This window comes from Falco biarmicus, chromosome 5 (genome assembly GCF_023638135.1).
Source record: "Falco biarmicus isolate bFalBia1 chromosome 5, bFalBia1.pri, whole genome shotgun sequence".
Classification (NCBI taxonomy): Eukaryota; Metazoa; Chordata; class Aves; order Falconiformes; family Falconidae; genus Falco; species Falco biarmicus.
In genome coordinates, this window is record NC_079292.1 from 91,517,469 (window position 1) to 91,632,256 (window position 114,788).

Genomic DNA, 114,788 nt, shown 5'->3' on the forward strand with positions numbered 1-114,788 from the left:
GCCCCATCCCAGGAGCCACCAGCCCACCAAAGGCCCATCTTGGGGAGCACCGGCGCACGAGGGGGGGGGACCAAATCAGGGGCTCCGGGCCCCTTCCAAGGGAGCCTCGGCCCCAGAGCACCTTTAGGGCTGGGGGGGTCACTGCATTCAAGGGTGTGGGACACACGATGGGATGCGGAGGAAGAGCCTCTGGGGATTGCACAGGACTCATTACGGGATGTCTAGTGGAGGAACTGAGGGCAGGAAAGGGAGGGATCCAGGTGATTTGTGGAGGAACAAGTGTGGGAGAACAGAGGGATACAGGAATAAAAAGGGCTGGTGGTGTAGAAATGGTTTGTGATGGTTTGGCCATGCCCTGCACCAGGCCAGCGCAGCCTGTCCCATCTTCTCATTAAACACCTTTTACACTTTGCCTGGGTGAGGGGCTCTTATTACCACATGCAGGGGGTCTGGGGGGGCCTGTGTGCCCAGCGGCACAGGTATGCATGCAAGTGTGTCAGCAGCAGCGAGGATGCAGCTGGACCAGTCAGTGAGGGGGTCTGGGAGGGGGCTGTGAGGGAGGAGGGACGGCTGCCAGGGAGAGCCCTATCCAGTTGTCCAGTCCAGCTGCTGAAAAGGCTGGGAGTCCCTGGGGGCAAGACCACCACAGAGGGGCTGGCTACTGGGTGACCAGGGGGACTGGAGAGTGGGAGAGAGGGGCAACTACTGGGCAGACTGCCTGAGCCCAGCTGCTGGAGGGAGCCATGCTGTACATGCATGTATATATATGTACACACATGTGCTCACTATCACACCTCCATCCTGCTCAGCCAGAGGAGGGGTGGGATGAGGCTGCTGATGCTGTGTTGGTGTGAGTGTTCTGCATGGCCGGCTGTGTAATCTGTGTGGCCAGCTGTGTATGTATGTTTAAGTGGTGTATGTGTGTGTTTCTGCATGTGCTACTAGGAATACAAGTTCAGCCTAGCTACTGCTCGGAGCTGGGGGCATGGAGATGCAGCAGCCTTGGCTCCCTCAGGCTACCAGATCTGGCCCGATGTTTCTGTATCAATAGATACACATATTTCTATACATATGATATGTATACGATTACACATATACCTATACATATATAAGATACATATATCATATACACAGGTATATTTCATAGGGCATCTACATAGCACAGCATTTCTACCCGTAGAATTGAGGTAAGGGAGATTAAAGCAGACAGGCAACAGCTTCCTCCCAAAGCATTTGCACCAAAAACTTAAGTAAGTTACACTTTTCTTTCAGCGACTGCACATTTCTCACACTCTGCCAGTAAGCACATCTGTAGTGCAGCAGGGGGTACAGTTACAGTATTGGCTGGCATTCCTGAGATACCTTGAATCAGATAGGACAGGTAAGGGCGGCAGCAGAGATCTGCCAGTTCTCCTCTTTTTGCTGCGTCTGATTTCAGGTGCAGCTGAGCTAATACAATGATGTGCTGCAGGCACAAGGATGAATTCCTGTTTCCTGTCGCCTTTGCTTTTCTGCTCCCTTCTCTCCACCACATACACATTTTCAGGCATGGTGAACTATGTTCATTCTGCCTGTCTTCTGATACCCTGCCTTAAAAGGCTGCCACAGGTGATGGCTTTTTGGAGTACAGCCATCACCTGCAGGCAAGGATTTGGAAGACCTGGGGGCTTGAGTGAGGCTTGGAGGCAGAGTACTGAGCAGAGTGAGGCAGGTCAAGGGCTGGCTGGCTGGGTCTGCACAAGCACTGAGTAACACGTGGAAGCAGTCAAAAGCACCACCAGTGTTCAGAATGTTTGGAAACATGGAGACCTAAAACCAGGCTGACATCGGCTGCCGGTAAAATTAAGGCAGAAGGTAGCTTCAGTTCTGACAGCAGCTACTTCTGAAGCCCTAATTATTCTAGTAATGTGGGATAATTCAGACAAAGGGAGTTTACTCCTAAACCAGTAATACAGAATTTTGGGAAGAATTTTTACTTCATGTAAAAAAGTGAGGCACACAAGTAGCATGTTTTTAAACACAGTCTAAAAAGATAATGACAACAGTGAAGGCTGAAAAATGACCCTGAACTTTGGATGGGGGGTGAGGGATGGAAGTGAACGAAGTAAACAGATCAGCAATCATGTTGTGATTGGGTGAAATTTGGATTTAGGCATATTACCACTGGCCCCCGTTTCCCCCAGTGCAATGGGATGACAGCAAATAGTATCACGATAGTACAGCCCTTTCTAAAAAAGGCCACAGAGCCAGACTGCTAACCATATTTAGCTCTACTAAATTACAATTGGCACCAGCAAGCCTTGGTTGTCACCTACTGACATTTTGTTCAGCCCTGAAAATGAAAACACAGTTGCCTGCACTGTTTTAAATGATGCGAGTCACTGGGGACTTGCAGATAGGGAAAGATAAGGCAAAGCAGCAAGTTCATTGTGACTTAGGATCTCAGGGCCACTACCACCACAGTCAAAAGATGATGTTCTGTGTTTCTGAGGTGGTGAAAAGTGTTCATGTATGGCTTCAGGGTCACAAGAGGTGTCTTTGCAGCCAGCTAGGGTGAGAACCCACCAGGGAGAAGCAGTACCTGCCCCATCTCTACCCCGACCCTCACTGACAGGTAGTAGTACCTGTACATCTGTGCTCACCATGAGTATGAAACACTCACCATGAAACTCACCGTGAAAATGCTTTAATGGATCCACTCTGATGGTAAAACATGACTGCTCTCCTTTGTGTCCTCAGGTCTGGCTGAGAAAGGGTGACACTGGGAGCTGCACCCTTCGAGTTTCCTCCTGGTGGTGGAGGGGCTGGAGCTGGGGAGCCTCTTGGGGGTCCCTGGGAGGTGGGGGCTCAGATTTGGGCCATTCCTGCTCTTTCTGCCCACCCAGGGCCACCCTGGAAACCTGCCAGCACTGTCTGCACCAGCTGCTGGAGCTGGTGGCGATGGGAGCCGGGGGCACGACAGCTCCAGCAGCAGAAACCCCAAAGCGGTCTGGGCAGCGAGGGGAGTTAAGTCATGCAGGGTAAACCTCCATCAGAGAGTGTCAGGGAGCTGGTGCAGGACTCCGGGAAGGGGGCTGGTCCTTTCCTCTCATGCGGGGGGCACAGAGTATTCTTGGTTCTGCCTCTCCCATCTCCCTGTGAAGTATTGCTCCAGAAGTGACAGTGTTAACAAATACAGTGGAGGAGACTGCTCTGTAAGCTGAGCTACACGGTCACATGCACAGGTTTTATTTTTAACATCCCAAAACTACTTGATGTTTCTGTCTGGGCTTGCTCCGTGTCCTCCCATTTCTTGTCTCTCTTTGCTTGCAGCTCTCCCTCACCCACCTCACTTCAACCCAGCGGAGCGCAGCCAGGAGGGCAAGTGTGCGGCACACACAAAGGGACTCTATGATTAAGGTAAGGCTTTGTAAATCAACTTGGAGTTCTTATTGATCAAACCTTATGCAGTGCAATGGTTACTGTATCGAGCTATAAAAATCAAGATGTCTTCAAAACAGCCTTAGTAATTAAGATGAAGCGGAATAATCAGACACAAGACGTCTTAAATGACACCCTAACACAGAGGCAGCTGGTAACTGTGAACACTTCTGTTGCATGCTACTCTAAAAAAAGTCCTCCATAACTTTTTCAGTGGATTAGCCATAGTTTGCAGCACTGTATCTGGGCTTTTAAAAAACTAAGATGTTGATTTTAAGATGGGAGCTTCAGCAGCAGGACATATGATAAATCAAAAATTCAATTTCTGTAGTTTTCAAGAAACTGGGAGAAGTGAGACAAGGAGATACAGTAAGGGTCAGAGGAGAGGGAAGAGCAATCTTGTGGCAAAATGCTGACTTAAAATCTGGTGAGTTTTGTAGAGTCAGACTGCAAACCACTTCGGTAGTCCAGGCAATGAATGATGAAGTAATAATCACAAGGGTTACAGGTACTACTGTACCATTTAGAGTTGTGGCTGCTTAGCAATTTTTATTCAGGAATCTTTTCTCCTTTGTTTTTTTATGACTTAGACCTTAACCTGTAGCTCTGAAATTCTCTATACTGGGCACCTGCCTTGGGCTGGCTTTCTTTTGTTTTGCTTAAAACAATTAACCATTCCTCTGAGTTCCTCAAGAAGTTTTCAGAAAAGTATATAAATGAGATTATTACAGAGCATAAAATAGAACCTGAGGCCAAAGAAAAAAAACCACAGTTTGGACCTTTCTGGGTTTTTTTCTCACACTGCAACTAAATTGGAACTTGTTATTTTAAAGCACTTGCTGAACTCAAACCCAACCCTGTTTCCCAGTTACCCATGCAAGGGGAGAGTTTGCCTGGCTGTCCCTACGAAGGACAGCACAGGGACCCCTGACATACAGGAGGAGCAGCAGAGCAGCTCTGTGCCACGGCCTCCCCCTTCTCCCTGTCCCATCTGCCTCCCACACGACTCCCCAACACGTGGGCTGCCCCGCACTGTACCGCCAGCCCAGGGGACCACTTCAGCACCTGGAATTTTGGGGTGGGTTTGTCTCAGGTGAGCTATGGCTATGTTGCACCAGGTAGAGAGGAACAAGAAATACTGCTGAGCCAGGTGTCACAGTGGGGAGCGCTGTGCGGGCTCTCCCCAGGCGTGCCCTGTGCTGCCCACGCCTCCCGGCTCTAAGCTGCGCCCCGCTCCTCCAGTACCAGCACTAGCGCACTTCGCTGGGCAGAAATTGCACGAGCAAGTTTTGGTGCTGCTTTACTGTGTGTAGGTATCAGGCTGGATGGTGCAACAGCTTCTCCTGAGCTCATGGTCCTGCGTGCCAGGTTTAGGGAGCTGAAGAGAAGCTGATGTCTGTGAGAGCCTGAGCAGCAGGCATGCTCTGGAAGAAAAGCAAGGAACATAGATTGAAGCCTTTGCCAGACTGATGCACTATACTGTGGACCTACTGCATCCTTGTCATTGTAAAGCGTATTTTTTCCAACCTGTTCCAACCCAAGCAGTTCCAACCCGTTCAGTAACTCTGAACTAGTGGCTATTGCCATGACACACTGCAGCCTCAGCCAGCGGATCCCCAGCTAGAAAACACAGAGACTAGCTGCCTAATTGTTACAGCTTCGTCCTTCCACCTTTGGGCTTATCTAACAGGCCAGCTGTCTCACAGAAAACCTTTTCATTCCACGTCTTATACTGAGGGTTTGAGGTTCCCCAGAAGGATTGCCCTGGAATCAAAGTGCCCCTATAAAATCCATGGGAAACTGCTCAAGGTCTGAGCTTCAAAAACCCTTTGCCTTGCACATGCTCAGTAGAAGCTTATCAGTGTTACTGATGAAGATTTTGTCTATACCTTTTATTTGCCCTTTCCACCTAACCTGAGGTGTACCATATTCACTGCCTGACTCATTTAAAGCTTGGCTGGCAACACCCATGTGCAAGATCAGTCTGAATGAGCAGGTGTGCCACAAAGGACAGTGATTCCACATGGTGGCATTCTTGGATTTGCTTTTTATTTTGTATCGAAGGACAGGACTTTAGAAAACTCAGGCCCCTGAGAATCGTGTACAAGGGTGCTATGGTATGGTTTCTAGCAGCAGTGTTTTCTTCCTCAACTCCAAGAAATAAATATATCTGTTTAGCAAAATTGAGACCCAAGCCTGATTTCTTGCTGTGATTGTTAAGTGCATAGTAATTAAGGAAGAGTGCTGCATGGAGAGAGAAGAAAAACTCTGGTTTAAGGAGACTTAGAAGCTCTCCTAAAAACCATGATTTTCCAGCTGGCTCTGCTAGGGGTTTTGTGCAGAAGGCATCCAACTGCCAGTGAAACATCAGAACCTGAGCATCCCCATGCTTGCTGTGTATATATATATATTGTTTTATATAAAATATTATATGTAATTCTATTTATTTTCATCTTTCTGTACCTTAATTCTACATCTGCTAAATAGAAGTAATAGTATATTTTAGCCTCAAGTGCACCTCTGGTGCTGCAAAGATAAATTCGTTATTCGTTGTGAACCCCCCCCCCCGAGTACTAAGATAATACGTATATTGAAAAACCCTATAAGGAAAATAACTCTGTATTCACATCAGGATTTAAGTATTATGATAAAAAAATGAGATAAACACAATATGCAGGGTAACAAGGATTAAAATAAATCAAGAATGGCTCCTATCTGGCCTATACACTTCACCAAAGCATTCACATTCCTTGAAAATATTTTTCTGCTGTAACATTATGTATAACTTTAACACTCTTGGCTCCAGCATTTGGATGCAAACTTTCCTGAGATCTTTTTAAGAGCTCCTTATCATGTTGTGAGTCTTTGAAAGATTGTTTTATGTTCATTTGCAATCTCATCTCAGAGGCACTCTTTAAGGAGATTATCTGGGGATTCTGGTGGCCCTTTTGGATGGTTCCTTGAAATGGGAGGCATCCCTTGACTCTGCGCGAAGAGCTCAGATACGATGTGTAACCTTAGTATGTCATATGTTCAGTCACACATAGCAAATGCCAAATGAGAAAAACAGTTATATTGTTCTGGCTGATTGACTGCAACTGAATTAAATACACATTTACTGAAAATAAATTGTAATTGGTGTATAAACTGTAAGGTATTGTCACTGAAAGATCTGCTCCAGACAGAGACATATCTGCAGTTAGTTAGAATAGCAGCTGTATATTTTTAAACCTTACCTGATTTGCTGTCATGACTGCCTAAAAATAAAGATTTACCAAAGTGGACGGACTGTGGGCTGCAATTTGCATCCTTTCTTTCCACACTAGCTTGAACATGATTCAAACAAGCATTTCTGGTTTGATTTTTTTTTAACCCAGCTCATATGAAATTTTGCAAGTTGCAGGGAAACAAGAAGTTTACAGGTTTAGAGAAATGTTTCATCACCTGACAGATCTGTGTGTCACCTGCCTCTGGATGTTACGTATCAGACTTACCAAGGCAAGAATTTGTAAACTTTCCACTCAGGGTTTTGAAAGCTGTAGTTTGTGCACTGACAATAATACCACCACCTAAACCACAGAGCTAACTAGATCATCAGTTAAAATACAGAGCTCCTCATTACCGGCACATCAAAATAGAAGCAGCATTCAAACCCTAATAAATATCAGAAAAATTCTCTGTCCCCCTTCCTGTCCTCCAGCTCCACAGATCTGACAATGAGAAGCATGGAAATCATTTGTCTGAAAAGAGCAGCACATGTAAGTTAGACATGAGGTAAACTCAACTGAAAAATACCTGAATAATGATGAAGACTGATTCTGGATCTGAATGCTCTGATACGGTCACTTTTTGTAAACAAAGCATGTATTTTCTTGCTCTACACGAGTGGCTGGGGTTTGTTTTGGCATACTGCAGTGTAAAAGCAGGCTCCTCTCCAGGAACTTTGCAGTCAGTCCTTTCTGTGTTTTGGAGAACCATAAGGCCTGTGCCTCTGCTGTATTTTTATTTATCAATTATTTCTCTCTGAGAGTTACTTTTGCAGTGGAAAGTATTGTTCACACGTTCATGTTTTTATTGCGATGTAATGTACCCAGCCTTCCTCTGACCTTATGCAAGTCATAGCTGGGACTATTTTTAGAGATTATATTTGCAGCAAAATGTTACAAGAATGAGAGCAGCAAGGATGCTGCCAACGCGAAAGAAACCCATCTGTATCTCCTGCTCCTCTGAGCCATGCAAGAGTAGATGTAACTGGACAGCCCAAAGCAGGACAGACACCGCTCTAAACTGCATGTATTTAAGGGCTGGATGTGGCTGGGGCCACCCTGGTCAGACCCCTGGTGTCACCCTGTGCAGAAGCCAGTGCTTCCCAAGACAGGGCAAGGAATTTTATGATGAGTAGTTATGAAATATTATTTTTCTGCATTGCTGTCTCGAGCTCTTTCCGTGCAAAGGCAAGAGAACCTGAGCCTGGTACTTCAGAGTGTAAGTTTGTCCCAGGGTAAAGGGACCGCTCAGGACGTGTTCCTGTACTGCGCAGGACCGAGGGGAAGGGGCTTGATTCATCAGGAGGTGTAACTGTTATCGGTCAGCATTGGAAGTTGCAAAGGGTGGAAAAAAGATGAGTTGAGCAATTGATGCACATCAAATTCAAGCACAAACGGGTGGTCTGTAGTGACTGCAGGAACCCACAGGCATTGCCTTTCCCAGACATCTTTCCTCCTCTGGTGTTGCCCGTGACTTCCATCGCCCACGTGTGAAAGAGCAGCAGTTAAGACAGTGCCTTCGGGAGGGGAAGCAGCTTCATGGGTGCCTCTGCCCTGAGCCGGAGCCCGCTTCCCCCGCGGCACTCCTCGGGGCAGGCCCCTTCACCTGCCACTGCAGAAGCACTTGCATCTACGTCAATGACACTGCTGTCGTTTATTTAACCTTAGGAAAAAAAGCAAGTGTAGATTATTTTACTACCAATATCTATTTTTCCCCAGAGAAAATGAGAGTTGTGGGGCCTATGTAGTTCCTACTGCATAGAAGGGTGGTGTGGGAAGACTTGTCAAAAAGCTTTTTCTCATTTTCACATTAAAAAAAAAGTAAAAAAAAAAGTGCACCAGGTTCTGTTTGGAAACAGAACTCCAGTTCCTCTTTATTGTTTCCCTTCCACAGACATTTGCAGTAGGCTGAACCAAGCCGGGGTGCAGCCCTAAAGCAAGGAGCAGAGAGGCAGAAGCTGGGAGTTTTCAACTTGCAGCAGCTCCTCTTTGGGCCAAGTTACTGGTTGCAGTTGAAGGTATCCAGGGAAGCAGCTCCAAGTAGTGCCTGAGCAGCCTCTCGTTCCCTAATCCAACAGCTGTACACAAGGGGAAGGGACCACAGGAGGTCCTACATGTTCTGCCTAAACAGCGTCTCGTACGGATGTTGTTGAAGAAGCCTGCTGGGCTGGCCGGACTTCTGGGCTGGCCCAGAACATTGTTCCTTATGCTCTTAGCTTTTTGACAACAGAAGGCATGCCTCACGCTAACCACCATCTCCATTTACTCGCTGTCAGACGCTGTGCTTCTGTTTTCTCATTTTTAGGAAGGATTAACAGCTATTGCCAGAAACTCTTGCAAGGGTAGAGATATTATGAGTGAGGGACCGGTGCCGGTACATGACTGTATGGAGCTGGCAGTCATTTGCCTACAGCCTTATTCCCACTAGAGGCACATATAAGCACCTAACATGTAGAAGCCAAGCATGGGCACGGAGGGTCTGCAGCCACCCCGGCTCCTTCGGGCAGTAACTCTTGTCTTCTTGTCTTTGCTACACAGCGCCGGGCTCAGAAAGCTGCCCTGGGCCAGCACAGGCACTGCGAGAGATGCTTCAGTCAGCACTGCCGCGTGCCGGCTGAGCCCACCGTCTCCTGCGTGGTGATCAGCTGCCGCCTCCACTGTGGGGCCACCTTCCACATGTGCAAGGAGGAGGAACACCAGTTGCTCTGTCCCCTAGAGCAGGTCTCCTGCCTCAACGCAGGCTACGGCTGCCCTTTATCCATGGCCCGCTTTAAGCTGGGGAAGCACCTCCAGGTCTGTCCAGCCAGCGTGGTCTGCTGCTCCATGGAGTGGAATCGCTGGCCAAATGTGGATTCGGACACCACCCTCCACAACAACATCATGAAGGAGACCTTGAACGAAGAATGTCTGGACACAGCCTTGGCACTCAGAGACCAGAAGATACTTTTCAGGACTTTGAAAATAGGTGACTTGTTTCCAGAGTGGAGGAAAAAGGATGTGGCGGAAGGGCTGGTGGATGAAGCTGTGGGTGGGGAAGAAGGTGCTGTGGGAGGAGCAGCCTGTGGTTCCCAAGAGGGTGACAACCAGTTGCCCGAGCTCAGCCAACGCGAGCGTGAAGATTTAGCGAAGGACAAAGAGGGAATGGATCTGGGGAGTTACAAAACCTGGGAGAACATTTTCAGCAAAGAGCTCCTGGCTTGCAAGGTAACAGGCTCGGCAACCAGCACAGAACAAGCGGTGGAGAAGGCTTCCAGGAAAACAGCATCAGCGTCGCATGCTGCCAGCTCCACGGAGAAGGCAAAGGAAGGACCTAAGGGCACAGACGAGGCAAAGGACCAAAAGCCTGAGCAAGTAACACCGAACACAGAAATGACAGGACTGGCTCCCTGGCAAGAAGGGGTCCTGGAGAGGCTGAAGAACAAAGTTGGTATAGGTGACTACAACATGTATCTGGTACATCACGGGGGAATGCTCATCCGCTTCGGCCAGCTAGCCGCTTGCACTCCCAAAGAAAAAGACTTTGTCTATGGCAACCTGGAAGCTCAGGAGGTGAAGACTGTCTACACCTTCAAAGTGCCAGTTAGTTACTGTGGCAAAAGAGCACGACTAGGAGATGCAATGGGCCACAAGATGCCAACTTCAGACAAGTCTGTGGATACCTCAGAATTGGGACTAAACCTAGAAGAACTACCTAAGGCAAATATAGTTACAGCCACCCTGCTGTGTGCACTGGAAAAAGAGCTGAAAGGCCATGAGATCTCTGAAGCAAGAGGTATCGATGGGCTCTTTGTGGATTTTGCAACACAGACGTACAGCTTTCCCCTGGAGCCCTTCTCCTCCAATGCTGTTCTAGCAGATACTCTGGATGAAGAGAGCCCACCAGAACTCCACATGGAGCTCTACACTGAATGTGTAACCAGGAGGCACAACAAAAGCAGTTCAGCTTTCACGTTCACTTGCAGTCATTTCTTCCGGAGGGATGAGTTCCCGTCCCACTTCAAGAATGTGCATGCTGATATTCAGTCATGTCTGGATGGATGGTTCCAGCATCGCTGCCCACTGGCCTACTTGGGATGCACTTTTGTTCAAAATCCTTTCTGCCCCGATGGACTTAAGGCCAAGGTTATATACAGCAAGCCCCTCAAGACATTTGCTATTAAGCCAGAGGTGGACCCGCTCCTTGCTGAGTCAGGGAAGTGCAGTCCCACGGTGGCTAATCAACAGAGGAGTAAGGACTTGCTGAGCAGCCTCCCGCTGGAAGTGCTCAAGTACATCGCGGGGTTCCTGGACAGCTTCAGTTTATCTCAGTTGTCCCAAGTGTCAGTGCTGATGAGGGACATCTGTGCCACTCTTCTTCAAGAGAGAGGAATGGTCCTGCTGGTCTGGGAGAAAAAAAGATATTCCCATGGCGGTACTTCATGGAAAGCTCACAAAAAGGCAAGTGCCTGTGACACTGGGAAACAGACAGCCAGGAGTTCTCCCCAGATAAAGCGTGAGCATAGTGAGGGACACTGTGTGTGAGCCTGCAGGTGTGGGGAAGCTTCATGAGGTCACGAATTTGCACCACAGTTGTCAGGGGTCAGGGCTGTAAGATGGAAGATGTCTAGCGAAGGTAGGAGGGTGTCATAGACACCCCTGACTAGCTGCACCTCCCCACCTGAGCTCGTCTTGGCTAACCGGTTTGCACATGCACCAGTTTTGGGCACTGGGAACTGAGAATTCCTGGTACTTAAGGGTTGCACATGGACTTTGGAAGAACTTGATGCTCATACTTTTTTGTGTTCTTTACAAGCCAATCTAGGGCATGTCAAAGCTAAAACGTGCTTTAAAACACCAAAAAGGTAAATAACAAGGAGATAGGGCTATGAAGGGAGCTCAGGCACTCGCATCGACCCCCCAGGGCTGTTGTGATGTGCCAGGAGTGCCGGGAGTGCCAGGAGTGCTGGGAGTGCCAGGAGTGAGTGCCTGGCGCGAGGGTCGTGGGCACCCAAGGGAGTAGGAAGCGCCTCCTGCGAGGCTGGGCGCCCGCGGTCTGGGCTGGAACATCACCGCCTGGACGGGCTGTGCCTGGAAAAGGTACGGACACAGCTCAGAGTCGTAGCTGAGCAATAGCTGTTATGGGGCGGCTTCTGGCCAGCTGATAGAATAGCCCGGGAGACTGGCACGAGCAAGCAGACAAGGCAGAGATCTAGGACAAATGATTTGGGGATCCAGGGAAGACTCCCAGAAATTATCTCAGGACCTGGATTTCAAGCAGACGACTGAAGATTACTGCCCATTGATTCTTATGAAATAGAAGCTTAGCACTGTTTATCACTCTTTATTAAGAGAAAGTACTTTTTATTAAGAGAAAGCATGAAGCATGGTGAGTTAAAAATCTGTGTTACACAAAAAAGTTTGGTGGCTGCAACTTGAATTAGCCCAATCCAGAACAGGAATTAGCCACTGAAATAATTTACTAGAGGATGTGGCTTCCTTCAGTAAAAGGAAAAAATTCCAGCTGAGCAATCATATAGTAATTAACTTCAGTTATTGTAGCACAATTTCAAACCAACAGCATTGAGTTTAAGGACTGTCTAACAATCTAACCCTTTTCACACTAGCTCTCTGTACTGACCACACAGGAGTCTTGTTTCCAGTGCACAGACTTTGCTCGAAAATGTTCTGTTTGTAATTAGTCTGAATTTCTTGATGGCTGTGTATAATAGCTATGATTGCTTAGGACTAGGACAGGGCCAGGTAATCTGTAGCACAGCCACCGACTGTCCTTCTTCCACAGGAAGGAACGGCTTTAGGGAGAAGAAACCTGCTATAACTTTAAAAATTCATTTGATTTAATGATATACAGCAAATATTAAAGTGACTTAATCACAGTCCTATCACTACATGCTAGTGTATCACCAAACGGTATGTGGAATCAGAAAATTTTAGCTGCACGTTTCTGTTTTTTACATTTCCCAGGCTTGTTCTGGTGCTGGGTAAATAACAACAGCGTTGTAATGTCAATTACTTTGAAGTGCTTTGGAAGGTCGTTATGAAGTCAGGTTTCTCTGAGATGCTGTCACACAAGCATGCTGTAGCCACTTTGCTTTATGAACACCCTGGATCACACTGCATGTGTGATGGAGCTTTCAGCAGAGGTGCAGTGGTCAGGTGTCCTTGTGTCCTGCACTAGATTGACACCAAACCCTGCAGAAGGACATTTTCCTGTTAAAAATGGCAGGTGATGCCTAAAGCAGCAAACCCAGTACAAGGTCCATGACAATACAGACCCCATTTTCACTTGCTATGCCACCCCTGCACGATCAGATGTTTGCTAGCCTGTCCAGTACAAGTGATGCACACCCACTATAAGCATATATAGTCTTTTCAAATCTTCTTCTATTTTTACCAGCATTCCCATTTTTTCTCCCCAATTTCTCTCCCCTTTCCTGTATCAGATCTGGCAGTTCAGCAGCCTGTTCTCCCGAGTTAACAAATGGCAGCGCAGCAACATCATGTGCATGTCAGAGCACCTGAAGAATTGTCCCTTCTACCAAGTGGAGCCCCGGACGGACCCCGTGATGCTGGCCGGCATGTGCGAATCTCAAGAGCAGACTCAAAAGACTTTGGTTTCTACCTTCAAGCGCAGAGTCTAAATAACCTGCTCCCGCTCTGCCACACTCCTTTCAGGGCCCTTGAAAAGAAGATTTGGGAATTTGGGTGTAAAGATTGTTGCTTCCAACTCTCCTTTGGACATACAAAACTGGCTTCTCCCCAGCTGTGTTTGAAATCTCCTGCATCTTTTTTTTTTTTTTTCTTCCCTTGCACTAATTTAACTGTTAAAATGTCAGCCACTCCTCACTGATATCACATGCTTTCTGTTTATGTTTCTGTTCCTTGCTTAATACAGCATCCTGAAGAAAGCAATAAGGATCTTGTGTGAAAACAGCATCTTTGCAACCTGGAAGGTAGGCTGCCGCTCCCGTCCCTTGTCCCTGCGAGAAGCAAGAGCAGTCGTACCTAGCTACGAGGTCTGAAACACCTCGGCTTTACTGGCAAAGCCAGGGTCTAGGAGCATGGGTAGACACCATCCTGCCTGGCAGACCTAGGGGCTGCTGGTCTGTCCTCAGATATGGGCAAAAGAAAAGGAGCCCCCACAACTAAGTGGATTAATTAGAACTCCAGTTCTAATCTTCTAGGCTCAGGAATTTGCTGCGCAGCCGCAGACCGTCATTTAAGACCCCGATGCAGGCAGGCTGCCCAGCTGAGCGCAAAGCTAAAGCCGAGCTCAGGGAAGCGTCCAAACCAACCCAAAGCGAACAGACTTGCTCTTTGTTAGAAATCACCAAGTAGCAAACACTTTCAGGTGTTCAATTGACTTTTTATATTTTTCAGTTAATAACATTCTCTGTTTTATTTAAAAATCCATTGAAGCCATCAAAGGCTATTTGAAGTCAATTTCAGAATGCCTCACCTGCTCAGTTGTATGTTGCGAATGGCAACTGTAAACAACATGTCAAAGAAATAACATTCTTTTCTAGAAAAGCAAAGGCACCCAGAAGCCCATTCTGTAACAGTACGGATAGTGTCTGCTTCAGTTAAATTGGCTGGAGTACAATAATAATTTTTTTTTTTTTTTACAGAGCAGAAGATTGATTAGGATTTGGTTTATTTTTTTAATAAATACACTAATTTAAAACCAGAATGTGCTTGTTGAGGCAACAGATGAGAGCAAGTGGGCAGGTTACCAACAGCACCTGTCTTACCACGCTATTTAAGCCCCTTTCGGAGGCACTAGCTGGAGACGCTGCAGTGACGGTGGTCGGGGGGATTCCCTGGAACGGCCATAAACCCATAAACCGCTCCGCAAGCCGACAGCAACTGCGCAGCCACAGCCGTGCTGACTCATGCCCCATTCTTTTTTCAGCTGGTAGCCAGAAGTGCAAGCTAGGGCCATGAGGTCTGCCTTTCACCTCACCATCTCGGGCATGAGAAGCTCGCTGGGAGCCGGGACATGTGCTGGCCTGGACCGCTGCTCCCCACGCCTGGCTGCCCGGGTGGAAGCTGGCCCCGGTGGATGGGCACATGCCACACTGGCCACCCCTGGCCCCAGGACAGACCTGGGATGAGGCAGCTGTGCAAGCAGGAGCCCTCTCTTACTGATAAAAATTGGTGATGAACCTGAGCTGGGCGCTTGGTAATTGAAGGCACAAGTTACGTGGTGAGCAAACCTGTGCCAAGAGCAGCTCGTCCTTCTCTGTGCTTGCAGCTTAAGTGGTTCCTGTGAGAATTTTAACCATACAAGGATGTTTTTCCTCTCCAGACACACACCCTCAGGAGCATATCAGCTGAGTTGTGGGGACAGTGGATTGATCTCAGGAGTAGGAGTAGCAGCAGTTACACTTACTGTCATATTTTTTTAATGCTGTTCTGTTTTCTGTCCCCAGAGATCCTTTCTGGAAAGTCTCATGATGCTTTACACATGAGAATAAACTTGTCTGCGCAGGTATCCTGTGAAAAACACAGCTAGCATGGCAGTTCTGTGCAGAAGAAACTGAAGCAAATGGACACAGGGAACGTAAGCTGGGCCAGGAGCAGTTAAAGCTGGGTGCTTGCATCCTTCACCCCATGGCTTAAGCCACTGCACAACAAACTGTCCATCCCTTAAAGCTGCCTATAAAAACTCACCTGTCCTCAAAACATCTCATAAGTTGCCTGATATTGTCACTCTGTTTTACCAGGGAAGCTGACAGAGGTGATGTAGCTGGAGCCCAACTCAGCCTCACATGGGGCACCCACTGTTGCAGCACAAGCAAGCTATCAGGCTGCAACAAGGCTTTTATGGTCAGCCAGATTCTACTGTCTGTGCCACTCTCCTTCCTCCAGAGATCAGATCCAACCCACCCCCCCCCCACCCCCCTTCAGGGCTATTCAACCACTTAGCAGGAACGAGCTACAGCTGCACATCATCCAGGTCCATCAACCCACTTTCTTCGAGGCAAGGCCACAGCTGCATATTAGCAATGCGAATCAACCCACCAACTTCATTCCTCTACAAGGTGAGAAGATACAGCCAGACTTCCCAGACTAGTCCCTACATGAGGGTCCTATACTTCACTGGTCATCTACCTGATTCTGAAAGATGCTGAGCACCCAACTGTAGCTGCAGACCAGGGCAGCTGCAAGTGCACGTCCCAAAATCAGGTGCCAGTATCTGCACTGGGTACTTAAAAACATATCCATAAAATTATGGATAGTTTGAGGAGAGGGAAAAAGAAGATGCTTAAATAATAGGGTCTCAGAGTAAGGCAGCGTTCAAGGCTGGTGTGAGAGATGGTTAGAAGGTTCAGCCTGTGCGCCATCTCCCGCTGCTCAGCCGCTCAGCTGCCCTGAAACCGGGGCTGATGTTCAGTGTGAATGGGGCTCGTGTCACCTTTAGTGCCAGTGTCACTGGCACCACTGCTGTCCTGCTGCTGGCCTCCTGTCAATGCCAGAGGATTTTGTTCTTGTATCTCCCTGCTCCTGGAGATCACTTGACTGCAGTTCCAGCCTTATTGCCACCGATCCTGCTCCTTCCCAGTGCCGCGGGTGCCGGAGCCAGCCTACAGGGAGGATGCAAACGTGCGGGTCAGAGACAGGAATGTCGCAACCTTCTCCTGGGATCAGCTGGGGTGCACATAGAACATCTGGGAGACGGGATCATTTTCCTTCTGGTACTGCTGTAGGGTACGCTGGAGAGATGCAGAGAGAGAGAGCGATTCACCCCTGTGAATATATAGATATACTTCTGTGAACTGTACATTTGGTTAAGTAGCCTTCAGCATGGATGCTGGAAACCCACGGTCATCTTCAGGCTGGTCTGGTTAGGCTGGCCCTGGAAGGGAGACAGCTCTGTGGGCAAGGGGGGGGCACCCTTCCACCAGCATAAGAATGCCGGCTTCAAGCTGCTCCTTACCGTGCCCTGCACTGAACGCTGGTGGGGGGCTGGGGGCTGGGGGCAGGGGTGATTCCATTGATCAGGACATGTGCCAAGCCAGGTCAGTGCCAACGGTCCTGCTCATTAGCAGAGTTGGCAGAAGCTTTGGGGAGCTGCAAGGAACCGAGTCTGCCTGCCCTGCTTGTCTTGGTGAGCATAACGCTGGCTTAGAAGGCAAGGGGCTTCAGCGCGGGTTCAGCAAGTCCTTGGGCTCCTCGTTTAAGCTTGTAACCAACAGGAAGTGAAAACCCTTCCTAAATTGCAGCTTGAGGGATTTGGTAAGAAGAAAGTGAGCATTTGGTGTTTTCCAGTACAGGTCTTCTGTTGTGGAGGGGTCTGAACTGGAAAAGGGGATCCAAGTCCAGCAGAGCACTGAGGTCACGCTCAGTCAGATCCCACACTCAGGACCTCCGTGGCTCCGGTCCCATTTGTGTTGCCCACAAATCTTGCAAAGGGTGCGAGCAACGCTCCGCACACCCCAGGCTGGCACGTTTTGTGGCGTTTCCTCTTGTTGGAAGAACAAGAACTGAAACGATGGTATCATGGAAATCAGAGAGGTGAGAGCAGGGCAAAAAGGCTCGGGACAAGAGAACAGGAATGGGGGAATAGGAATGCATTTGGTGTCACAAGGAGAGGCAAGTGAGACAGGTAAAAGGGCACAGAGCTGAAGGGAACCGAGGTGTGGAAGAGGTGATGCAGCTGCAAACAGTTTGGGAGGGAACAGTTCAGTTCTGCAGACGCTGGGAGGGCAGGAGCAGTGTTTAGGAGAGCAGAGGCGTAAGGGGAATGGAGACTTGATGTGATTTGGTTTGGTTTCTGCTGACAAAAGAAGAGATGTGGGTGAGCCTGGTGAACGCGGTGAGATGCAGGCTGTTCCGCACCGTCATTGACACAGCGGACTGTGTTGTTGAAACGTGGGCTGAGGGGCCATGGCAGAACCACAGAGTCACACACTGTGATGCTCCCGTGGGCTCATCATTTGCCACCAATGACAGACTTGCTGGACAAACGCTTCTTGAGGAAGGCGCTGGAGATTCCCAGCCCCTGTTATACAGCGACCTGGGGCAGATGATAATTATGAGGGGTGAAAGGGTAGGTCCCCTGCTGACATGTATCTAAGTCAGGGTTGGGGGAAGAAATTACTCTGACTCGCAAAACCAAGTAAGCCCAGATAAGGTGAAGTTTATCGAAACAGTGTTGGTTATTTTGCAAAACTCTGTAACTCCTTGTCGCTTTCTTAAGAATAAAAATGATTATAGTTTAAAAAAATGCAGCAAAATCCAAGTCTTAGCTTGTTTTCTTAATTTCATCACATTAATGTTTGTTTTGATTTCAAATCAGAACTGGTAGTTCCTGTCCTCTCATATTCATTACACTCCTTTCCTCTGCTCCACTCTCTGCTACCATTTTCCTGGTTGAAGACTATTATTTGTATTTTTTATTTAAATCTATCCTATGCTTACTTAATTTTAACAATTATTTTGATCTTGTCCTCTTTGCATAGCCACTTTCTCCTTCCTGGTTCAGTTATTATAAGAAAAACTTTCTCTGCTTACAAAAGTCCATTTTCCAGACTGATGTTACATTTGATCTAAAAACATTTGAAGAAGAATTTTCTTTGCCAATCTCTGTCCTCACTCTTCACCTTGTGGCTGTTCACCCAGGTGCTACAGAGGGATGCCTGCTTCCCCGCTTGAGGTGCAGGTTCCACAGCCACTGTGCGTCTCTCAGAAATCTTGAGTGTCTTTCACATCCAGTGTCCTTACCACTATAGTCCACTTTAAAAAAACTTCTTATTTCCTTAGGGTTTGATTTCTTTTGAAACAAGACCTGCATGTACAGGACAAGCCTATTCTTATTTAGCTTCCCACTTAATTTAGGTGTAAGGATTATGATCACACGCTCCAAATATATTTTTGATGACCACTTGCTCTATGACTTAATCACTATTTACAACCAGTGAATCTTTTGTAGGTTCAGTGATGGTTTTGTGGAGGAATTTGTCATCTGTCATATTGCGAATTATAGGCCTGGGGCCCCTTGTGATCATGACAGATTATTCTCTGGTCCGTTACTCTGCAGTTAGTTTCCCCATGGCAGCATGGTTCTTACTGGGATTTATCTCTTTTAATATTAGTTCCCTCCCTTCATATCCAGCTGTGATCCTGAGTGCTTCACAGCTGACTCTGAGCTGCAGCACTAAAAAGCCTCTTTTAACTTTCTGAGTTTGATTTAAACAGCCTATAGCATCACCCATGTGATGCTCAGGCACTATTTTTATCTTCCTTTCTACCAGTCCTGAACAGCCCAGTATTTTAATACCAGGGATGACTTATTCTACCATAGTTGCTTGCATGATAGCTGGTTTACATCCCGTAATAGCTGCTCACAGCACTTTCCTACCGATATCTGGAAGGTGGTTACAGAGGTAATGGAGCCAGAGCCTTCTCAGCCATGGCAGGCAACAGAAGCAGGGGCAGTGGCACAAGCTGAACGGAAGGAATGACTTCTGCCGGGAGTGTAATGCAGCACTGGAGCAGGGGCCTGGAGGGGTTTGATTCCGGAGACAAATTACTAGTGGCTTACTGCCCTGCGGAACAAGGTCTGCCACAGCTGCTGGAGCCCCCCTGAAGCAGCAACCCACCGCCCGCCCCACAGCCAAGCACAGGCTGCAGACCCCCCCTCAGCACCTCTGCAGAGCCGGCTCGCAGGCAGCTTGGGCTCCGCTGGAGCGGGCAGGGGACGGGGGAGGGGGGAGCCCTGCAGACATACTGCTGCTTTTGCCTGGGGGCACCAGTTGCACACATGCTCGTGCTCTGCTTCGCCAGCTGGCGGGAAGATGTGGGCCCCTCCAAGAGCGTGGAAATAACAGGTAGGGCAGGGGGAGCAGGGATAAGTGCATCCCGGACTGAAGGGGGATGCAGGGACACGCAGGGTGTGCTGGTAGGTGTGCGATACGACCCTGGTGAAGCAGCGGGAGCACTGGCCAGAGTGGCTGGCCACGTCTGACAGCTCCGGGCATAGTTCAGAAGGAAGAATTAACATTCTTTGTGAGGCTTTTCCCAGGACTGAAGTGGTGAGTGAGGATGGGATTGGGATGCAAGGGGTAGCTCTGCATCAAGGACCTGTGCCTGGCCAGCACAAGGGGTGCCTCGGGCTGGGTGCCAGAGGTTGTACTGGAAGAACCGTGGCCGGGGGCTCTCCTGGTTCCCTGCAAGTGCGCCTGCATGTGAGGGCGAGCTGGGCTACTGCACGGCTAGCAGGGCTGTGAAGACAGGAACAGACTGGCAGAGAAGGAGCCATTTTCTCTCCGTGTATCTGAAAAACAGGGAAAAACAGAGTAATTAAAATACCATCCAAGCTCGTCCCTTTCCACACTCACTGCTTGTTTTTTCCCCTGTGATGTTTTTCCCACGAAGCCACGGCTGACCTGGCAGCTGGTGGTGGCAGCTCATGCCACAGCAGAGCCACCGGCTGCTCTGCAGTTGAAGAAGGTTTTGCAGGGAAAACAACAACAACAACAACAAACCAGCTTCAACCTCCAAGTCTTTCACAAAGAGCCCATCTCTGTGAGCGCCCACCTTATGGCACCAGGTAGGTGCCAGGGGCAGAGGGGCGAGTTCCTCATCCTGCCCAGACCTCCTCCCTCCTCCCCTCCCCTCCATGGGGACCAGAACCTCTGAGTCACACCACAACTGCCTGCTTGTCCACGCTTTCCTTCTGGTGTCCTCTCACATCCATCCTCTCCATCTTCCCCTTCCCTTCCCCTTCCACTTCCTCAGCTCTTCTTTCACTCCCTGAAGCTTTTGGAGAGCAAGTATCTCATTTCCTTCAGGGGAAAAGAGATTTTATGACCGAAAGTGGAGCAACAGCTTGTATGACATGGGCTGGACCCCACTGGGCAGGCACAAGAAAACAGCCATGCCCCCAGGAGCTGGACACCCACCTGGGCTTGATGTTCTGCTGGAGACCGATGCTTCTCGAGAACTACAGCCCAAAATCCTTCCCCAGGGTCCTCACTGTCTTTGCTGATGGGAGACGGCTCCTGCATCTCCTCCTGACCCAGCAGGGAAACGCCAGCGATACTGCAGTGTAACAAGTTACAACACATCCGTCCAGCCAGTATAACTGGCCCTGGGTCTGCGTGACTTCAGTGCACATGTCGTGTCCCATTTTGTGCCCGGCAGGCAGCGGGTTGCTGGGGGGGCTGGTTTTACTGTCACAATTCACACAGCTGCCCCGGCCAGCCTAACATCACCCACCCTCCTCTTCCCCTGCAGAGCACACGGGGTCAAGACTGGCAGGGGGTTGCGTTGCTGCCATCATTTCCATCGTTGTGCTCTTCACTGGGCTCAGGAGAAGAGCAGGTAGGGAAGAGCGGAGCCACCTTGCCTGTGGTGAGATGCAGCCAGGAGCATCACCATCTGTCCAGCACCCCTGCTCAGGAGTGATGGGGGTCAGGATGTCCCAGCATCCCGGATGGAGCGGTGGGGAGCAGATGACTTGGAGGGTCATTTCTGGAGGAAGGCAGCAGGAGATGATGTTTTGCACCTCCTTGGTCTTTCTGCACCTTCTTTTTTTTCCCCCCTCTCTCCTTTTCAGCTAAACCAAAGCCTGAGCGACTTCTCAGGGCTTCAGAACAGAAGAAACCCTTGTGCTACCCACCTGCAGTCTCCCACCTCTTGCCACCCTGCTCAGGAGAGTCAGCCCTCCCCAAATGCCAACAGAGAAAAGGTCAGTGGGGGGGGTGCAGGGCTGTCCAGGGGGCTGGGTGACCGTTCAGAGGTGGGTGCACGGGGAAGGACAGCTGCGTCTTGGCAGGGCAGCAATGGCCCCAGCTCTTTGCTGGGATGCTGCACTACAGGCAACAGCACACGTTTTCAGAAATGCCTCTTCTCCCGTTTCAGGGAAAACTAAATGTGTATAGAAGAGTGCTTGTATTAGACATGTATGAGCATATACAGATAGATGTCTGTAGGTGGACGTGTTGTAAGTAGGAATACTACATTTACACATGTATGTATCTGTAGGTGTATACAGGTACATTTGGTTAATGCCTCTGAGGCAGGTGTGTATGTAAGATCTTTATGTACATATGTGTTTTAACTGTGAAGTTGGGCGAATATGTAGGCAAAAGTGATACCTCAAAATGGTGGAACCTCAAACAAAGAAAGTCGTGGGTTAAACTGACCACAAATCAGAAAAATATGGCTCTCCAGGAGAAAGCTACAATAAAATTTTTAGTGGAAATTTCACTGCTGCGAGTTTACAAGATGGAGATCATCTGTGGCTCTGTAGTTGTGAAAAAAGACACCGATTAAAGGCTTTTCCTGCCTAACAGGGAGTTTGAAAGCAACAACTAAAAATCATGTATATAACCAACGGGGGTGGGGAGCAGAAGGCAGGCGTGGATGTAAAGGAGGTATATGGCATACAATAAAACTGAGAGTTTATGAAGCATACAAGGTGATAAGGAGCATTCAAAATAATCTGTCTGGAAAAACTGGATTGCTGCAAGTGCTGGCAGCCCTTTGAAGGAGTTTTTTCAAAATACCTTGAAACCCAAGAAATGGTGGCAATGGCCTAGTCTCCTCCTGGGTGGATAGAGGTAAAACTCTTGACAGAGAAGAACTTTGATGGAGGCTTTTTGATACAGAGAAGACAGTTGTATACAGAAAGAAACAGAATTGTGTATTCATACTATGTGAGGATGGCAAACAAATTCCTAATCTGTTTGTGGACTAAGGAGGGTTTTAACAGCATCTCTTAAGCGTAAGTATTTTCAGATCAGTAGCCAAGAAAATTTTCATCTCAGAATGATAAAAGATTTGGCTGAGGAGGCACCTGGCCTGATGGAGTTAGGTGTTTAGACATCCTGGCATCCGAGAGAATTCCCAAGACCGGGGAAGAGCACCTTGTGCCGGTGTTCACAGAGAGAAGGTGAGAGACACCGGTGACTGTTGGATGGCTCCGTAGGAATAATCAGTAAGGTAAGAGAGTGTGAAGTTTTTACAAGTTAGCAAACAAAAGTGTCAACAACGAAAACAATGTTAATTATTTAGTATGTTTCAAAAGAAAAAAATGTTGTGAGAAACAAACCTGACCTCATTCTTTGACAAAATAATACATTCAGCTGATAAAAGCACAGGTGGAGATTTAACAAACCAAGAAATCTGTAAATTCTGAAGGAAAAATAGTCATGTGTGTATACATCATCATTCACATTATATGGATTAATTTCTAGAAGACAGACAAATGGCAAACGTTCCTTCTCCAACAAGAAGCAGCGATCACTGCTGAAAGTGTGGGCCTCTGCCAGAGCCGTGCTGTTCAATAGAGGCATCAGGAGATACAGCTGTAAGAAATGCTGTTGGCAAAACTTGCAGAGGGCGAGAGCAGTGGCTGAAGCGGAGGGAGCCCCTCAGGCCAGCATCAGCCCCGGCCAGCTGGATGCGCCCGGACAGGACAAGGCGCTGGCCAAGGCCACGGAGCCTCCTCAGGCAGGGCCACCGCCGCTGCAGGGCTGCTGGCTCCCAAGCCCCACCAGGTTGCCCGACCTGTGGGAACACCGAAGAGTGACCAGGGGCAGGGCGCAGCTGCCGGTGGAGGCACTTCGGGCTTGTACCATTTCCTCTTCATTTCTGAGGCGTTACGGGTCAATAGTCAGTCCCAGGGGCCGCTCCTGCCCGCGCACGTCCCGCAGCGAGCCGGGCAGCCGAGCCTACGGTGTGACCCCACGGCCGCTGGACGGGTGGGCTCAGCCCCACACGGGGGAACCAGCTGGGACCCAGGCACAGGAGCTCCAAGGGACCCTGGGTGCCAGGGCAGGAGGAGGTTGGTGCTGCAGAGCAGGACTCACGGAAGGTTTCGGTACTGCCTGCTGGCTTCAGGCACCCCCGGGAACGATTGGTCTGTGACAGCTGCCTCCTGGGCAGCCAGGACAAGCTGCCGAGAGCAGGAACTTCACTGGCCACCACTGGAGAAGTCACTGTCACCTGTGATTGCCAGCTCTGAGCTGGAAGTCCAGCAAAGCCTGAAGCTGCAATGCCCATCAGCAGCGCAGGCACCCACACCGGGGGGGTATTTTCTTGAAAGCTTGGAGGTGGTCCAGAGCAAAATGCCGGGACCAATTCAGAAGGTCAGAAAAACACCTTACAGGGGCACCCCGAGGCATTACTGGCCAGGTACCTCTCAGTCACACCCCAGAAAATACAGAGTATGGGGAGCACCGTAACCTGTGCAGAAAGGCACGGTGAGAGTCAGCAGCTGCAGGTCATATATAGGCACATTCAGGATCAAATAAGGCGTAACACACTCACCAGCAGGATGGTTGTCCTAGCCATCTGTCAGTGAAAGTGGTAGACTGTCTCTCAAGGTCTTCAAGTAAAGGCCAGGCTATTTTTTTCAAGCTGTTCTTTAATAATAAATTAAAAGGAAGGTTAGTGGCATCAGTCGAAAGAGACCCTGGGTGACACTCCAAGGCCTGTGTAACACCCAAAGTGAGAGCTGGTGGTTTGTCTGCCTTTTTGGCCCATAAACCGACATAAAGGAAAGAAAAATAACAGAGAGATGGAAGAAACACACCAGGGGTGGCCGCGTTCCTTGTAAGGAGAAATATACCGTGGCACTTCATTCTGTTTGATTGCCTGCTCTCCGATGCTCCCCACTAGAGCTGCTACAGGTGTCCCCGATTACTGCATCCCTGAAGGTCTCGAGGTGAATTTAAACCACAAAAATGAGTAAAACATACATCCTAAAGCAGAAAAGGTAATACTGATAAACAAAGTGACTGTGTTTAGCAACAATGTTCCTTAGATTTTAAACATAAGACACTTATTACAAAGAGGCTAAAAGGTCATCAAAGATAAACTTGATTGCATTAGAAAGACGCGGATAAATAATATTACATGTTCTGCACCCCCGGGAGACAGCCATGCTGCCTTCCAAGGTCAAATGTGCCGTGGCCAAGTGCCACATGGCATCGGTGCCTGGCCACGTGAATTGAGAAGCAGGAATCTGGTCATTACCCGATCAGCTGCTAGGCAGACCAGCCCGCTATAGGTATGCTATGTCCACAGAAATAAATATTAATGGTTTAAACGAGTCCTTTAGGAGAAGCAGTTGATATAAGAGATAACATTCAAAACGGGTTTTATCAAGATGCAAGGTTATTTTATCAAGATGAAAGGTTAAGTTCTCTGCCCTTCAGCCAACAGAAGGTTACCTGGGGGCTGGGGCCGCATTGCATCGTGAATGTGGGCGAGCCAAGACCTCTGAGGTGGCACTGAGAGCAGCCATTTGGCAAACAAAGCCAAGCTCAAGACTATCTTTCCCACACAGGTTCCCCTTGTTGGATTATGCCTCTGCACATTCAATTTAAGCTGAAAAAATAGATCCAGCAGTCCGGCTGCATTGGCTTAGATGCACTCTGCGAACATAGCTGAAGCTCGGCTGACAGGTGCCTCAAAGAGAACGTGCATTAACTCAAAGTAAAGTATTTAGATAAACCGTGTTGGCTTCAGCCTCACAGGGTACCATAACTGCACATTCTGCAGCACTTCCAAAGCAGCTGTGGACTTGCTCCTCCCGCGCAGGCACCTCGCTCAGCCAAAGCCCTTCTCTGGAAGGTGGCAGACAGTGATGAGAGGCTACTCTCGATCGACCCTGAAGGTCAGTGTGGGCTGAGTGAAGCCCTCTCCAGCCGTGCAGCTGCTGCCTACAGGCCATTGGAATTCAGTGTTAGTGGCCCCGTTGCAAGCCACCACGGTGCGGACAGGCTTAGCACAGATTGCTTTTTAAACCGTAGAGGTGGCACTCTTGAAACATTTGAGAATGACATCTCTGAAAATGTCAGAAGTCCTGAGAGCTGTGCTCACCCTTGCATCTAATTGCCAAGTTCATCACAGACCAGACCAGGAAAGGTCCTTCTCCTGTGCCTGGCAGCATACAGCGATGCAGCTCCCCGCAGCAGGGGACGTGGTCCTTTATAAAGCTTGTTCCCACCTTGGTACCATCCGCTCAGGCTGAGAAGCTTCAGATCCCACCTGCCACCCTCAGCCTCTTGCGGACTCCTTGTGAAGTGCCAATGCACGGGGACCATTCACAGCTAAAAGCCCCCTCCCTTAGCCCGCCGGGCAGTGACAGACAGTAAACTGCTCAAGCCAAGCATGCGACAGAAATTTCCACACTGCCCACAGACGTAATACCGAACCCTCCCACATCTCCCCCGTCTTGGTCAATGAACTGCAGGGAATCACGGCGACCCACTTGGCAGGGGTGGGCCAGGATAAAGCGTCAAGGCCAGCATTGTGCTCTCTGGCCATACACTTCCTCCAGAACAGAAGCCTGAAGCAGCGAGCTCCGTCTCAAGAGTTTGCCATCACAGCCCTGCTGGATGGGCACAGCAAGCAGCAGGTGCTCCAGGTGTACACACAGAACAGTGACTCCCACGTGGCTGCAGCTTCTTGGAAGCCCACCGACCTCAGGAAGCTCTTCCCAACAGCTGGATACCTCTTTTCGTAGGGAGTGTCATCTCAGCTATACAATGACTGCTTTTGCTCCCTAGCAGTGCTGGCAGGAACGCTGCCCCCGGGCTGCTCGCTGTTAACAGGGTATGAAATGCTGAGCAAAGCCACGTCTTCACTAGTGCTGCACGTCTGCTTGTCTCGGTAACAGCAATCTTCTGCACTGATCGCTCCCTCTGACCTGTTCTTCCTCTGGACTTCACTGACATGAGCAATGCTAAGCTACAGCGGGTAGTGAAGCTCCTGTAACATTCTGCATTCTCTCCCTCTCAAAAAGAAAAAAACCAAACCAAACCAAAACCAACCAAACAGAAAGGAGAAAGAAGAAAAGGGAAAGGAGAAAAAAAAAGAAAAAGGGAAGAGATAAAGAAGAAAGAGAAAAGGGAAAAGGATGGGGCTTTTCTGTTCCCAAAGCCTCCAGCTCTATTACAGCCACCCCTAACTTCTGTCCCCGACAAAGCATGGGATGCACACTCCCCTCCAGAGCACAATGTGTCACACTAAGCCAGTCCAGCTCCTGCCCAGTACCAAAACACACTCATTCTCCCTGGGCAGCTGAAAATTCAGCTTCTCCCAGCACACAGAATGGGTGGCTCCCATGCGTCTCCTTCAATGAGTGATGAGCAGATGCTGAAAAATGGCAGATGCCCTCTCCGAATGAAAAATTAACTGAGCTGCTCAAAAAGCCCATCTGGAGCGGAGAGGACTGATTCCAGCCTCCAGGAGCAGCAGGACTTGCCAGCAGTTCCTGGTGAGGAGAGGCAGCAGAGGAATGAAGCCCATCCCCACCTACATCCCCAGGTAGATGCAATGTCTGGTGCTGGCACAGACACAGCCCTCTGTCACTGCTGCTGGCCCCTCGCCACCAGCTGGGCCAAAGTGCCTGGACCACAACACCCGGTAGGTCCTACAGCAGGAGCCAGCCACTCTGCAGGTCCCAGCTGGCTCCGATGCTCCAGGCACTCTCATCCAAGCGCCTGCGGATCCTCGGGAGGTGGCACGACACACACCTCCCTCAGGCTGGCACTTGACAGGATGGGTCTCACAGCCTGCTGGGGATATAAGCATCATGGTGTGCCAAAGTCAGGCCACCCTCTAGTTCCTCCAGACCCTCGTAGATTCCAGCTGTACTTACCTCTCGTCTTTTTATTCATGCAATCTTCGTCTGAAGCCCACACAAGTCCCAGAACCTCTTGCAGCACCTTCCCCTGACCAAAGTGTCCCCCTGCAGCTCTGGGAGGAGGATGTTTGACTGCAGGGGTCTTCCTGGTGATTGCACAGCCTGTTTCTATTCCCTCGTGCAGCTACTCTATGCAGAGGATCACAGGGCATCACCCACCACCTGGTACCCTCAGATGCCTTCAGGAAGCAGTGGGTACTGCTGCAGATGCTGTGCTCTGTGACCCCTCGTAAGTTTCTGGGTTATGTTTTTACCTTATCCTCTCCCCCTCTTCACTCATTCCTCACCACAAGCATTTGATTTCCCCCTGGCTTCTCCTCCTCCAGCCTCCTCCTCTCCCCTTCTCAGGGAGAGCTCAGGATGAACAAGGCAAACGTGTCCAACTTCTCATTAATACTCCTCCCGCCTTCAAACACTTCCAGGTCAGGGGCTTCCTGACGGGATGTGGTTTCTGTGGGTTAGTCACCCTGTGCAGGTTTATTTTCCATTAAGCTGTCTACTCCCCCCTTGAGCCCATGCAGAGTCTTTACAAACTGGCATCACGTTCATCACTTCCCCCTCCTCAGGTACCACGGCGGTGGTAAGCGCGGGTTACACACTGCTTGGAGCAGCTCAGCTATTTTTTCCTTCAGTTCCTTTAAGACTCTTGGACAAAAGCCACTGCTCCCAGCAAGCTGCTACTGTTCGCTTTGTCAGTGTGATCAGCCTTTTCCACCGCTGCTCCAGCTGGCGCACCCCACCCCGCTGAAGAATAGGTTCTGCACCTTGGTCTTGCCACTCAGCACTTCACACAGGTGCAGAGATGTCTGCAGTGGCCTTACCTCCCCCGTGGGGTCCTCACACAGCCCCCCCACAGATCGTCCTTCAGAACCACTGCCAGGTTCCTGACATGTTTCCAGAAAGATCTAATGTGAGTTTGGATTCCTTTTGCTAGTCGTTCCTCAGAGCTTTGTTTGACCTGACTTACAGTCTTTCTACACACAATATGCAAAAGTTTATATCCTTCTCTACTTTTCCCGCTGCAGGGAACTTCAGCTTTTGTTGATAGATGCTTTTTGTGACTGCCCTTATCCCACTGAACAATGGCTTCTGTATCCCACAGGAAAGGTGTCCACCCCACTTTTCATGAGCATGCCTGGTTAGGAAGGATGGCAGAGGGTGACAGAGGGTAAACTCAGGTGATAAAGATGAAAATATAAAAGGGGTGTCACTTTTGGACAGGGAGAATAACACAGCTGTGGTAGGCGTTGGTATAGGCCATTGATGCTGGGCAACAGGTCAAGACAACAAAGGCTGCCAAAGCAGAATGGAAAGTGGCTCAAAACCAAGAAGAGGTAGAGGACAGGGTGTCAGCAGTGCTGAAGACAGCAGGTGGGAAAGCAGGATGATGACCCTGAGCCTTGGGACATCACATTGAGAGGAGGAGTGAGAAGAGGGAACTGCAGCGTTGCCCCAACAGTCACAGCTGGCGTGGTGATGTGGCATTACAAGAGGTGGCAGGAGGGGTTAGGGATGGCAGTGAAGAGCAGGGGCACAGGATTGTATGGGACAGTAGCATTGACACGTGGTGGGTCAAAGCAACAACCGCCAGGGAAGCAGGGCAGCACTGGGCAATGCTGGTGGACAGCCACGGGGAGGTCCCATAGGTTGGGCAACGATAACACGGTGCAGCACAGGAAGGGCAGGAAAGGCAATACATCATCACTTTAAGAGGCTGTGGACTAACTTCAGCCTCCTGTGCTGCAAACTGTGCGGCATGAGTCATCTTCTGGGAGCTGAATCACTTGCCAGCACCTATTTCAGTGACTAGGCGATGCAGGCCTTCCCACCACAGCCCACCGAGGTTTGTGCGGAAGGAGAGCAGTTTCCTCTCTTTCTGAGTTCATTCATTACTGTTCTTTCCATCCAGCTCCGTCTCCTGTTTTCAATGGTACTATTTTACCATTTTCCTTTTTTTTCAAATGCTTCTGAAGTCATGGGTTTGTTTAGCATTGATTTATTTATGAATTGCTGATTTTCTGTTCTTTTATACTGTTGTACATACCTAAACCAGTCTCACTGACCTGCCCTCCCATGAAATACCATCAACATCTTAAGTCAGTATGAAAGATCAATTGCCTCCGCTGATAAACATACGCAGCCTCTATGCTGCAAATTCTTTGGGATCCTTTACTGGCAGGGGATTTGGAAGACAAAAGGCCCTAGGCTCTGGGAAGGGGACTATTCTTCAACCTACAGAAGTTTATTTCTTTAAAAAACAACCCAGAAAGCCCATGTGTCTTACTTGAGGAAAACCCTGTCCTGACCCCAAAATTTACCCAGGAGTACAAACTTCTTGGTACGTGAGATGCATCTGAAACAGCTGCAGTCTTGATACAGAGTTAAAAGAAGAGGTGGCAGAACGGGACAGTGACTATAATGAAGAAATCTCACTCTTCTCGGTATCATCAGAAGCAGTCACGTGGCTTGACTAAGATTCATGTTTTGTTGGCCAACGTCTTCTGCTTAAAAGAAAGGAGAAAAGAAAAAAAAAAAAAAAAAATACAGGCATTCCAGGCCCTGCGGGGGACAAACCTCACATTCATCATAAAAACCCAGACAATGCCAAAAAACTTCTATCACCTAATCCTCAACTTGAATTTCTCAAGCTACATCTTGAAAAAAAAGTAGGTCCTTTGCCTCATGGGACTGTTCCAGAGCTTCACACCACTGCTAGCCTGAGATCTTGGGAGGGAAGACAAAGAACCTCTCAAGCTGAGGAATGGATTGAACATGTCTGAACAATTAAAAAGGAGATGGGAAAGGGGAGGGATGCCTTCTGCTCTGCTTTTTGGGAAGGGCGTGGTGGGAAGTGTTCCCTCAAGCCGTTTGGCTATGAAATCTGGGCTTACCCGTGAAAGAAATGGGATTTATAGATTAATTTATCTTCTTAAGGGCTTAATTCCCTGTGGATTCCCTTTTGGAGTGCACAGCTCTGGGCTGATACCCCAGGAAAGGGTGATCACCATCACCAGAGAAGGAACATGAAACCACTGAGGTGGACCAACTGAGCAGGGACACCCAGAGAATTGCACCAGGAGCGTCAAAATGGGGGCAAACATGAACTGGGCTGCCTAACGCCAGCCCCAGTGAAGTGCCAGGTGGGCAGCAGTGTCTGGCCGAGCTGCATGGGCACTGCGCCGCTGGGGCGGCCGTGGCCGAGCTGTCACCACCGCTGGCTGCCATGCAGCAGTGGCTGAGAAAAACTGGTCTGAGGTGGCTGCATCTGCCTCTGAGTTCCAGGGACAGGCAGGAGAGATGATGAAAGGGGTGGGAACACAAGCCTGGAGAGTCAGGTGGCTGTGATAATAGTTATATTGTTAGGGCTGGAATGAGGAAATTAAAGATTTCAGCCGCAAAGAACAGCGGGGGGGGGGGGGGGGGGGGGGGGGCGGGCAGAGAGGGATGTGTGCAAAACCTCCATCTTGATCGCCCCACTTACTAATTACCCCTCAGGACAAAGCAGCCAGAGAAATCAGTGCTATAGCTGTGCTTGCTGCGGTTTCAGCCACACAGCCAGCTTCCAGACAGGCACCAGTCTCAGCTCAGCCCCGGTGGGCATGTGCCCGGCAGTGGGCACAGCCCAGCCTCTCGCAGCGGGACCGGGCTGAGGCTGGTGCTGCCCACCCTGCGAGCGAGCCCACGCCAGGCCCCGACCTTAGGGAATGTGCAGCGGAGGTGCAGCCTGTGGCCCGTTGTCAGCCACGGGTGGCTAGCAGCAAAGGTGGCCAGCCGCAGAGGTGGCTAGCAGCAGAGGTGGCTAGCCACGGAGGTGGCAGCTGGCTCGGTGGCAAAGCAGCGTGGCTAGCGTAGGGCAGGCTCTAGGTCTGGGATGCTCGGGCACTAAGACTGACTCAGCGCCTGCAGGAAGCAATATCCCCCATCCTGCAATACAGGCGACAGATGGGGGTGGGCTACATCTTCCAGGAGCTAATCCAGGTTTGCCAGCTGAGGCAAAGCATGAGTAGCCACTGCCCGGGCTCTCCTCCAGGCTTCGTACGTGCTGCGGCATGCAAGCATCAGCAAGAGCATCCGTCTGGGTCCGCTTGTGTTACCTTCACTCTCCTAGGAAGAGAGACCGGGTTCCCCACACACAGTTTCTAGCAGGATTTGCTCAGTCCTATGACACTGTTTTCATGAGCTTTGCCCTGTAGCCTCCCACCTTTCATGCTGAAAGCTGCTTAGGGTTTCCCCCTGCGCTCCCTTTTGCATCACCAGAACAGCTCTCTGCAGCCACTCTGTTCCTACAAGGTAAAAATGAATAAACACATTGGGAAGCAGCCTCCTTGGGGCACAAAGGAGTGGGAGGGTGTACATGGACATGCTCCTGCTGCTGCAGTACCGCTGGTTCTTTGGGACAGACACCACTGCTGCCTGGCAGCTTACATCAGTAGCCAGGGAGAAGGCATTCAGCCTTGGTTTGCAAATCCCTGATGGCTTTTTAATAACGATCCTATTTAGAGATCATCACCTCTGCCTCAAGGGAGTCCTTGAATCCTGGGTGAATAACCCCCTGCTGAAGAGCAGCAGCGATACGCAGTGTAGCCTCACCTCTACCCATCCTTACCAGCTACTAGGCTGGTGCTTCTTTGGTCACTTCAGTTAAACTTACAGCACCATCCATGCTGCTATTCCTTGGCTGTTTGCCTTGCTAGTTTTAATGCAGAAAAATATGATCAGCTGTGGCTAATCCAGAAATAAGCACTGGCTTAAAGGAAAACACAACTGCATACAGGGATATACAAAAGAACTAAAGAGAGCGAAGGTCTTTCAAGTAGTTCAAAAACAGGTACAATTTGTTACACTCAAAATCCAAAACCGGATGGGGAGAGGCTTTTCTTTCTTTCCCACCACAGTAGCAGTGTGTTGAGAAAAGTTTGTTCTATTTTGAAGTGTTGTGGGCACTAGAGATTGTTACCGCATTCCTACCTGGGCTGATAACAGACATAGCTGGTAAGGAAATATTTCAGATTTGATGCCATAAAAAATGATTCATGTTTATTCAAAGGTTGCTCAGTAGCAATGAAAAGCAATCATGCATGCAGCTTGTGAAGATCCAATACACAGAAGCACTGCCCAAAACAACAGGGTGCTCCCTGTCCCGAAAGAGAAGGACCTAGTGACAAGTGTCTGAAGGAAAAGGACCTTTCCACTGCAAAGCTCTTTGTATTGAAATTGTTGTTAGAGGCAAAGTAAATACTGTGAATCAAAACTTCCCGAAAGGATTTCTAGTGCCTGATGGAAGGTCTTTCACCCTAATGTGAGACCCAGGGATTTCAGGAGTCCATTTATCCCATAATTGCTAGGCCAGAACAGGTTGGGGGAAATAACCATCACCATCAAAACCAGCTACATTCAGGTGTGACTCACCTTGAGAGGTCAGACAGCGAATAACTATCCAGAAACTTGTGGATGGGCAAAATGTTCAGGAGACTTTTGCGGTGAGGGAAGTTTGAGGCAGGAGCATATCTAATCACCTGGATTATCAACAGGAGGCACTTTTGCAAATGGCACTAATAATCCTGCATCACCACCTTCTGTCACAGCGAAGTGTGCCTGAGGAAAATGGTACTGTTTATGCCTGACGCACTTGGTCAAATGATGGTCACTGGAGTGATCTAGCTCATCTACACACTGAGGGGAAAAATAGAACAAAAGGTGGGAAGATGTAAGTAATCATGAAAAGCTGAAGAGTTTGCAAATTCTTATATTCTGCAAACAGAGATGGAGACTGGCAGTTGACAAGGCAACAGGAGATCTGCTGTTTGTGTTGTTTCTAAAGTATTTGGGGAATCGAGCAGTAAATGTGGTTGTAGAAATGTTAAAAATGGATTTTTGGTTCCTTTGTGTCTTGGTACACAGCACTGCACTAGCCATGCAAGAAAAAAATGAACTCTATCCCAGCCAAACGCAGGACACTCTGTGAGCTGGCTGTCACCCTGCAGCACGTTTGTGTGACTGCCAGAACACTGGGACTTCCACAAAGCCATGGCCAGAGTGTGATGTGACATGGCTGAAGTGACCTGCAGCCACCTCAGGCTGACAGGTGCCCTGAGGTGTGCCGCAACGCAGGCAACACGCGGCCACCCCAGCAGCTCCCCAGCTCCCCAGCAAGGGCACGGGCGGTGGCTTGGATCACTGCCGGCACAACCACTGGAAATGGGGTCACAGCCAGCAAGCGGGGGTTTTAATTCTTCCAAAAAAACCCCAAAAGCCATTATGGAAAAGTCTTCTGAAAAATAAAACAAATATGTACCTAGATGTGCATGTGTATATAGAGATACACAGGTACATGATGTGCATCATTTATACATGTAAAAATAACACAATTCCTGCACCCACACCCTGATTATCTGCTGTTCTTGTCCAAAGCAAAGGCCAAAAGTTCTCCCAAACAACACGGTGATGGAATTTGCCAGCCATGGCAAAATGCTGCGAAAGTTGCTTTAGACTGTCATTTGGGTGCAGCAAATCAGTCTGGATGCTTGGGTTTTAATTAGCCCCCGAGTCAAAAGAAATCAAAAAACTTAAGTTGCCTTTGTCTCACACCCAGCAAATAAGGTTTCTGAACTCATTTGCAAAGATCAGCTGAAGACAGTTTAAGATGCTTTCAAATACTGTGGAAATCAGAGAACACTTAACTACCAGCGCTACCAAATTCAGCTGTAGTTGCTTTGTGGGTGCTGTTAACTTAAATGAGTATAAAATGGGTATTTTCAGGGGCAAAATCATTTTTGACATTCCAGTAAGACAGAGGCACAATTCCAGTAAGAACAGAGGTGGTTTTGGACGATGGTCCGTCAGTGTAACTGGGTAATTTCAGGAAATTACAGTAATGTGCATCAATGAAGTTACGACCATGCTCTCTGTGAAGCGGCTAGGTTATGGCTCCATAGGTAAGTGCTGGCACAGCGTAATCGTTAGTAGCTGTGTGTATATCCACCAAGATTAACACATGGGCTACCAGGCTGGTTCAGAAGGCTGATGTGCACCTTCAGGGATCTGCCAGGTCTGTCTGAGTGCATAAAACACACCAATGGCACAAGTCAGAAGAGCTGACATCCCTCTGCTATGTGGCATCTCCTACTGGCACTGCCCGAGAGGGGCCTCGGAGCCGCGTGGACCATCGCTCTGACCCAGAAGGGCATTTCTCCTGCTCTGAGGAAGCTGCTTCCTAAAAGGTGTTTGATGCACTACTTGTTCATCCCTCCCCACCCCTTCCACTTTTTGCAACTCATCTTTGGTGAAAGCCCAAAATAAATTACTTGAGCTAGAATGAAGTTTAGAGCTGCAGGAGACGGACGTTTTTGCTTTGTGCTGCTTTTTGTCGGGGACGGAGCTAGAGGAAAGCGGCACGCGGTGGCTGCAGCTCTGCACCCAGGTGGTCCCAGGGGCGCCAGCGCCCACCTGCAGCCCCGGAAGCGGCCGGTTTGGCACCGCCAAGGCCGGCGCTTTGCAACCCGGGGCGGTGAGAGCGGTGCGTGTTCCGAGTCACTGACCAAACCGCCGGCTCCAATAAGGGTGGAAATTCGGTGGCGGGTGAGCGAGCAAGGACCGCTCGGAAGGAGGGGTTGCTGGAGGAGGAAAGCGAGCAGCTGAAACCTCGCAGAGGGCTACTGAGAGAAAACCCTCTGGAGCAGGGGCTGGGAAAGGCTGCGCCGCTGCAATGGCGGGGGCGGCAGGGGTCCTGCTCGCACTGGGGTGTCCGTTTCCACGGTCTGAGCGAACGCTGCGAGTGACGCCGGGGGCACAGATGGGTGAAACCCGCTCCCGAGTGGTTGTAGATACCACAAATGTCTCGGGTTAGTGAACCAGCAACGGCGATACTACCTCATGCGCGTCACCCCCCCGCCCCAGCCCTCTCTGCCCACCCCCCCCCGCAGACCTGGCCCCCACTCGCGGCGATGGGAGCGGGCGGGGGGGGGGGCTGGCGGCCGCCGGGGGCACGGCAGGGTCGGGGTCCCGCTGCCCTCGGGGGGAGCGCTGCCCCGCGGCGCGCCAGTGGGGGGAGGAGGAGGAGATGGAGGAGGAGGAGGAGGAGGAGGAGGAGGAGGAGGAGGAGGAGGGACAGGGACAGGCTGTTCCAGCCGGGGCTGGCCGGGGCAGGGCTCCTCGGGGCGGACTGGGGCAGCGCTCCCGCCCGCCGGGACCGCGGCGGCCGCACCTTGACCGCCGCCGGCGCCACCAAGGTCACTGCAGCGGCGCCACCGGGGGGCTGGGGGGGCCTCTCCTCCCGGGGAGGGAGCGGGGGTGGCGGGGCAGCGGCAGGGGTTAGGGGCAGGGGTTAGCGGGGCAGGGGCCGGGCCGGGCGCTGGCTGGGGCTGGCGAGGCACAGGGCGCAGCCCGGCCAGGGGTGGCAGCGCCGCTCGGGGGGAGCCCGGCAGCCCCGGCGGGGGGGGCAGCGGCAGGGACGTGCCGTCGGGGAGGCTCGGACCCCCCGGCACCCTGGGGCGGGAGGGCTGAGGGGAGGGGGGGACCTGCAGCCCGGGGCGTCGGGGCTGAGAGCACGGGGGCAGGCTGGGCAGCGGGCACGGTACCCCGAGGTGCCGTCCTGCAGGGCTGCCCCTAACCCCGAGCTGGTGCTGTAGGGTGGATCTGTGAAGACGGGGAAGATGCCAGAAGGGGAGAAGACAGGGCAATGTAAGCAAGAAGAGGAGCAGGAGCAGAAAGAAGAGGAGCGGGAGGGTCTCATCGAGTTCTACGGGTCCTACCAGGAGCTCTTCCAGTTCTTCTGCAGCAACACAACCATCCACGGGGCTATCCGCCTGGTGTGCTCCAAAAAGAACAAGATGAAGACAGCCTTCTGGTCTGTTCTCTTCTTTCTCACCTTCGGCTTAATGTACTGGCAGTTTGGGATCCTCTACAGGGAGTACTTCAGCTACCCTGTCAACCTCAACCTCAACCTTAACTCCGACAGGCTGACCTTCCCAGCCGTGACACTGTGCACACTCAATCCATACAGGTACGAAATAGACTCCTGGAGCTGTCAACTGCCTTTACTTTTGCTGTTGTAGGATAAAAGCATGTATTCCTGTTCTCCTCGTGGTCCTTGACCATCCCCTGGTAGCAGTGCGGGTGGGAAGGATGCTCTTTGACAGGCCTTTGCCGCTGCGGGGCATGCACAATAAGGCAGGTTTGTTTAGGGAGCTCTACTGGGTGCCATGTGTCAGCAGGCTGCACCATAAACCCCCGCTGGGCAAAAGCAGATGCCTTTACTTCTCTCCTACAAGGATGGTAGCCTCCAGCAAGGGGTTGGATTTGCAGTGGGGCAGCAGGAATGTCCTGAATCACCCCAGCAAACTTTGCTGAATGTCTAATTCAAGCTAAACCCTCGGGTTCCTCTCCCCCCGCCCCCCCCCCCCCTCCATCCCCGTACAGGTACAGTGCCATCCGGAAGAAGCTGGATGAGCTGGACCAAATCACCCATCAGACGCTGCTAGACCTTTATGACTACAACATGTCTCTGGCACGAAGCGACTGGTCCATGCAGTCCACACGGAAGCGTAGCTCAAGGAGCCTGCTCCACCACGTCCAGCGCCATCCACTGCGAAGGCAGAAGCGGGATAATTTAGTCAACCTGCCAGAGAACAGTCCCTCAGTGGACAAGAATGACTGGAAAATTGGTTTTGTTCTGGTGAGATCCCTAGGTATCCTGTGTCCTACCCACTCCAGTCTCTGCCTAGCTACTTCTGTCTTGTTAGACCCTTGGCCATGCCTTTGCCTACGTAGAAGTCTCATTAACCTGCGCCAGCTTTCACTGATGACAGATAAAAGTAGAGCTGAATCCTTTGCCCAGTGCAATCCTGCTCCCCAGGTCCTGTCCCTGCCCACACGGGCCCCAGGAGCCTTGTCCACATCAGTGCCCATCTTTTCCTAAGAAGAGCAGGGAAACCTTGTCCTTCCTGAAGGCTACATCAGCCTTGCCATTGCCTTTGGGGAGCCATTTATTAACATCAGGGACAATGTTGCCCGTAATAGCAAAGGGGAAAGTACTGGATGGCTGTGGGCCACCTGAAATGTGGCCATGGCCCCATTTGCTCCTAGGTAGCAGCTGCTTCGCCCCAGGCTATCTGTGCTTGCATTTAAAAAGGCACTGAAGGACTGAAGCTAATTGCTTGCCAGGTAACTGGAGTTCCCACAGGATCACAGGCCTTTTGCTGAACGCACCCTGGAGGAAGGGCTCCCCATGCAAGAATTCAAAGCTTCTGGTTTTATACCAGGTAGAATTTCTGTGCGGCAGATCATCCTGCACACCTCGCTGTGACTTGTTGCCTCCTGGGTTTTGCTCAGCCTTGCTTGTTCTCCTGGTGTTCCACCAAGGAGCTGCCCTGGGTTCACTTTTTCGCATCCTGCTGGTCACCTGGCTGAGCACATGAAGCCTGTGGAGCATTTCGCCTCCCTCGGGTTCCCCTCCTGCCCGTGCTGAGGGAGCACAGCTAGCCCAGCGGCACAGCCTGGCCTCCTGGCTACTCTGACATGGCTGGTTTTCTCCTTCTCTTCTCAACAGTGCAGTGAAAACAACAAGGACTGCTTCCATCAGGCGTACTCCTCAGGGGTGGACGCTGTGCGGGAATGGTACAGCTTTCACTATATCAATATCCTGGCGCAGATGCCTGACGCAAAAGCCCTGGATGAGTCTGACTTTGAGAATTTCATCTACGCCTGCCGCTTCAACGAAGCAACATGTGACAAGGCGTAAGTGGTGGAAGCATCCCACCAAGTCCTGCAAACACCCCTGGGTTGTGCCTGGGTCCCAGGGGAGTCAAGAAACCCACATCAGAGAACCTCTTTCCTAAGGCAGGATTGTTCCTTGTCCAGTTCATGTTGTCTCAAGTGATGTTTCTTGAGTCTTTCCCATGGGTCATGCTCACCAGGGTGACCTGGAGCTGTGTACCTTGGAGGATGGTTTCGTCTGGTCCGGAGTTTCCCACAAATGAGAGTTATCCTGGTTACAAACCCCAGAGCAGGGGGAGATGCATAGTGCAGGTCTGTTCTGCTCCCTGCAGCAGGGCAAAGTGGCAATACCGGCCCACAGACTGGAGGAGGAGAAGAGAGTTATTACAAAAAGACAGGAAAAAAAGAATCTATCTTGCTTCTCTCCTGCCATTATTGGTCAAAAAGCCCCAAAGAGGTAGCAGAATGAGACCCCTTAGCAAGGGAGGAAAAGTGACAGGAAGAGTTCAGAGTTTTGACAATATTAGGAAGATCATACAGCAATTGCTGGTACTGCTAAACCCCATTTGGGCTCTCAAGAGTTAGCAGTATGAAAAACCTGGTGTAAAAACTCATCCAGCTCCAGGACATTTGTTACAGCACATTTTAATCGCTGTTCCCGGTTCAGGCAAGTTTACACAACAAATCCTGCCTGCCTGTGTAAGCCCCCTCCCTGCAGGTGACAGACAGAGTTGTTCCTTTGGGAAAGCCCTTCCCCTTGGTCTTGCCACCCTTCTCACCCCCCCTGAACGCTTCTGTTCTCCTCCCAGGAACTACACCCACTTCCACCATCCCTTGTACGGGAACTGCTACACCTTCAACGACAACAGCAGCAGCCTGTGGACATCCTCGCTGCCTGGGATCAGTAACGGTGGGTGAGAAGCACTCTGGTGAGTAAGAACAGCTCAGCTCGGTGCTCCCCAGGAGTTACGGGCATCCTGCTGTGCTTGGCACTGGTGGTGGCAGATCGCAGCCCTGCCCAAGCTCAGTTTTCGCCCCTGTGGAGGTGGCTGCCCCATGGACCTGGCCATCCCTCACTGCTGCCCCACTGAGCTCTCTCTTTCCCACCAGAGCCTGGTCCTTAGGTCGTTGCTCCCTCTAGACCCGTGCTGGCCCTTGCTGAAGTCCCCTGTTGAGCTGTAGTGCTGTGCCTCCGAGAGCCTGGTCTTCACCCCTTCCTTCCCCATTTTGCAGTTGTCAGCAACTGACCCGTTTGTGTTCCCAAACCCCCAAGCCCAACCTTCAGGCATTCCTTCCATCTGGCTCCGAGTCGCTCCATGAAATCTCTCTCAGTTCCCGGTTCTGCTTTTGCTAAGCCACAGTGAAGAACCCCCGTTTTCTCTGGCCTCTCCTGGAGCCTCCAGCCACCCTCCGTTGGTGCCTGGCTTTGGTGCAGCCCTGGGTTGATGTTGGTTGATGTTCCTCTTCCTTTCTCTCTTACGCTCACTTCTAACCATCCTGCTCTCTCCCACTCGATGGCCAGCCATGACCTCCCGTGCTCTCTGGCATTCCCTCAGGTCTCTCTCTGGTGGTGCGCACCGAACAGAATGATTTCATCCCTCTGTTGTCCACGGTGACAGGAGCCAGGGTCATGGTCCATGATCAGAACGAGCCAGCCTTCATGGATGATGGGGGCTTCAACGTGCGCCCGGGTATTGAGACCTCCATCAGCATGAGAAAGGTGAGGGAGCAGCAGGGGTGAAGAGCCACCGACGTGTGGCTGTGGGGGAGGTTGGACTCAGTGGCTGGGTAGAGGTGGGTTGTCATGGACCCAGTGTGCGTTTAAGGGAGGGGATTAATCATGTGAAGGAAGGGAAGAACAGCTTACTGGGCTGGACGAGAAGTGTTGGGCTGCAGTTCATCAGTGAGCAATGAAATGGAGGGAAGCAGGGGGAGCTGCCAGCCCGAGGAAAGCACAGAGATGCTGATAGACAAGCAGTGTGTGGCATGGAAGCATAGGAAGGGAACAGCACCGTGCCAGTCATTCCCTGTGACCACTGTTCGATATTCTAGGAGATGACTGTGCGTCTTGGGGGCAGCTACAGTGACTGCACAGAGGATGGCAGCGACGTGCCAGTGCAAAACCTGTACTCATCCCGCTACACTGAACAGGTAACCCCACCACTGGTCCTGCCCCAGCCTGTTTCTCTACTTGCCTGAAGCGCTGCAGTCCCCTGACAGCCGTGCTGGTCCATGGGCTCTGTTAACAGCACGATGTGATGCAGGCTGCGGTGGGTTTGGTCCCCTCGTTCAGCCTTTCCCACCTCCTGTGCCCCCCAGGTCTGCATTCGCTCCTGCTTTCAGCTCAACATGGTGGAGCGCTGTGGCTGTGCCTATTACTTCTACCCGTTACCTGCCGGAGCAGAGTACTGCGACTACACAAAGCATGTAGCCTGGGGTAAGTGAGCAGGAGGAATCGTAAAGCTCATGCCCACCTGAACCTGTTTGGTCCACCTCACGTCCCAGTACATCTCCACATTGCCTTCAGTGAGCTTCCTGGTGTGGGACAGCCAGAAGACACTCTTGTCTTGGATGAATTTGCAGAAGGAAACCTCCTCTGGATTCCCCTCGCTGTCGCACGTCTCCTTTTGCATGCAGGTAACCGCAAGCTCACTGGGATTTTTACTTTCTCTGCTGCTCAGGCTACTGCTATTACAAACTCCTGGCTGAATTCAAAGCTGACGTGCTGGGCTGCTTCCACAAATGCCGGAAACCTTGCAGGTAAGTTGGATTGTCAGGCAGACTGGAAACTGCTCCTAGAGGAGCTGGAAAGCATTCGCTGGCCATGGCAAAATCCTGAGTCAGTAGCTGAGCCGCAACCCAAAAATTCTGTTTCTCCCATCAGGAAGGCAGAATGGCTGAGGAGCATCGGTGGCAGCTTGGGGCTCAGCACAAGGACTGTGCAGAGGCTTGGTGGGAAGCGGGCAGGACTCAGCACGGGAGGGCGTCCCAGGCGGGCCTGGGGCTTGAGGGACCTGTCCCCGTGACTCCGGCAGCGCCAACAGCTAACGCAGCCTCTTGTCTTCCAGAATGACGGAATACCAGCTGTCAGCTGGATACTCCCGCTGGCCTTCTGCTGTCTCAGAGGTAAGAGGGGGTGTCCCAGCCCCCCAGCACAGCTCTAACCTCCCACTTGGTCCTTCCTCCACTGGCACTAAACCTATGGGAGGTGATGGTGGCCATGTAACACAATTGCTTGTGCTTGCATTTCAGGACTGGGTTTTTTACATGCTTTCCCAACAGAACAAATACAATATCACGTCCAAGAGGTGAGACCCCCTAAATGGAAGTTGCGTCCAAACCAGAAACCATCCCAGTGGAGTGGGTGTGTGTTGGGGGTCAGAGTTAAGATTAAATCACTGATGAGAAGTAATTGGTTATGGGACCCGGGGACAATGCCGGTGGATTTGGGTCAGAGTAGAGAGACACTGAGACTTCCGCAAGGATTTGGAACCCAAGTGAAGAATTTGAAAAGGGTCAGATGCTGGTATGAAAAGGGCAAGCCCCAGGTGGCTGCTGTGTTGTCTGGAGTCATGGTCAGGGCTTGTGGACGAGTGGGAAGGAGGACAGCCACACGGGAGTTTGGACTGAGCCAGCGCAGGATGCCCTGAGCATCAGGTTTGACAGTGCAGTCCCAGCAGTGCACTGTAGGTACCAAAGGCTGCGTCTAGCGCAGAATGAGGGAACAGAGATGGGGAATAAGACCTTTGGGTGGTCTGTGTGGAAGGGGGATGGAGGGCAGAAGGGGACAGAGAGGACAATTACTCTTGGTGAAGAAATGTAGGCATTGTGGATTCAGAGTTACTGAGCCCCATCTTTCATTTACAGGAACGGAGTTGCCAAAGTGAATATCTTCTTTGAGGAGTGGAACTACAAGACCAACGGGGAGTCTCCAGCCTTCACGGTACACACTTCTCCACCGTGTCTTCTCTAGCCACCCATTTGCCCAGTGTTCCCCCATATCAGCAGGCGTCTGTTCCAGCAGCATCGCCAGCCATTGAGTATTTTCCTGTGGCAGGGTGGGAGGAAGCCCCCAGCACCACGGGGACACTGCAAGTGGGAGCAAGCAGGGAGGCAAAAGGCTCGGATGCGGGCTGTCCTCACTCCCCCTGCTCCATCCCTTGCAGGTGGTGACTCTGCTGTCCCAGCTTGGGAACCAGTGGAGTCTCTGGTTTGGATCTTCTGTCCTGTCTGTGATGGAGCTTGCAGAGCTGATTCTGGATGTCATTATCATCACCTGTATCTTGGCCGTACGCTGGTTCCGTTCTCGGCAGCAACTTTCTCCACCGGGACCCCCTCCCAACAGCCAGGATAACACTGCTTTCCAAGATGAGGTGCCAGCTCTCGGTGCTCCTCACCGCTTCACTGTTGAGGCCGTAGTGACCAAGCTGCCATCCTACAACAGCCTGGAACCACGCGGGCCAAGCAGGGACGGCGAGCTGGGACATGAGTGAGGCAGTGGCTTGTTTTGCAGTTCAGAGCAGAGGCTGCACGCTTTTTGTCTGTAGGACCTGCAGTTCCTTCTGCTAGGGTGCCCTGTCTGGGCCAGAGCAGAAGACCACACTGTGGTTGCCCTGGGTTTGTTGCTTTCACTGCTGTAGGTGAATTCTTCAGTCTCATAAAAACACTATTGCTCTGGGGGTCACCAGGGGTGAGAGTTGATCTAGTGTCTGTATGGGGGAGATGTCCACTTGGTTTCCTTACACTCCTCATGCGTGCACACCTACACGTGCATGCGTGCTTTCTCTTCCAAGCAATGAGGATGCTGCCACGGTTCTGGTCTGTCGTTAATTAGAAGGATTGGCTGCTGTGAGTGGCCACCTCTGTGGTATGGCGGGACAAGAGCATAGTCTCAGCTGGGGTACAAGCCTCTCAGCAGGCTGAGCTTTGTTAAGCTTTCCCTAAGACTGGAAGCTGGTTGCTCTTCCCTAGTTGTTCACGTCCAGCTCTGACCCCAAGACCAAGCCACCCACCTTCTCCCTGCCAAGGAGAGGCTGCTTGCATTGCCCTGGGCGACGGCACCCACGGGCAGACTCTCAGTCCATGTTGCGCACAATACTCCGGGGATACAGTCGATACTTGTGCCGCACTTGGGTTGGGACAAAACACCTGGCAGAACCGGGGCTGCCTTTTCAAGCTGCCTGTATGGTGCCAGTACACCTTGGGCGCACAGCAGCCTCCTCCGTGATACCCACACAGGGCATGCCCAGCTATTTGGTCGTTTGTCAAAAGATCCGGGATAAACAACTTTCACTTGCTTGGCCCTCCCTGCTTTCAGGAGGGAATTTTGGCAGGACTATGCACACCCTCAAAAACATCCCAAACTAGCTCTGCTGCCATGAGATCCCGCAAAAAGAGGGTCATAATAGCACTGGTCATGCAGCACCTGCTCTGCAGCATTCACCCTGCTCTGGTCACCCACCAAGGCGCTGCTGATGGCGAAGCGCAGGGGAAACGCTACAGGTTTAATCCAAAATCCTTCCGGGGAAAGCTTTAGCCGACTGGAATGGACCACATAGGCAATCAAGGCCAGGACCAGGACAGTCCCCTCAGGAGCTAATTTGGGGATCTTTGCATAGGAGCACACACTTCATTTCTTGCAGGAAGCTTGCCATGCTGTTTTATACAAATACTCGAGCCTCCCACTGCAGTGGTGTTTGTACAGCGCTTTATGGGGTATCAAAGAGCAAGGGTGATGTCCTGAACAAACAGGATTATCCACTTGACAGGACACAAACACGGATACCAGAATTGAAGCCTATAGTTTAGGCAAAGATCTGTGGTGCCATGCACCCAATCACATCGCAAAGGGCCTCTTTTGAATTTAAAAACTTTTGTAAATCAAACAAAAGAAAAGCCTCAGATATTTTAAAAATTCAGGTAGATGCACTGCCCTTGGGAAGATGGAGGATTTTACTGCAGGATATAAACTGTTGCCTAATTCTTCCCTCCGAGATGCTAAAACACATCTTGTTGCACTGTTCGTGCCTCGATTACCTACATGCATTTTCCGCTTCCCAGCGGAGAGTGATTTTCTTCCTCCTTGCAGACATGAACACTATATTCTTTATTACCCAAATATTTATGTTTTTTCAGATTTTATCCCAGTGCTCGGCTGATGCCCCTTGTTTGGAACTGAAGATGATGCCTCTCTGCTGGCAGTAGAAGGGAGCGATGGTGCGGGTTTGTGGGGGGTCCTGGGGCAGCCCAGCAGGAGGGAGAGCCCTGCAACCACCAGCACTGAGAGGTGTGGAGGCATGTGTTCCCCCTGGCAGGCCCCCACTGGAAAAAATAAATAATCAGGACTCCTACAAATATGAAAATAAAAAAAATCCACTTTCTGTGCTTATGGGTGATTTTAAATGAAGTAAAAGAGAGTGAGTAACCAAAGAATGAAATCTTAAAGTTGCCTTAATGAAGGGGCTTTGATATTCTGTAAAAATACTGCCCAAGAGGCAGAGTTAAAAGCTAGATTTAAAAAGTAGCCTTGGTCCAAATTAAGAAAAAGGAAGGCAAAGGGAAGAGTTGGGAAGCGGCAGCCCCAGCCCCGTTCTTGGTCCTGACTCCAGCGCTGCAGGTGCCACCTCAGTGGTTTCTAGCACATGAACGAGCAAAAACCTGACACTGGGCACACAAAAGCTGCTTCACAAAACCACCTCTGAGTCAGGAAAGAGCAGGTGCAATGCTTAAACCAGCCTCTGTAGATCATAAACATACGATGATTCATACCGTGAGCGTGATCTTTCCTGAATAACAAGACGCAATTCTTCACATCACGTGGGACCGTGTGATAACCATAAAATTGATGTGACCCACTGCATCACACATCGTTAAGTGGGTAATTAAAGGAAGATTAATCAGAGGCACAGCTACTTAAAACATTAAATTCTCTTCAACATCATAAAGAAATAGCTGTAGAAGGCGATGTATTCTCTTGGGGAAGCTTGCACCGTATCATCCCGCTCTTCTGTAAAAGCATTAAAATGCAAAAAGATGAGCTTTGACTGACAAACTCGGAGTAACGGCCCCACTCCGGGTAGCTGTAAATCCAGAGTTAACAGCCCCTACAAACACAAAGCTGTTACCCAAAGCTGGTAAATGGATTAGCCCTGCCTGTCCTAAGGATCTGTGCAAAAATTACCATCGTGGGAGAAATGAGGTGACCTCCCAGGAGCGTCCTGACACCTCTCGTAGGCTGAGACCAGTTCTCAGGGGCGCACGGTGAGCTCAGTCTAGCTGGAAACAGGAGGCAAGTCCAGCGGTCTGCGGCGAACATCAGAACCTGAGCATCCCCATGCTTGCTGTGCATGTATATACATTGATGTACGTACAGTATTATATTGAACTCCATTTATTTTCATCTTTCTATACCTTAATTCTACATCTACCAAATAGAAGTAATAGTATCTTTTATAGAAATACTAGTATCTTTTAACCTCAAGTGCACCTCTAGTGCTGCAAAGATAAATTCATTATTGGCTATGAAGCCCCCAGATACTTAGATGATATGTATACTGAAAAACCCTATAAGGAAAATAACAACTCAGTATTCACCTCAGGATGTAAGTATTGTGATAAAAATGAAATGAACAGGGTAATGAGGATTAAAAGAAATCGAGAATGGCTCCTATCTGGCCTATACACTTCACCAGAGCATTCACGTTCCTTGAAAATATTTTTCTGCTGTAACATGATATATAACTGTAACACTTTTGACTCCAGCATATGGATGCAAACTTTTCTGAGATTTTTTTGTTAAGATTTTTTTTCTTTTAAATGGAGTGTTTCACTGAGAATGTGAACCACTACAGAAAAGGGAAGAACGTGTGCGTTCAGAGGGCTCTGTAGGTCAGCAGAAGGCAAAGCGCAGGTCTGGGCAGGGGTGAGAGCCGAGGGGTGTACGTCCTCCAGAGTCGCAGGCACACGAAGGGGCACAGCAAACCTGCAAGGAGCAACTGCAGGTTGCAGGACACCGGAGAAAAGCAGGTTGTGTCCTTTTCGACTGGGAGCATCTGCCGTGCAGGGGGAAGGTGGAGATGCAGGAATACAAGTGCTCGCAGGGAAAAGGGAAGTGCAGGAGGAAAATCATTTTGTGGTGAAGCTGGCGCATTAAAGGGGCTTGTTTTGGGGGACTAAGCAGCACAGAAGCGGGTAGGTTCTACATGCCTAAGGAACAGAAGGAAGATGAGAAAAGGGAAGGTTTCTATGGTGGGGAAATTACAGAGGAAGAAGAGGGATGAGTTTTTAGGAGCTTAAAGAGGATTTGTGGAAGCGTCTGGTACTGCTGAAATACAAGACGAGAGGCGAGCGCTTCTGGGATGGGGAACAACGTGCAGAGATGGGGTGTGAGGGGCCCCAGGGTCTGTGGGGCCACGGTGGTGGCACATGTCTCTGAGTAGGGATAAGAGCACTGGGAAGTCCTACGCCAGCAGAGAAAGGGGTACGGACAGTCCCGGAAACGCAGGGACACCGACATTTGAGGGGTCAGGTGAATTTGGAGGGTCTAAGAACCTCCAAGGAAACGTGGAGTGGGATTGGGGGAATGGAAAGAAGTACTGGAAGAAAAGAAAGAATGGCCAGCCCCTCCAGGGAGGAGGGAAGCTGAGCACAGGAGTGAGAAGGCAGGGACCACGAGGACAGGGAGCCATGGGCAGGCACACCCTGCCGGCTGCCGAAAGCTCGCTCCTTCAGAGCTTAACAGCCACCATTTGACAGATACTAAACCAATTTTTCCCTCCTAAGAATTAGGATAATGAGGAAATGCATGGAAGATGTAAGTGTCTAGAGAAGCTAGACAAATGATAAAACCATCACTTCAGAAAATAAGCAATACATTTAGAAGAAGAAACTGCTCGCTGGAGGGCTTGGAGAAGCCAGGCAGATGGGTGCAAGGTTTGTCTGCACGGACCAAGCCCGAGGAAAGGGTTACGAGGCTTTTGGGACAGGGTCAGGGAAATCTAAGGGGTGGAGATGTGCTGCATCAAGAAATGAGAAGGGCAGCAGTGCCCTTGGAAGGAGGGGAACCACAGAGATCAGGGTGGCCATTTCCCTCTGGTAGTTCTGTACACTTACCAGCGGGCAGTATTTGAAGGTGAGCACAAGAGGGGAAAGCACCTTCAGCTCCCAAGTACATGCTTAAAGGTGATGGACTAAAAAAAAAAGCTGGAGCTTATGGCAAATTTATTTTAAAAAAAAAAAAGAAAAAAAAGTACAAGTTCTCTTCCAAAAAGCAGCCTGGCAGAAGAGAACACGAAAAGAGTCATTTTGGCCTCTGCAAGGGTCATTTAGTGGGTCTGTGCAGCGAAGAAAGGGGTGTTAAGGGGCTGTTCATCCTGGAAACCCTGGGGAGCAGATAAGGGTGTTCTAAGTATCTCCAGCAAAAGCTAGGTCAGAGGTCACCCGAAGGCTGAAGCACACCTTTATTCTGGCCTGTAAGCAGGGCAAGTTTTGTGAAGGGATCCAGTTCTCCCAAGAGGAAGCACTGTAAGCAACGTGGAAGAAACTGGGCTGTACTCACGTATCCAACAAGCACAGCTCAGCTGCCTGTTTTGTAAAACCTGTATCTTTTTCTGTTGCATCTCTCAGAGAGTAATTATTTGCTTAGAGCTCAGAAGAAAGATAAATCCTCTGTACTTCCCCATCACTGCCTCTCTACACCAAGTTAAGGCTCCCAGCCCCAGCAGATCCATCCCAGCACGGAGCCATCACTTCAGAGGGAAGCTGGGTCCATTGAACTAGCACTGATGCTGTGTCCCTGTGCCGCAGGCAAACCTTTCCTCTTCACCCCCACCACTCAGCTACCCTTCTGCTGAAACAAGGCGACACCATGCCCCGCTGGTGAGAGCGGAGCTCACGGCATCCTCCGATCAGGTTTAAGACCTGTCCATTTAAGAACAGTATAGCTGAGGCTTTTCTCCCACCAAAACTGAAGGCATCAGGATGAAGCAGATCCTCTGGGCGCTGCACGTCTAAAGACAGAGCTTGAATTCCTAAGGAGAGGTATGAAGAACTGCTCTGCCACAGTCTTGGTCTTGCTCTTAGTGTGCACATTTAAATCCAGGTTTTGTCCAGGGTAGAAGACTCCGCAGGGGCAGCAGAGACGCCGGTGCTTTAAAGGATGGCACCTCAGAAGGCAAGACCCCAGCAGAGCACGGTAAACGCCTACTGGAGGATCTGTAGCTAGACAGGCAACTCTCCGCAAACAGACTCAGGAGCTGGTTGCAGCCCTGGGGCAACTGCCAGCAGCATGGCCGGCCCAGCCCAGCCCCCTGCCCAGCGCTGGAAAGCCAGCACCAAGCCCCTAGGTCTGGCTCGGGACAGCAGCGAGCTGGAGTCAGCAGGCTGGGAACGCGTCTGTGCAAGGAAGGGCTCTCCCTGCCCCTACACGGACAAGGCTGAGAGCCAACAGGACGTAACCTGGCAGGAACTGCAGCCCAGCAAGTTCATTCTGGTCACGCAGGCCTGAGCCGCACTGCAGTTCAGGCTATGCGTGCCCACTGATCCGCCAGCCACACGGCCACCCGCCGCCCCAGGGAGGCTTCCATCCTTCAGAGAACGAGCCTTGCCGCGCCGCTCGATCCTCCGCTGCCCGTGCTGCCCACTGCCCCGGTGCGGCTTACGGCCGGGCAAAAAGCAGAACCACAAGCCCCAGCGAGTACTTTTACAGCCTGAGGTTTGTAAGAGCAGGGGCAGATAAAGGCACAAGCACCTCGTTTTAAAAGAAGTGCACTGGACAAAGCTCTGTCATTTCTTTTTGATGAGCTCCAAGCGTACAGCGATGCAAAACGAGCGGGCGCTTACCTTCACTCCAGCCATGCGCCAGGACACGCTGCAAGCAGCGCCCTACCCTCGGAGGTCTCCACTTGGATCCTGAACGCTTACCCGACAGCAATGGAGAATTGTTTTCTGGGTTTAAGGCTAGGTTATCGAAAACCAAAGGCAGCACAGCCTGAGGAACCAGAGCTACCAGTAACACTCCCACTGGGGAGACCACCTCCCCGTTCAGCACACGGAGGGTCAACACCTGGTAGCTGGCAGCGGAGCTGCTCGGGCACCCAGTCCCCCAGAGCTGCTGTTCATACAACGCGCTACAGACTTACCAGAGTCAGCCCAGCACACTGTTCCAGTGCAACTGGAACCACCACTGGTACAATGGACACCCAGCCCCTGCTGAGGGCCAGAGCTTCAGGTGGGTGTAACAGTATGGAAGCGACAAAAGAGAATAACCATGTACCAAAGAGTTTGGCATCCCCCACCCCTCCCCACCCACTGACAGACCAGACAGACTCAGTAAGGTGGTGAATCGTGTTTCTTAGAGACCATTTCAAGTACATGAGCCGATTACTACAACATGCCAGAGGAGATTACAGTTTATAGAGGAAGGAAATAAACTGCATGTGCGTGAGTGGCTGTAATGCTGTGGGCAGCAGAGTCCCTTGCTTTTTTACTCGGAGGGCCTTGGTGATATTTTTTTTTTTTTGCCCATGCACAGAGATATAAAGGGAAAGGGAGCAGAAGAGGCAACACACAACATCTAAGAAAAAGAAATGGAAAAGACAGCCTAGGGGGACCTCGGCCCCCAGAAGAACAGGAGGAACAGGGCATCAAAGCTCATTTAGAAGAGTTCAAGAGAACTGCTGGTCTGGGGGCCTCAAGCTCGTATGCCCACCCCCTACAACGATAGCAGCAAGTAGTACAAGCAGGCCCTGGCTCCTCTTCAGTAGATGCACTTCTGACCGTCCATCACATCTCAGTTCCACAGGGAATTAGGGAAGTGCTCAGGGGACGAGGGCTGCTTCACTCCAGATCTTCATCTCTGCCCTCACCCAAGGTGGAGGGGGATGGAATCGCAGGGAGATGAACTCAGCGTAAATGAAATGCTGGGGCATGGAAGTGTGCATGCAAAACCTAGCCCCTTCCCAGGCGCCCTGTGAGGAGGAAGGGGCCTCTACAGCACACCCAATGAAACTAAAAAGCATCCACTCCTCCCGCCTTTTGTACTTCACTCCCATCTGGGATCTCCAGTGATGTTCTCCCCTGCCTCCCCACGTCCCCTTAAGCCTAGACAGATCCCAGTGTATTCTAGAACTGAGGTAGAGCTTTTTAAATTAAAGGAATGCCCTCTTTCCAGTCTAGATTACAGACTACAGCTCAGCTTGTAAAAATAATTTTAAAAAAGGGAGAGACAGGAGGCACATTCCTCAGAAGACTCCACAGAAACCAAGGAACAGGGCAAGTCATTTAACCCCAAGTTTGACAACACATTCAAGAAATTCACAGCTCTTATTTTTGACAGAGGAGAACAAGAGGATTGTGGCTTTCTGTAAGCAGCTTTCCACACTGCAAGTTTACTCCCAGCAGAGGCCACCTTGGATCTAAATTCAAGAGTACCCACAGCGAGTAGGAGGATTTCAGTTGGACAGGCACGATCTCTAGAGATCCAAGCTGCCAAATGGGGACATTTGATGTCACTTTGCAATATCCATGCCCAGAGCAGCATTTCCCTTTCAATCCCTGGCTAACCGCTCCAAGTATTCTCTAACTCCTGCTGAAAGTTAGGGCTTTGTGGTAGCACAAACAGAACAGATACTCTTAACCAGAAAGCTGCATTGCTCCTTCAGTCTGATCAGGCATACCTCCAGCCTCCTCCACCTGCTGCGCAGTGGGCTTCCTTTGACATTCAACCAAGTGACACGAAAGCAACACACCTGTTCCCATTCTGCCACTACCCCAAACTCTTCCAGGAAGCTACAAGGTAGTAGAAAGCCACAGCGTCCCAGCTTGTGTCTGCATAGATGAAAAGAGTATTTGACACACTCCACCAGACTCCTTACTGTTGTTCTTTTGTTCCTTCTGGCAGGAGCCTTTACTCCCACGTGTACCGTTTAGATAGTAACAAACCTCCTTTCACTTAACTCTTCAGTCTGTTGCACTTGACTGAGGTAATCATGTAGGCTCTCCTTTATAACAACTGAAATGGCTATGTTCAGACAGCAAGTCATCTGAAAATAACGACAGGCAGAATAAATCACTTCAAGTGCTCAGCTCTCCATGGCTAGAGAAGTCTAGATCACTACCTCTAGCTCAGTCAGATGTCTCACAATCACCAACCAACATAAACTAGCCTTTATTTCAGAAGCTCAATGAAAAGCTTAAGTCATGCTACCACTCTTTTTAGGCAGAACACTAAAGCCTCATGTGCTGAAGTCCTTCATCCCCAAAGGCACTGCGTTAAGGCATTCTTATTTTGCTAGAGTCCACACAGGCACTAATTGACAAGCTCACACCCGAAAATAAACCACAAGAATTCCCTGCAGAAGAGTAGGAGCAATAGCTATCCGCTCCTCCTCTACTCCCCCTCTTCCTCTAAATGCAAGATGACCCTCCCTAAAGCTGCAGCAGCTGTTGAAGAGTCTAACCATGTTCAGTAGAGCGCTTCAGAATCCTATACGGAAGACAAATTAAAACCAATAAAGAAATCAATGAAGAAGCTAGGTGGAAGGGAAGGGGAGGAAAGATTCAGGATAAGAAGAAACAGGCAAGGTGACAGGGGACAGTAAGTTGCAGACGGAAGGAGCTACCTTCAAGTAAAAAAGTAGACTGGAGACAAAGCAATAGGAAAAAGAAAAAGGAAAGAACAAAAGGGCAAGTTACACCAAAGGTCCCTCAGAGCCCTCCAAATCCCCCACCAGGGAAGGGACTGGCCAACCCACCCACTCCAGGGTAAATGCCCCTCATACTTACAGGTTTACCTGACCCGGCAGACAAAATTTTCCATTTCTAGAGTGACGACCACCCCCAATTCCTTCTGTTATTATGTAAGGTGTACCATTTCCACAGCAAGCTGAGAGTTCCAGCACCACCATTACCTCCCTTCCCCAAGGACTGAAGGTAATGCTTATGCACCTAAGACCCTCCAGATCTCAAACCAAAAAAGGAAGAGTTTTAAGTACTCTAGAGCTGGTGCTTCTTCACCTTTGATCCTGGGCGTTTTGGTACTTACTTACAATCACCACCACCACAATGGCACAAATCACTCCCATCATGATCATCATCTGGAGAGAGAGATTGTCAAAGAGTAAAACTCAGAACAGATGGACAACTTCCCATTTTCCCTGATAGCCACCAAACATAAGCCAGACCCTGCAAGTAGGACAGCGCCATGGCCCCAAATTCTTTCCACAGCAAAAGAATCCTAAGCATTTGAAACCATTAAGTCCCAAGTATCCTCTCAAAGCCCTGCAGGAGACAGCTAGCCCAGTTTCCTTCTGACAAAGGACATGATGGTGCTAGGAAACTCACCTTGCAGTTCTTCCACCAGTACTTCCTTTTGAGTTTTGCTGCGCTACTTTCAAATTGTGAGGCACCAGCCTGAAGTGCATCTGCCCGGTCATCTAGCTCTGACAGCTTCTGGTCTCGTTCCAGCACCTTGTCTACATTTACACACATTATATCAACTACCTGCAGAGGGAAGAATAGAAGCAGCAGTTGTTTTGGTAAAGAGAGGTGAAAAAGAGTAACTTGGCCAGTAACTAACACTGAGATACTAACAAGTGGAAACCCTGAACAAGGTAAAAAGGTCAGGGGATGAAACAGCTTTCAAGTTATTGCCTACTTTGAAGTGGAGGAAAAAAAAAAAAAAATCCTAGACCTCCTGTTGAAGTATTGGCTTAAGTACACTTTAAACCGGGTTTTCAGCCCCACATTCTCCTGGTTTTAGAAGCCCTGAAATACAGCAAGCCTAAGCCACAGCCCTCACGAGGGCAACCACCCGCTGCCTCCCCAAGAACTGCAAAAATAATGTGGAGCTACATGCTGGTGTCCCAGCAAGGCACACGGGCACCACTGCACAGCCCCGCTCCACCCAACCCTGGGCACACAGGCCAGCCCCCCCCCCACAGCAGCCCTGCCGGTGGGCAGGCAGGGACCCGAGCAGCTCGGGGTGCCACACAGCTTTGCACCCACACTTGGCACGACAAAGACGCACCATACCAGCTACCAAAAATCTAACAGGGCTGCTCCTTAGAGGTCGTATCTGGATTTAAGCTGCTTTGGAACAGAAACTGATCTCTCTCACAGCCCTTTTAGAGCTCTGCCATCACACTAGGAGTATTGATGTGTCTGTGGCATTGGCGTGAGAAGAGCGGCCACTCACACAGCCACAGACACCTGTCAGGACCATCGCTGCTGCAGAGCGGGAGGTGAGGAGCCCAGGCTGCCTCCGGGCTGCCAGCGCGGCTGGCAGGGCTACCAACCTCCTTCACTTGGGCCTGCGTCTGCTGCAGCCGGCGGTTACTGCTCAGATTGGGGGGGGACTGCGCGGGGGGACCCCCACCAGGGGGACCCCCACCTGGGGCAGCCCCTTCGGGGGCCCCGGGAGCAGGCTGCTGAGCTGGATCAGACCTAGGGAGCCACACACAAAGAGAAAAAAACAGTCAGGGGGACAGAGGGGACCCCCCAAACCCCCCCACTCCCGTGCCTTCCCCTGCTGGGGCAGTGCCAGCAGCAGCCCCGAGGGCCCGCACGCCCCGGGGCGAGCTCGGGGGGGCCGGCCGGCCGGCCCCGGGGCGGGCGGGGGGGCGCGGGTAGGGCCGTGCCCGCCGCTGCAGCCTCCCGGTGGCCGGAGGTGCCGCAAGGACCAGGGAGAGCGGAACGGGACGGGCCGCACCGACGGGAAGACGCGGCAGCCCCCGGGCGCCTGGACACGGCGATGGCAGCCGGCTGGGTGGTGGAGCGACGGCCCCACGGACCACCCGTGGGGCAGAGCCCACGCACCCACAGCACCCCACGCACACGCGGGACCGCCCGGGGCGCGGGGGCGGTGCGAGCAACCTGCCTGCGGCTGCTGCAATGCGCCACTCAGCCCCGCCGGCTGCCAGGCCGCCGGCTCCGCGGGCCCGGTCCCACCACCACCCACCTCACCCACACCGCTCCAGCCGCGACCATGCCGCCCACTCACATCGCCGAGGCAGACCACGACCCCCAGGCACGCCGCAGCGGGTAGGTCCGACCCGCACCCTAACCGCACTCCACCAACCACACGCCCACCGCCGGGGCCCCTATTTATAGGAGGTGAGACCCCGCCCCCTAGAGCCAACAGCCAATCAGAAGTAGCCGCACGAAGGGAACGCGCCCGCAGCCCTATACTAGCACCGCCTTTCTGCTCCTCCGCAGCCAATCAGTGCCCCGCGGCCTTGCCGGGGGGAGGAGCCCTGTGAAGCCGAGTCCCACCCCTTCCCTGGCGCCAGACCTCCGAGAGGACAAGCCCCGCCCCGCTGTGACTCACCCTTGGGACCGCCCAATGGGAGCAGGGCCCGCCCAGCCCCGCGCGCAGCACGCTCCCTGCACGCGCCCCGCGCCCGCCCCTACGGAGGATCCCCGGGGCCGCGCCCGCCACCCCGGCGCCGCTCGCGGCTGAGCCCGGCCTTGGGAGCCCCCGGGTGACCACCCTGGACGGGGACGGGGCCGCTCCCCCCAGGGCCCGGCGGTGGTACCTCCGCAGAGACAACCGGGCCCAGCGATGGGACACCACCCGCCCCCCGCCCCCCCGGGGGGGCAAAACCTCCCCCGGGGCCCCGCCACGGGACCCCCACGGTCCCCGGCAGCCCCGAGTGAGGCCCTGCCGCCGCACAGGGGCCCAACAACACTTCCCCGCCCCACAGTTTGCTGGTGCGGTTCCGGGGGGGCTGCGGGAGCGCCTCCAGCCCCCCCCCGCAGGGTGGATGTTGGCCCCGGTAAAGCCGCTGTCCCTGCAATTAAGATATGGCACGGCTGGCTCGCTTCCACTGCGGCACAGCGCGGAGGGGAGCCTGAACCAGCTGACTTCGCGATGCCGCTGCCTGCTGGGGGAAAACAGGCTCCAACAGCAGCCCCAGCAGCAGCTACCTGCTTGGGTCTCTCCCCCCGCTGAAGATTCTGAGGAGCCTGCTGGATCAGAAGGGAGGATTCTTCAATTCAGGATGAGAATGGAGGCAGGAGCATGCTGGAACAAGAAGTCTCTGCACAGCGGTCGGTGTGGTAAGTAGGGTGACGAGCAACTGGTTTTCACTTACACTGAACTACCTCTTCCTTTCGTAAGCAATACAGGCTGTTAGTAAAGGCTCTTCACTGTGAGATCCGAGCGATTAGTAGGCACACAAGACGTACATTGTAAGTTACAGCCTGGGAGCCCAAAGACCATACAAGGAAGGTGACGACTTAACACAGGGTTGTGACTGGAGCCAGATCATTTGCAGAGGACTACCGGGGGTTAAGGAGCAATCTAGCACTAGCCTCGGCAGAACCGAAGGTTTTTAAGCTGTGCCCTCTGACAAGCTCTGAAGGGGCAAGTCATGGAAGAAGCTTCCATAGCTTGGCAAGCTTCCCACTGCAGTTTGAGGGCTGTTCCAATAACCACTGCAAATAACAGAACATGGAGCTTATGGAATTACTGCCCGGAGCCCTTGCCAAGTTGGTCCTTAGGGACTAAGGTGACTAAAGGGTACAAGATACTTTTCTCTGATGCTTTTCAAGTTTCTGACATACTTTCAGCCAAGGATTTGCTGCCGCTGTGATTTATGTACGCAGTAACCCCCAGGTGCTCTCTTCCAGGTGCTTGCTCAGCCTCCACTTCGATCTGTGCACATTTCCTGGATCCACAACACCTTCTGACAAGAGTGCCACAGGTCTGCCACCCTGCTCCCAGGAACATGAACTTCAGCTGCTTGAACAGAGACTTTGGCTTCACCTTCCTAAGGCCCAGACCTAAAGAAAGTTCTTTTCATTCCCTGCCACTTCCAACCAAGTGTTTTTGATGACAGAGTAGCACCGCTCTGTAACAAGATAGATCAGGTCAGCAGATAACTCCCCAATTACCTAGCAGCTGAATTAACAACTACTAAGACAGAGGCAAACGCCTGCTCATCATACAGATTCTTCTGAAGTATAGAATGTTCTTTGTGGTGCTGGAGTACAGATGCCAGCTTTGATTCACGGTAACTTCTTTAAATGAACCAATAATGGGTTATGGAAAGCTAGAAGCTAGTTTCTGAAAACAGTTAAGTGCCTGAATTACTTTTTCAAAGCCTGACTAAATTATAAACAAAAGGCCATTTGGTCAGTAAGTGTTGTTAGTATGGTGTTAAGTCAGAGACTTAACAGAGACAAGCTCTCCCCTTAAGACAGGGTTTGGTGCATTTCAATTAACATCTGAATGATTCACGCTTAATCACAGATAAATGGAGGGCAAGGGGGCCAAGCAGCTAGCTGGAAGACATATTAGTAGGCACTCTTAGCACTAACTTGAAAATTCAGCTGAGGAAATATCTTAAGTTGGAGCATAATGAAATTGGCAAGTAGAGAACCTAGGGCTCACAGAGACTGAAGGGATGCTAGAAGCCTGGCTTCTAGAGGACTCTCAGGTCAAGTTCAGGGATCCAGACTGGAACAGATGTCTGCAAGAAGTACATCAGAAATGATTGAGGGGGCTAAACTTGCACAGAGGAGAAGCTCAGGCCTGGAGCAGCAGCAGGACCTTGAGACTGGGCCAGAAACACACAGTGAAAGTCGCTGAAAGCACTGGGAACGCCACCGTGTGAAAACTGGCTTTATTCTGACCGTGATGCCGCAAAACCACACTCCATATGCCAAGCCCACAGCTGCTCCTAGCGGTGCTTCCCGGTGCGATTGAAGCGCTTGTACAAGTAGCGGATCCTTTTGTTAAGATTGTGATAGTCGTCTATAAACATCCGATCTCCCACCACCTGCTTCTTGCGGATGCACCTCTGCAGCTCATTACCCCGCCAGCCTCGCAGCCATCTGGGCCCCTGGATGAGGTTCTTCGGGTGGATATGGAAGCCGCCTGAGGACAGGAAAGTGGAAAGGATGAAGCCGGAGCCCCGGGGGGAGGCTGTTCCCAGAGCGGCCCGCCGCAGCCCCCCCCCCTCGCCACTGGAAGAGCCACTCGCCTGCAGATGGGTCCAGCCGCCCTCCCCTCCTGCCCCGGGGCCGCAGCGGGGGGGAGGGCGCGCCTATGCCTTACCCAGGATCCCCACGTTGTCGTAGACCCCGAACAAAGCCCGTTTTTCCGTCCACCGATCCACCTGCTTGGGCTTCGGCGGCTCCTTGATGCGGATGGGCCGGGTGAACCCTGCCAGGGGCGAGGAGATGGGCACGGGGAGACCGGGCCGTACAGGGCCGCAGCGCGCCCCGCCGCTGCCGCTGATCCTGCGCTCGGCGCGGAGCAGGGAGGCGGCCCGGCCCAGCAGGTCTCGCCCGGCAGCCTGCAGCACCGCCGCCATCGCGGTGACCCCGGGGACCGCCTCTTCCGGCCGCTGTGGCTGTCGGGAAGCGGAAGGACGGAAACGAGGCGCTAACGGTCCGAGAGTGAAAAGGGAGCCGGTGATTGGGCAGCGCCCTGGCGCGCGGCAGCGCTGCTGGCCGCTGATAGGCCCAGGCAAGGGGGTGGGGCCAGTGCGGCCGCGCGCGCTATTCGGAGCGGCGGCAGGGCAATGGCGGCGGCAACAGCCCGTGGGGCCGTGCCGGAGGCCGCCTGGGAGTTCCGCCTGCCCCTTAACCTCGCCGACCTGCTGCGGGACAGCGGCCCCGGCTGCTATGTTGTGCAGAGGGTGCTGCCCGCTAGCGAGCTGCCGCCCGCCCTCACAGGTAAGCGCTGCCCCCGGCCCGGCCTGGGCCTACTGGCGGGTCACGGCCGTGACCGCTGCCCCCCACCCCTCTCCGTGTTTCCCCGCAGCTTTCCGGAGCGCCTTCAAGGCGCACGGCGCGTTGGCGGTGCTGCAGCACTTCGATTCTCTCTACAGCTTGCTCCGGTGAGTACCGAGCGCGGGGCTGGGGCCGAGGGGAGCGGGTGCAGGGGGGTTGTGGCAAGGCTGGGGCGCCGAGGCACTCGCGCCTCTCCCCGGGGGCGTTTCTTCGCTCCCCTCAACGAACTGTGCTTGCCCTGCAGCTGCTTCCAAGCCGCAGAGACTGCTGTCAAGGAGGATGCCCTGGAGCTGATGATGTGCGGTGGGTATCCACTGTTCCTGGCTGAAGCAGAAGCACTAGAGAAGTCCCTCCCCTTTGGCAGCTCGGTGATGATATAAAGGCTAATGTGACTTGACCAGCTGGGTTGCACTTTCAGCCCATTCCAGTAATATGGGCCTGTAATCTTGGTGGACAATGCTGAGCTGTGCATGTTTGCTGTAAGGGCAGGCCGACAGAAAATCCCCTTCCCTGTGTCCCTGGAAAATACATCCTTGGGATGCATCAGCTCTGAGGGAGTATTTCTGTGAGCTGACATGGGGCTGTGGGGATAGGATGGGGCAGCGCATCCAAGGTTTGGGTTGCAGGGGGCAGCCCTTATTACAGCTGGTAAGATGTGAGCACGTCTTTGGTAATCTGATGGCTGCTTTAAGCCCTCGAAAGAGGGGATGGCTGAGGGGCCTTGAAAGGAGTTCTCATGACTTTCCACCTCTTTTCAGTGGTGTCCCATCATTCCAATGAACTTCCTGCCATCATGCATGATTCTGGGCTGAGCCGTGCGGACTGTGCTGCTCACCTCAATGCTCTAAAGATGAACTGCTATTTGCTGACTGGCCTGGTGGATGCCTTTGAAACGGAAACTTGCAGGAATGCTTTGTTGGAGGTGAATCCTAGTGGGAAGGTAGGTGAGGGGACTGTGAGAAACCACGTTGATAAAAGCAGAAAACATGAAAGCTTGCTATACTCTGTGGTATCTCTCATGTTATAGCTGGGTTTATTTAAACATGATGCCAGCAAGATCAGTGTGTTATGTGGAGTACTGGTTATTTCTGTGAAACTGTATATGGTAAATGGCCAAAGGGACAATATGTATCTAAACATCAGCAGATACTTGGGTACCCAGGCCTCTCTGGTTCACTCTTCAGTGTCTGGCTAGTACTTTGTGTGCCAGTATTTTCTCACGAGTCCCTTTCTGTGGTCAGAGGTAACGGCAACCGTCATTTGATGCAGATGCGTGAACTTCTCATACATCTTGCAATGGGTCTCTTAGTGCTGTAGAACATGACAGTCATCTGCTTTTTTGAGGGAAGCCGGGTGGTGATGGTGTTTTTTCTGCTGTCAAGCTGCTGGTGTATCGTGTTGTGTAATCTGCTTTCTAGAACAAGAAGAACCGTACCAAGACCTCTGGATCCTTCTGGGAAGAGGAGAGGGAGCCGGTTTTACATCTGCTCACACAGCTGCTGCAGCTGGATCTCCGTCAGCTTTGGGGTGGTTCAGCAGTGGATGAAGAATTTGTCAGGTATGGGGTGAAGTGGATGTAGAGGTGGGATGAGTGACTGGTTTTCTGGAGGGGAGGGTTAAATGTTAAATCTGCCAATGATGTGGTATTACAGCCCTCTGCAGAGTGCAGATTGCTGGGTAACTGAGGAAACCATCTTGAGGCAAAAGCGATGTGTTTAAGAACCACTTACTTTTCTTGTGTAGGCCTCTCAAATTCAGGTGGTGTTTGCTCAGATTTTTTAAGGATACTGGAGAATCTCTCTGGTTTGAAAGAAATGTTTGGCTGCTGTAGTGTGCTAGAATGATGTTGGTGCAAGTTGTGATAGTGAGGTTCACTCTCTTCTGTGGCTTTAGCTTGATGACAGGAAGCTGTTACCACATCCTGGAGAATCCAAGCATCGGTCTTCAGAAGTACCGGGCCACACGGGAGGCTGTGACACATCTGCTTGCTGCAGTCCTGACTCACTATGATCACATGTTCAGTGAGTTCCTGCTCCTTTGCCTTCTTCCTGAAGCCATTCTCAGTTACTGTCCCTGATCTCTTTCTTCTCACATGTGAAAGGTGCTATTGTGAAGATCACGCAGATGCTGCAGCACTTTGAACATGTAGCCCCAGTGTTTGCACAGGCCGTGAGCCTCTGGGCCACAGAGTATGGTCTGAAAAGCCTGGTGGGTGAATTGCTAAGGTGAGAAAAATACCCTGAGGCTTGTCCTTCCCTCCCTGGCTACTTGGGGCACCCTATTCCTTGTTTCATCTTTCTATGCAGGGAAATCGGACAGAAATTTCCACAGGATCTGGCTCATGATACTTCAGGAGTCAAGGGTTATGCTACCTTTATAACTGAACTGGCTGAACAGATTCCAGCTCTGGTGCTGGCCAACATGAGTGTTCTCCTGCATCTCTTGAATGGAGAGGTACGTTACTGCAATATTGTCTGTCTGGAGAAGTCAGGGGGTGGAGGTGCTGTTAACCAGCTTTTTCTGCCTGAAAAACCCAACCCTCTTTCACAGACATCAAGTAGCCAAAACCTGCTGTTTGGAATAGGTTCTGCCCTTACCTAAAAGATGCAAAGGAAATGGAAACCATGACATCTACTGTCTGGTTGTCACTCTCAGATATCAGAGACTGCTTACTGGTCTAAGATCCCAGCTGTTGTCCGTTGTTCTTCAGTACTTAATGAGTTTGTCATTGTGTTACCTTTTCTTAAGCTGCCCTTTAAAGCTTTAAGTGTTTCTTGTATCAGTTCTTGGCTTCTGTGGACTTAGTTGGATAGCAGGGTTGAATTACTCTGTCTTCCAGGCACAATCATGTTCACCCAAGGTTAATACAAAGTCCATAATGGAGAAATTCACTTAAGGCTGAGAGCCTGGGACTTGGAAGGCCCAAACTTTGGGCTGTCCTTCCTCTGGGCATATCAAATTGTGTCTTTTTGTCTGTTCCTGGTTCAACAGCTTTTCTTTTTGCAGAGTTATATGATGCGAAATGCCATTCTGGCGGCTATGGCAGAAGTGCTGGTGCGGGTGCTGAATGGTGACCAGCTGGAGGAAGCTGCCCGTGGTACTCGGGACAAGTTTCTGAGTATGCTGCAGTCCCATATCTGTGACATCCATGGCTTTGTGCGCAGCCGCGTGCTGCAGCTTTTCGCTCGAATCGTTCAGTGCAGGGTAAGTGTGCTAGGGAATTGGCTTCACATCACTCATCCCTTCCCCTGTTGTTTTCTAAAGGTATTTTTGTTATCCTGGTCTTTGTTTGCAGAGACTGAAGTTTAACAGAGAAAGGCATTGTCTCTGTGTGCTGGGGTGTCTGTAGTTCCTTTTTGCCAAGAGACCAAAGACCCTAGGGACAAGGGAACTGGGGAACAGAAATTAAATGCTGGTCTTTGTTACTGGAATAGAACAGAAGGAAGAACACAGTATGCAAGTTCTTTTTGGACATTGATATGGGAAAACATCACCCTTGGTAGATATACTAAGACTCAACAGGACCCTGGATAACCCAAGTCTTTGCTTACAACAGGGCTTGGATCAGAAGATAATCAGAGGTCCCTTCAGACCCAGACTACTTTTCTATAAGTCTAGAATCTCTGCCTTTTAGTACATTAATACATCTGCAGTAAAATAACTTTTTCTGGGCCTCTAGGCCTTCTCAATAACTTTGTCTATGCTCTCACTGTGTGATAGGTCCTGCCTTTGACTCAGTTTCAGTCTGTGGTATCAGTGGCTGTTGGGCGTCTCAAAGACAAATCTGTGATGGTAGTTAAAAATGCAATCCAGCTCCTGGCTGCATTTCTGTCCAACAATCCCTTCTCCTGCAAGGTAATTCCCACCAGTATGATGAGTATGCTAGATATCTGTTTGCAGGCTGAATATCTGCAGTGTGCTATAGCCTTCCTGTGTCTTGTGGGAGGGACAAAATAGCCTTTGACTCTGCACGTGGGAGCTTTCTGGTTTTCCCAGGTTCAGATCTTGCTTCCTCTGGCTCTTCCCTCACTTGGTGTAATGGTGAAGATGTGCTGAAGGCCAGGAGGGATGCCTTTGATTGTGGAAAAACCTGCAGTGGTTTGATTTGAATCCACTGTGGGGTTTCTTTCCTTTTGATCAGAATTAGTCTCTTAGAACATTCTGCACAGAGCTGTAGCTCTTTGTGTTTAGCTGCACCTGCTCCTGAGCCTCAGACTGATGATTTACAGGAGTTCCCATTCTAGGGTGACGTCCAGAGTCTGCTATTCCAGTTTCCAAAAACAGGGTTGTCTGAGGGGATTGACAACTTCAAGCGGGCAGTGGATGAGAAAGAGTTCTAGCATTTCAGAAAAAGGAGGGTGAGTAACATACTTCTCTTTCTGGCATCTTCAGCTAAGCTGTACCGACTTGACTGAGGCACTGAAGAAAGAGGTGCAGAAGCTGCAAGAAATGAGGGACCGTGATAGATCCACAGCAGGTAGTTTCCCTTCTTCTTCTTTCCCCTTCCCAAGACATACCAGGGTTTATTTTTCCTCATCTTAAATTTGCTCCCAGGTTCTGGTGACTTTTGTCTCAGATCTTGACTCGCATGAGATGGTGAGGCCGGATAACTGGGATTAATCTCACAGCAGATTTTCAGATTTTCATACAGTAGTATTATAAAAGGACCATGTCAGTGTCCGTATCTAGATCAACAGTCCATTTAGCTAAATATCCTATTTTCAGCATAAGAACTGAACACCCTCTCAGGCTTCCATTTTCAGCTTTCAGTTTTCCATTCAAGTACTGCTTAAGCCATAATTTTGGTTGGGCAGATGTTAATTTTAAATTGATTAGCCTTGGACCTGGTGCTGTCTACAAAATAATAAATATCCAATGATGGTTCTCTCTTACCTTTCATTTTTTTACCCTCAGTGATTGGTTTATTGCTGGGGGGGGCGGTATGCCAAAGAGTTATGGTTTATTCTTACTTCAGTCTGGGTGGGATCAATGAGAATAGTGTCTTCCAGGGCTGGCGGGGGAGAAGAAAAGTGGAATTCCTAACTTTCAGATGAGTTTCTCTTCCCATTTAGGGTGTCATTTGAGTCTCTGTATTCTTCATTCCCTCTTTTGTGTTGGGTTTTTGGTTTTTTTATAACAGCTCCAGTGATCACCTCTGAGGAAGAGTGGGAAGCAATGCTGCCAGAAGTTAGGGCTGCCACACAGCAGCTCTTTCAACCACTGCAGGAAGGGGAAGAGGAGGTGCTGGAAGTTGGGGAAACAGTGGAGAGTACATCAGAGCAAATCACTGGGCTGCTGAGGAAGCTGAATTACAAGTAAGAAGGCTCTGTAGTTTGACAGTGTTCATCCCACAGGCTGTGTTTGTCCCTTGTTCTCTGTTAAAGAAAGGTTTGAGCTCCAGGGTAGAGGGATGATTTCCAGTAACATTACTCTGTAGGAAGAGATTGGCGTGGGCACTCGGCACAAGATGCTGACAGGAGCTGCTTCCCCAGTTGTTCAGGGCAAAGTTGGATGGTTTCCCTTGCGTTCTGCCCTGACGAGTTGCTGATGTTCTTCTCATGGGCGGTGTCGTTGTCCAGGAGTGCAGCCCGCCTTACGCGGAAGGCCCTGTGTCACTTCCAGGGGAAGGAGCCCTTCAGCGGCCCTGCAGAGGAAAGTGAGGAGGCAACAATCCTGAGTGTTCTGAAGAGACTTTACACAGGTAACTGCTTCGGATCAATCTGTCTCTTCCCTAAGTCCAAGCTGATGCCATAGTTAGGCCAAAAGGCTCTGGAATGCCCTGGCCCTCCTTCTGACCTGTGGGGCTCAGTCTGTGTGTACTTGACAGCTCATAGAGCTGTGCATCTCCGGATCATCTACTTATCCAGTGGCCTGGCATTTTTACTGGATTGGATTAGTCCTGTTATTTCATTTCTGGTCAAAAAAGTTCTGTGTTCCCAGTAGAAGTGCATTTCTGATGCTTTAATTCACATAGTATCTGCTGAGAGGAGTGTAGTGTTATCCACACACCCGCTTCTGTCCTGCCTGAATTTGTCAGGAGTTCTGCTTCCTGAACAGGTGGTGGCACATAATGCTTACCCTCTGCAGCTTTGACCAAGTATCAGGTTCAAGCAACCTCTTGCTTATCTCGAAGCCTCTAGGCATATTTTTAGGACTTCACATTCTTTGTCTTTGCTGTTCGTTTCAGGATAAGGTTTCCTAGCCAATCTCCTTGAGCTGATTTCTATCAAAACTGTACCATCTAAAAATATTTATAGCCTTGTCAATTCTCCACACTTCTGCAAACTTTGCTAGGGAGTAGCAGCGTTTGCCTTCTCCCTACTCTGCCCTGATTCCCTTTCAGGGCCTCATCCATCTTTGGGGGGATGCCAAGTTCAGATTAACCCCTTCAGCATTTTAGTGGAGTTTACCCCAGCTGGACCATGCCTTTCTCCACCCCTGTATTAAGTTGGCATTTCTATGGTGCATCACACTGTAGTACTGGAACTTGCTCTACAGCATGCTGAGATTTTGTCTTTGTAGCCAAGTCTGATGGCAGAATTTGGATTTTTGTCTCCTGGCTCTTGGAAGGGGTCACTATGGAGTGGAGGGAGAAGTGTTAAAATGCTCTGAACTGTGCCTGTTTCCCTTATACCTTACATATTGCTCACCAGCGGGTGTTTGTGCTGTGCAGGTTCTTGCCCAGGTGAGAACAGTGAGGATTCTCCACGTGGCAGCAGCTCTCCTCAGGCTGAAGAAGTTGTGCCGGACAAGCAGCCTCAAACAGAGCTGGCCAAACAGGAGATGTTGGTGCAATACCTGCAAGATGCTTACAACTTTTCAGTGAAAATCACAGAAGCCCTGAGCCTGATCAGCAAGATGATGCATGAAAACTGTATCTCAGGTGTGTCAAATAACCATGGGGTCCTTTCTCCCCTGTTCAGCATTTCGAGAGCTTTCCCCTTGCTAGAGGGGAGACACTGCAGTGGTGGAGCTCCAGGGGAAGGGGGCAAGTTTGGAGGAGCTGCTTTTCACTGAGCAGATGTTAGAGGCACTTCCAGGATATCGGAAAAGCAAGCACTGGGGTTGTGTTAGGGCATGGATGGGCTTTTTAGGAATCCATGTCTTAAATATCAAGGTTGAAAATAGTTTTACAAGCCAGGTGACCAAAACTACTTTATTTATGGAAGCTCCCCTGCCGCCCATGGGAGGGGGATGCGTGTTCATCGTCTCAGCTGAGGTTCTCCCAAAGTAAGCACGGCCAGTGAAGCTGTCCTGTTACCTGCTTCGTGTCCTGATGCAGCTTCAGCTGTTATGCTGGCCACAAGAAGGGAACTGAGCAGCCTGTCTTGTCCACCTCACCTTTCCTTAAACTTGATATGCTGTAGCTAAAAGCGATCCTGATCAACAGGTTCTATGGCCTGGTCCTCTTGCGTGCTGTCACGAAAAGTGGTTATGAGTAGGCCTTTGAGTTTAATTCAGCTATTCCTATTTAATATTAGAACTACTGTATTCAGTTAGACTTTTTTGAAGTGCTTATCATAAATCAGCACCTCTGAGGACACAGAGGGGCGCAGCTCTCTCCTCTCCCATTCTCCCTGGTCCATCTGCTTGCCAGACACTTGCATAGCTCTGGGGTACAGACAGGTCTGAGCACTACAGCACCCTAGCTTCATGCACACACTTTGGAGGTTTCACCTGTATTAAGGACTCGTGTGTTAGCTGTGATAAGCATCTGGGCTTTCCCAGCCAGGTTTGGATGTCATTAGCTGTTTGCACACGCAAAAATGAACTTTTGGGTTCAGTGTCTTTACAGGTCATTTGAATTTCAAGGCGGAGTGTGTGCCCCTCACCTGATGCTTAAACACCTGGGGTTTGGTTTATTTTTTTCATGGCTGTGCAGATTTTACTGGCTTTCCACCTCCCTGTTGTCCCGTGCTGTAGTGTAAGGAAGGCACATTGAGTGTCTGAACAGCTGGGACATTTTGAGACATTGTCTCCAGTTGGAGATGGTGTGCTGCTGGGTGAGGGGGTGGTAGTAAGGGATGTGCTCAGATTTAGATTTCTTTTTTAATTAAAGATTTAAGATTCGAAGATTTAATTTTATTTTTTATGTTGAAAATATGTATCTTCTGGTGTGACTAGAGACAGGAGAAGCATACCAGCTTCTCTGATAGGGGGTCTTTATTCAGATCTATAAGTTGAAGGCTTATTCTCGTGTAAGCTCCCACTAAACCAGGGGTCAGACTCTATGAACTGTTCATTGTACAGTCCCTCCGATCATTACAGTGGCTCTCTTGTGAATGCTCTCCAAATTAATGTTTTTTCTTGTCTTATGAGCAGAAGACAAGTATATTTCAGGAGTACTCAAGCTGGAATCAAAAGCATTGTTCATTACCCCATTTACGCATCAAGTAACTTGATTTCTCTGGTTACAGCATTGCACTGGGACTTAGGTTCAGCTGCTCATCTGCTGTGACTATGAGATTTTTTTCTTCCTGTCTCCCAGAAGAGAATTTTATTCTTTCTCAAACGTGGTGTCTGTGCTCTTCTAAATGTGTCAGATTAGATTTGGTTGTAATACTGTTAACCTGTACCTGTTTCCTCCGGGACATCTACATCTTTTTACTAGTAGCCCTGTTCTGACTTGAGCCCTCTGCAGACAGTAGCATTGATCTTAGATGCTTGTAGGGCTTGCTGTGAGAACAGTATGCCTATGAATTTGTTTTAATGGCTTCTCTGGTAGGCTATAGGAACGAGCCACACTAATGCAACTGTTCTTTTCTCTGCAGTTGTGCAGGAATCCATTGAGTTCCTTGTGACAGCCTCACAGTTTGGTGTGCCCCAGGCAGTGCTTGGAGTCCGCAGGATGCTCCCCCTCATATGGTCAAAAGAGCCTGGTATTAAGGAGGCCGTGCTGGATGCCTACAGACGGCTCTATCTGAGCCCCAGCGGCAAGTCAGAGAGGTATGGCCCTTCCTAATCAGAAGAGGGTTTTTTCTCCACCCACCTCGATTCTTCTTTTGGGGAGCCGTTGGGAATGGGTTATGGGCAGGAAGAGAAATCAAAGTTGCCACCCTTCATGCTGAGCTGAAATGTAAGGTTATGTAGCTGAGTATCCCAGTCTTCCTGTGGCACCTACCACTGAGCTTCCACTCTTGGTTTGTTGTAGTGTCCATGTGTAGGAAATTCATGCAGCAAAACTCTATCTGAGGCCTTACAGAAGGAGAAGCTGAGAATTATTTTAAATTGAACTGTTATCAGGCACTGACACCTAACCATCTCATAAATTCACTCATACAAAGCACTGCACCAAGATATGTGTGCCCAAATGATCTGGGTAGGGTCTCTACAGAGAACAAGGGGTGTCTGTCTTCTCAGCAGGGTTCTTGGCTGGCAACAATTAAGTGAATAGTTTAGATGGCTATTTCAGCCCCTTTGGGAGTCAGCTGTTGTTATGGAGTCATCCCATGTCCAAGAGTCTTGCTCACTTCACCTTCTGTGGGCAAAGTTGTTGCTCAGTGTTCCCCTGGTTTGGGTTTCTTATGGCTGTCATCACTCCTCCTGTTGGGATAATGAGAGGAATGGCATACAGTATGGGCTGAAGCTGGAGCTGTCTGGCTGACGCCAGGGCTCAGATCTTTTGCTGACAGGGTATGCGTGCTGTGGCCTTATCTGAGTGTAGGCGTTCTGCTTCTGGTGTACACAACACATTCTTCAGTGTTTACTGGTTTTCTTTCTGTCAGTTTTGTCCTTGATTTTTTTTCAACATACACTGTTTCTTTATCCCTCACACTATACAACGTTAGTAGTTATTATTGTCATCTGGGTGCTTTCACACACATTTCAATTTGTATTTCATTAAGACTGATGTTAAACCTCTTTGTAACAAATCTCTACATGTGGCAGGTGAGAGGATGTTAATGGGGTCTTTGCTGATCCTTATTCAGGATTTGGGGTTGGGAACTGAGTACTGCTTGAATGCTTTTTTCTTCCACGCTAGAGAGGAGCTGTGTGTCCTCTTTGTTAGCTCTTCTTTCTTAGCGCCTGTTGGGTACACATGCACTAAGTAAGTGTGATCCCTGGTGAGATGCACCATACTTCACCCTCATATGTACCATCAGGGCAACACAAAGTATCCACTGCTGCTTATTTCTTCTTGATAGTATTGCCTGGAGATGACTCTCCTACAGTTTGAGATCTGGCCTTATTTGTTCACAGAGAGTTTCAGTTTCTTGTGTTCTAGGGAAAACAGTAATTTGACTTGTAGTTGAGAGCAAACTGGGAAGTGGCTGGTGGGTGCCTCTTGTTGAGTCTTTGAGCACAGCTAGGAGCAGCAGTGCACAAGGCAGTGGACTTCTGAGCCCGTGGCGTGCTCATTGGAACTTAAGCTGGGTGACCTGGAGGACTCTAGCTTGTGGAGGGGGAAGTCTCCAGGGATCAGCTCTATTATCTAACAGATGTCCTCGGCTCTCTGAATAGCAGAATAGAAACAGAATAAAAAACCTTTTTCTTTACCTTTACCTTTTTAAATTATTATTTCATTTCATTTTATTTTATTTTTCCCCCTTCAAAGGGCCAGAGCTCAGAGCCTGGTGCATTCTTTATCTCTCATCATGGTGGATGCATCACTAGGAACGATACAGTGCTTAGAAGAAATAGTGAGTACTTGCCTGGGTTTGGATTATGTTTGTGATCTTAATGTCTGTTATGTTAAAATGGTAGGCATTGCAGTTGATGTCTGTGTTGGTTTGAAGTCCATCTTCCTCTGCCTCTCCCTACTTGTTTTATTGCGTTTCTTTTCCAGATTTCAGAGTTTGTGCAGAAAGATGAAATAAAGCCTGCTGTGATCCAGCTGCTTTGGGAACGATTCACAGAAAAATCTCAGTGCTCGCCACTAGAACAACGTGCTGCTGTGATCCTGCTGGGGATGATGGCACGGTGAGCCGTGGGCCTGTGGTGTGGGAGGATTATGTGAGTGGGAGGATGTACAGGGAGTCAATTTTTATCGAAGAACTGCAGGTGCTGCATCAGGTGACCCTTTTGTTCTGCAGCTTCAAAAACAGTAGCCCTGTCATGGGGTAACGAGGCCTGGAATTAAACATAGTTGTGCTGGGTCCCACCAGCACAGTCTCTGAATGAGTATGACAACATCACTTTCTCTGTATTCTGAATGTCCACCCCTTCTCAGAGCTTGCCGTGCCACAGCTCTGCAGCTTTGTGTTTGGATAAGAGCAGCAATAAGCTGCTGAGTAGAGATGTCTGGAGCCTTTAGCATGAGGGAGGGAAATGAGTCCGCTTCCCTTTCTGGAGGCAAAAAGAGTGTAATTGCACTGTAAGGTTTTAATTTCTTCAGTCACCCTTTGGTATTTAGCTTACCTGCTGATTTCTTCTTGCTCTTCCTACTTCAGTTCTTAATCAGTCAAAACTAGGCCTGCATAATGATAATCCCAAAGTTCTTGGCTCTAGAGCTGGGAGCTGTTCCTGGGGCTCACAGCCAATTCTGCAATTTGACAATTAGATATTCCTTCCAAGGTATTTCTACCACCCCGTTCCATGTGCTTGTGGCAGAATTGTAGACATCTCAAAATTCATGTCCTTCCCTAAAATCCTGGGATTGAATTCTTTAGGCTTCTGAGATATCCCGTGAGACCCTATGTTGAGTCCATGGCGGGGGGATGAAATAACAGTATTGCTGCCTTCACAAATCTGCTAAGGGAGGTGATTTTGCTTTTATCCTGAAGGTGCCCCGTTATAAACTTTTTAGATCCTCCTTTTAAATACATTCAATTCTGTTCTTCACTTCTTCACCCAGTTAATTTTATATTCCTCAGATCAAGCCTGGTCTGAGGAATATGCAATTCTACCTTTCATAGGTAGAAAGAAGAGCGGGGATGTGGGCATGGGCTTTGGAGTTGGGGTGTTTTTGTGTTGTTTTGTTTTGCACAGTAGGGGAGGAAGTGGCACATGTCACCAGTCCTGAGCTGCTGGACTCTTTTCTGTTTTGCAACATTTTTCTTTGTCTTGCCCTTTTAAGCTCTTCTTCTTTCTGATAAGAAAAAGGAATCAAGAATCTTATTTCTTTGTAAAGAGACAGTGTGTCCAGTGTTCACTTTGGAGAACTTAATCTCATAGTGGAGTGAGGATTTTACAGGCTTCTGTGGAATATTGCTTGATTTGGGGTTTTTTTTCCTTCCCTCCTCTTACTCAAACCACTGCCTTCTGTAAAGCACAAGGAGTATTTCTCTTGGTTATCCATACTTCTGTAAACTTTCAGCACCAACTCACGTAACACCCCCATCGCTTCCATTCCATAGAGGGAAGCCAGAGATCGTAGGTAGCAACCTGGACGTCTTGGTGACAGTAGGGCTGTCTGAGAAGGTATGTGAAGACTATCGCCTTGCTCAAGAAGTATGCAACGCCATCTCCAAACTTGCCACTAACCGTAAGGTAAAACTCTTCAGTTTCTTCTTGAGCTCGTCCAGAAAGAGAGTTATCCAGAAACAAAGAAGGGGGGTAAATGGTTTGTATTGAGAAGAGAGAGAAGTGATTAAATTTTTACCAACTGTGAAATTAAGTAGGTTGAGACCATTCATCAGCACTGTCTGGAAAGCTTAGCACACATCAGTGAACATGTAATAAAAGAATTTTCATGAGGCAACAGGCTGAATTCAATTAGTAAAGAGTTCATTGCACAAAAAAATCTGTTTTCCTTTCAATTTTCCTCCTCAGACTCCCAGTTCTAAACTGATTTGTGTTTCCTCAACCATGAAGCCCTTTCCTCTACTGATGTTTTCTGGTGTTGTGATTCTTTTGCTCTTCCCTATTAACTGATATTTGGGAGTTGTCAGCTGTACAGCTGAATATAAAACATGAAGTGTTTTCAAACCTGTCCCTCTTGTACTTAAAACAACATGATGGTCCACAGCATCTTTGTCTGGGGAAAAACTTTATACTTTTTTTTTTTTTTTGTCTTAAATGCACTTGGGGGTAAAAAAACCCCACTATGTTTTTTGACTCAAGCATTTAGGGTTTTAGTTCAGGAGTTCCTGCATAAAAGCAGCCCTCTTTCACACAGCACCATCACTGTGTGTTTGCCCCTTCCACTGAGGATGTTACTGCAGGACCTTCATGAATTAATACACATCACAACATTCTTAATTGTTCTAAAGACAGTTGTAATTCAGTTTTAGCTTGGCTTAACTCTGCAGTAAAGTTTGTCTACACTTCAGACCCTTGTCACATACACTTGAATGACTGTGGTAGCTCTTCCTCCCTATCACCCCACACGCACAGAAATTCAGTACAGAGAGTAGGATTGTAGTGAACTGAGAGATTCTGTTTCCGGCTACTGAAAGCTGGTAAATCCTCAGGTAGCGGCTTGTTTTGGTCAAGTGTATCTTGATCAGGCAGATACAGATGTGCTGGGATATCTCAGGCATTGTCATACTTGGTTTAGTAGTTCTCTGGGTTATCTTACTCCCAACCTAAAATGTGGTGGGACTGATACAGAGTCAGCCTAAGTGTGAGGTGATGTTGGGTCCAGAGCTATCCTCTGTCATTTCTGATGATGGTTCGCTTTTAAACAAAACCTGGAGTACCCCTAGGCAAGGGCATCTGATTAACGTACCGTTGGTAACCCTGAAGACGCTCTAAACATTTCCTTCTTTGCTCATGTGGAGAATGAGTAAATAATATCAGCTTTTAAAAGAGTCATTTTGAGATTTCAAGAGTTATTTTGATTTAAGGTGAAATAGTGGAACTGCCTGGGTTGGCCTGGGATTATCATTTGGCCAAGCATTAAATCCACCCAGTGTTTGCCACCATGCCTTCAAAAGTGACAGTAATGTCCCTTCTGTGTGTTCAGTTGCAGAGCATACGGGCTGTCCCTGCCATGGGCCTTGCATGGCTTCGATTGGCATTGTGCATGTGGCAAGGTCGAGCACCAGGAAGGGCACGGGGGGATCTCTTATGTGGTAGGAGTAACTCATCTGCTCTCTCTGCAGCCAGCGCTGGAGCAGAGCAATGCACCATTTCGACTGCCACAGGACCACATGCTGTTTGCTTCCCTGAGTGAGACTCTGAGTAAAGGTGAGCCTGAGTCAGCAGTAGGTTTGGAGGGGATGAAGCTGGGCTGTGAGGCAGCCTGTGTTGTCACTGTTACATGTGGTACACTGCTCTCTCTTCTCATCAGGCTTCGCCCAGCCAAGTGGTCACTGGATCCCCTTCATGGAGACAGCAGTAACGCTCATATACAAGCTAGCAGAAGGGGCAGGGGATATATGTGCTCACATCTTGCAGATGTGTAGTCAGCAAGCTCTGGAGAAGCTGGAGGAGGCTGATGGGCAGAAAGCTGGTGAGGAAAAAATCTGGTGAAGGAAATCCGTACCCATGGTTTCTCATGCTGCGATTGGGTGGCCTAGAGTAACTGCAGGAGGAGCTGGGGGACTAGTTGGCGGTGTTGGTGTGGAAGGGTGCCAGTGCATGAAGGAGTCTGTGGAGCATGGAGGTGGGTTATACAGTGAAACTTGACAGTAACCAATGAGAGAAGAGGTCTAGATCACCACTGACCTGTAGTAATTTTTCTCCACTGGATCCAGGGGTTTCTCCCAACAGAGTCTCTGATGGTGCTGGCAGCCTCCCCACATTCATGCTGATGCACCTGCTGTCCCTTGTGGGACAGGTGGCACTGCAGCAGGTACAATATTTGGAAGTGTCAGTGAGCACAGAGCTACGCAGACGACGATGCCTCAGAGAGGAGGAGAAGTCCAAGAAGCATTCTGACAGCAGCATGAAGAAGCAGAGGCCCTTGGTGAGAACTGAGGCGTTTTTTTCCTATGGGCAGCTCTTCTAGTGTCCCAGCTACTGCTATGGCAAACTTCTGGAGAATGCACTCCTGAGGATGCAGGAGGCCTGGGGTAACGTGTGCTTTGGGAATAGAAATGGGCATGATTGACAGGGAGAGCTGAGGCCCTTGAACGATCCCATTCAATAGAACTCTCACATCAGTCTTGGGTTTTGAAGAGGCAAAATAGAGGGAATGAAGGGTGATGTCCTGGCCATGCTTATCTTCCTGCTTCAGGCAAATATTTCCGTCCCCCTCATCACTTCCTTTCTTACCAATGCAATCTTTTGCAATTGCTGCTGGTGGTGAAGAACACCCATTTGTGCTCTGAATTTTGGAAAAGGGCTTCTGGAACCTTGGTCCATAGGGTTTGAAGGTCCTATCCTTTCTCAGGTGGTAATGATGAAAGTTTAATAGTAACCTTCTTAATGGGATATGTATGATAGAAATACCATGTTTGGTTAGGGTTACCTTGCAACATTTTCCAGAGTGTAGTGAGGCTAACTTTCTAGGGTAAGAATAGAGAAAAATGTGCGTCCCTAGGTATCCAGCCTCTGTTAGATGCCTATACTGCTATGTCCAGAGAAATTTGTAGTTAGTTTCCTCATCCACCCTGCTTATCAGTGTCACAACCATTTACCAGACAGGAGGAGGTTACGATGAGATTTTCCAAGAAGCAGCAGTGGGACGCAGAGTTGGTCCTCACGCAACATCCACGTCTCTCTTCTTCCCTTGTGTTGCTTTTGCCTTGCTTTGAGGTTTCCCATAATCTTACTCACAAGACCAGCAATTCAAAGTCTGCTTTGAACTTCGTGCTTTTAGGGTTTGCGTCTCCCTGAAGTTGTGCCAGACTCTGGCATTGATGCCAGGTGTGTCCTAGGTCTGTCTCAACATACTAGCTTCAGGAGCTTCGGCTTTCTCTTTTTGTTGATGTTCTGTGACACATGGCCTGGCAAATCCTGGGGTACGCTGCACAGCTTCATTCAGTTCTCAGGGAAAAGTGGGTTATAGAATTCTCCATCAGTCTATTCTCAACTCTAGTCGTGCTGCTGGTAACCTGCATCCACCTCTCACCTGAGAGAAGAGTACTTTGTGAGGGGAGGGGTTATTGTTGCCTGTCGTCATCTTTACAGTCTTCCCTTCTGCACAGAGCACAGGAAATGAGACCACTATGGAGGAGGAGCTGGGCCTTGTGGGAGCCTCAGCGGATGACACTGAGGCCGAGCTCATCCGCAGTATTTGTGAGACAGAACTTCTAGATGGTGAGTGTGGCTGCCACCGAGGAGCACTGTCTCTGTCTGCCTGTGTGGAAGAACAGGTACAGTGGGTAACAGATCCAGAAAGAGGAAGGCTGTTTCCTTCAGAAGGAAACACTGTGATTTTTTTTGTCTGGTGTCAGTTTCTACACAGGCTGTTTCTTTGCCTTTCTGGAAGTGTTTTTTTCAATGGTGAAAGTGAGTCAACGAATTTCTGTAGTTTTGCAGGAGTTCTGGGATAAACAGAGTAATTGTTCTTAGAGGGATGCACAAACAGCACTCTCATACTTGCTGTCTTTATTCCCACTCTCTAGATAAGCACCTGCTCTCTGCCTTTGTTCCACTGGTGCTCAAAGTCTGCAAAAACCCTGGGCTCTACAGCGATCCGGCGCTCTCGGCTGCTGCAGCCCTGAGTCTTGGCAAAGTCTGCATGATCAGGTAATGGCTGGCTGTTCCGGTGCCTCTTCCCGGCCTTCCTGGTACTAAAGCACAAGCAAACGTTGCAACTCCTTTCCTGTGGAGAGAACAAACACAAAAGAGCGTTCATAGATTTTCTTTTTTTTTTTTGGTGTATGTGTCTCTGTTCTCTGAGAGATGGAATTTTGGTATGAATGCCTTCTTTTCTGTACCCTGTCTCATCAGCTCTGAGTTCTGCAGCTCCCACCTGCGCCTGCTGTTAACAATGATGGAGAAGTCCACTCTGCCTGGTGTGAGATCCAACCTCATTATTGCAGCAGGAGATCTGGCCATCCGTTTCCCCAACGTGGTGGAGCCTTGGACATCGCATCTCTGTGCCAGGTAATGCTACAGTCATTGCTGGAAGAACACAGGTGATGAGAGCTCTGGAAGGGTGACACTGGGCCTCCGGAAGGTGAGAATGACCCAGGAAAACAAATCTGAAGGTGTCAATGTAGAGAGACAAGAGACCTGGGCTGTAGAGTAGGCTGTCATGGGTACCAGTAGCTTAGAGATACTCGGCTGCTTTCTGCAGTAACTGTATGGTTCTGCCAGGTTGCGGGACCCCTGCCCAAGCGTGAGGCACACGGCTGGACTGGTGATGACTCACCTCATCCTCGAAGACATGATAAAGGTGAAGGGCCAAGTGAGCGAAATGGCAACTCTGCTTATAGACCCAGAGGAGGCAATCATGGGACTAGCTCACAACTTTTTCAGTGAACTCTCCAACAAGGCAAGTGGATGCTCACGGACCTTAGCTGACAAGAGTGGGGAGGGGCTGGTGGAAGCTGAGTCAATGATACAAGAGCTGAGTCCTGGAGAAGATGTGTTAGTGGTGCAGAGCAGCTGCCTGTCCCTCTGTGTTGCCTAGATGAGGACAGATAAAGGAAATTGTGCAACACAAGTTTTGTTTCAGCTGTGATGTTGCTGAATTTTACCTCATCCATTCGCATCAGAAGGCAGGTTCCAAACTGGTGCCTCATCCCTTTGCTTTCTTGTGTGTGCCTGGTACAGGGCTGGGAACAGTTCTCTGCAGCTTACCTTGAGGCTTTACAGCAGAGTTCCCTGACCTTAGGGCTCAGGCAGTGCACCATCTCTGAAACCTTTCAAAGTTGTTCTTGGCTGTGTGATGCTGAGACCCCTAAACTGAAGGAATTACAGCCCAGGCAGGTGAGAACAATAGCAGCAGTGCCCCCTGTACACCATCTGTTAAGCGTGAGTGCCGCCGCGGGCCCTTCAGAGTCTGAGATTTGCTGCCTGAGCAGCTGCAGTGGTACAGGGGCTTGCGCCACTAAAAGCAGAGCCAGCCGCCTGACTGCACTAATTCCTGTCTCTGCAGCGCCTGTGACAAACCCTGTCAAAGCAGTGGGAAGGGGCGTCTGGACAGGCCTCTTCAGGCCAGGCGGGAGGCAGTTCCTTGAGCTGAACTGCTGTGTGTTTCCTTTATCAGGAAGCTTTTTTGTTGGGTTGTGACGCGGCTGGAAAGCGAAGAAACTTCATCCAGGTCTGCCAAAGAGCAGAGCTGTCGCAAACCAAGGGTTGCAGTTGTTGTTAGCTTGGCAATTGGTTATTTTCCCCCTTAGCTTCAGCCAAGTAGTTCTGGATGGGTTTGGCTGGCTGTGTACAGCTAATTTCAAAAAGCTGATGTTTTTGGTCAGTAGATTTGGGGCGGGGAGAAGGGAGGTAGCTTTAAGTGGGCAGGTTATCTGGCTTGACTTAAGCTGTCCTTTGTAATTCTGTATCTCATGTAGAACCCTGTATTCTGCACAGGATAACGCCATCTATAACCTGCTTCCAGACATCATCAGTCACCTCTCAGATCCTAACTGCGGCATAGAGGAGGAACCCTTCCACACCATTATGAGGTATTCTACGGTTCGAGAAATCTCTTTTGACTAGGACTATGTTTATGCAAAGGGGGTGTGAGATCCAGGGAAGAGAAACCACAGTGACTTACACAACACGCTTTTTCAGTTGTTCTTGATCTGATTTTTTCAGTCTGTATCTGAAATGGAGTCATCCTGAGAGGAATCTGTTCTAAAGCCACCTAGCTGGGGGTGAGGAGAAGCTCCACAGAGTTTCTACTAGCTCGTTCACTCTAGAAAAGGAAAACAGTTGGGTTTATGCATGGAAACATGGATATGCAACATGGGAGAACACAACAGATTTTAAAGACTCTGCTGCCTTTGTCATTTTGGTGGCCTACTGGATTTTTTTGTAAGCAATTTTAGTAAAGTTGTAGTTAAAGTAACAGGTTTGGGTTTGCTGCTTTGGTTTGGGTTTGGGTTTTTTGTTTTGGCCTTTTTTTCCCCATGAAACCTTACTCCATAGTATAGAGACATATTGAAATAGTTCAGTCTGAGGGTATTGGTTGCTCATAGACAGCACAAAAAATGTCTTTAGTGGTAAATTATAGAAATTTTCCTCTTATATCTGAAACTTAAACATATGAGGGTTTTTCTGAGTTGCCTGAATCCCTGTGGATTACAGACGGGACTGCTGGACAAAACAAGAGTATTTCTGTTGCTGAAGAGGAGACCAATAAAATCTCCAGTGACCTTTTTTTTTCCAACTACTCTTTCCGTCCACTGGCTATTTTAGCGGTCACGTTATTTCTGGTTTACGGATAGGGAAGCATTGGTAGTGCTGGTGAGACCTTACCTGGAATGCTGCCATAGTTCTGGTCATATAAGTTAAAGAAAGATGAATTGATGCTGGAACAAATGCAAAGAAAGGACTCCTGAGGATATGGTCTCTGTCCCATATCTTAAGAACGAAGCTTGGTGTAGTGGTTGTAGACATACCAAGGACTGAATGAGGATGCGCCTAGAGCAGCTGCATTGAGTCCAGTGCAGCCTGACTGAGCGTAAGTTAACAGAAGTGTTGGTACAAGAAAAAGGGCAGCCAGCAGGACCTTCTTAATACATAGAAGTTACTCAATGATTTCTGCGAGGACATCATGCAGAATGCAGAAGTACTTAACTGTGTTGAAGACTATGTCTCTATTCCTCAAGAAACTAAGAAAAACATGATCAGGTTAGTGGTTAAGTTTTTTTGTTCCCACTTCAGTGCAAAGTAACACTCACTTTTGCATTGATTCAAAATAGAGCAGCGTATCTTCAGCAAATTAGTAACAGAGAAGTCACAAGAACGGTTTTGAAGGGGAAAAAAAGTAGTGCGTGCCACCCCACTCCTCTCAAGGCCTGCTTGTCAGACATGGTAGTCTGCCAGGGCAACGTGTGAAGTGAGGAGGTTGTCTGGAGGTGTTGCACGCTCTTAAAACTGGATGGAAGGAGCAGATCAGAAGTCATTGGTGCAGCCTTTTCAGCATCCCTCCGCCTCAGACCCTGCACAGCCATTAGCACTTCTTACTCCAGACCTTCAAGGATCTTTGCGTGAGCTGGATTTCTTAGTTTCATCCTAGGCAGGTGCTATTACACAAACATGCAGTTTTAATTGTATGTTTTGTCCTAGCAGCTGTCCCCCAACAGGGTCTGTGATTAGTATTTTAAATATGTACATATGCCTGTAGCTTCTCCTGAACTAAGTCTGAGGCACGCAGAGCTCTCTCATCATCTTTGGATGGCCACCCAGCTGATCACTGGATAGGATAGCTGCAGACATCCCATAGTGTAGGCAGAAATGCGGTTTCCTCTCTGGGCTGTAAACTTTGCCTTTTTTTTTTTTTTTTTCCTTTGCAGACATCTCTTCTCATACATTTCAAAAGACAAACAGAGAGAGAGCTTGGTGGAGAAACTTTGTCAGCGATTCCGGACTGTCAGGTGGGTTGTAATCCTAATTTTCCTGACAAGCAAGTCTGCTTCTTAGGAACTGTTGGAAGAAACTACCTTGTATATGATGGTTGTAACAGGTTCTTATCATATACTTCATGTGGCAAAGAGACAAATGCTGACATAACCTGGATTAGGTCCCTCTTTCTCCCCCTCCCCATCTTCCTCCTAAAAATACATGAATAAATATGTATAAGGATTCTTCTTTCATTACACCGTGACTGGCCCCTCTCCCTTCCCTCCTTTCTTAGGAAACAGTTTTGTGACAATGTAGATCTGCAGTACAGCTGAGCAAGGAGACATCCCACGTGTGGGTTTTAGGCACCTTTGTGGTCCTTCTCCACAGGCTCTTCCCTTGCATCTCAGCTAAGAAATCAGATCAGTGTGTCCGGCTGAGGCGTTGGGGTCCCCCAGCACCCCTGTCCAGGGTGATCTCAACCATCTAGCTGGTACCGGCCTCTCCTTGCTCTGTGTGCGTGGGCTGCTCAGTACTAATTCTATGCCTGGGACTCTGCTTTCTTATTCAAGGGCTTGTGCTGCCATAGGCTTAGGCCGTGCTTTGTCTGCGAGATGTGCGTGCCTTGCTCATGGTGCTGGTGACAGAGTATACAGTGCAGGACCCACCCCACCACCCTGGGGTATGGTTTTGCTTCCTAGGTTTCAGTGTGTGTGTGGGGGTTGCTGTTGCTTCTTTCCCCCTGCTCCCCAAGCTGTAACTTCTCTGACGTTTTCTTTTTTTAGTCTCCTTTTCTAGGAAGAAAGGCAGTAGAAATTTACCTGCCTCTCTGTCATGTACTTTCAGTGACACCTTCGTTTTACTTTCCACTGAATTTGGTGCACCCTGCCTTCCTCCGTTCCTGTGATTTTTCTTTCTCCATCGTTGTGTCTTTGCCCCTGAGGTTTAAGCTGTGCCTGCTTATCTTGGCCATTTGTACACAGTGCCTGGGCACGTGGCCTGTTCGGCTGCCTCAGGGAGTTGCATATTCCCCAGAAATATTTGGATTTTGCTTTCTGAGCTGGAGTGGAGAGTAGCCCCTCTCCAAAATTGCCTCCCAGGAACACCGGTGAGCTCGTCACATTTGTAAAAAAAAAAATGTGCATGTGTAAGCCATGTCTAGCTTTGAATAAAAACGTCCTAATATTTCTCTACCACAAAGATGATCAGTTTAATGCATGCTAGTGGTAACGCTAGAGCAAGACTCTCACTCCAGGCTAAAACAGTAGCTTAAAAAAAGACTGTGCAGCCCCCGTCACCTTATTCAGCATTTCTGGAGTTCTAAGCATAGCAACATGGCAGGTGTCGTTCAGACTGTGGATGTGGAACCAGCTGGGTGCTGCAGCCTTGTTCTCCATCTCTCTGTGTTTGGACAGTGCATTTGGAGAGACTGTGCAGGACAGACTTCTGGCCCTCTGCTGTGTGTGTATTAATAAGAGGGGCTTCACCCTGGCTCTTTGTCCTCCCATTCCATCACAGTGGGGTACATTAAGGATGTTAGTCTACTCCCCACTCCCTTTTTTCCCCCAGTGACTTTTGTTTTAAATTCAGTTGAAATGAGGCCCTTCAAGAGGAGTCCTCACCTCAGTGAGTGTATTTCTTCCTCATAGCCAGCAATAACTTTTGACACTTCTTAAGAGAGTGATTGTGTTCTTTAACAGTGAAGCCTTCTTGGTTTTCTGACGTGTCAGATCAGTGTCTTCGATGGCACACAGTGGTGGCTGTGTGCGGTGTGGCACTGCACTCTGACCTGTAACAGAGCAGCCTGGATCTGATACTCCGCAGGGCTGAAGCACCTGCAGGAAATGCTTTATCCTCGCATGCTGTAGTTCTAGGTAGGACGTGCTCATCCGTACATACCCCTTTCCATCAGAGCTAATGGCAACCTTTGTCTTTCCCAGGACTGACCGTCAGTATCGGGATCTATCCTACTGCCTGACTCTGCTTCCCCTCTCGGAACGGGGCCTTCAGAAGCTGCAGGACAACTTTGACTGCTTTGCAGACAAGCTCCAAGACCCAGCTGTCTACAGTTGTTTCCAAACTCTGCTGGCTCGATTCTCCAGAGCAGGCAGCAAACCTGAGATTAAAGTAAGGATGGGGAGGGGGCAAGTGTCCAGGCCAGGAAAACGATCGCTTTTGACATGCAGTGATTGGAAAGCCTTGCAGTTCTCCATTTTAAGCAAGCTACTCCTCACCCCCAACAATTTATCAGAGAACTTGATGGAAGTTCTGCTATGGATGTAATAATTCTCTGTCCCCACCTCTTTTTTTTTTTTTTTCTTTTTTTTTCTTTTCCCCACTGTGTTCCATCTCCGTCAGGCTCTGGCTGAAGACCTGGAGCAGAAGATGTCTGCCTCCCATAATCGAGGGCTGGATTCAGCAGTGACATGCCAGGAAGGTAGCGCAACTCCAGTGACAGAGGCGACCAAGCAGAAACCCACAAGAAGTATGTTCCTTTTGTGAGACTGCAGCCTTCCCCCTCATCCTGCAGTCCAGCAGAGACACCTAGGGACTTTTCCTCACCCTTACAGACGGAGTGGTTGCTACCTTTCTCTCTTATTTTTTTGATTTTTTGCTGGTTTGTTTTCTTGGCAGGCTCACGCCACCAGCCCCTGAGCACGGCCAACAGTGGTGAAGATTTTGTCACGCCTCACGCCTTCCAAAAACAGAAGTGTGCCCAAAAGCGCCGTCCGTGCAAAAAAGCTGTTATCACCTTCTCCAGTGATGAGGAGAACAACTCTGAGGACGGTAAGCCTTTGTACATTGTGCTCAAAGGCAGAAAGTGGAAAAAGGCTATGGGTTTGGCCCAGTAGGGATGTGCCTTTGGAAGTGGGCAGGTGTGGAACACCGCCTGGGTTGCCTGTAGATTCTGTGTTCAAGGCAGGTAAGTGCTGGTTATTGACACATTTTATTCCCTTTAGACCTATTGGCAGAATTAAGAGAGGAAGAAACCCCCACCAAAACAACTCCCATCACCAGATCTTCAGCGCGCCAGGCACGCCGAGGCAACCATCTGCCACTGTCTTTTGACTAAAAATATAATTCACTTTATGCCACAGTCGTCTTCTCTTGTCTGAGCTACCCCATAATATGACAGTGCTTTAAATGAGGACAAAAGGGATGTTACACACCAGGCTAAAGCAGTTCCAATCCTGTCTTTTGATATCTCCACAAAGAAAGGCAGTGACGAGTATAGCTGCTGCTTTGGCTGGTTTTGCCCTGCAAGATGAAAGCAAGCTGCTCTGATTAAAAATAAAAATAAAAAGTCTGGGGAAGAAGGTCTTTCTAAGAAGAGTCAAACTAACCACTGAGTATAAAATGCTCATTCCCTTCCCGTTTTGTGTGTAGTTATAAGTACACCATTCAGCTTCTCTGGACACAGGACCAATACGCTTTTGCTGGGTATAGGCCCGTTCATGTTTGAGCTGTTCCGAAGCTCCTGCCCTGCCAGCCCCTGCGGGGCTTTGGGAAGTTACCGGCATCTTTTCCTTGACTTGGGCCTACATTGTTTTCTGGGGTTTTTTATGCCAATACCTGAATGGACATAAACATGATTGATGCTTATACAAACAAGTAGATGAGGGAATGATGGGGTGACAGGTATATTTACTGGGCTGGGACACGTGGACCAAACACCACGCTCGAGTCCTGTGGCTCAATGGAAAGATCTGCCGCTTTGCCACCACTGGTGTAACAGCCAGATACCAGCGTAGACACCGTCCCCAGCTCCAGAGCGCCCCAGTAAGAACGGGACAATCCTGTGAAATACAAAGATCAGAAAGCTACAGTAATATTGCCCCTCTCCTGTCCTCCCTAATAAAATATTCAGTGAAGGCTACAGGAGACCGAGGCAGTAGCTATGGCATTCACAGCAGATGTGACACGGGCATGCGTACTGCCTGGGACTACCGCACGTGCAGTGTTGCTCACAAATGGCAATGAAAGAAAAGGACAGCGGGTACGGATCACTACCCGGGCTCGAGGCTTTACAAGTCCACGCGTATATATGAGACAGTGTGTTGATGATAGTGTGGTGAGGGAGATATGACCAGGTGGCTGGAAGAAGCAAGGTGGCCATAAAACTGCTGAGCGCTGGCCTCCCTTCAGGCCACTCTCCCACCTCCTCACTGGCCTCTCCCGGCACCGGAGGAACTGGCAATCCTGTGTCCTGGGTGAAGGAAGTCCTGCAGAAAGGTGAAACAAAAACTCGGAGGGTTTAAACAGCTACACAGAGGCTGCTGCCCTTCTCTCTCGCACAAGCAGCTATTTCACTGGCCGCCACAATGCCCGGGGGTAATCCCGCTCCCTTGCTTCCAGGAGTGGGGCTCCTCAGTGCCCAGATTAGTGATGTTTCCATTCCCTGAGGGACTCCTGCCCATGGTGGGCTCCAAACTCCTGCACTAGCAGAATGACATGAATGTCTAAGAGGCTGCAGCAACCATCGGCCCTTCCCAACGCCGTGGGCCAGGGGGTGTTCCCCCAGGGCACTTCACCCCGTTCCCAGTCCACCCACACTCTCCAGTTGTCCTGCTCCTTATAAGCAACTGTCTGTAAAAGACTGATGGTGACTCAGCAGGAGACCACTTTTCTGGTGGTCTTGCAAGCTCTAGAACCGGTGCCCCAGCATCGCAGGAGGAAGGTTTTTTACAGAGGAAACTTATTAGTGCCAGAGAGGAAAGAAGGACAATAACCTATTTGAATCTGAGAAAACTGGGGCAATCGGGGACTCATCGTCTGCCAAAGCCTTTTCACTTAACACTCGTTGCCGGGACATGTCAGAGCAACTATTTGGTTCTACTGCAGACCCAGCAAGGATCTGGGACACAGAGCAGCTGCAGCTTCACAGCACCTGAGTCACTGAGCACCTGCAATTTACCCAGGCTTTGCTGGATTTGCAAATTTGCAAGGATTTGCAAGAAAATTTGCAAATTTTCTAGAGTCCTAAAAGTTTGTTGCTTGGTATGGGACAGTGATGCCTCCTTCCCTCTTGCCAACCCCAGCTTTTGCTGGACCCAAGGAGAGGACCCATCACTGGAGAGCTCAGAGCCTGTCTGTTCCTGCAGGGCTCAGGCTGTGTGCATTCAGGCTGGAATTCGGAGCAATTGCAAACACATTTCTGGCATTCTTCTTGTGGTATGGGGGCCACCATGTTCAAGGGATGCCGGGTGAAACCACTGCTAATTTCATATCAAAACTAAAGCATTGTTGCTTTTGTACTTACCTTTTGCTGAAGAAAGAGCTGACTCCTGGAACCTGTGCATTCAACCTGAAATACATCTGCCTGCGGCTGTCTTGCCGGGAGCAGGAATGCTCTAGCAGCCTGACTCAGCTGCTTCTGGATGATCAAATGGGACCAGGAAGTACAGAACATCCTCTTGAGACATCTTGCATGTGGGATGAACATGTGCACAATTTCCCATCCTCCTTCCCCTCTTTCCCACCCCTCCGAAATTTTCCCACCCCAGAGCTCCATAGCCCCCCACATCCAGCGTGGGCAGGGGCTGGCTGTGCACACGCACCCCTCCAAACGCCCACTGCAGAGCAGCTGCCCGTGCTTTGCAGTTTAAAAATGCTGGTGTGACAGTAACCTTGTTCCCCACAAGATGTGTCGGGGGGCTGTCAGCCAGGGCTGAGGGAGCCCCTCTGTTTGCTGGCATGCCCTGGATAGCTGGCCCAGGCAAGGGGGGGCGGGGGGTGGCCAGGCAGGTTCACCAGAGCGATGCTCCAGAGCCAGCAGCACCCACGATCACAGGTATCAGGTGGAGTTAACATACTTGGGTGCCCCCGACCTGTGCAAAGCCTCTCCTGCTTCCAGCATCAGCACTCCAGCCTGAAGCCCTAGGTCACTTTTCACGGGCTGGATGCAAAACGGTTCGTAAAACTTTCTGGTTCCTTGGGCAGGGAAGGAGGGCTCACAGAGCTGCATCTGCAAGTGCAAAATGCTGGGAAGGAAGGGAGAGGAGGAGGGAAAGAAAAATGTATGAACTGTGATTTTTCTTATCTCTGCAAAAGACTTTTATTTGAATTATCTTTTTTCCTTTAAAAAAAAAAAAAAAAAAAAGCAGGCAGGCAGCAGACAGCTACCTGTCAAGTTTTGACCCAACTGCTTTGTGCAACAGTGCTGACAAAAGGGGCTGAAGGTGTCATCGAACTCCCCCGGCGCGCCCGCTACTGATCCCGTACCGGGGTACAGTCCCCCCACTCCTCTCCCCTGACAAACTTTCCTGATTAGTTTCTGCTTTCACACCCGGGCTGACTCCTGCACCCTGGTCTCCAAACAGTGACCTCATTGCCTTGTTCAGCTGGTGAGAAACTACAGTAAAATGGGAGAGGTAAACAAAGGCGGGGGGAGCTGATGGCCAGAAGATTTAGGAGGCAGGAATCTGCTCCTTGCCGTCCTGCTTCCATTGTGCGCCTGAGCTTGAGAAAGTGCAAGCTGAGCCTTGGCGAGCTCTTTTCTGTGCTGGTTCCTCTGGAAACTCAGCCCGGCCCTCCAGATGGTGGCTCAGGACAACCAGCCTGCAAGATGGACACCCGCTAGTACTAGACCTGCAGCCGTCACCGCTACCAATCCTGTAGAGTTAACGCTGGAATTCACACAAGCTCTTCATTACCAGACCAACCAGCTCGCCAAGATAAAAATATTAAAAATGGGAGGCTGGGGTGTCACAGAGCTGGTTTGTCTCGGAGCAGTGCAGCCCCAGCGTGCCTGCCCCAGCGAGCCGGGCTGCAGCCGGTGCTCACGCTGCAGAGAGTGCTCGGTACCATGCCACCAGGCAGCCTTCAACACCCTCCTCTGGGATGTGTTTCAAAGTGCCACCCCATTCCTGACCCTGATGGATACCCCCAGGTCCCGGCCAGCAGCAGCTCAACTCACATTTGTCTTCCCAGACACTCAGTAAACACCTTTGTGTCCTTTTTCTTTAGAGGAAGGGGTCTTGCTGAGCTCACCCTGAAATATATCACCCCGGACAAAAGGGCTGAAAGGTTAAGGGGCTCCGGGGGGGTAGCTCAGGAGCGAGCTGGGGGCCAGGCGCCTGCCAGAACCAAGGCTATAAAGGCACAGAGGGGGCGAGGGGCTGCATCCGACACGGATGCTGCGGGTCCTGCCTCACCTCCTGCAAGCCCTGGGATAAGAAGAAGATGACGGGGTTCCAGTTATGGCCTTGCTCACTTTTCCTCCTCTTAGTTCTGCTCTCTGCCAGCACTCGGGCTGTGTCCTTACCAGGACAGAGGCTACAGGTAGGAGGGATGGGGAAACAGCTGAGGGAGGCTTCAGGAGTGCAGGGAAAAATCTGGGGAGGTTGTGTTTGAGCCTGGGATGAGCAGTGCTCCCAAATTCCTGCTACCAGAGGCTGCTGTCTCTTCCCAGCGCTTCCCCTGCTTCAGCCCAACAGCCTCAGCTCTAGGCTGACTGCATCTTCATAACCCAGCTCCTGGGAGGCCCCAGCGTTACCAGACGGCACAGGCAGACAAAAGCTTTCTAGTGCTCTGCAGGCGGGGGCAGGCTGGCCGTGGGACTCGCCATGATGCCTGCAGAGGCTCGTGATGGACGGAGACTGGTCCTGTCCAACTGCCCTGCACCAGCAGCCACCAGAAATCACAGCCACATCCCTCGTCCTGTTCAACGCCTGGTTCTGATGTTCCAGGGGGAAGGTGCAAACCGTTAGGCTGGGGGTTTCCCTCCTAAGCCCCGTATCACCCCTCGGTAGCCCCTCTTTAAGGCCAAGAGCCACTGTCTGGATGCTGGCTAAGGGCTTCTTCACTTGGGTAAAGTTTTTCTCCTCAGCCATTACAGCAACAATGCTTCTGGCTTTCAAACCTACCCAGCTCCCCTTACCCAAACCTAACCTGAGCCCCGACACCTTCACCTTCACGTCACGCTGGGAAAGCTACAGGGAAGTAGGACATGAACTAACATCACAAGACTCGATCCTGCTATGACTCACTGCTTTCACTCCTCGCTGAAGATGCTTGTGTCTGCTTCAATGAACTCGCTACCAAAAAGAGCTGCACAAGGGCATCTTCGCCCTTGGCTCAGCACCCATGTGAGGGATGCATGCGGAACGGCCAGGCCATGCCTCTGCTGCACCTAACGCACCTCCCAGCTCTTGTCTCCCTACAGCCAAGGGCTGCCGGCGGTGCCGGGCGTGTACAGCCAGCACAGGCAACCTGCAGGATTCCCGGCAGATGGGGAGTCCCCCTTCCTCACACCCGCTCTGCTCCTGCCTCCCCCTCATCTTTAGCTGCAGGTATTAGGGGCAGGTCCATCCTCCCCACCAGCCCTCCAGAAAAGAAAATAAGAAATGCCTCACAGAGGTGCTCAGCACCAGCAGAAGGAGCAAGAACTGAAGGCTGTTCCCTTCCCAGTGCCGGGGCACACAGCCTGACGAGAGCAGGGCAACCTGTGCGCGGGCAGAGGCTCGCAGCACCTGTGCCTTGGGGCAGGGAAATCATTCCAGACTGCAGGAGCTGCTGCTCTCACCCTTCCCAGTGTCCGGACACAATGGCGCAGGCACGCTGTGTGCTGGCACCATGCCTGAGCCCGAGGCAAGGTGTGGGTGGTGGGCTACAAGGGGGGAAAGGCTCATCCCCAGCTCCCTGCTCACCCACTCTCCTCTCCATTTATCCCAGATGCTCCTTTCCCAGTTGCTGCCCCTGGAGCCTGAGGCCACGCTGGCCGAAGAGGACACAAAGGAGGGGTCCAGTTTTGGCCCCCAGTTGATCTCCTCCACTGTCCCCTTCCTCCCGGCCGGGGCTAGAGCTGCCCGCCCCTCCGTCTGGCGCAAGACCCTTGCCACTCGCAAGCGGGCACTGCCTGGGGACTGGGCCTGGAAGGCCATGCCCAGGGGCTGCTTCGGGCTCAAACTGGACCGGATCGGCACCTTCAGTGGTTTGGGGTGTTAGCCTTGGAGGTGAGGGGGCCGGCGGCGAGGGCTGCAGCCAGCGGGCAGGGAAGATGGGGGGACTTGAGAGCATGGCCAGCCCGGAGGAGCAGGAGCGAGGGGATGGGGGCTGTGGGGCCACCGCCTGCCCGCAGCCGGGGCAAAGGCTGGGATGCGGGACCACCTGTGCTACTGGGGCTGTGCTGGGAGTCCAGCTGGTGACACAGGGCTACTGTGCTACCAGGGTTGTGCCAGGGGTCCAGCTGGGGACACAGGACCACCCGAGGTACTGGGGCTGTGCTGGGGGTCCAGCTGGGGTGAAGGCTGGGACATGGGACCCCCTGTGCCACTGGGGTTGTCCCAGGGGTCCAGCTGGGACAAAGGCTGGGATGCAGGACCACCTGTGCTACTGGGGCTGTGCAGGGGTCCAGCTGGGCACACAGGACCACCTGTGCTCCCACAGCTGCACCAGGGGTCCAGGCAGGGTCATGGGACCACTCATGCTGCCAGGGTTGTGCCGGCCCCACCTGGGACACGGGACCACCTGTGCCACTGTGGCTGTGCCAGGGGTCCAGCTGGGGACACGGGAGCACCCGTGGTGCGGCGGCGAGGGCAGGCAGGCCGCATGGCGCCGGGCGGCTCACCAGCGCTGCTGCTGCTTCTCCACAGCCGGCGGAGCCCCGGGACCAGCGTGGGGAGCAGCGCGGCGTGTCCGTGTCCCCTGCGGCCCCTGCCCGAGCAGAGCAGCGGCGGCGGCGGGGAAGCGGCAGAGGAACGTGCAGCGCTACCGGGGGGGGCTGCCCAGCTTCTCGGCTACCCCTCGCCCACCGGAGCCCCCTCCCTCCTCTCCACGGCTGAGGACTCGCTTGCTAATTAAAGAGCGCTGTATGAGGTTCTGTCTCCGAGCTCGGCGGATGGCTGCGCCCCGGCTGGAGCGGGGGCCGGGGGCTGGCGGCGCGGCGGGCGGGAGGTGGCGGTGGAGCCCGGGGCCGCCAGGCGCGGGGCCGTGCGGGGGCACGCCGCCATGCCGGCTGGGGCGGGCGGCACGCACGGCTGCAGTGCGGTGCTGCCGGGGCCGCTGCGGAGGGCGGGGGGGCAGCGGGTGGGATATCGACCGCAGGCTGGGCAGCAGGGGCAGAAGGGCTCTGTCGGGTCATCCCAGCTGCACTCTGCCCCCCCCCGCGCTGCCGTGTTTGCCCAGCAAACACAGGGGCCTCTTGTGTGTGCGGAAGCTGCCCCCCCGCCCCGAGCCCTCCGGCCCCCCAGCGGTCTGGGGCACCAGGAGCCCCTCCAGCCCGCTGTACCTCGCCAGCCATCATCCCCTGGCCTTTAAGAAAAGGTCGTAACCTTGTCCAGGTCTAAACTTAGCCGCCAGCCCCTCGGCGGCACCGGGAATAGCAGCGGTATAAGGAGAGTTGGGTTACGGTCGAGCTGCGTGACCCCATGCTGCCCCCCACCCTCAGTACCTGCGTGACTCCCCCGGCCCACGCCTCCCTCCTCATCCTCAAAGCCCCGCTCAGCCGAGCGGCCAGGGGGACAGACCTGCTCCCCGCCACCCCACCGGCCCGGATCCTCATCGCCAGCCAGTGCCCCGGGACCCCCACCCCACGGACAGAGGCCTTTGGGCACGCCGCGGGCACAGCGCCCGCCGCGGGCCGGGCCGGTGGCACCCGGGCTGTGCGAGCCCCGTGCCCGGCCGGGGGTGCAGCGTGTGGGCTGCGAGCTGGGCCGTGCCGGCGGCCATGCAGGGCTGCCGGCCGCGCGCTTCCTCCCGGGCGCCGCCGGTGAAGGCGGGCCGCGGCGCGGGCCAGGATTTCCGCCGTCACGTCCCACGGGCAGCGGCCGTGCCGCAGTGCCTCATTAAGATGGTGTTCACGCTGCGGCGCGTGGGCTGCCGGGGAAGCGGCCGCCATCCGCCAGAGCACGGCTGGCTAAGCCCACCCCGGGGCAGAGGCAGGCGGGGGTCCCCAGCATGGGGCAGACGGGCTGGGGCTCCCCAGCGTGGGGGCAAGAGAGCTCCCGGGCAGCACCCGCTCACTGCCCCGCGGCGCTCCGGGGGGATGCTCGGGGAGCTGCTGCTCCCTCAGGGTGTCCCCAGCATCGCTGCGGCCCCTACCCCTGCCACCACGCCGGGGGCTCCTGCTGCACTCAGGGTGGGGGTGGGGGGTGTCTCTCCTTTGTTCCCCGGTGAAAGCAGCCCAAGCTATTCCCGCTTCCCCGGGGGGCCGGCGGCAGCGAGGCCCGGGTCTGCAGCCCATCACCGTGGCGGGGGGGTTTCTTCCCGCCTCCCCCCATCCGGATCCTCCCCTCCACCGCGGAGCGATGACCTTCCCGGGCTGGGGGTGTGCCTCAGGGGGACGGAGCAGGGCGACCCCCCCCCCCCACCGCGGACCCCCCCAGCCCCGGTGCGGGGCCTTTGTCGGGGGGAGCGGGGGGGCCGCGGCCGCACCCGCACCGCGGCGCACGTAGCCCGGGCCGGCCCCCGCGCTGCCATTCGGCGCCGGCCCGGCGGGGCGGGCAGCGGCACGGCCCCCCCCGCGGCTATAAAGGGCGGCGGAGCGGCGCTGCGCCACCTTCTCACTGCGCGCCGGGGCTGCGGGCGGCAGGTAGCGGGCTGGGCTGGGCGGGGGGAGGGGGCGCAGGAGGGAGGTGGGTGGACGGACCCCCCGCCCCGTCATCCCCTACCCCATCCCCCATCTAGGGGCCGGGCGGAGCGCGGCCGCGGGCACAAAGGCGGTGTGCTACAAGATGGAGGCGGGGGGGCGGGCAGGCAGACACGTGGAGGGGGGGCAGACTGCCCGGGGGGGTATACACATCGCGCGGGGGGAGCGGGGTGGAGGTGGGGGAGCGGGTTCGGAGCGTGTGTGTTCGTCCATCGCCCCCACCCCCCCCACCCCCCCCCCGCGCTGATGAGTGCGATGTTGGAGGAGGCGGTGGCTGCTTCCCCCGCCCCCCCCCCATCCCCGCCCCGGCGCCTCACCGCCGCTTTGTGCCCCCCAGGAACATCTCCAAGAGGCGAAGATGGTGAAAGTCGGAGTCAATGGGTAAGAACGGGGGCGGGGGAGGGGGGGGACGACGGTCAGAGGCGCCCCAAGGGCGTTGGGGTGGGGGTGTGTGAGGTGGGGGCAGGTGCGCGCCCCGCCGCGGTCCCCACGCGTGGGGCAGGGCGCGGTGCTGAGTCACTTCCCCGCACGTCGGGGGTGACTCACGGCGGAAGCGCCGCCCGCCCCGCTGCCCCCCGGGGGTCCCCGCCGCCACCGGGGGGTGCAGCCCCTCGCTCAAAGGGCGCCCGGTGGATCGTGTGTCGGTGGCGGCCCCGGGAACGTGACCCTTCCCCCGCCCCCCCCGGGTCGAGGAGTAACTGGATCCCCGGGGCCACCAGTAAATTTAGCGCTTGACCTTTGCGGGGGGTGGGGGGTGTCGGTCTTAATCGTTAACCGGAGCGTCTCGGCCTTTGGACGTGGCGGCCGGGCTCCCTCCTGCTGGAGCCGCCGCAGCTCCGGCGGAAGGCAGCGAGCCGTGCGCGGAATTCCCGCTTCCTCTTCCTCACCCATGCCTGTCTCTTCCCCAGATTTGGCCGCATCGGCCGCCTGGTCACCCGGGCTGCCATCCTCTCGGGCAAAGTCCAGGTGGTGGCCATCAATGATCCCTTCATTGATCTGAACTACATGGTGAGTGGCCTTGCAGTGCCCCCCCCGGCCTCTCCGGGTAGGGCTCCTCCCGCTCCTTCTAGTAGCTTCCCGGGAACACCGGGCGCGGGGCGAAGGCACAGCAGCAGTGGGATGGAGTCACAGGGGAGATGGGGACCAGCGACTGTGCCCTAAGCCCAGCGAGGATGGGGGAGATGGCAGCCGGGGTGACTGACCGTGCCCCCCGTCCCCTTGCTAGGTTTACATGTTCAAGTACGACTCGACTCATGGTCACTTCCGGGGCACCGTCAAGGCTGAGAACGGGAAACTCGTGATTAACGGCAATGCTATCACCATCTTCCAGGAGTAAGTGTTCTCCCCCCTTCACCCCTCCGGGGGATGGAAGCCAGAGCCGTGCAGAGCCGCTCTGATGCTTCTGTGTCCCCTCAGGCGTGACCCCAGCAACATCAAGTGGGCAGATGCTGGTGCTGAATACGTTGTGGAGTCCACCGGTGTCTTCACCACCATGGATAAGGCTGGGGTGAGTGCGCCGCCATGGCACAGGGGGGAGGGATGCTGCTGCTCCTGCCCCTGGGCACGTTGCTGTGTACAGACTTGCTCAGGATGGGGCTGGGAGGGAGAAGAGGTTTCTCTGAAGGCGTGAGCTGTTGGAGGGATTCGGGGTTATCTAATGTGGTTTTTTTTGGTTTTTTTTTTTTTTCCCCCAGGCTCATCTGAAGGGTGGCGCTAAGCGTGTCATCATCTCCGCCCCCTCAGCTGATGCTCCCATGTTTGTGATGGGTGTCAACCATGAGAAATATGACAAGTCTCTGAAAATTGTCAGGTAAGGAGAGAGGAAGATGCTCTCTGGCCTGGAGCTCTCGCCAGACGTGGGGGGGGTCTCATCTCTGGATGTGTTGCCCCTGGCTGATGTGCCTTCCTCTCTCTCTCTCCCCCTCCCCCCAGCAATGCCTCTTGCACTACTAACTGCTTGGCGCCCTTGGCCAAGGTCATCCATGACAACTTCGGCATCGTGGAGGGTCTTATGGTACGTCTGGAGCTTGGTGCTGCGGGGGGTGCCTTACCCACAGGTCCCCTCACGTGGGAGGGAAAGTGTCTGCTGTGCCCCCTGGGATGCTTTTTCCAGGGAATATTGGCTGTGTTCTTACTTGTGTGCACCCGTTTTTTTATATTTTTTTTTCCTCCAGACCACTGTCCATGCCATCACAGCCACACAGAAGACAGTGGATGGGCCCTCTGGGAAGCTGTGGAGGGATGGCAGAGGTGCTGCTCAGAACATTATCCCAGCATCTACTGGGGCTGCTAAGGCTGTGGGAAAAGTCATCCCTGAGCTCAATGGGTGAGGGGCCTTTACTGGCAGCCTGTGCTGGCGCTGACCCCACCCTGGCAGAATGGAGGGGCTGGCAGGGGGGTGCTGGGGGCTGCTCCCTGCTGACTTGCATCTCTCACAGGAAACTTACTGGAATGGCTTTCCGTGTGCCAACCCCCAATGTCTCTGTTGTGGACCTGACTTGCCGTCTGGAAAAACCAGTAAGTGTTGGTAACGAGACAGCATCCACACCTGCCCCTGCTTCCTCTCCGCTCTGCCCTGTGCCCGGGGTTGCCCTCTGCGTCATCCATTTTGTTCCCGAGATGGGATCTTTGAAAATGGCACCTGCCGTGGTGCTCCCCTGTCTCCTCCCCCCTGGCGGACATTTTGTGTGGGTCGGGATCTGACCGTCTGAAATTCGTCTCTTCTCAGGCCAAGTATGATGACATTAAGAGGGTAGTGAAGGCTGCTGCTGATGGGCCACTGAAGGGCATCCTGGCATACACAGAGGACCAGGTAAGGGGCTGTCTGCAGTTGCCTGTTTTGGTTTTTTTTTTTCTTTTTTTTTTTTTTCTGATGTTAGCAGCCTTGCTGGGATCCCAGTTTGGGCACTTCTGGTTCCAGGCCATGGGTAAACTTGTATGTGTTTGAATTTCCAGGTTGTTTCCTGTGACTTCAATGGTGACAGCCATTCCTCCACCTTTGATGCGGGTGCTGGCATTGCCCTGAACGACCATTTTGTCAAGCTGGTTTCCTGGTAGGCATAGCCTGGGGGGTGGTGGGGTGGCACAGACGACCTAGACTTCTGTCCTGCTGGTGGTGCACAGACCCCTGCTGAGTAGGGTGGCTCCATGTGACAGTCACTGGAGCTGGTGTGGATAAGAAGTGTTCCTCCCCTGCTGGATGGAGGGTGGATGGGTTGCTTACGGCTTTCTCTACTGGAAGTGGGTGGGTTGGGCTGTGTGAGATGGGGCAGAGGAGCAGGAATGGCTGAGGAAGGGACCCAAGGAATGGGTCAGTCCTGACAGCACTTGTGTTTCTCTCCCCAGGTATGATAATGAGTACGGATACAGCAACCGTGTTGTGGACTTGATGGTCCACATGGCATCCAAGGAGTGAGCCGAGCACACAGCCCCCCTGCTGCCTAGGGAAGCAGGACTCTCCTTTGTCGGAGCCCCTGCCCTTCTTCACCACCGCTTAGCTCTGCATCCTGCAGTGAGAGGCCAGTTCTGTTCCCTTGTCTCCCCCACTCCTCCAACTTCTCCCCGAACCTGGGGGAGGTGGAGAGGCTGATAGAAACTGATCTGTTTGTGTACCACCTTACATCAATAAAAGTGATCACCATCTGAAACGCCTTGTCTTGTCTGTCAGTGGAAAATGGGGAGAAGGGCTGGGGCAGGAGGGCGAATCAGGTGGCGGCTTCAGGATGGGTCCCTGCCAGCCTGGCTGCGGGTGCTGAGGCAGCTTCCCCGAGAGCGCTGCCTGGGGTGCTGGGCTGTGAACCCAGGTGGCAGAGGTAACCCTGGGCATGAGCTGCAAGTACAGGGTGGTGCAGGGCTGTGCTGGTGGGGCAGGAGGTGGCTCTACAGCTCCAGCCGCCTCCTGGCGCTCTGGATTTGCTTGTCTGATGGGTGCGTGCAGAAAGTGCTGAGCAGGTGAGTTTTAGGGGGTTTTTTACATTTGGTTTGGCAAAGAGGTGCAAGAACCAGGAATTACTTCTTCCCCCTGCTTTAGCAGAAGTGTTACAAGGAGGATTTTTTCATTTGCATTTTACCTCTTCAAATGAAATCGGCTTGTCCTAGAGGAAATGGCTGCCTCCGGACGTGTCGGAGGCTGGTGTTACTATGGTGGTGGCTAGCCTTAATTCTGGCTTAATTCTATGCATAGGAACGGGCAGTTGCAGTTAAGCTCCTGAGCAGCAAATCTCTGCAAGGTGAGTGTCAGCCCTCTGCTAGAGGCTGTGTTCCCTCCGGGAAGCAGGAACGCTGCGGGGCCGGGGCCAAGCCTCCCGCGACCTATGAGCACCAGGGTAGATGAGCAATGCACTGCACAGAATCAGGTGGCTCTCCATTTTTAGCAGCTCAGTTTACTGTCTCAGGGGTGATGTGGTGTTCTCTCCTTTGCAGGCAGGGTTGGAGCTGTTGTCTGGGATCCCCAGCTGCTTTAGAGCCTGATCTGGAGCAAGGACTTAAGCTCCCGGGATCAAGGTATGTTGGACGGAGCTTCTTGGAGCCGCTTATCTCCAGCAGCCGGGCTGCATAGAAATTCAATGTTTACTGGACTAGAGGGCAATGACTCAAAGTTGCTTTGCAAAGAGAAAAAGGTTGAATAACCAGCCTCTGGATGGGAGCTGGGGCTGCAAGCAGCTTGCCGTCCCTGGGATGGCAGCAGTACCTGGGGTTCCCTCACCTGTGGCCCTGCAAACAGCTTCAGGGACCTGGTATTAAATGGGAGCTGCCCGATGCTGGGGCTAACTGGGCAGCCCTCCTGTGGGGCTGGGTGTCTGCTGGGGAGAGGTGTAGCCTGCAGGCTTGTCAGGCTTACAAATGAGCCTCGGGTTGGTCCCATCCTGCCCTTGGGTGCTTTGGATGGCTGTCGTGGGCGTGCTGTGTGCGTGCATGGGGCTTGGCAATCTAGAAGTGCAGCGAGGCTGCTGAAACACCTTGTTGGGGTGGGGGGGGATGTCCATTTCCCCATGTAAAACAAAGATATTTTGAACTGGGTTTAAAGTGGGAACATTTCAACAAGCCACCTTTTTCCTCTAAAAAGCCTCGTGTTTTGTGAGTGCAGTAAGGCTGCCTGAAAATGCACCTGGAGCAAGGAGCCCTTGTTCTTTAGGAGGAGTCCTGTCCAGCCCGAGATCAAACTGCTGTGGGAATGAGCAAATTCATACAACCGTGGGGGTGGGGGTGAGGAAGAGTATGTGCTTTCAGGCTAACCATTGCTGGCAATATCTCAAATAAAGATTGACTGTGTTTTAAAATAGTATTTCAACTGGTTTACAATCCTGCTTGAAATTCTTAGGAAAATTATCCAGCTATCTAGGCGAGGCAAGCCAGGAATCACAGTACTTAGAACACAGTTGCTCTGGTATGGAAACGGGGAGAGCGAGTGTGGCAAACAAGTTGTGCAGCCTTTGGACTGCCTGGAGAGCTTGGTTTCCTCCCTCACATATAATAAGCTCCCAAAAAAGCACAGCTCTTCCCCTAAATCCTCATTTTGTATCCAGACACTGTGCCTGCAGATGGCACCACAGCAAGTCCCCTCCGGACAGATGGAAAAGCTAGCTCAGTGGCCAGCCTGGCCAAGAGCTGCCACCCTGTCCTAAAAATATTTTTTGTTTGGTGGGGGTTTTTTTGCTTTATTTTGGGGTGGGTTTTTTTTTTTTTTTTTCGTTTTTAGGGGTTTTTCTTGTTTTGGTTTGTGTTTTTTTTTCCCAATTTGCAAAATTGACATGACTGTGAGTGGCATTGGGACAAAAATGGGAGATCTGCTGTGGCAGCTGCTTCCCTCCCTGGAGAAGAGTTTTCCCCTAAGTAGGGGAGCTCCGGGTTTGATCTGAAAGCATTTCTAGGGAAAACCAGTAGGAATCCTTGGGAGGGAAGCCAGGCACTTGGATACAGAGAGGCTCTTGTCCAGCAGAGCAGCTCGAAGTGATGGTGCTGCTGGGCCAGGACAGCAGCTCCAAGAGCAGCTGCAGTAAGCTGGAATCCGTCCCAGTGTATGGGTGCCTTGCAAGGGGAAGGTGCAGAAAGAGAAAGACACGGCTCGGGCCCGAGGCAGGGCTCTGCCAGGCACCAGGGCTCCCTGCCTGGGCCACGGTGGGACAGGGATGCCCCAGCTACGTCCAGCCCCCTGCAAGGGCTGCGCCAGCGCGAGCTCCCCGGCCAGCCAGGGGACGATGCTGACGGGCGCCTGTCCCTTCCTATGGGTGGTGAGCTGCAACTTTTGCTTGCTTTTTTAAGATAATGTCAAGTGTTGCTGCAGTATGGTAACTAGCAGTGGTGTGGCAGGAAAATTCCCTTTTATGACAACTTTGAGTGTTTTAGAGAAATTATTTCATACTCCATTGGCATTTGCCTGCACTACCACACATGCATTACTCCCCCAGGAAATGGCTAGCTGTCCTCAGGCCACCCACTTCTCAAGACGTCAGCATGAAGCTTGAGCATGAAGGAAGATGCCATGCAGTTAAAATCATCTTGAGCAGATGAGGGAACTCATTAAGCTTGCTTGGGAAAAAAACAAGAAATCACACTGAAGTGTAATGAAATGGTGACTGCATAATAAGCACAGTAAAAAAAAAAAAAAAGTCTTGGGACATTGAAACCATACTGTCTGCTTCTGAAGGCAATGAGTCTTTGAGCAAAGCAATCAACGGATCTGTGCAAGGCAGAGGAGATACAGCTCTGCTAGGAAAGGCGATGACACAAGGTGCACCGAAGTTGTATAAGACAAGCATTTTAACCCATAATGTTCTAAACTCCTTTGTAACAGATGTCAGTCACAAATCGCAGCCTCTGGGCTGACTGGAGCTCGGTAGGGCAGTACTCACAGAACGAGGGCATTTCATCAAAACCCGAGCTGCCTGCCCTCAGGCAATGGTGCACAGCACTGCTGAAACAAATCCTGTTACTCACTCTTCTGAGCTGAAGGTAATTGCCTACTACAGGGCGGCTAACTTACCTCCGTGTATTATCTTACTATAGGAATGTCATCTTCTGGTGGGAGTTCTTCTCAAACGTTCCTAGAAGGAACGGCAGTACTGGGTTATACTTCACTGCGTAAGATTTGAAAAGGCAGCCATCAAAACCCTGAAGCTGTAGTCAAATGAAAATAGAAGAAAAACTCATAACTAGTAGCAAATTAAATGGAAGAGCCTTAAAAAAAAAAGAAAGAAAAAGGCAGACTGAGACAAGAAGCTGCCCAACGGCAGTAAGACGGTGTGGGAGCCGGCAGGGAGGCTGGGGCTGGGGCAGGGAGGTCAAGCCGATGTTTTGCCATCAGAGGAGCTTCGGGGTATTCCCGGAGATTTTCCTCAGCGGTGACGGGACAGAGCCATGGTTGCGAACTGAAGTGCCGGGACCTGAGATGGCATCTGTGCCGTGAGGAGCAGTGACCCCTCGGTGCTGGGTTCGCTCGGTGCCGGGTTCGCTCGGGTGGGCTCAGCACCAAAAGGTTGAGCAGGTACCTGTGCTGGCAGTAAGGAACCATCACACCTCCCCCCCCCCCCCCCCCCCCCCAATGAAAAGCAACCAGGTTTAGCCAAAAGCAGACTGGCAAAACTTTTCCAAGCCCCTGAACTGCCCCAGGACAGGGAAGACCACCCTCTCCGGGCTGAAAAACCAGTGGGGAGGCTGGTGGTGGCTGAGAGAGGGTGCAAGCGGCCAAGCGCCTGGGGACATCTGCCCTAGGGTCGTTCCCATCCAGCACCTTGGAGCATGGGGCACAAAGTTTGTTCGTTACACAAAATGATGATGCGGGATGCTTGGCACTGCATTGGCCTGTGGAAAGGGGCGGGGGGACCTTGTGACCAAGTGGCTGGGTTATTGAAACGGTGGGTGCAATTCAAGGGTGCTAAATGAGAATTAATGCGTGGGAGGGGACACGCACAACTCTGACATGGCAGAGCTCAAAGCCCCTGGTAATGTTGCCCAGCTCTTCACCAAACAAGTGAGCAACCTTAATTGGCCTTGCTCTGAGTCCTGGGACAATTTTAAAAAAAAAGGTGGCTTGTAATCTCCAGCTTTTTAGCTACCAGGTTAGGCACAGGTTTACGTGCTGGACCTCAAGCAGACACGCGGAACGCTCACTGAATGGCCTCCAGCTTCCCCATCTCCTCAGACCCCTAGTACGCCTCCTCTGACCCCTAGTACACCTTTCTCAGCCTAAAACTGCCATCCAGACCAGCAATACAAAGTGACATTAGGCAATGGCCAAAAATGCTTACTCGCTTTTTTTTTTTTTTTTTTTTTTTCTTAAAAAGGAGTAAACCTACTACACTTTTCACATTCAAAACATTTTTCTCCAGCCTGGAACCACAGTCAGGAGTCTTTGCTCCATCTACTCCAACTTGTGATGCGAAGGAGGACAAAGCACAGCAATGTCACATGGGGATAAAAGACATTTAGGGCTGCCCTCGGTTTCAGCACCCGGCTGGGCACTCACCCAAGGCTGCCTGCGAGCCCTGCTCACCGAGTCTTCCCAGCCCTCCTGCCGTCCCGGAGATGGTTAGTCACTATTTCGTACTCTTAGATGCACCCATTGCTAGCTTAAATATGTATGGCAACAGAACTGACATTTTGACTCTATTTAAAAATATATCTTAATGCCTCCTTGGCATGTTTGGCTGAGGTATTTACTCCTTTTGGGAGCCTCTATCCTTTCTACATATAAAAAGGTTTCATCTGTCCATTTGTCTCGTCCCTCCATAAGTCTGTGCGGATTTTTTCCCGTTGCTCCGTGATTCCCATCCTCCTCCCCTCTCCATGGTTTCTCATTGGTGTCCCTACGTGGCCTGTCAGATTAGTCACTGACGTCACCCGCTCACCCCTCCACCCCATTTTTTTATGTGCCCTCCCCAGCGCATCTGAAAATTGACATCAGCAAACCCTGGATCCCAGCAGCCGACGCTTTTCCAGCACCGCTGAGGCCAGGGAGCTTGGCCGAGCACTGTCTGCGGGCGACTGCGCTGTGCTTTGCCCCCCCAGCATCACTTGCTCTGTCTCCCCAGGCAGCTTCAGGCTTCGTGCGCGCCCCAGCACCTCCCTGCCTCAGCGCGCCCTGGGTCCCCTCGCCTGGAAATGCCAAAGTGTTGATTCTGAAAAGATCCTGTCAAGGATCCTCCTTAATTGCTCGTGGCCTGGACAGTGCTTCGTCACCCCCCTCTGACCACATTCTGCTCTTTCCCGATACAGAACAAGCATATCTGGTGAGTACTTCTCTTTTTTTGCTGCATTTGGATCATTTTTTTCCCCCAATTCCAGTCAAGCAAAAAGGCTTATATTACTGCTAGAATTGATTTTTCTTTAAATAGAACAAGAACAACCTGTTAGTGTCCTCAGCCATCTAGCTATTATTTTTCTCTTGAGGTGGTGTGAGTAGCTGAAGACCATTTTTATACAGCTGAATTTTTCTGTTGTCCTTCTATTCCTTTTCCCTCACCCACAGCTGTTGGAGTTGTTGCAAGGGTTTTTATTAATTAGGGTCAGGCTTTATTATTATTTTTATTAGTTATTCTAAGTACTAGTGTCACATGGCCACTTATTCAAGGAAGCAGTTTACTGAAAGCTATCTTCTCATCCATACTAAATCACAGCTTTTTGGATGACTGGAAAAACTCTCCTCTTTCCCAAGGTTTCCCACTTTGAATCGTACTTTTTTAACACTTCCCCTGAACAATTTCATGGTGAGAAAAGGCTACATAACACCAAGCTGTTATCTGTTATGGCATCTGTCCTGGGTGGTGTCCTGACGTGTATCTCAGCTGATCCCCCACCTTTAGGCACCCATCCATCCCATCCCAACCTTCGTCTGTTGCAAGGACACAGAAGGCCGTTGCCACCCGTGGACACGCCGATGCCACCATTTCTACATGGATCAGAAACTCTCCCGGCACAGCAGATCCTTCGGCACCCTCAGCCAAAGTCTCCCACCACAACATAATTTTCCTTTTTGCACAAAGCACAGAGGTACTTAAAGCAAATCCCTGTGCTTTGTGATTTGGGGATACAGAAGACCCTTGGATGCCTTCATGAAATTGCGCATCAGAGCACGTCGCTTTGCTGTTAGCTCTAGAGGGAACGTGATCTTTAGCGCAGCTTGCAGCCCCCAGTCACAACTGCTCTCGCCTGTCCCACCGCTACCCGAGGGGTTGGACTGGTGAGCTAGTTCTGCGACAAGGCTGTGGGTGTTAAAAATATCCATTAACCACGTTTCTTCCTACCCTGAGGATTTGTACTGGCTCTTGCCCCCTGACCAGGCACAGTCTGCTGTCCAAGCTGATAACGCTGCCCCTTCCCATCCCTCGCCGTACTGCTTCAGCTTGATTGGGGTGCCTTTTGGTGGCCCCTTGAGCTCCTTTTCCTTAGTGTTCCCTTAGCACCTTCCCAGCTCTCACAGCTGCTCCCCAAGCTGTGAAATCCATACCCTTTTTGGGCAGAAGACCGACAGCATCCTCTCCTTGTTCCCATCCCAGCAGAAAGTGGCCCAAGCACGTAGAAGATTCCTAAAACACCTCTCACAGTCTCATACAACCACTGGAAGATTCCCAGTGCTGACTGGGCATCCCTAAAGCTGTCGGCAGCCCATCTAGTCTTGGTGCTGTCTCACAGTCACTCCAGCACTAATCGCCATGTGTAGGGGCTTGGCAGACGTTTCCAGGAGCCTGTCCATGCATCATCCAGGCGCACCTCCAGGGAGGCAGCACTCTGCCATGTCCTGCATTAATTGTGACCTCTCCTCTCAAAGGGTTTCTTACCTGTAACCATAACCAGAGTGTTTGACGCACTTGATCATCATGTGCAAGTTCTGAGACGCTGTGCCGCAGGTACCCAAGAAGCGACAGCCATAACGAGCAATGACCTTCTCAAGAACTAACGAAGCTTTTCTAGCAGAGGTACGAGGCTTAGGAAAGCAAATCCCTCAACTCAAATCCAGAAATGAGACCAGCTTCCTACGCAGCTTTGATCTCTCCTACCTCTTGGCTAAGAAACAAGATAAACGGAATAATAAACAGGTTATCAGGGAATCAAAAGTTGCTCCAGCAAAGGCTGTCAGAGTAATGTTTAGGTCCATCTAAGGCCTCCTGGAACGGGGAAGAGCTGACTCACGGAAAGCCATGTGGGACAGGTGCCCCAGCAGAACCTTCCTTCCAGCAGAAGGGTGCTGGGTGGGAATACAGCACCTCAGCTGAGCGGGCCGACAAGTTGGGCTCTTTCGGCTCCGAGATACAATCTAAACTGGACAGGATCCAGGAACGAGAGAAGGGAGGGTGCAGGCTTGCTGAACACAGGGAAGATCTGGGCTACGTCGTGGTTACTTCTAGAGCCAGTAAGAGCATCCCACCCCATGCGGCAAGGTGTGAGGAGGGCGATGCTCCCCGGCCTCTCCGTGAGAAGGTCTGGGAGTTTCCATCAAGAACCACAGTGGGCTGGTCTGAGAGCTGCCTTGCCAGACGGGGTCTTGGAGGATGAGGTGACTCCTAGGGAACATCACTAGGGAAGGGGCAGGGGAGCCACTCTGCGTGCCACAGCAGCGTTCAGCAGGGAGCCAGGGCTCGCTTCTGCAAAGCCCCTGGCACTGTCTCTTGACAGCCCTTGCCCAGAGGCTGATCTCAGCGCTGGGAGCATGGGGCACAGCGGCCACGGCAGGGAACCACATCTCGCAGCACAGCTCAAAGGCTGATCACATCCCTCAGTGCCTCATGGAGTGGGTCTGTCCCACTCAGGGACAGCTCTTGCCTCAAGGGATGGGTTTTGTGCCAGCCCCACTGCTGGTCTAAAAGCTGTGCCTGCCCTCACCTAGACACAACAGCCCAGATGCTGGGCAGGGAGAAGCCAGAGCGATGACCAGCACATTTCCAGACTGCCCAGGTCAGTCTCCAACAACACAGATTGCTGCAGGGTGGGGAGGCTGAACCAGCCCACCTACATATCCCATGGGAGGACCTCACTGCCAAGCCAGAGAGACATGATCCTAAAAGGATGGTCTTGGACAAACATTTGTGGAGGTCAGCAGACAGCAGCCACAGTCCCGAGATGGATGAGGGACCACCCAGATGCATCCTGCCATGGGACTCCATGCAGTAAGACACATCCGTGCTTGGACCGTACTTGGGTAAGGAACTTTGACATTAATGCACAGACACCAAGTGAGACAGGACTCTCTCCCCTGCCTGCCATGGTTCGCTCTGGCGCACCAAGGACCATACCAGACTTGGCTGCGACACGCTCACGGGTGAGCACGGGCTGCTGGGAAGCACAACTGACCCACTCTGCCAAAGCTCGTTTCACCAACTCATCATCTTGGTCAAGAGTAGAAGGCCCACTCCATCCATGGCCAAGCTGCCCTGAAAGCAAGTCTTTCAGAATGCTTAGGCCAAACAAAGATTTTTTTAAATGGGCTGGGGTCTGAGGGTGATCAGGATACGATTGTTCCCAGTGAGATGAACACAGACCAGCAGATGTGCAGAAAGCTCAAGCAGCCAAGACCTGGGTCTTTGCTAGACAATTTCTTCTGACGTTGCTTCCTGAGCAGACACGGCCAGGAGGTATCCTGGACAGTGAATGGAGCCAGGGGCACGAGAAGCTGCACAGCACCGAGACACCACAGTTCCCAGCAGGGCTCATGGTGGAGAAAAGCAGGCTAGATGCTCCCCAAAGAACGGATGGAAGTGCACAGGGAAGGGTTAAGCAAAGGGAAGGTTCATGCCTCCTCCTATCCAGCATCAAAGACCTGGGGTCACCACTGATGGACAGGCAGGTGCAGGGCAGATGGGCTAACCCTGGGCTGTGCGTCCCACACTGAGGAATTGCTGAGGCAAAGGATCGGCATTGTGTGTCCTGCCAGTGAGACCCTGGGGGCCGTCCCACCGGTGGGGGAACAGAGCCTACTGCTGGTGATGAGGCTCACCAGAGAGCAGCACCTTGCACACGTGGGCAGGGAGATCTCAGTTTCACTGCAAACAACGTCAGCGTGGGACTGGGGTCCCCACGTGTCCTGGCACGTGGGTGTCTGGCAGCACCAGCTGCTGCCGGGGCAGAGCGGTTGGTCCTTCTGTGCTTCACGCTGGAAACCTCTCAGGGCAGATGCTCTGCAGTCCTGTGGGTTTCCAAAGCAGCTCCAAGAGGCCAAGGTACACGTCATGGATTATTCATGGGGGAAGCCGGACTTAGCCAGCCACTCAGAGATCTCTGCAGCAGAGAAAGAGCAGCAAATGCCACAAAGACACGCATGGAAAAGGGGGTTTGCACAAACCAGAGGAGCCTTCAGGCAGGGCAGAAAGTGATCCCTGATCTGCTGGAGTGTGAGGCAACATCACTTGAAAGAAAAAGCCCAGATTAAAATATTTCCTCAGGCTTTAGCTCTTTTAGGAAGAAAACCAAAAAGGCAGGAGGGAAAGAAACTGCAACAGGCACTCCAGGGGAGAGCCCTGTCTCATGGCAGGCACGGAGGCACGCACCGGCCAGGCCGGGAGCACACTCTGCTGTCCCCCTGCTCTGCCCCCCCGGGGGTGCCCCCTGGCTCCCCTCTGCCAAGCAAAGCCCGTGCTCGCCCATCGGAGCCCAGCCACCCAGAGCATCACCCGAGGAGCTGCCATGGCCCAGCAGCCAAGCCCCGGCTGTGCCCCGGCCCTGAGCTTTCCCGGCTGCTTTCTCCTACCGTGCGCACGGCCTCGCCTCCCCCTGCACCAACCGGCCAGCCTGGCCCCCGCCAACACGCCAGTGCACGCTTCTGCAGGCACGGGCGGCACACCCCCCCCCCCCCCCAAATGCGGACCCTCTGCACCATGGGGCACGGGTGCGCTCGCAGCTCCGGTGCATGGCAGCATTAGCGACCCAAAACAAACCTACCAACACAGATAAGCTGTTGCATCCCCGGCCCCTGTTCTATCTACCTTACCTAATCTTAGAGATGATCCGAAAAACTCTACTGCAATCTACTTTCTCTTCCCTCCAGAATCTTTTGCGAGAAGCATTTTTCTCTGGAGCATCACCTGCTTGGCTGTGCTGCCAGGGTCTGCTGCTCAGCAGCTGCCTCTGCAAACACTGCCCCTGGGCAGGCTTCTCGCCCCGCCAGCCTCCCATCGCTGCAGCAGCACCGGTGACAGCCAGCAGGCAAACGCTGGGACAGGGGGATGGGGGAACCCCCGCTGTGGTTACGGCAAGGTTGGCTGTGGGGCTGAGAGCAGGCGAGAAGATGCTCTGGGATGTCCTGGTGCAGCAGAGGAGACCAGGCGCTGGGAGGGGATGGCCCACAAGTCGCGAGCCACGTCGCTTTGTTTCCGATTCCTCAGCACCAACGATGCTCCAGGTTAAGAACAAGCCAGCCCATGCAGCACCGACACCACACACAGCCTGTCGAGGGCCAGTGGATCCCAGAACAGGGATCTCCCACCATTGTCCCACCCATCACGTCCCCAGGGGACGGGAGTGTCCCATGGGAGGCCCCCATTGTGGGCTTGGGGGTCCGGTGGAGGGCACCCCCTGCCTCAAGCCGTGCGATGCCTGCGGCAGCACAGGGAGAGCCCACACCCAGCGAAGCTGTAGAAAAGGAACCTGTCCCGTTTAATGACCCCTTGGCCCCCGCAGCACAGACGCGAGCGCAGTGCCAGCATGCGGCAGAGCAAGGGCACAGTGAGCGGGACTCAGCCCCTGCCCTGGGCAAGGCGGGGGGGGGGGCGGGGGTCAGGCTGCCCCGGTGTGGCATGGGGACCAGCCAGGTGCCGGGCCAGCAGCAAGGACAGAGAGAGCCCAGGGCTCAGTCCAGTTGGCACCAGTGTCAGGTCCAGTTTGCAGGGAGGTACAGCTCTCGGTCGGCTCCGCGTGGCACGGGGAGGGCAGGGGGCAGGCCAAGAGTTCCAGGACGGAGGCTGGAGGAGGTGAGCCTGGGGGGGGCTGGGGGACAGTCCTGGAGAACGCTGCCGTGGCAGGTTTGGAGCCTCCCTGCCCGAACCGCAGTTTAACCAAAGCAGGGGAAGGGAACAGAGAAGGGGCTGGAGGCTGAGCGGCCCAGGCAGGGACCCTCAGCTCTATCTAGCTATTCCCACTTGCAAGGTATCTGGTGGTGTAGGGGGGTGGGATCTGCCAAGCACCCAAAAACGGGAGTGAGCCTGGGTGACAGATGTTTACCAGCAGCTCCACGTCCCCAAGTCTCTCTTAGGTGTGGCTCAGGCAGCCCCGTGCCAGGAAGGGGGTCCAAGGGAGCGGGGCTTCCCCTCATTATCTGATGGAAGCGTCGCTGGGAGGGTCACGGTCAGACTCCTCGCTCTCCTCGTTCAGGGCCGACTCGCTGTTGGAGGCTGGGGTGAAGGCAGGAGACTTTCTGCTGAGAAGAGCAAAGGGCAGCGGTCACAGCACTGCACAGGGTGAGTGGAAGGACCGGGTTCAGCGCGGCAAAGAGGAGAGAAGCTCAAGTGCCCCTCTCGCTGCCCTGGGATCCACGGAAATCCTTGGGGGCTGGGGAGGGTGTCCCAGAGAACACCAGCTGAGAGGTCCAGGGATGGAGCAGCACCAGGGGAGACGCCCAGAGCAGGACCCTGCCCAGGCATGCGGGGCTGAGGATGGGTGGAAGCCCAGCCCAGAGGTCCCCAGCCTGGAGTCCCTACGCAATGGCAGCTCCTCTCTCCGTCAGGGGTGTTGAGCTCCACCAATCAAACCCGTCTCCTCCTGTGTGCGGCGTGGAGGCTGGTCACCAGGAGAGCCCAGCTGCCTCTGGGAACTGCCCCCCCACCCCAGCCAGGCAGGGCAGGGCCATGATCCATCCCACCTTCAGCTCCCGCTCCCTGCGGCTCCGCTCCTTGCCCAGCGCACGCCACCCCGGGCCTCCTGCCGAAGCTCACCTGTCCCCAGACTGGGTGATGAGCCGCCGGCAAGTCTCCATCTGCACGTCCAAGCCTCGCTTCATGCTGCACATTTCCATGTACTCGTGCAAGTGCCGGTTCATGTCGTTCTTGGCTGTGGCCAGCTCCAGCTGCACGAGGGAAATGGTGCAGAGATGGGTACAGAGCACGGCCAGCCCCGAGGCGGCCACCCCCCTGTCACCACCCCCCTGCTCCAGCACGGTGCCTCCCTCCCGCAGGTTCCCCATTTCACCCCCTTCTGTGCCACGTCGGACCCGCTTCCCTCTCCTCCCACCTCTATTTGGTCGATGGTTTCCTGGTACTCCTTCTCACGGCTCTTGAACAGCGACTCCGTGTCCTTAATCACCTTCTCCAGGCTGTCGTCCTGCTGTTGAGAAGAGCAGATGGCATGTTTAGAGGCAGGGAGGCACCAAAGATGAGGAACCAAAGGCACACAATAAAAGAAATTAGAGAAAGAACTGGCAGCACTGGGTAAAAAGAGGAAGAAACAGAAGCCGTGTAGTATAAGTAAGGCACAAGTCAGTCCTGCCAACAAGGGCGGAGAGACCCAGGACTGGGCACTGAGCACATCAGCCCAGGACAAGCTCAGCAACGCACAGAAGCTTTGACAGGCACAGTCCATCCCCAAGCACGACACATCCCCAGGGAACTGCTGAGGGTCAAAGCTGCAGCTGGCGAGGGCTTTGGCCACAAAGGACACTGTTTGGGCAGTGCTGCTGTGCAGCAGGCAGGTGGGCTGCAGAGCCTGAGCAAGGGACCCCCAGAGACCAGCCCAGCCAGAGGAGGTCTTCTCCATCATCCCAGAGGAGATGTGATGCCCTCAGCACATCTTTCAGGCTACAGGGTCCCCAGTCTGTCTAACAAGACCTTCACAAGGATGCAGTAACGTATTCCTGTGGAGAAGATGGAAGCATCTGCACAGGCCTGCAAGGGCTGGAGGTGCTGAAGTCTGGTCTTTGAGGGAGCATCTTCCCAGTGGCAGGCAGGACGGAGTGTCCCAACCCACGGCTGGATCCCAGAGCAGACCTGACACCACCGTTACCTCCCCCTGCACCTCTGCGGCTGCAATGGCGTATCCGGAGAAGTCCTCCCAGAGCAGCAGTGTTTCTTCTGTCTCCTCCCACGTAAGGCTGTCACAGTCATCCTCAAAGTCATATTCCCTCCTGGGGACAAGGGAACAGCGTGTCAGGACAACCCCAGCGGGCAGGGGGCCGCGGCAGCACCAGAAGTCTTGCCCCTGCTCACAGGCAGGGCTGCGGCTCTGGGGGATCTGGCCAGGGTGGGCTCACATGTGCTCAGACCCAGCAGCTGGTGGGGAAGGGGCTGCCTTCATGTTCAGGAGCCCTGGCAAACCCAGGCAGGGACCCCCCAAAAGCAGGAGCAGGGGGCAAGAGGAACGGGCGCTGGACCCACTCCCACCCACGGCACGGGTGGGCTCAGGTCTCCGGGGAGGTCAGTCCCCCCGTGCCGCAGAGTGGGGGGTGTACATACCCTGCAGCTGCACCCCCACCTCACCCTCCCCTGGGAAAGAGGAGCTGCAGCCCCCCCCCCCCCCTCCCCATCCCAGGCGCCAGCGGGGAGCCGGGTGCCAGAGCCTGGCTCGACGCCGGCAGCGGCGGTGCGGAGCGGCCGCACTCACAGCTGGTTCAGCATCCTCTGCATTTCCTCATTGATACTCATGGCCGTGGTCTCGTCCTCCTCCTCCTCTTCAGGTTTTCGGGAGGCGTCGCTCTCCGACAGCGAGGTGTCTTCGTCGCTGACCTGCTTGCGCTCCCGCTTCCGCCCCACCGAGGCTGGGACCTTAACGGGAGACAAGTGCAGAGACTACAGAAACAAGGCCGGGTCCGAGGTCAGGAGCAGGTAGTTGGGAGGAGATGGAGGGGAAAGGGATGGCAGAGGGACAGAAAGGCAGGGGGGAGAGAGAGAGAGAGAGACAGAGAGAAAGGAAGGAAAGCGAGAGAGAGGGAGAGAGAGAGAGAGATGGGCTCATTATGGTCAGGTTAAAGATGGTGCAATGGATAAAAAACATGGGTTTAGCATTTTCTAAAATTAAAACTAAGCAACTGAAGATGGTGTCTATGAATCTGATGAGAAAAAACAACGTGGTTTTACTGCAGAAAAACTCAAATCACCCACCACCCCAGTCCAGAGACAGGGAAACACAGCAGTGACAGAAACAGGGAAAAAAGAGACAAGAGTCTGAAAAAAGTGAAATATGTCAATATTTACAGTTTGACCTGATTTACAGAAAGCTTAAAATTTGTACTCTTTCCCAACTGAATGGAACTAACCAATTGCTTCTGTAGGGACAAAGAGAGCGAGACAGAAAGGCAGCGACATCCAGAAAGAGAAAAAGAGACAGAGAAGAGAAGAGAGACAGAGAGAAGATGACGGAGAGGGGAAGGGGAAGGAGAGAGATGGAGTTAGAGACAGACACTCGAGTAACTCATCTCCCTCCTGCAGCTGCTCCCCTACCAACTGCGGGGTCCCAGGGCCCGACACAACAGGTCAGTGAGAGGTTGAGGGGACTCTTGATGCCCAAAGCAACATCTGGAGCTTTCCACCTCCTCTCCATGCCCTTTTACCTGGTCCTCCAGAGAGAGACAGAGAGCGAGGGACTGCACAGAGCAAGGGTGAGGGTGACTAAGCGTCTCCCCTAGCAGGGGGGATGGTGTTGTCTCTTCTACCTCCTTCAGGAACTCTCCTCCCCAGAGCCAGCGGCCAAGTGTGGAGCAGCAGCAGGTGCTCCTCACCTGAAACATCTTGATCATGTCCTCGCAGTTCCGCTGCTGCGCCACATCGCACAGCTTGGCAGTGATGTCGATGCGCCGGCAGATGTCCATGTCTACCTTCATGGCCTTCTCCTGGATCTTGGTGTCCAGCTCCGTGATGTTCTGAACCCACGACGCCACAGGAGGGGGATAAATCAGAGGGGCAATCAGAGCCCCCAGGTTCCCCACCACCCCATGCTGCAGGACTGCATCCACACCCCTGCTCTGCTCACTGCACCCTGGGCCAACCCTGCCCCAGACCGCCATGACATGTCCCACCAAGGAACTGGTTTTCTACGCAGCCCCACTGCTCGGGCAGGACACCGCTGCCAGGTCGGAGAGGGGTCAGGGACTCACATTGCTCATCAGTCCCTTGAAGACAACAAGCTCTGCCTTGAGCTGCTCCACCTTCATGGCCAGCTCCTCCTGGCAGGCTTCAGCCTCCTGGGCTTCCTGCCCCGGGCAGAGGGAGATGCGCAATCAGCGTCAGCGCAGGGCAGCGGGGCTGCAGGGGAAGGGGGGGATGGTGATGCTCACCTCCTGCAGCTCGGTTACGCGGTCCTGAAGCTGGACACGAACCGTGTACTCCTCTTCCCATCTAGGGAGACAAACACGCCGCTCAGATCCCGCCGGCCTTGCCGGCTGCCAAAGGGAGAGGAGGGAGCAGCAGCTGCTCACCCCAAAGCTATCCAAGAGGGGGTGATGACGGCACCGGGGCGGGAAGGAGAACGTGCCCAGGAATGCATCACTGCTTGCTTCCAGACGCCCAGCAGCTGCCGAGCCTGGCAGCGCCCCCAGCCACGAGCCCTGCCCCACCAGGCTCTCCGCCGTCCCTGCTCACCGCGGGGGGAGCTGGGGACACCAACCACGGGCTCTGCATGGCAGTGGCACTGCATAGCCTGCCACGCTGGGGCTGGTGGCTACGCCCCGATGCAGCCCCCCAGCCCCTCCACCTGCCCCCGAGCCCCTTGCCCTCAGGCCACGCTAGGCTCAGCTCCAAGGCTCAGGACAGGGCTTGCAGATCTTGCAGAGCTGCCCCATCAGCATCGTATTTACGACCACATTTGTGCCTCTGCAGCGCTGCAGTCCGGGCTGTGCAGAAGCACAAAACCTGAAGCGACGCTGAGCCGTGGCGCGAGGGGCCGTGACGTGCGCGGACGCGAAGGGCTGCTCTTCAGCCCGCAGCGGTGCAGAGGCTGCCCTGCGCCCCAGCACGGCGCCCGGCCAGTGGCACGAGCCTCCTTGGCCATACTGCCGCGTAACACATTGGATTAAAGAAGGTTGCTTCACCCTACAAGGAAGCGGGACGGATTCTCCCAGTTACGCCAGGGTGGCTGGTGGGCGCTGTATTAGGCTCCGCAGCTTTGCCAGAGGCTGAGCCGCAAAGGTGCCCAGCCGCGCCACACAAAGGCGCATCGCCGAGCAATTATATTATATTTCACTGCATGAGATCATCATCTTGGGCCATGCTGCGGTGCTGGCCTGGCCCACGGTCTGTCGGGAGGCCAGCCGGCCGTGCTGCGCTTCGCTACATGGCCGTCACGTCCAGCAGCCGGGCTGGCACACACCGCGGTGCGGCACGGGGCAGGGCTGCTGCTTCCTCACCCGGCTCTGCTGGGAGAGCCAGATTTCTCTGAGAAAGCGGGATTTCTCCAGGAAAGCAAGCGGAGTGGGCCCTGCCTGGTGCAGCCAGCTCCCGTTTCTGTTTAGCGCTTGCAAACGCAGAGACAGGCACTGCCACCCTGCAGGAGGACCTGAAGAAACATCTCCTCTCCCTTACTCCCACCAAGTTTGAAAAAGAAATCCTAAGGTCTAGGGGACCAGATAGCATGTGAAAAGCCCTCTCAGGGTTATCTCAGGGTATCAGGACAATCTCCCGGCGTGGGAGAGTCCTGGCTTAAGAATTTCTAAGCTCTTAAGGCTGGCAACGCTGCTCCTTACTCAAGCAAGGACAGAGCGTGCAGTGCTCGTGCTGGAGTGAGCTCCACACCGCAGCTACAGGGAGTCAAAGGGGGTTCCCGTCCCTCTGGGAGAAGAGGGAGACAAAGAGAGAGGGAATGAGAAAGTTAAAAGGTAGAATTGCCCTTATACGGGAACTGTTCAACCAAGGCCTCCCTCCCCAGGGAGAAAAACGCCTTCCAACATCAGAAAAATATTTCAGCATCTTCCTCAGCATGGTGCTGCCTCTTTTTTGGTCCCTGCCTCCCTCCGGGTGTCTCTCAAGCCCGGACTCACTGGGGACGTAAGGCACAGCTGCAGACCCCGGGCAGAACCCGCTTCACGCCAAGACTAAGGGAGAGAGCGCAGATCAGATAAAAACCGATTTAAAGGCAGGAGGAACAGCAATTGGCCCTGCGAGTGATGAATCCGCAGGAACCTCTCTCCCGCTCACCTCCTGCCTGGCTCCTTCCCTGCTCCCTCCTGCAATGCACCACTCCTAATAATAACCTGCCTGCGGCGCGGCACCCCCGGCCCTGCACGGCCGGCGGGCGCTGCCAGCTGGACCCACGGCTGCCCCACACCACCGGGGTCCCTCCCGCACCGCCACACGGCAGCAACCTGCCGAACGGCTGGAACAGAGGCAGAACGCCAGGGCAGGAGGGTCCCAGCAGCAGACAGACCCAGCCGCCTCCTTGCCAGCCCTCCCAAAGCTGGGAAGGCAGCAAGATGCAGCGCCATCCCCACCGCCTGCCCCCCCCCGAAGGTTGGTGAGCAAAACAACCAGCCATGCACATCTTTAAAAAACCCTGTTCGCTGCAAGAAGCACCGGGGCGCCGCAGCCGGTGCTGCACGGCCCGCAGATGCTGTGGGGCAGCCTTTGGGCCGCTTGGGGCACGAAGCTGCGCGCGTGCCTCTCTTGCCATCTTCCAACTGTTTTTACAAACATCTACAAACTGTTTTTACCTTAAATGCGAGGGCTCTGCAGCCAGCTGCACCCCCTCGCAGGGCAATCGCAATAACAGACCTTCTTGTGGCCTCTCGATACATAAAGGGGGCTTATAAGAAAGACGGAGAGGCAATTTACTGTGGCCTGTAGTGCCAGGGCAAGGGACAGCGGTTTGAAACTGGAAGAGGGTAGGTACACGTAGATCAGAGATAAGGAAGAACTTTTTTATGATGACAGTGGCGAGACGCTGGAGCAGGTTGCCCCGAGAAGTTGTGGATGCCCCATCCCTGGAAGTGTCCAAGGTCAGGGCTTTGAGCAACCTGATCTAGCGAAAGCACACAGCGGGGGTTGGACTAGATGGTCCTTAAAGGTCCCTTCCAACCCATTCTGCGATTCTAACGCACACTGTGCCGTAACACTACACATCCCACACCTCTAGCACGTCCTTGCAGCATCCAAGATAAAAACTACTTGGGAATACAGGTACAGCAGACAGCACTAACCTGGTGAGACTCAGTTCCCCCATGCTTGGTGGGTCTGTATGACACCTGCAGGCACCTTCTGCCCCTCTCCAGGCCACCTAGCCTCAGCCTGCTCCTTCAAACGCAGATCTTGCGAGCCCCTCTCCGGCTGCTGTGGCTCCTCTCATCCCTCCCTATTGCCCCCACACCCCTCCTAGATTCCAGACTTGAATTTCAGGCCCTGTATATCCAGAGAGAAGCTCCTGCTGCACCGCTCCGAGTGCCGTGGGCTGCACGGTGGCAACGCTGCCCTGAAGCAAGCATGAGCTCAAGCCACGGCCAAGGAACCGAGAAGTCCCATGTTAACACGGTCTCTTCCCTTGGCCTCCAGGCAGGTGGCAAATGGATGACACCGTCCCCACAGCAGATCAGAGCCCAGCGCGGCAGGGAGCTCTCTGCGCCCGGGGGATGTCAGCCCTTAGCATGGGGAAGGGTGTGGAAATGGGATCCTCCTGTCCCATTCCCCTGTTTGGGATCCGGCTGTACCCGTCAGAGTTCCCGGTGCTGGAAAGGGTCTGGGGGTGGGGTCTGCTTTCCCCCAGCTCCTGGTAACACAGTCCAAAAATAGATCCCACCACCAACATTGGCCCGCAGTGGCTTGTGGTGCCCCCCCCACCTCCCCAGCGTCCCTGCTACCTCCATCGCCCCCCAGCCTGCCCCAAAGCCCACTTGCCAGAGCGAGACCACCCCGGAATGCCCTCCTTTCTCCCAAAGTTTCAGCAGCACCGACAAACCCGAGGTGAAAACACGAAGTAAGGAGAGCCGCCCGCCCGCAGAAGGAGCCGGAGCCCAACGCCTGGCTTAATGATAAAAGGCCTTAGGTACGGGCAGCGATAGGTGGGAAAGGAGAGGTGCCAGCTCTTCCTTTCCGCCTGCCTTGCTTGGTGCCTTCGGAGCATCCAACCGGCAAGCGTGCTCAGCCACAGCCTTATAAAGCCAAACCCGTAAGGGTCATCCTGGATCCCCAGCCTCGGATCTCGGCACCAGAGCCCGCAGCTGCAGAGTGCAGGTTAGCGGCACGGCTCCTGTGGGTAGAGCACACTTTTGCTCGTTTGGGCACATAATCACTGACTTTCTAATTCCTTCTAAAGCACCATAAAGTGACTTCTGGGGAAAAAAAAAACCAACAAAAAAAAAGATAAAAATCAGTTGCTTGAGTGGCATCAGTCCCCAGCACTGGCCACACACTGCCCGGCGCCATGACCCAGCGATGCCAGCCCCTGCCTGATCTCATCCTACGTGCGGAGCCGAGAGCGACCTCGGGAACTGGCCTGAACCAAAAGTGCCGCTGGTGCGATGCAGGAGCTGCGGCTGCCCCGCACGGCAAAGAACGGGCCGAGAGATCAGCCCTGTATGCTGCTTCGCCCTTCTCCCAGGCACATGCCAAGCCGCAGCTATTTTGGGTCGGCAGGAAAGCCCCCGAGGAGCAGGGTGCTCCCAAAGCCCCCGAGGAGCAGGGTGCTTCCACACCACTCGCTGCTGGGAAGGCAGTGGGGAGGGAAAGGGCCGGGGCAGCTGGCTGCTCTGCGGAGGGGCTTCTGGGCACCTTCCAACGGACCCAGGGAGCCCTCCTCCTCACCATCCTCCTCCTCCTCCTCCCAGCAGCCTTTCCCAACCCAAACACGCTTGCTGCACATTCACCTTCCTCACCTACTTTCCTGCTGCTCCTCCTTCGCCAAGTGTTTCCAGATCCCCTCCCGTTTAAAGCACCAGCTCCTGGAGTCATGTTATTTCCTTCCCTGCTTAGAAAGGCCTTCCCAGTCTGTCACGCCACGTCGGTAAGACGGAAAAACCCTCAGCGAGCATCCCGGGAGGGTTCAAACACCAGGAGGCCAGCAAGGAGACCCCGGCGCAGCCAAACGCGTTGAGGGGCCCGGGATTTTTGCCTTGTGGGACCCACCCCCCGCCAGCTGGAGCCCCCCCGCTCCCGGGCAGCCAGGCCAGGGCTGCCCCCCCTGCTCAGCGGGCCCCGCAGCCACCCTGGGGGGTCCCTGGGGGGCTGCAGCCCGGACCCCTACTCCCCCCTGTCCCTCCTCACCTCCGCTTGTACTCGTCGCGCTCCCGCTTCACCTTGGCCAGCACGTTGTAGAGGGCCCGGATCTCGGGGGTGATGGTGTCGATCTGCACGCCCACCCCGTCCGGGTGGACCCAGGAGACCCCCGGGCCCTGCACCAGGGTGGTCTCCGGCCCCGGGCCCAGCCGTCGGGCTTGCGAGAAGGACCAGATGGTGCCGGGCATGAAGCGGGAGGCGGTGGGGAAGGTGGGGGGCGGCTGCCCGGGGGAGCCCAGCGCCCGGGCCGGCCCCAGCCCCAGCCCCAGCCCCAGGGTCCGGATGGGCCCCACGAAGCCGGTCTGCACTGCCTGGTCCCGGCGCGGGGGTCCGCGGCCCCGGCCGCCCCCCTCCTCCAGCGCCTGCTGCAGCTGCTTCTCCAGCTGCCGGTTGCGCCGCTCCAGCTCGTGCACCTTGGCCAGGAAGCAGCGGAACCGCAGGTTCAGCGTCTTGAGGACGCTGATGTTGGAGCCCAGGTCGTTGCGGAGCGCCATGGCGGCGGGCGGCGCGGGGAAGGGGCCGGCGGGCGGCGGCGCGGCCAGCTCGCCCCCGAGGGGCTCGGCGGGGCGGGCGGCGGGGGGCTCGGGGCCCGGCAGCCCCTGCTGCTCCTGCGGCAGCAGGAAGAGGTTGGGGCCGAAGAGCGGGTTCATGGCGGCGGCGGGGGAGATCCCAAGCAGGGCCCCGGCGGGGCGGGCTGAGCCCGGGGGCTGCGCCGGGCCGGCCCCGCGGTGCGGCTTCCGCTGCGGCGGGATGCGGCGGGGCCGGGAGCCGCTCCCCGCCGGGGCCCCGGGCGGAGCGAGCAGGGGAGGGGACGCGGCGGGGACGGGAGGGGACACGGCGGACGCCGCCCTCCTCTGCCCGCCCCCCCGCCGCGGAACGGGGGGGCTCGGGGCCCCGCGCCGGCGGGTTGGGCGCTCCGGAGGGGGTCGCGGCCGCCCCTGTCCTTGTTGCTGTTACCGTTAGCGCAGCCCCCAGCGTCGCCCCACTCAGACCCCCGGAACGCTCCCTCCGCA

The 114,788-nt window shown here is 52.5% G+C and overlaps 8 protein-coding genes, 2 long non-coding RNA genes and 1 other non-coding gene across 22 annotated transcripts; 7 read left to right on the top strand and 4 right to left on the bottom strand.

The window, feature by feature from the left end:
• The first annotated feature begins 2,060 nt into the window (after positions 1-2,060).
• Positions 2,061-19,060, top strand: FBXO40 (F-box protein 40). The gene is made up of 3 exons (XM_056341924.1): positions 2,061-3,399; positions 9,225-11,123; positions 13,127-19,060. The coding sequence occupies exons 1-3, from the start codon at positions 3,391-3,393 to the stop codon at positions 13,322-13,324; spliced, it is 2,106 nt and encodes a 701-aa protein (XP_056197899.1). The 5' UTR covers positions 2,061-3,390; the 3' UTR covers positions 13,325-19,060.
• A 3,629-nt stretch (positions 19,061-22,689) lies between these two features.
• LOC130150778 (uncharacterized) lies at positions 22,690-28,412 on the bottom strand. 2 transcript variants are annotated; one of them, XR_008822385.1, is made up of 3 exons: positions 27,304-28,412; positions 23,964-24,058; positions 22,690-23,879 (listed from the first exon to the last, which is right to left on the bottom strand). It is a non-coding gene; the product is annotated as an uncharacterized LOC130150778 (long non-coding RNA). The 2 variants fall into 2 exon arrangements; XR_008822384.1 differs by having other exon boundaries at positions 22,690-24,058.
• Positions 28,413-35,469: 7,057 nt separating this feature from the next.
• Positions 35,470-49,357, top strand: SCNN1A (sodium channel epithelial 1 subunit alpha). 2 transcript variants are annotated; one of them, XM_056341908.1, is made up of 14 exons: positions 35,470-35,576; positions 35,976-36,193; positions 36,305-36,349; positions 36,766-37,021; positions 37,895-38,082; positions 38,871-38,971; positions 39,618-39,781; positions 40,114-40,212; positions 40,381-40,498; positions 40,743-40,821; positions 41,130-41,187; positions 41,314-41,369; positions 41,929-42,004; positions 42,228-49,357. In XM_056341908.1, the coding sequence occupies exons 2-14, from the start codon at positions 36,000-36,002 to the stop codon at positions 42,552-42,554; spliced, it is 1,761 nt and encodes a 586-aa protein (XP_056197883.1). In that variant the 5' UTR covers positions 35,470-35,576; positions 35,976-35,999; the 3' UTR covers positions 42,555-49,357. The 2 variants fall into 2 exon arrangements, with proteins under 2 accessions (XP_056197883.1, XP_056197882.1); XM_056341907.1 differs by having other exon boundaries at positions 35,976-36,349; positions 42,228-49,356.
• A 35-nt stretch (positions 49,358-49,392) lies between these two features.
• On the bottom strand, positions 49,393-54,342 carry VAMP1 (vesicle associated membrane protein 1). Of its 2 annotated transcripts, XM_056341912.1 has the most exons (5): positions 54,059-54,342; positions 53,355-53,502; positions 52,402-52,560; positions 52,103-52,154; positions 49,393-51,699 (listed from the first exon to the last, which is right to left on the bottom strand). In XM_056341912.1, coding segments are annotated over exons 1-5 (378 nt in total). In that variant the 5' UTR covers positions 54,061-54,342; the 3' UTR covers positions 49,393-51,682. The 2 variants fall into 2 exon arrangements, with proteins under 2 accessions (XP_056197887.1, XP_056197886.1); XM_056341911.1 differs by having other exon boundaries at positions 49,393-52,154; positions 54,059-54,336.
• Positions 54,343-54,980: 638 nt separating this feature from the next.
• LOC130150711 (uncharacterized) lies at positions 54,981-56,481 on the top strand. The gene is made up of 2 exons (XR_008822338.1): positions 54,981-55,116; positions 55,690-56,481. It is a non-coding gene; the product is annotated as an uncharacterized LOC130150711 (long non-coding RNA).
• Positions 56,482-56,667: 186 nt separating this feature from the next.
• Positions 56,668-57,416, bottom strand: MRPL51 (mitochondrial ribosomal protein L51). Its single transcript, XM_056341909.1, has 2 exons — positions 57,119-57,416; positions 56,668-56,938 (listed from the first exon to the last, which is right to left on the bottom strand). The coding sequence occupies exons 1-2, from the start codon at positions 57,375-57,377 to the stop codon at positions 56,742-56,744; spliced, it is 456 nt and encodes a 151-aa protein (XP_056197884.1). The 5' UTR covers positions 57,378-57,416; the 3' UTR covers positions 56,668-56,741.
• Positions 57,417-57,536: 120 nt separating this feature from the next.
• Positions 57,537-81,178, top strand: NCAPD2 (non-SMC condensin I complex subunit D2). Of its 2 annotated transcripts, none has more exons than XM_056341905.1 (31): positions 57,537-57,741; positions 57,830-57,905; positions 58,043-58,101; positions 58,557-58,738; positions 59,217-59,356; positions 59,692-59,819; positions 59,900-60,023; positions 60,105-60,252; positions 60,805-61,002; positions 61,519-61,653; positions 62,191-62,275; positions 62,939-63,113; positions 63,291-63,499; positions 64,472-64,681; positions 66,570-66,744; positions 68,354-68,438; positions 68,585-68,718; positions 70,095-70,227; positions 71,784-71,868; positions 71,972-72,133; positions 72,378-72,589; positions 73,773-73,884; positions 74,193-74,316; positions 74,521-74,676; positions 74,890-75,067; positions 76,105-76,199; positions 78,036-78,116; positions 80,022-80,208; positions 80,440-80,566; positions 80,716-80,868; positions 81,042-81,178. In XM_056341905.1, exons 1-31 carry the CDS (start codon positions 57,588-57,590, stop codon positions 81,152-81,154), a joined length of 4,335 nt encoding a protein of 1,444 aa, XP_056197880.1. In that variant the 5' UTR covers positions 57,537-57,587; the 3' UTR covers positions 81,155-81,178. The 2 variants fall into 2 exon arrangements, with proteins under 2 accessions (XP_056197880.1, XP_056197881.1); XM_056341906.1 differs by having other exon boundaries at positions 57,539-57,741; positions 63,378-63,499.
• Positions 58,162-58,482, top strand: LOC130150896 (small nucleolar RNA U85). Its single transcript, XR_008822421.1, has one exon. It is a non-coding gene; the product is annotated as a small nucleolar RNA U85 (small nucleolar RNA).
• Positions 81,179-84,232: 3,054 nt separating the features above from the next.
• LOC130150713 (C-type natriuretic peptide 2-like) lies at positions 84,233-87,896 on the top strand. The gene has a single exon (XM_056341914.1). It carries the CDS (start codon positions 86,656-86,658, stop codon positions 87,025-87,027), a length of 372 nt encoding a protein of 123 aa, XP_056197889.1. The 5' UTR covers positions 84,233-86,655; the 3' UTR covers positions 87,028-87,896.
• Positions 87,897-88,732: 836 nt separating this feature from the next.
• GAPDH (glyceraldehyde-3-phosphate dehydrogenase) lies at positions 88,733-93,315 on the top strand. The gene is made up of 12 exons (XM_056341913.1): positions 88,733-89,611; positions 90,006-90,049; positions 90,577-90,676; positions 90,894-91,000; positions 91,085-91,175; positions 91,363-91,478; positions 91,601-91,682; positions 91,843-91,994; positions 92,107-92,185; positions 92,397-92,480; positions 92,624-92,721; positions 93,014-93,315. The coding sequence occupies exons 1-12, from the start codon at positions 88,748-88,750 to the stop codon at positions 93,081-93,083; spliced, it is 1,887 nt and encodes a 628-aa protein (XP_056197888.1). The 5' UTR covers positions 88,733-88,747; the 3' UTR covers positions 93,084-93,315.
• A 10,913-nt stretch (positions 93,316-104,228) lies between these two features.
• IFFO1 (intermediate filament family orphan 1) lies at positions 104,229-114,585 on the bottom strand. 8 transcript variants are annotated; one of them, XM_056341922.1, is made up of 9 exons: positions 113,764-114,585; positions 108,855-108,915; positions 108,675-108,770; positions 108,300-108,440; positions 107,186-107,346; positions 106,589-106,709; positions 105,821-105,910; positions 105,526-105,656; positions 104,229-105,011 (listed from the first exon to the last, which is right to left on the bottom strand). In XM_056341922.1, the coding sequence occupies exons 1-9, from the start codon at positions 114,423-114,425 to the stop codon at positions 104,906-104,908; spliced, it is 1,569 nt and encodes a 522-aa protein (XP_056197897.1). In that variant the 5' UTR covers positions 114,426-114,585; the 3' UTR covers positions 104,229-104,905. The 8 variants fall into 8 exon arrangements, with proteins under 8 accessions (XP_056197897.1, XP_056197895.1, XP_056197894.1 ...); XM_056341920.1 differs by having other exon boundaries at positions 105,821-105,913; XM_056341919.1 differs by having other exon boundaries at positions 106,601-106,709; positions 107,186-107,370.
• Between the last annotated feature and the right edge of the window lie 203 nt (positions 114,586-114,788).

Coding starts and splice junctions, on each gene's coding strand:
- FBXO40 (XM_056341924.1), top strand. Junction 11,124..13,126: donor CATGGAAAGCTCACAAAAAG/GCAAGTGCCTGT, acceptor TTCCTGTATCAG/ATCTGGCAGTTCAGCAGCCT.
- SCNN1A (XM_056341907.1), top strand. CDS start 36,000: ATGCCAGAAGGGGAGAAGACAGGGCAATGTAAGCAAGAAGAGGAGCAG. Junction 39,782..40,113: donor CCTCCATCAGCATGAGAAAG/GTGAGGGAGCAG, acceptor TCGATATTCTAG/GAGATGACTGTGCGTCTTGG. Junction 42,005..42,227: donor GGGAGTCTCCAGCCTTCACG/GTACACACTTCT, acceptor CATCCCTTGCAG/GTGGTGACTCTGCTGTCCCA.
- VAMP1 (XM_056341911.1), bottom strand. Junction 52,561..53,354: donor CGCAGGCCCAAGTGAAGGAG/GTTGGTAGCCCT, acceptor TTCCCTCTGCAG/GTAGTTGATATAATGTGTGT. Junction 52,155..52,401: donor ACTGGTGGAAGAACTGCAAG/GTGAGTTTCCTA, acceptor CTCTCTCTCCAG/ATGATGATCATGATGGGAGT.
- MRPL51 (XM_056341909.1), bottom strand. CDS start 57,377: ATGGCGGCGGTGCTGCAGGCTGCCGGGCGAGACCTGCTGGGCCGGGCC. Junction 56,939..57,118: donor CGACAACGTGGGGATCCTGG/GTAAGGCATAGG, acceptor TCCTGTCCTCAG/GCGGCTTCCATATCCACCCG.
- NCAPD2 (XM_056341905.1), top strand. CDS start 57,588: ATGGCGGCGGCAACAGCCCGTGGGGCCGTGCCGGAGGCCGCCTGGGAG. Junction 59,820..59,899: donor TCACTATGATCACATGTTCA/GTGAGTTCCTGC, acceptor CACATGTGAAAG/GTGCTATTGTGAAGATCACG. Junction 71,869..71,971: donor GAGTGAGACTCTGAGTAAAG/GTGAGCCTGAGT, acceptor TCTTCTCATCAG/GCTTCGCCCAGCCAAGTGGT.
- LOC130150713 (XM_056341914.1), top strand. CDS start 86,656: ATGCCTGAGCCCGAGGCAAGGTGTGGGTGGTGGGCTACAAGGGGGGAA.
- GAPDH (XM_056341913.1), top strand. CDS start 88,748: ATGCAGGGCTGCCGGCCGCGCGCTTCCTCCCGGGCGCCGCCGGTGAAG. Junction 89,612..90,005: donor GCCGGGGCTGCGGGCGGCAG/GTAGCGGGCTGG, acceptor TGTGCCCCCCAG/GAACATCTCCAAGAGGCGAA. Junction 92,722..93,013: donor TTTGTCAAGCTGGTTTCCTG/GTAGGCATAGCC, acceptor TTCTCTCCCCAG/GTATGATAATGAGTACGGAT.
- IFFO1 (XM_056341915.1), bottom strand. CDS start 114,425: ATGAACCCGCTCTTCGGCCCCAACCTCTTCCTGCTGCCGCAGGAGCAG. Junction 107,371..108,299: donor ACATGATCAAGATGTTTCAG/GTGAGGAGCACC, acceptor TTGTTTCTGTAG/TCTCTGCACTTGTCTCCCGT. Junction 106,710..107,185: donor CAGAGGATGCTGAACCAGCT/GTGAGTGCGGCC, acceptor CCTTGTCCCCAG/GAGGGAATATGACTTTGAGG.